Here is a 128,290-nt window from a genome sequence, read left to right as displayed (position 1 = left end):
TATTAATTAGGTAGTTGTGTCGTGGGTTCTTATGCCCCACATGCAAGGCAAGGTAAGATCTTGCCTTTTTCGACAGTAGAAAGCATTTGGCATTCTTCTTATCTTACCTTAACTGGATCATCTTTAAACTAAGTAAGCAAGGAAGAGTTCTTCCTTGATTTTTTCGTATATGTGCATTAAGTTAATTATCATTTAAATTTTCCCCTGAACTTTGATCTATAACCAATTAGACGCCCATCATACTGAACTTTCCTGCTAGAAAGAGAGGGAGAGAGAGGGGCGGGAAAGACAGACATAGACACACAGACAATCCCAGGCACCGCCAGGTACCCCTTCTATTTCAATATAAGAGGTTCGACTTGATTCAAAGTGACTTATAAAGTCAACTCGAGGCGATTGCAGTTAGTTGTAGTTAATCTATAATCAATTGATGGAACCTCTGTGAATGCAATTAACCCAACGTGACCTTATATAGATATATCTATATAAGGTCATCTTATATATGGCTTATATATATAGCCATACTGTGACTCCAGTTAACACAAAGTGAACAGAGATTATCCAAAGTGACCCTATATGTAAATAAAGTACAAGTGACTCTATCAACTCGAAGTGACCGCAGTGAAACTCAGGTAGCTACTTCTTCAGTCTACTCAAGGTAATCCAGTCACTTCAGAGTTGATCCCAGTTCACCCGAAGTAGCTCGAATTGTTGGCTCAAGGTGATCCCAGCTAACTGAAGCTGACCCCACAGTCAACAGAATTTGATTCCAAGTTTATACAAGATGTTCTCATCGTGGCGCTAGTTAGAATTCCGGGTGATGCCATATATGCCCAAGGAGAATATTCACTAATTAAGAGGTGGCGAACCCTGCACACCTGAGTACACCGTTATCTTCAATTCTGTTCGGGATTTAAGAATAAACTACTTGCTGATTGGGTATTTACTGGTGACCGTATTAACCATAGAGGTCAATAGGCATCAAGTGTTACACCAAACCAGTTAACTTTGTAGCAAGTGGTGATACAATTGATTGAGAGCAGACACGGTAACTGACAGGAACACCTGCGTCGGCATAGTCTGCTGCACATGCGATGTATTAAATAATGACATTCCACTTTATCTGCGGGGTTCAGTTCCTGAGCCCATTATGTGCCTCTGTAACCCTGTCCACTACCGCCCACGGGATGGGTATGGGGTGCATAATAAATGAACTAAACTAAAAAACTAACTTTATCTGCACTCTGTAATACAAGTGTTGCACCACAGCTATCATTATTAAAAAGGAATAACGAATATCCGGTGCTAGTCAGAGCAACAACACCTAACACTATTGATTTTTTTTTTAATAATCTACCGCCACAATTATGGCTCCATTCACCTGTCAACTGGTGGCACTGCTCCAGTTCTTCAGAAAAACAACAGATGAACACAGATTATTAGTGCAAGAATAAACGATTGACTTGGCTTCACACGTACAGAGCCAGTTGCAGTACGACTAGCCACTTATATTCTAAAAGTACACAGGAGGAGGAGAAATTTTCTGTAATTCAATGTCAACTTTTCAATCATTTGAAAACCCAATATGCAAAACAGATACTAAGAATTTTAGAGCATCAATTATAAATCATGTATAGTTGATGCAATGAGCAACAATTTTAGAATCTCCTCTGCATGGACACCATCTCACGTATATATTATTCAACATGATGATACAATCAAAACAGCTACAGCTGCAGTTAACCAACTTAAGATTGAGCTAGATCTTGGTATTTCAATCTCTGTCGTCAAAGGCTCCAAAACCCAGCACTTCTTCGAGAAACTATTGTGTTAACAGAAGTGCAACCACAGAGATTCAAAAAGCAGAAAGTACGAGTATAAAGATATAGAACGAGACACATGAGGCTACTTCATCTGTCCTTACGGGCTATATGTTTAGAACTATATATATAACCTAATATATAGACTATAATATATAGTCTTAATATAAACAATAGTCCTAATAGTTTTTAGTCCTAATAAAACCTAATATATAGAACTATAATATAACCTCTCCCACTCTACCAATATCCGTTGGAGTGCCACAGGGCAGCATCTTGGGACCTCTCCTATTTCTTATATACATCAATGATCTGTCTAATGTTTCTAACATTCTGAAACCAATATTGTTTGCTGATGATACTACCCTCATCTACTCTAACCCCAATCCACATACACTAAATAATGTTGTTAATAATGAACTAAAAAAAGTCTACTCATGGATGTCAACCAACAAACTAACACTTAACATAGAAAAGACCTACTACATCTTATTTGGAAGCAAATCTACAAATGCAATTCAGCTTCAGATAGACAATGTAAACATTAGCAATAAAAATGATGGAAAGTTTCTTGGCCTATTCCTAGACAAGAGACTCAACTTCAGCACCCATATACAACACATAACTAAGAAAGTCTCTAAAACAGTTGGTATATTCTCCAAAATCAGATATTATGTACTTAACTCTGCTCTCATCTCTCTATATTATGCATTAATCTATCCCTATCTTAATTATGGTATCTGTGCATGGGGTTCAACCATTGCAAACCACCTCAAGTCCATCATCACCCAGCAAAAATCTGCTATCAGAATAATAACAATTTCTGCTTTCAGACAACACTCAGCCCCCCTTGTTTAACTCCCTAAACATGCTAAACATAATCTCACTCCACAAATTCACTTGTGTCAACTACATTTACAAAACCCTGTTCTATTACACCTATCAAGGAAAAGTTTCAGATCAAGATTAGCATTTAGGAACAAGGGTTTTGTACATGTAGATAACACACGAGAATGTGTAGAGTGAGTATATATTTAGCATGTTGAGAGACTTAACAGAGGGGCTGTGAGTTAGGTTCTTTTAATTGCCTTATTCAATTTAACGAATAAAAAGGTTTTCGTGCCTTAACATCTTTATATTATGATACTCACGATATATCTGCATTAAAATCAGTGTGCAATTCCGGTTTTGGCCTCCACCGTCTTCTCACTTGTTCCCTTGTAACTTGTAACTCACTTCTAACACTTGTATGCTGTGCTCCGTATATTAACCTGCTATGTTAAATGGGATTCTTGTATTGTGATTTGTGTATTTGTACTCACTGAATTTGTGCGCCCCTTGATAGACTTGAAGTAGAGGGGGGTAGAAATAACCTAAGCTACTCTAGCCTTTTTAGATGTATTTTTTTATTGTCTCAATAAACATACTTGAACTTGAAGTGGACTTTAATGTTTTTTCGGCAGCTTTATTTCCTTAGTTTCCGAGCTGTTTTCTTTACCGTGTATGTTGTAATAAACTATTCCTATATTTACAGTTGTTTCTCCCTGTGAAGATTATTAAACAATGGTGATTGTAAGGGCGCGGAAGTTCAGCCTGTCCAGGGCCGCCAGCAGCCCTTGGGCCCGCCCCGGCAGCACCCAGTCTTTAATTTGGCACCTTTGTGGGACCTTTGTGGAACCTTGGTATAAGCCTAACCTGTATATATACACTGCATGGCTGCCTGTCGCCCCTACACAATGATTTATTATTACCTATTATTTTATCATTTAATTTAAATATTAAATAAAATAATTTATTTAATTATTATAGTAAGTACTTAATAATTTAATAATAAGTAGTAATTACTAAAAATGATTAAAAAGTACAGTTTAGTCATAGGAGATTCCTAGATTGGAATTCACTACCAAATTTCGATATATCCAAGTATTTTTAGTGTGAAATACTGTTATTATATGCATAAATTGTTGTTTTAATAATATTACGCTTAACCACTTGGGCTGGACGGTAGAGCGACGGTCTCGTTTCCTACAGGTCCGCGTTCAATCCCCGACCGCCCAAGAGATTGGGCACCATTCCTTTCCACCGTCCCATCCCAAATCCGTATCCTGATCCCTTCCGAGTGCTATATAGTCAGTCGTAATGGCTTGGCGCTTTCACTTGATAGTTCCCCCACCCCTGAATAATATTACGAGAGCAGTATTTACGGGCTATTCATACCCGTGCCACCTCTTGGGTGGCTTAATCTTCATCAATGGAGAGCAGTACGTCCTAACCAGACATTATATAATGATATCCTGAACAGTTGATAAATAAAAGTAATTGCGGAACTCCAGTTATCTAATACTTATCATAAACTTTACAAGACTGTAATTACCATATTTGTATCCTCACATTCCTTATGTACATTCTTGTATATGCATAAATAAATAAATAAATAAATAAATAAATAAATGGTATAAAACCTTATCATAAGCCAAGGGATTTGTAGATCAGTGTTTAAAAGGGAATTCGGAAGTAATAATAACACAGCTGATGCCATCTGTAGGCAGAAGAGAACACTATCAACTGGCTGGTCAATAGTAGCTATAAGATACAGCTTACGCCATCTGTTGACATCAAATTACACCTATAACAAATTACCCTGCAAAATACAACTAACGCCATCTCTATTTTTTCCAACGCACTATAAATAGCCAAACAGCAACCCATAAGGTGGGTTGTTGTGCTCGGGTAGGAAGTTCCAAGCTCCGCCCACAAGTGGTATGGGGTGCATAATAAATGGCATATCATTGGTAGATATTCTTTGTTGACATTCACACAACAGCCAATCACAGGACGGGATCAGCTAAAGGCTCCATCCACTTAATAAATCATCGTTATTCAGCACACCATCCTTGCTTATGACATTCTGCTTCAACTTTAATCTACTTAAAAAGTGAAATGTTAAGTATTTAAAAGTATTAATATAGTGATAATTAAATATTGCAGGATGTAACGAGTGTTACAGAAACATGGACTGGCTACCTGACTTGTGACGTCATCAGTGAGAGTTGCCTCACACAAATAATGCCTCCGCCCTCTTATTGGTCTGCATTATTCAGTTAAATGGAAATTTCTGTCTTGTATAAAACAGAAATTGTTGTTCTTTTGTACAACAACAAGGTTATTGAGCAAAAGGACGTATTTCTTATTTTGCATTTTATTCATATAAGCGTTGGCATTCCCCGTAACAGCCAATCACAGGAAGGTATTTGTTGGAAACTGCCTTCAACAAAGTTGATTCCTAATGAACTCTAACAATAAATTCGTTTAATAAACGAGTATTTAGGGTCAAACTACAGATGAACATTATAGGATAATGGTGTTTTAGCTTGCAGCTTCGTTAGACAGAATTCCTGGTCTTAATTTTAAAAATAAAGAACTAGAAAGCGTATTTTATTGCTAACTTGCTAACTTTTCGAGAAATAAGTCCCAGTCTCATATTTGCGAACATTTATGTATTGATTTTTTGGCTTAAGTTTTTATCATAATTCCTTTTACAATCTCAACACCATATGGCTTGTATCTTGTAACTATCTTCGTTACTTAGCCTCAAAACCTTACATTTGTCTTACATATCCTCAACAGTAGATAAAAAAAAAATAATTGCAGAATTCTAGTTACCTAATACCAGCATGGTATAAAATCTTATTATAAGCTACCAGACGTATAGATCCGTGTTTAAAGTAATAATAATACAATATTATTAAACATAAAAATATAAGGAAGGGAGTATATACCACCTCTGGCTGGAAGAAGGGGGACCCATAGCCTCGGAGGAAACCACACATAACGCATTGGAGGGAATGTAGGTCCCCTCCAATACAGTTTCTGTGTGCTTTTCTCCTACCACCCCCTTCCCTTTTTTTTTTCCTTTATTGTGTATTTAAAGGTTACAAAACATACACGACAAATGCCTAAAGGTTATGGATCTCTTGAAGCTCCTTCGCTTCTGGACAGGAACCGAGGACGCAGCAAGCATTTCCCCTCTGGATCGCCACACTGAGACGCTGAAATAAAAAACTGGAAGCCCTTGGGTCTCTGGTGACGTCAATGAGCTTGGAACCCAATTCTTTGAGAAATCCCAAGGCACTCTTGCCCCAGGGGCCATGCGTCTCAGACGCTATGGGAACAAAGAGGTATTGACCTTCCAGTCGCCTGTACTTGAGTGATTTTGCTGTTTCCCTGTGGTTGGCCGCCCCACCTGCTTGATCAGCTCCGAAGTGTACATAGGTGTCAGCCAGGGTGGATACACATGTGTAGTCCCACACCAACTGTCTACCCTCCTTCCATGAGTATATGGTGATGCCGTCAGGGCGAAGTGCGGGGAAATCCGAGTTTTGGACCCCTAGGATGCGAGGTTCTCTCTCCGCTGGGCACCCAGCTGAGACGAGGCTTCTCTTGATGATGTCATTGACCTCGTTGTGTCTTGCATGCCAGCCCTTTGTGCTTCCGCAATGCAACCCATGCAGTCCGTATTGGTCTGCTTCCACCCTGTTGCAAATACACTTGTATTCAGTGTGAATTGGGGCACCAAGGCGGAGGGCCACTGCTACACGAAGGGATTCTGGATCTAGGCGCGTGCCCATTGCTGACATGGGTACTGCCAGGAGGAAGTCTCCTCCTATTATTAATGTAATTAATGTAATACATATTATTAATGTAATAATATTATTAAAATAATAATAATACAGCTGATCCCATCTGTCGGCAGATAAGAACACTATCAACTGGCAGGTCAACAGTAGCCATAAGATACGGCAAGTATATATAAATATATATATATATATATATATATATGTCGTACCTAGTAGCCAGAACTCACTTCTCAGCCTACTATGCAAGGCCCGATTTGCCTAATAGGCCAAGTTTTCATGAATTAATTGTTTTTCGACTACCTAACCTACCTAACCTAACCTAACCTAACTTTTTCGGTTATCTAACTTAACCTAACCTATAAAGATAGGTTAGGTTAGGTTAGGTAGGGTTGGTTAGGTTCGGTCATATATCTACCTCAATTTTAACTCCAATAAAAAAAAAATGACCTCATACATAATGAAATGGGTAGCTTTATCATTTCATAAGAAAAAAATTCGAGAAAATATATTAATTCAGGAAAACTTGGCTTATTAGGCAAATCGGGCCTTGCATAGTAGGCTGAGAAGTGCGTTCTGGCTACTAGGTACGACATATATATATATATATATATATATATATATATATATATATATATATATATATATATGTATGTATGACTAACCCATCCTGTGAGATGAGAATATTGGATGAACTTAATTATAGGTAGCAGTTTAGTCAGTGCTGGTTTGTTTTTGTATTAAGGCATGCATTATCTTCCCCTAATTCCATGTATGACTAATCATCCTGCGAGATGGGAATAACAGTTGAACCTATAGCTAGTTCTTGATGTACACTGTGTAATATCTCATATAGAATAGGGTAGCTGCAAATTGCTGTGTATACCCAATTTTGCTAATTAAAAAAAATGAATAACCATCCTGTGAGATGGGAATATTAGATGAACTTATAACTAGTTTTTTTATCCACACTGTGTAATCAATCATCTAGAAAAGGATAGCAACATACTGCTTTGTATACCTAAGGGTGTTAAAAAAAATGGCGTAGTAACCCCTGGCGGGAGGCGGAAGAGGGCGTCCGTCGACCTGTCAGTGTGTCCGTAGCCGCAGGTGAGCGCGGGTGCACTCTCGTCGGGGCCTGTTATACACGCCAGGTAACTAGAATATGACGGCTCTTGTCTTGGAAATGAATGATAGCGAGTTATTTGTTTCCCATGATAGCGTGGTTGAGCGGAGCCATGAAGGAAATAATTAAAACGTACCATTCGTGAGGCCTTGAAGTTCAATATGTTGAAAGTAAATAGAGTCTTGTATATTTTTATTATGACGCGCCTCTGGTGTCTCGTCAGTTGTTGTGTGTTCTTTGAAAGACGATTTGTTTCATAATATTTTTTCACAGGAGACGGTACCTGCTGGTTACACGGAAGCTGTGGGGGATGGTTACTCCCATGCATATGGTAGCTGTGGGGGACGGTTACTCCCAGGTATATGGTAGCTGCGGGGGATGGTTACTCCCATGCATACGGTAGCTGTGGGGGACGGTTACTCCCATGCATAGGGTAGCTGCGGGGGACGGTTACTCCCATGCATACGGTAGCTGTGGGGGACGGTTACTCCCATGCATACGGTAGCTGTGGGGGACGGTTACTCCCATGCATACGGTAGCTGTGGGGGACGGGTACCCCCATGCATACGGTAGCTGTGGGGGACGGGTACCCCCATGCATACGGTAGCTGTGGGGGACGGTTACTCCCATGCATACGGGAGCTGTGGGGGACGGTTACTCCCATGCATACGGTAGCTGTGGGGGGCGGTTACTCCCAGGTATATGGTAGCTGTGGGGGACGGTTACTCCCATGCATACGGTAGCTGTGGGGGACGGTTACTCCCAGGTATATGGTAGCTGTGGGGGACGGTTACTCCCATGCATACGGTAGCTGTGAGGGACAATTACTCTCATGCATACGGTAGCTGTGGGGGACGGTTACTCCCATGCATACGGTAGCTGTGGGGGACGGTTACTCCCATGCATACGGTAGCTGTGGGGGACGGGTACCCCCATGCATACGGTAGCTGTGGGGGACGGTTACTCCCATGCATACGGGAGCTGTGGGGGACGGTTACTCCCATGCATACGGGAGCTGTGGGGGACGGTTACTCCCAGGTATATGGTAGTTGTGGGGGACTGTTACTCCCATGCATATGGTAGCTGTGGGGGACGGTTACTCCCATGCATATGGTAGCTGTGGGGGACGATTACTCCCATGCATATGGTAGCTGTGGGGGAGGATTACTCCCAGGTATATGGTAGCTGTGGGGGGGATGTTTACTCCCATGCATATGGTAGCTGTGGGGGGATGTTTATTCCCAGGTATACGGTAGCTGTGGGGGACAGGTACTCCCATGCATACGGTAGCTGTGGGGGACGGGTACCCCCATGCATACGGTAGCTGTGGGGGACGGGTACCCCCATGCATACGGTAGCTGTGGGGGACGGTTACTCCCATGCATACGGGAGCTGTGGGGGACGGTTACTCCCATGCATACGGGAGCTGTGGGGGATGGTTACTCCCATGCATACGGGAGCTGTGGGGGACGGGTATCCCCATGCATACGGTAGCTGTGGGGGACGGTTACTCCCAGGTATACGGTAGCTGTGGGGGATGTTTACTCCCAGGTATATGGTAGCTGTGGTGGATGGTTTCTCCCATGCATATGGTAGCTGTGGGGAACGGTTACTCCCATGCATATGGTAGCTGTGGGGGACGATTACTCCCAGGTATACAATAGCTGTGGGGGACGGTTATTCCCAGGTATACGGTAACTGTGGGGGACGGTTATTCCCAGGTATACGGTAGCTGTGGTGGATGGTTTCTCCCAGGTATATGGTAGCTTAGGGAAATTGTAAGGTCTTGATATACCTTGATATATACCAAAGAGATGAGCATGAACTCCACAAATGGTCAGATGTCTGGCAAGTGCTCTTTAATGTCAATAAATGTAAGACCTTGCATGTGGATGCATAACAATCTGCATCACATCTACCCAATTGACAGCACTACCTTACAACGGATAGATGAAGTAAAGGTCTTTCAACTGTAAAAGTCTGGTGTGCCCCCGCCTGGATTATTGCATCCAGGCATGGAAACCTCATCTCCAGAAACACAGCTGCTTTGGAGAAGGTGCAACACCGGGCAACAAGAATCATACCAGTGCTTGGTCATCTCTCGTATCTGGAACGGTTGGGGGCCACTGGGCTAACAACAATGCAGACAAGTCATTACAGGGTGGCTCTAATAGAAACCTTCAAAATACTAAACAATTTGGACGATGTCGATCTGGACACTTCAAAAGGTCAGATGTAACACAATGAGGAGCAACGTTCAAGCTCAACAAGCTACAATGTAGGACAGAAAACAGGAGATGCTTTTACACCCATAGGGTTGTAAACCCGTGGAACTGCCTTCCCACTGAAACCGTAAATGCCAAAACTGCTGGGTTTTAAAATAGAAAAGATCCAGACAAATGGGGGGGACCTTTGACAAGCTGCCAGCTTTGTCCTCATCGAGGCCACTAGTAATAGTGGCCCTCATGTAAATTCAGGTAAAGTCATTTATTTATAAAACATAATATATGAAAATTTATAATGAAAATTATAGAACATAATATTGGCATACTGACTGTCTTATGTGACTGTCTTAAGTGATGTGGATGACTAAGGCGATTGTTAGTTGGTAGTAATAGTTTCACAAAAGGGATCAGCGTTTTGTTTGTCGTTTTAATGTTTTTGGGATACTGTACTGTTACAGATGCTAAAACGCATCAAAACATTAACGTTGTAGTAACTGGATATAATCATTATTGATAAGAAATTAGAGGGACCGGTTAGTGATTTCAAATTTACCTTTGGTAAATTCAGGTAAATTAGCACTTAATATTACTTATGAGTTGTATATTAATTTATATAAATGTAAATTTGTTTTTTTCTGATAAACTTAACACTAAAGAATATAAATTATTTTTAGAATCTACCATATAGCTTTAGTGGTAAATACAGTAGTACATTTACAGTATTGAATACTAACAATAACATATAAAACAATGGATTTATTAGAATGAATAACTAAAGATTCATGCATTTTGTAGTAAAAAGATAAATGACTAAATAGTCAATTAGATACAGTACTTTTTAAATGTTTTATTATTGTTAATTAAAGCAAGTACCCTACATAGTATTTTACTGCATTTGAGAAATCATTCGGAAATTTAGGACCCTTCATTTGCTTGACATTTCTGCTTGGTTCAGTTGATCTCTTAGATCATGAAATAGTTGTTTCTAGTGTGATGTCTGTCTTAATAAGGTTAAAATTGCAAAATGTGAATGCAAAAATAGTTCTTAGCCTTGATAGTAGGGATCTTAAGCCAAAAAAATATCAATGTACAATACTGTATAAATGTTCGAAATAAGACAAAAAGGATACTGGGATGCATGCCCAGAAGTGTCAGCAATACATCTAATGTTCGTCGGCTAGACCTTGCCTTTGTTAGGCCCCAGTTAGATTATGCAGTTCAGTTTTGGTTCACTGAAGTATAGCATTGATATACTACTACATAAGGTTAGTGAACATGAAATTATATGCAAATTAACATTTTATTAGTACTGGTACTCTTCTTTATTTATGTAAGTTATGGGTTTCTATAAATTATTAATGATTTAATTAAAAGTTACAGTACAGGTATAAGACTAGATTTAAGTAAAATTGTTAGATTGCAATAATCACAGATTGATAATCATTAACATAGAAGTCTTAATAATTTGCATGTATTGTACTGTATCAGTATAAATTGTATTAATTAAAAAAAAAGGGTTTATTTAAATACAAATCTATAGCCTATAATTCTAGATTAAAGATTCTGGGATGGGATTCTGCTAACCATATTTAAATAAAATATTTTTAAATTGGTTCTAATCTGTTTAATGTTCTAATTCTAGGAAAACCAACAATAGTATTTACATTGTGCACACACAAGTCATTGTGCATGTACTGTACTGTATGCATTATTAGTATATCATAATTTTTTTAGCATATAAGTCAAAATAAGGCAAATAGGCTACTGGGATTCATATCTAGATGCATTAGCAATAAAACTTAATGTTTTATCAGCAATATCTTGTTCTTGTTAAGCCTCATTTAGATTATGTACAGTAGTTCAGTTTTGGACAAGTGCTGTACCATAGAATAAATGTAAATTAATTTTAATTTGTACAGAGAAGTATGACAATTAGTGTCTGGAATTAGACATCTTTGGGTATAATTGGGTATAAAGGAGATCTTCCTTGCATGGGCAAGTAAGCTTGTGTATTTTAATTTATTATGTTAATAAAAGTACATTTATTGCCAATTATATAGAAAATATTTTTTTTTAAATATAAAGAATTTTTTAATTTACAAACCAACAAAATTATATTAAAATACCAACTACACGAGCAAATGTGATTTACAAGACTGTAAACAAATAATGTAGAGTATTTGAGAAGTACTGTGGTTCATGTATGCGACCACCAGCAAGGAGCTCTGCAGTGTTGACTCAAAAACCCACTCTCCCACCTGTGGCTTCCACACCTGGTGGTCAATATTGACTTTATCCATTAATAAGGGTGCATGGAGCAGGCGAGTGGGGCTGGGAGGTTTGGGCGGGCGGGGAGGCGAGGTTTGGGGCGGGTGGGGTCGGGGAGACGAGGTTTGGGGCGGGTGGGAGAGGCAAAGTTCATTGTCAAACGTTAGCTGATTTAAGTATTTGTGCTAATTATTAGCTACAAATACTGATAAAGTATAAAGTAACATTGTATTCTCAATAATGAAGTAATAACCCATAAAATGAGGTCCATATGAATACTGTTCAAGAAATTTAATATCCATATTTGATAAAGCTGAATGCAGAGATTGTCAACCAAGCAAAGGGAAGTCTAAGACCAGTGAAGAGCTCTGTGCCATAAGGCACTGCTCTTGCAGCAATGTTATAATAATGCTCAAAGAAGTCACATTAATGTGATGCATCAATGAGAAAATCAGTAGGAGCCATGAAGTTTTGAACCTGCATACAGGGTATTCCCAAACACACTTCAACACTATCAACAAACTGGAAAAGATGCAAAGACATGAAACTAAATGGCTCCCAGAACTGAAAGGCAGGAACTACGAGGAAAAGGTTAGAGCTATTAAATGTGCCAAAACTAGGAGATAGAAGAAAGGGGCAATATGATAAAAACATACTAAAGAGTACTGTAACAGAAATAGACAAAATTGATAGGAAAGAATTCCTTAGATCTGGAAATTAAAGAACAAGGTCAAAGATTTAAATTAACTAAACAAAGCTGCCAAAGAAATGTAAAAAATTTAACTTTTGCAAACAGTGGTAAATGGTAAGAATAAGTTGAGAGATGGAGGTTAAAACTGTTGGTAGTTTCAAAATGTTATGAGAGTGATGGGAAGATGGGACACCATGAGTGTAGCTCTCATCATGTAACTACACTTGGGTAATTACTAGGCCATGATATGCTAAAAGTAATGTACCAGTAATCTTGGAATCTACTGAATCCTCTAGGGGTTCCTGAGGCAGTTTGACCCCAAATCAGGGATTTACAAACTACCCAAAACACCTACCTACTGGTTGTGGTATAGGAATTCTAAAAGCTACATTTCTCTCCAAATGTACAAAGAAATTTCATTAATATGTATCAGTGAGAAAATTGGGAGCCTCAGGCTGGGCTCGGGGAGTAGAAGAACTCCCGAAACCCTCTTCAGGTGTGCTCCAGGAGCCATGAGGATTCAAATCTGCACACTGGGTATTGTGCATTTTATATCGTGCATTTGAAGAGAATCATTGGGGTACAATCCTATACCATAGCAAGAGTGTATGCAGGTACAGTAATGTATAAAGGCCTTATTTGAGATAAGATGATGTCTCAGGAACCCTAGAGGATTCGGTAGAATACCAAGTTACATTACTTTTAGCATATCGAGGCCTAAAAGTTTAGGAAGTGTGCTTGTGAGTACCCAGTGTGCAGGATCGAATCCTCTTCACGTCTCCAACTAATTTTCTCGATAATAGTACTGTAATGCAGTTGTCATAATCATATTATTGTTACTTAATAATAATGAAAAAATCCACTAGGGCTGTGAGGTGGCACGAACCTACGATCAAGTTTCCAGCATCATATTCTGCCACTGGACCACCGCATACTTGTAAGTCATAAAAGTGGATTTCTACTGAAATCACAGGAAATCTGGAGGCCCCCTACTGATGCCAGTTAAAGTTTTTATGTATGACCCACAAGTACAGTACGCGGGTGGAAGGACAAAACGGTCCCATACCTCACGCCCCAATTTCAGAAACGCACAGAAATCACACTAACGTGATGTATCCACTCGGTAGAGTATGATGCTGGCAATGCCTTGGTCAGAGGATTGCACCACCTCACAGCCCTAGTGGATTTTCTCATCGATATATATATTATATATATATCACCTTAGTGTGATTTTTGTGATTATTATTCTTATTGTTGATATTGTTAGTTATTAATTTTTGTCATAGATGATCCCAACTAATAAAAAACTACGTACATTGTTTAGATATTGGTTAACACAATTCTAGTTAAGATGTTCACAGCAGGAGATATTCACAGCACACAGCCAAGGTTTTGTGAATCTACACATCATATAATGTGACCTTGTGTTCCTTTAGAAAATAATCCAATGTAAAATTATTCATATTCATTATTTAGTGACAGGAATTTGATAAGTGTTCGTAGTAGTAATAGCTATGTACATAGTATATTTCTGGGTATTTTGCTCTGTCAGGTAATGTCATCTGGAGTTGGCTGGTCGGAGCATTAAGTGCACCTGTTCCCAAACTGGGAGCCATGGCCCCCCTGTGGAGGCCTTTTTTGCAATATGTAGGGGGCACAAGTTGAGGCAGTATACAGGTCATGATAAGAGGGGGTAGGGGGGAAATAACCATCTAGTGGAGTGAGCTCACAGGTTGCTACCTGTTTTTTTTAATTGCAAGTTGCCATAGTTACCATTAATTAATAATGACACTATTTGAAGAAAGGGGTAAGGCCTGTAGTGTGTTTGGTGACTACTGGACTTCAGCACTATACTGTGCTAAGATTTCATTACTACACATCAGGATTACTTAGTGGTTTATGATTTATAAGACTATACCTGTAGTTACATATAATGTGCACATAGTGTAATGACAGCAAAAATGCTGTTTTCTGTGGGGACCCCCTTCAGCTCCCTGGAGCTATCGGGCTAATATGCGATGTACAGTACATATTAGTCTAAGGTGATGTATTTGGCAATGGAGTTCAGCCTACCAGGGACCACGAGTCAGAACCTGGCTCCCCTCAGAGGTAAGGGATCTAAAATGGTAAACAGACACATCTAAAATAACATCTAAAATGTCATGCAAAACCTTTTGTTTACCACAGTTAAGAAATATCAGAAGTTTCACTGGGTATTTTGGCTTATCTGACTGGTACAATTAAAAACATAATTTGTACAACTTTTCTGATGTCTAGTACTTGTTGAACATTATAGTAAATTGACCATAATGATTGAGACTGACAGTCTTACTGCAATTCTTAAAATTTAAATGATTACAGTACTGTACCTGTACTATGAAAATATTTTTTTAAAGTTTCTTCAGTAGCTCTTTTTTCACATCTCTCACATAGCTACTAGTTTGAACTGGGCAGGATAATTTTCCCATTGTCTATTGATAAATATGAGCCAAAATTGAAATGGAACCACATTAAAACACTTCTTTCTCAGCCACTAATTTAATTGTAGGTAAGGTCTGTGTGATTGGGTATTCCATTACATATGTCAGGGGGATTGAGGTGCATTTTCTTGTATTCTTTGCACTTGCACATTTTAACTTTTGCATTGTAGATGACGATGTTGTCCTGGGCCACTTTGGGTGTGCTGGTCATCGGTGCTGCTCATGCAAGGCTCGTCTTCCCTCCAGGGTCTGACATGGGCTACATTGTTCCAGGTTTGTACATGATTAACAAATGTCTTTCGAGGTTAACAAGCCTATGTAACCAAACATCATAAAAATTTATAATAAAGTGTCTGATAATCTAATAACCATGACTCATTCTATATATACGGTACAGTGTTGTACAGTATCCTATTCATAGTGGCACACAGTGACAGTAATAATCATTTAATAGCTGTCAATGCTTTAATTGCATTTGCTTTATTTGCCGAGGTACTCTGCTGGACTGAAATTGTGAATTTTCCTCGTTTGACAATTGTTTAAATAATAATGTTCGTTTATTTTGCCATAATCATTGTATGCCTTCAGCAGCTTTCTCTTTATTCCTAAGCAGATAATTATCTCCTAAAGGGTTAATTTTTTTTAAATTCTCATGCACCAAAAGAAAAGTTAGTTATGTTTCTTGTGCTAGGCAGTGCACCTGGCAATTCCATTTTCTATGACAGTAAATTAGAATCTAAAGGTTGTTTCAATCACTCCAAACACTTCTTACTGCAACCAGTGGACCAATGTTAAAAGATTATTCAAGGCCTATTATTTGCAGATTTTAAAGAGTTTTGCGAATACACAGTTTAGTGACACCTCGGCTTAAGAATGCCCCATTTACGAACTTTACGGGTTACAAGCCCAGTTTTTGTAAAATCTGAAGAGAGTTAAGAGCTTTGCCTCGAGAAATAAAGTTTGTTGATACGCGTGTGGTTGACCTAACTCGTGGTGACATGGCGATTGTGCCTCAGTTTACCAGTGCATCCTGCCTAGTGACAATTGCGCCTGAATTCTTTGTAAAGTTTTTTTTTGTTTGAACATTAAAGTTATATATCTCACCATGGGTCCCAAGAAAGCCTGTGGTAAGGTTCAAGCCAAGAAAACACGTGAGAATGACCATTGAGGAAAACAAAAGATCATTCGTAAACAAGAAAATGATGTGAAGGTTGATGTAGAGTAGAGGATGTCCCTTCTTCATTTACTAAGAAAATGTGTGCAGTATGAGAAGAATTGCAAACTTTTGCTGAAAAGTGTCACCCAAATCAAGCTGTAGCAGATTGTTGTGTTAACCTTTTTAATGACAATGTGATGTCTCACTTCATACAAGTGTTACAATGTAGGGGAAAAAGTGTCGCTAGACAGGTTTTTACGGAGAAAAAAAGTGAGCCACAAGCAGGTCCTAGTGGTATGCAGCCAAAACTTACTTGCCAGTGTGTGTACCCCAGAGAAGTCATCACTGCCTGATGTTATAATGGAGGGGGACTCCCCTTCCAAACACTAACACCTCTCCTCCTTCCCCCTCCTCACTGTCTTCCATACGCTAACAAGTAATCAGTACAGGTAAGTAATAACCTGTACATACTTTAGTACTGAAGATTTGGGTGAATTAGGTATAAAAATTACTTTGAAGTTAATTTTTTGGGGACTCTGGAACAGATTAATGCAATTTACATTATTTCTTGTGGGGAAATTCGCTTAAGTTTACGAATATTCAGCTTACGAGCCGTCTCTGGGAACGGATTAAATTCGTAAGCTGAGGTACCACTGTATTCATATTTTAATTCTTTAAATTTTGTTAAATCTAGTTAAAAAAGTTATACTGTTCTATATTTAAACCGAATCTTCCAACCAGCTCAAATCTAACAAATGTAGACTCATTTGTGATAGGTCTTACCACCCCTCCAGCTCACTCAACTCTACCATCACTATGTAGCGAGTAGATTATCCCAATAATATACTCACTCCATGTGCCTAACGAGAGAAGCAAAGCTCTTCTTGGTACTAATTATGGAACTCAAACCTTTCCCAACTTCCACATACTATTCCTGTCAACCTTTAGAGAATGGTGAGGTGTTGCCCAAGCATATAAAAGCAGAGTGGCGAATAATAACTAGTCTTTCAAGTGTGGTCTAGAACAGACACTTAGGAGATACTGTACCGACGCTCGGTGCGCTCGACTCACACCATTGCTCGCCGAAGTATCACCTGCGTACTTCTGTATATTCGACCAAATATATATCTTAGTGTTTGTGTTTATTGTCACCATACTTTACATAATAGAACTGTTACAACTACAATGCCAATTATCCAATTTTTTGCAAATAACATTTTCTAAACATTTTGATACATTTTTTGTTCAACTTGGCAATTAGTTTAGCACTCTGGAGACATATTCTGCTCAACATGACCCAGCTACATCAATGCTTTGCTTATTCTCACTCTGTTCTCTCTAGGCTCATTAGAATTAAATCTTTTTTTAATTTCTTACTTAAATTCTACTCTGGAGGAAGATATCTAAAATATTAGTAAAAGGGTTAAGTAACATTTTCCTATTATTATTGTGCACATGCACAAGTAATAAATGCATGCACAAGTTATTAATTATGTTTACTGTAAAATTTTATCTGCTCATACTTTGGTACTTTCAGCCAGCTGTAACAAAATTAAATGTTGCACAGTTCTTTTAGGGCGAGTGTTCAACATTTGGGTATTTTTCAATGTGCCTTATGGTAAAAAATTGCCCTATTATTCTAGATGATCCTGGACCACAGAAGTTTGAAGATGACACTAACTGGCTCAATAATATCGAAAATGAAGTTGATGACCAATCTGTGCTGCAGAGAGGTGAAAGAGAGATAATAAATGACATCGAGTCTGCACTTTGGAAAACTGTTGAGGACCGTTCGAGACAGGAGGAAACTCGGAGTATTGAAGATGATGACATTGTGAAGGTCAGTTTGGTTGTCATGACACTAAAGTAAATTGTATATACAATAGGTACCAGTACAGTACTCTACTACATATTTTTATTTTCTCCTTTTACAGTATAGTATTCTGCATAAAATTATTTTTGGGCAAATGTTGAGACATAATGACATTTTCAGCTGCGAATATTTTAAAAGTATATTTTAAAGAATGTTTTTATTTTTAAATAATAACCTTAAAGATAGTAATAATAATAATCTTAAGATAGTGGGACTAATTGAATTGACTCCGCTGATACGGATTTCTGGGTGGACTGGACATGAGCTGAATTTGGTCATGAACTCTAATACAATGGCTGTAAACTTACATTTTGACAGGGGCAGTCTTACATCATTCTTGTAAAGCCACTAGCATGCATAGCATTTCGGACAGGTCTATGATCTTAAATTTTCCCTTGAATAAGACCCTCCAAATAGTTTAACAACCAGGCACCTATTTACTGCTGGGTGACTGGCAAATTCTTTTGAATATTGACTAATTGAGGGGCAGCAGTCAAAAAAGCTAACCAAACACTTGGAATAATCAAGTGTATCTTTGACTTTAGGAAAAAGAAGGTAGTGGTTCAATTGTATAAATCTCTGGTGCAGCCCCATTTGAATTACTGTATCCAAGCATGGAGTTTTCATATTCAGGAGGACATAGCTGCTCTGGAGAAAGTGCAACACCGGGCAGCAACAATCATTCCACACCAAGTCAGCTCGCTTATCAGGAATGGTTGAAGGCCACAGGGTTAACACAGCAATCCAGGAATGACAGGGCAGATCTCATTGAAACTTATAAAATGCTGAACAATTTGGAGGATGTTGATATGGAATATTTCTTCAAAAGGTCAGATGTAACACAAGAAGCAATGGTTTCAAGTTCAAAAAGCCACAATGTAGGACTGAGAACAAGAGATGCTTTTTCACTCACGGCTATAAACCCATGGACCCGCATACCTGCCGAAGCCGTAAATGCCAAAACAATGATAACTTTTAAAGTACAGCTGGAAAAAGATAAAGGCAAATGGTGGAACCTTCAGGCCACCGGCTTCCTGTCTGTATATGTGGATCTGGGTATATGGATCATAATTTAATTAAAAACGTAAGAACAAACTCACTTTGCACCTTTTTTTTTTTTTTTTTTTGCGCGCCAAGAGTGCACATTAACCAGTGCCTGTACCATACCTGCCACATTAATAGACTATCAGTGTACAGTAGTCATAAAGCTCACAATGTGAGACAGAAAAGTGTACAGTAGTCATAAAGCTCACAATGTGAGACAGAAAATAGATGCTTTTTCACCCATAAACCCATGGATTTGCCTATATGCTAAAGCCATATATGCCAAGTCATTAGCAATACTTCAGTTTAAAATTCAGTTGGAAAAAATCCTCAGAACAATGGGGAGGGAACGGCCTTTGAGAAACCGATGGCTTCCTGTTCCAATAGAGGCCACTAGAGGGATGGTGGCCCTCGGGTAAATAACCATCTTCAGTTAGCAATATTTTTGTCCTTCTCAATTTTGAAATTTCCATTTACCTGAGAGGTTGGTATTTTGAATCTACCAGAGTGATTTATAATAATCTTTGAGAGGTCATTATTTCAAAGAACAACTTGAAAAAAAATCTATTTTCAGCCTGGGGTATTGCGAAATTGAAACTATTGCCAGACATTAGTGCCGAGAGAGAAAATGCACTGAAAGGTTGAGTAATGTTAAAGCATGATGTGAGAGAGATTGTAGAAGCAAGCAAGCAAGAGGAAAAAAAAATGAAGTGAGGAATTGGAAGCTGTTCCTTAACTACTGTGCTGCACACACCGTGATATCATAAAGGGTGTGCACCAATCAGTATATCATATTTGTTAGTACCGGTATTTCATAAGATTCAAAACTCCCATGGGGTACATGGTGCTAGCATTTTGTTCCTTGGGACTCCAGTCAAGACTCCATCTTAAAAAAATCCTCTACATCCTTCCTGGCTGTGATATCCTCAGTACTGCCAGAGTGACCAAGGGTGGCACACAGCCCAAGCTCACTGCACAGCTGTGTAGGGCTGTGCAGCACATTAAGTCATCAGCACCACTTAATGATGAATAAAATACTGTAACTGCAATTATTGTCATAGATGATCTTGATTGATACTGTACAACATTGATATCGGTGAACACATTGCTAGTTATGTTTACAGCATATGGGAAGGGATGGGAGTGAAGAGTGAGCCAGCACTCAGCCATGTTTCATCATGAAACTATCTCGTGTACTCTTACAATATAACCTTGTGGAAATAGATTCATATTTAGAATTTAGTGACAGGAATATGGTGATAATAGCAGCTCTTTGGGTAATAAGTGATGTCTAGTATATTGGAGGTATTTTATTGAATCGGGTGGTGTCTGCTGACGTCGTCTGCTCGTATTGTGTGGCTCAATGTTGTTTTTAATTTCATCACCACACCCATCATAACTGCTTATGGTGTATAAAAATGTTGATAGATAGATATGATGTGTGTGTACAGTGCAATAATGACAGTTTTATTGTTCATAGAATGAAATATACATGTCACTATATATGAGCACCGTATTTGAGTAACAGTTTCACACATTTAAGTACTGTGTACATGTATATAAATTCCTCAAATTACACAATTGAATAATATTCCTGTAAAAAACTAGACAAAAAACCATTCAAATTTTGAAATAATTACCATATGTACCGGTAATAATATCTGTGTTAACCCCACCACACGTTGGGGCTGGAGTAGACCACAACAGGCGACTGCTCAATGTGTGAATATAAGCAGACTTACTTGCCCCATTACAGCCAAAATGTCACATACAAAATTTTCTTTTCCCCATGATCAGGAATTGCATTTTAATACTGTATTGGAAAACCATTTTGGGAATAATTTTCTTTATGCTCACAGGGGACTTGTCATCTTAAACTGGTGCACTGTACATGGGGTTAAAGGCTTTTTTGAAGCTTCCCCCCCCCCCCCTCCTTTTTCTAGCCCATTGTCATTGTGAGGGGGGCATGGTGGATGGCTGCCGGGGTGTAATGCTCCATGGGACAGTCCTCTGTCCTGGTTGATACCTGGTTGATGGGGTTCTGGGAGTTCTTCTACTCCCCAAGCCCGGCCCGAGGCCAGGCTCGACTTGAGAGTTTGGTCCACCAGGCTGTTGCTTGGAGCGGCCCGCAGGGCTACGTACCCACCACAGCCCGGCTGATCCGGAACTTCTCTTAGAAAACCGTCCAGTTTTCTCTTGATGTCCACGGTTGTTCCGGCAATATTTCTTATGCTCGCTGGGAGGACGTTGAACAACCGCGGACCCCTGATGTTTATACAGTGCTCTCTGATTGTGCCTATGGCACCTCTGCTCTTCACTGGTTCAATCTTGCATTTTCTTCCATATCGTTCACTCCAGTACGTTGTTATTTTACTGTGTAGATTTGGGACCTGACCCTCCAGTATTTTCCATGTGTATATTATTTGGTATCTCTCTCGTCTCCTTTCTAGAGAGTACATTTGGAGAGCTTTGAGACGATCCAAATAATTTAGGTGTTTTATCTCGTTTATGCGTGCCGTATATGTTCTCTGTATTCCCTCTATTTCAGCAATCTCTCCTGCTCTGAAGGGGGAAGTGTGTACTGAGCAGTACTCGAGACGGGACAACACAAGTGACTTGAAGAGTACAACCATTGTGATGGGTCCTTTTGAAGCCTTGTGCTCCTGCTGCCGTCTTCACTAATTATCCTGGATGTCTTTTTCCTCTTCCTTCCTTCTTATTTTTCCTTTCCCCTCTACTCTTTTGATTGTCACTTCCTGCCAACTTTTTGCCTTTCTTGATTATTCTTTCAGATGTCTTCTGTTTTGACACCAGGTGTCTAGGGGGACACACACTCGCCCATAAAAATGTTACCCGACATTTCGAGCAAAGGGAAGCTTTTATTGTAAATCTTTGCCTTCGTTGCAGAATCTGATCTCGACGGACTGACAGTTCTTAAGGTGGCGATTGCGAGGCGTATACCACGCCCCCCCCCATGATGTACCCCTGGGGGGAAGGGGGTGCTGTGTTGTTGGGTGTTCTATCCTCTAATTGTGGCTCCTTGGTGGGTATGGGGGCTTATGATAGATGGATTTTTTAAAAAATTTTATGCCTTTTTCTGACCCTCCTTTACCGTCTCAGACTTGTGGGGTAGGTGATAAGGCCCCAGAGTTGAACTGTGTTGGAAGACCAGGCTCTGTAGCCCCCGCTACATTTTGGCCCTGACCTTGTTCCTCCTCGGACTTTCCCGACTGACTGACTCTGCTCCCATCCCACCTCTGTGATGGGGTTGAGCCCCAAGCCTCCAAGTGGTGACGACCTCATCACCTGGCATGGCTCAGTCTAGTCATTACAACTTCACCTTTTACCCCTCTCTTACTGGGGGTGCTCGGCGTCGTCCTCTCCTCACTCACATGTGCTCGATTCCTTTCCATCTCCTTCTTTCCAGGCTTTGTTTGGTCCAGCTACGTGGACTAAGTATTTTGATCTTATTCATGCTGACCCTACTTGTTCTGATTTATTTCTCCATAACCACCTTGTTGATTCGGTGGATACGTTAGTCACTTTTACCGCCACCCGTACTGGTACCTGTGTTGTTGCAGCCGCCTTCTCAGGAAGTGGGTGTACATTTAGCTTCATTTTCCTGCACTGGGAAGACCTCTGTTTGGATCTCCAAAAATGCCTGGTTGAATATCAGCATTGGCACAGTTCTTCTCCCACACTTTGTTCCGACTGGTGACAGGGAACTTAGCCCACCACGAGGACATTAAGCATATCCTTGAGGCTCAAGGCCATTCATTCCTCCAGGTAGATACCTTCACTCAATTCCCTCATGGTCGCCATCAGCCTCTTTACATGGTGGAGATCACTTTTTATAGTATGTCCCTTCCCTGTTCCTCATTCTTGTTGGTGCCAGATGCTCCATTCAGGAGTATATTCCCTCTCTTTGCCTCTGCAGCAGGTGCAGATTTGGGCATGGTCTCTTCAGGTGCACAAGTGAGGCTGTCTATGCCCTTTTGAGTGTGGAACCTCGGGTCATTCTAAGAGTGCTCTTCTTTCCATGCTCTCTGCATCAATTGCGGTGATGCCCACCCTGCCTTCTCCCGCACATGTGTGTGCATTACAAATTTGAGGAAGCCATCCTCAATTTGAAGCATCGTGATCATTTATCATTTCCTGAGGCTAGATGCCAGGTTCGCCATCTTCCTCCTTTCTCTAAATGTCTTGTACTCGTGTTTTGCGTTTCCCTTCTCACATTCTCCCGCTTTCTCAGTTTCGCAACCGTTTCAAGGCCTTGGACCCCGACACCACTACCACTCAACCACCCAGTTAAGGCGGTCGCCCAGTACAGTATATTGCTGATGGTACGCCTGTGTCTCTACATCAGAAGCGTAAGCCTGGCTCCTTTCCTTCTCCTGGCGGGCAAGAAGGCTTCAATGAAGGCCTCACCTTCCGACTCTGACACTATTCCTACCATGGAGGTTTCCTTGGTCCTTGATCCTCTTGGATGCTGCCCTTACTCCGGTGCCCTCACCTGTTTGTCCTTCCTACCCGATTGCCTCCTCCCATTCTGGACTCTGTCGGTCCTCACACTCCCTTGTCTTGGTTATCTTTGCTAGCTTTGCCTCTGCCCCATCACCCTGATTTCATTGGTCTTGATCTTCCTTAGTCTCCCGTGTTCTACTTTGCCTTTGTTTCTCCCTTTTTATCTCTGTTTCTGTTCTCTTATTTTGTCTGTTCTTCAACGGAATATTCATGGTTTTTATGCCAACTTCCATGAACTTCCACTTCTGATTGCACAGTTTTAACCACTTTGTGTTTGTCTCCAGGAGCTGATGCTTGGCGCTCGTCCTGGTTGCTTCCGTGGTTATTCCTTTCTCTTTCCCTCCAGCTTTTGCTAGGGTCCATACCTCTACTGCTCTCTTGATCCGTCTTGATATTCCTTTCTTCCCCCTACTTTTCAGTGGCCAATCAGTGTTCTGCACCCGTATCTTTGTGAGTAAATGGTAATGTTTACAGTATGTTCCATTTATCCCCCCCCCCCCCCACAAAATGTCCTGCTTTCTCTACCTGATCTTAACCACTGCACTGCGCCAGACGACAAATGCTGTTTGGAGAGTTGTCCATTTTTTTTAATTAGGCTATATTTTAATGTTTTTTAATGTTTTCATCACTCTTTGTGTTTTGAAATGAAAATAGTTTGAAAACATTTTGACATTAATTTACCTGAACATTTATAAAAACAACAAAAATGTCCTTAACAATTGCACCAAAAAGTTTTTGCCAAAACCAGGTGCGCAGTGCAGGGGTTAAACACCTGTTGGACTTACTACCAGAGCTTGTGCTCCTTTTGGGTGAGTTTTAACTGTCGGCATACCCTATGGGGAGATGTTCTGACACACCCGGGATCGCTGCATTGAACCTTTTGTCTTCTCTTCTGTCTCTTCTGAATTCTGGTGAGCCCCTCATGTTGACTTCAGCACTCTCATCCATTCCTGTCATGATCTTTCTCTCTGCTCGTCTTCTCTTTATTTGGACTTCACCTGGCGGGTTCTTGATGACCTACATAAGTGACACTTTCCCCATCCTTGTTACCTTCTTCTCTTTTCACTCTCCCCTAGGTGGCAGTTTGCCAGGGCTGACTGGAACCTCTTCACCTTACGTGCTACTCTTTCAGACCTCTCTGATCTGCCTCTCCTCTGAGCCTTCCTCCTCTTTCATGCCTGATTTTTATGCTGCCCTCTTACTCTGTTCCTTGCTCTACCTCTAGAGGTGTGCGGAAGTGCATTCCTTGCTGGAATGCAGACTGTGCTCGAGCTCTCTGCTGTAAGCGCGCAGCTTGGAAGAAACACCATTTCTGTAGGATGCCTTTCTTTTACTTTGTTTTGGAGGGCAAGTGCGGTGGCCCGTAGAGCCATCCATCAACCCATCTTCCGAATTGACAGTACGTTTTATTACTAAGCGTAATAAGTACATTTCCTAACTGTCATACATAGTTTCTATGCAGTCTCAACACACTGAAGTGCCTAGTCTCTAATTGAATCAAGCTTGTACCTAGTCTTGTACAGTATACAGGTTGGTGGTGAAGGGGGGTCCACCTTCCATGAGCTGTATCATAATGATCTGGAATGTTAGTGAGGACACTAAAGACAACTTCTGTCTGTGCTTGCCTGGGTAAATGTGAATTTGCAGGGAACTTCCCTAACCATTGCCAGTCATACCACCTGGTTAAAGGAACTTAGTCTAATAACTCTTGAGGATGAGAAGGATGAGAACATGATTACTACATGCTAAATATTGGTGCCGCCTTTGGATAATTACTTGCATACTGTACTAAGTACTGAAGGAGAGAAGGAAAATGGGTACAGCCTTCTCCAAATACAATAATGGATAATAAAACACAAGGGCATTTTTGAAGTTCAAAATGTAAGTTGGGTAAACTTATTTGGGTGACCAATAGGGGAAATATACTGCAGCAAATTGTGGAAACCATTGTCATGTACAGCTTGGAGACAATATTATGGCAAATTTGAATAATATATCAGGAAGTGGAACCAAGAGTGCTAGACTTCTTTCCCTTGCACAGATAAGCATTTTCTGATAAACATTATTTTTGTGGTGAGGGGACTGCATACTCTGACCAGGAGCGAGGGTTGTAACCCTTTCATGCAAATGGATAGAAGGATTTGAGTGTTTCCATACTTTAAGATAAATCATAAGCCTTATAGTCAGTTACAAGTCATGTCGTTCCTGTTTTAACTCTGTTGGGGAGAAGTGAATATTGTAATTCTTAATTTAGTTTAGGTGAATATTTGCTTGTACAGCATCAATAACATTTAGTACCATAGGAATTATTTATCAGTTCTCCTGCAGCAACTCTAACTTTGGTAACTAATGCCAGCTGCTCTGTACTTATATTTTTGCATAAAGGAAAGTGCACATTTTGTGTTCAAACTTGTATGCACTATATTAGTATATAGTATTAGATCTTTAATGCTTGTATAATTTGAGTTTTATATAATATATTTATATTCTCAGGTGGAACCCATACAGAATTGGCATGGCCGATGGTTCCCTCATCCTCCTAAGGAGTTAACCCTGAAAGGGAATATTCCAGATGACCTGCCCGACTATTTAAAGGATGATAAACATGGTGTTGTAATGGGAATTCCCAGTGTGAAGTGTGATGATGGCAAGGTATGTCATTAACTTTCCCAACCTTTAAACAGGTTTTGTAGGCTGATGTAAAACAGAATTTTTCTGTTTTATATTTTATCTTAAAATGATGAATATCAACAAATTGACAACCGTATTCTGAATTTTGGAAAAGATAATGTTCAGTATATTTGGTCTGACTATTTGCTTGTACAGTAGAGGGAAAATAGGTTAGTTATCTTGGAAAGTACCGGGTCTTCTTGACAGTGTACACACACAAGGCAAAAAATGTAAAGTACTGTACTGTATTTGTTAATAAGTTATTTATACATCTTTATTGACAAAATTTAAATAACATTTTTCCTAATCTGATGATTTCAATAAGTCTTATTAAAGTGAGGATAATGCTGGTATTCACTGTCACACAGGACAGAGGGTCATACACAAGACAATGTCTAAACTGTAGGCTGAAGCACACACACATCATGGTTACAATCAGTTTTAATGTATGAATATTTAAAATCAACTTTTTATTGTGCACTGCCACACAAGGGCAGGGATGGGTTCATAAGAGATGCAATTTAAAAATAATATAAATAAAATATTTTTCATTCTTTAAAATGGACAAGCAAATTTTGTATAAATTGTTAGGATGTCGTCCAGTACACCAGATTCAATGAAATAGTTACACAGTTGGCAGTACAATAGGCCAGGTCTAAAATCTTTTACGGTTTCACATTCAACAATATAGTGTTCTAGTGAATGCACTAAAGATTTGTCAGAGTTTGCAATCTGAATATTCTGGTAGTGGATGAGCCTCACTAACCTACCAGATGTGCCTATAGCCAAGGCGAATTACCACAATGACTACCTGATCATTGCCTGGTCAGGTTACTGTGCTGACCATACAAATACCTATTATTACAAAAGTTGTCATAGCTTTTAATACTGCCACTTTCAGGTACCCAGCATCTCTGGGCATTTCTTAGTTCTTCTAAATCTGAATTAATTTCTTTAATTTGTATGTTTCTAATAATTGCATTAGATAGTCCAAGGTCATAATCGGTGTTTTCTTTCCTGCATGCCTCATTGGCCAATCTGTCTACAAAGTCATGTTTTCCAACTCCAACATGGGATGGGGGATCCACACAAATTTTATACAATAGTTATCATCATTGACAAAAATTACATTCCATTTAATTAATATTACAAGCTATTTCAGACATAAATTGTGATGGGTTATTTAAGGACTGCAGAGCACTTCTAGTCACAGAATATCACTCCACCATCATTGATTTTAAGGTACTCAGCGACTAGATAAATACCCAATAGCTCAGTCTGTCGTGCTTGCCCATCTGTGTACTAGACATGATCATTTCATTCCCTTTATTCAACACATGCTGGATTGTATTTCGCAAAATACCCAGCATCTTGGCAGAAAATGAAATTAAGGAATTATTCTAGGTAAGGGTCTCCCGAAACGTAAGATATGAAGCAAGCTAGAGGGAGTGTTAGCTTCCACCATGGAGTGTTTTCCCTCTTCAATGCCCTTCTTTCATGTAATCACTTTGAGGGTATTCCCAGTTGTGCCTTGCCATTTCCAGTGTGTGCATTCCAACACAGGAAAGGTATATTTAATTTAAATAGATTTATTACCATATTAAATATTTGCTAATCTAAAGTCAATATTTTTTTGTACCAGAATTTAAAAATTGCTAAACATTACTTTGTTTTCCATGTTTGTGGAAATTTTTTTTCTAAACTGCTAATTACCAGATTAGGCAATTCATAATTGAGTATATTGTATGAAAGTTATAATTTTAAGGGTTTCTTTGGCTTACACTTGAGTGGATTCAACAACAAATTACATGGAAACTTAAGTAGCCCGGTGAACATTATGGATGGGCATTAAAATTTTCCTAGCCATTTTTAAATAATTATAAATATTCCTTCACAGGTAAACCTTACAGTTGACTGGGACTTCTCTCCCATCAATTACACATGCTTTGATCCCAAGCACCATCGCATACCAGTCCAGGGCAATCTACCCTCCGTGGAGCAGTGTGTGTATGTCCCAAAGAATTATACACCAGCACATATTTGCATGCAGAGTGAAATCAAATACAACACAAGCCTACCAACATATGGACCACATCGCCCCATTTGGCCTATTTTTGGAGAATATAAATTTGTACCAGTTCAGAGGTGGCTTCACAGTATTGAGGTATGGATTCTTGTATTAAGAAACTGAGCAGATATAGGATTATTGAAATGTAATTTGAGCTAACTGTAATGTTCTAGTGCTTTGAAAAGTGTACTAATAATTGGCTCAGTATTTAAAGATTTCATAGTTTTTCTAGAGGACACTGTGGCATTACTTTACAGCAGGAATGGCAAATTGGGAATAGAAAGTGAACTAAAGGAATGCAGTTATCATATATGCCAGTTCTTGTAAACACTTGCAGGGACATACACAACGAAGTTTGAATTAATTGATTATTTCTCTCGGAGATACATTTTGAAGCTGTTCGATGGGAGCTCTGTCACCTGAGGAGCTTGGGTATGAGAGCTTGTTCAAATACTTCATATTGTTGGGCTAACAGAATATATGTACTGAGGAATGAAGCTGGAACTTGGGTGATGATTCCATCGATGACTTGGCGCTGCCATGGACATGGGTGTTGGGTGACTGCAAGTATGAGCATAATGAGGACCGGTAGCATTAAGGAATCAGGGGGAAGGGTAGCAGTAGGTAACTACCAAACTATGGACATAGGTTTGGGGCTTGGGGAGATTACACATATGTGATTAAAACAATGGAAGCAAAGGGTCATCCTAAATAGAAATATATCTGACTAGACAAAATATAGCTATTAGTGCTGCAAAAGTTTCATTTTGGGGCCAACCCATTTTTGTCGTATACAACAATGACAGATAAGAATAGTAGTCTACGTTGAATTTGCAGGTGACAATATCTGAGGTAAATTAGGAAGAGAAATGAATTGAGGCTCTACAGTGTGATGTTGCATAAACTCTGCAACTGGGCAGAAGACTGGCAAATGATTTTCAATAATAAATGCAAGACCTTGCATGTATGGCATAATGCACATCACAACTCGTCATACTACCATGTAGTAGATTAGTGAAAAGGACCTTGGTGTTTGGATCCATCAGTCATTGAAAGTTGCACAATATGAGGGAGCTGAAGTGAAAAAACAATCGGACATTAGTAATAGTAAAAAGAACTTTTGACTTCAAGGAAAAGAAAGTAGTTATGAAATTACAAGTATGATGCAGTAAGCATAGAGACCTCGCTTTCCAAAGGATGTATCTGCCTTGGAGGAAGTTAAACACAGAGCAACAAGAATCATCCCAGAACTTGGCCAACACTTGTACCAATAATGGTTGAGGCCCACAGATCTAATGCTACAAACCAGGCATAACAAGGCTGAACTCGGACCGTTAAACAAGTTGAATATTAATTGAGGCCACTTCTTTAAAAGGTTGTAAGTTATTCTCAAGGGCAACAGCTTCAATCTCAACAAGCTACAATGTAGGACAGGAAATGCTTTCTCACTGGCATAAACCATGGAATTTCCTACCTGCTGAAGCTGTAAATGCAAAGACATTAGTTTAAAATCCAATGAGAAAAACCTTGAACTAAAAGGGAACCTTTGATAAGCCACTGACTTCCTGTACCAGTCTAGACCACTAAAGATAGTGGCTCAGGTAATATAATGTGCCTGCCATTAAATAGCCAACAAGTGGCAGAAAGTCGGTGGGGTAGAAAAATGGGAAAACCAGCAATTAGTGTTTCCCCTGCCCCCTCCCTAGGTATGTGCTGGTTTTGGAAACTATTGTAATAATAATTTAGCAATGTATATGCTAAAGCTGTATCCAGAAGTTATGCTCAGGAATTATAAGGGATCCATCCATAATATAAACAAGTACTGTAATGTTAATTGGGAGAAACCTAACAAAGGAAAGTCATTAGATGTCTCCATAAACAGAGCATTAATTATGAGGCACAGGAGTTGACTTTGAAAAGTCAAGAGAACATAAACCTGGGAAGTGGAAACAAATTCCAGGGGAGACAAATCCCAGGTAAAGTTTCAAGGAGACAACCAGGAAAACAAAACTACATAAGTCTTAAATCCAAGGCACCTTAATAACTAGGGACAACCTGAGAATGATGACAGGGATAGCTAACCAGAGGAAAATGTCTGTCACCATTTAAATGAATAAGAAAAACAAAAAATTAATACCTTGCATTGGTTCTGGAGAGCAACATCCCTCACAGCCTGGTCTGACTGTGCCTCCAGGTTGGTGGTCTGCTCAACTAGGCTGTTAGATGCAGCTGCTTGCAGCCTGATTTATTAATCACAGCCTGGTTGATCAGGTAACTTTTGGAGATTTTTCTAAAGTTCTTTTGAACAAGAGAGGTTGTTAGTTATGCTCCTTACGTTTAGGAGTGTTGAAAAGTCTTTGACTCCTTGATGTTAATAGTTTTCTCTTGGCATACTTATTGTACCTCTGCTTTGCAATGGGGCAGTTTTGCATTTCCTGCATGCTACTAAAAAGGGTTTGAAGTCAGGGCATTACCTGGTAAAAGTGGCATGCACTTTGCTGTCCCGGGAAGACTGATGCCACTGGATTGGGGGACCTGTAATAGTGAGCAGGATGAGAAGATACACTAAGAAATGAAAAGGAAAGGAAGGGGGGGGGGGGATTGCACAAAAACAGACTGGTGCTGTGGCACAAAGCATAACTGGAGACCATTAAGTGATACTGTAGGGTCAAAAGCATACCTTGATGAAGCCAGCTAGGGTAGACATAAAAGCACAAACGACTGAGTGTCTGACTGGGTTCAGCGGGAGGACTAGGTGACAACCTCAGTTGGCCGAGACAGCTGCAGGATATATGGCAGTGTAACCTTGTTAAGTTATAAACTGAAAAATAAATGGTAAGGAATGGAGTAATTCATGTGACACGGTAGACAGCCCAGGGAAGGTGTACAAGTGTTGGCTTGGGAGGCACAGCTTTAGTGCTAAATCCATCAGATGTACCAATGGGGCTAGCTGTCAAGTGGCACTGATGGATTCCCCTAAACCCAAAGTGCTGTTGCTAGAGCTAGTTTTAGAGGCACGGGGAAAAAATTTGCTCGACTGGTTAGCAAGGCTTGAGAGGAGTAACATTGAGAGAACTGATGGGGAGGGGAGGACCCTAGAGATGCTGTTAAAGCTAGCCGATGAGGTGCAGTGAAAAGCTGCAAGGCTGGTAGGTATGGCACAAGGGGGTGGAGTAGAGCTGTCATGGAAGGCTTAAGATGATGCTATTAAGGCTGTTCTGTGGGATTAGGAGAAAAAATTGGGAGAAGGCCCAGGTTGTAAAGTGTGAGGAGAATGAGTGGGCTAGTTACATAGTGCATACTTGTAGAGCCCACTCTGGAGGGAGTGAGAGACTGCCCCTTTGCTGAAAAGCAGAGGGGGGCAACTGTGTGAGCTGTCTGCTGCCAGCCCATCCTCCTTTTTTGGTAGTACTTACAGTAACTATGAGGATCATAGTGTATATACTGACATAAAATGAAATTAGAATGTAGAAATCTGAACTATTGAGTTGGACAAACCGGGGAAAACTATTTTTTTTTTTTTTGCTTGTGTGGCTTTGACAAACTTAACTATCCTAACCTCCTTAGGATTAATACACGATATCTGAGGCTTAATATAGTACACACATCCTATACTAGGCCTAGGGATATTTAAGTTCGTGACTTAGCTTCATTAATAAGGAATTCTTTTAAAATGTCAGTATACTACTATCTAAAAGCTAAGAATGTACAAATTCTGACTACTGTATTGACGATTGTCACAATAGGTACTATCTAAACAGATGGGTTGCTGCTGCATAAACCTGCCTTCCTTTCCTCTCCCAAAAACCTGCCTTATTGCCTCACCTTGCATATTTTTCTCTATTGACGGGAAGGTCTTCCTTTTCATGGCCCATATCATGCACAAGACTAAAATTTGGTCTGCCATTGCAAATGAGTTTGACACCTGGCCTAGAGGGACTTTTGATAACTGTAAGTACAGGTTTCCTGTCCCTAAGAGACTTGTGTGTTTAGTTTGTTAGGAAAAGAAATGGGTTATGAAAATAGTAAGAGTGCAACTGTTTTACAGGATGGGATGATACATATTGTAAATAGATAAGTAGAGCAGTTATGAAAGCTAATTGTAAATTTATTTGAAATATTTTATTTTAATATTAAGTCCAATTCTAGATAAATATTAAACATTCGGCACTAATTAAGCACTTCCAGTTTTGTGCTGCTTAATAATTAGGAGACTGAAGAAATGTTCATTTTTAAATATAGTTTTGCATATGAAACTGTTGCCACAATGGCAGAAATGGGACAAAGTATTTAATTAGAAAATGTCATTCGGTGGAAGATTATTAAAACCAAGGAAGTGTTGCCATATAATTAGTAAACAGTTGTATAAATCAATGCCAAAGTAAATCACTGAGATAAATCTCTCACTACACTTTATCCTTAATTCTGTCCTGGGTTCTTAAAATAGCAAACTACACCTCTCATAAAAAGAAGCGTGTATTTAGGAGCTAAACTTCACAAATTAAATGATTTTGAGACTAACAAATTTGTTGTCCTGTCATTCTGGCTTCTGGCACTTTCACCTAATAATTACCTAACATTATTCTCACATACTGATCCAAATAAGGTTTTAGAACTAATCAGTCTGTTGCAGCATGGAGCAGTGGTGATGCTGTATGACCCCTGCACTGAACCTCTTATGGTTCATCAGCTTCGCAAGTTGGTTACTGGATGCATTCGCAAGCACATAATCACCCCATACTCACTTCTGTCTCGAGAACGGGTAAGCAGTTTAATTTATTTATTTATTTATATACAAGAAGGTACATTGGGGGTTAAGATAGTACATAGTAATGAAGATTTTACATTCTTGTAAAGCCACTAGCACGCATAGCATTTCGGGCAAGTCCTTAATCTAACGGATAATTTTAAGTCGATAATTTCCAGTAAAATTGACAAAGAATGTTTACAGGTACATTGTAAGAAATTTTTGACACAATAAACAAAGATTAGATTAGTACACAATAACACTATAATGACATGGATTACTAGGTACATTAGGGTAAAATTTCAAGGTTATCAAATTGGTTCATTGTAGCACAATTTGAGCATAATTTCAAGGAATAATGCAGTAGAATATCCACTCAATATAACAACCATGATATCAGATGATATAAAAAAAATACAATGGTAAAGTTATATGGCTTAGGTACATATATTGGGGATTGGATAATACTAGATACAGTGAAAGTTAAAGCACTAGGTAGGAAACTATGAAGATGAAATTAGGTACTTTTTGGTTTTGTTTTTGAATAAGGCAAAAGTTGGACAACTTTTCAATTCGTTAAGGAGCAAGTTCCATAGACTAGGTCCCTTTATTTGCATAGTGTTTACTCAGATTAAGTTTGACTCTGGGGATATTTGTCTGGTGTGGTGATTGTGTTCTATTACAACTTCCAGGAAGAGTTTCAGAATAGGGTTTGCACCTAAGAAAAGGGTTTTGAAAATGTCATTGGCATAAGAGAATGTGTGGAGTGAATTTATGTTTAGCATGTTAATGGATTTAAACAGGGGAGCTGTGTGTTGTCTGAAAGCAGAGTTTGTTATTGTTCTGATAGCAGATTTTTGTTGGGTGATGATGGGCTTGAGGTACATTGCAGAGGTTGAACCCCAATGCACAGATACCATAAGAAAGATAAGGATAGATACGTGCATAATATAATGAGGAGAGCAGAGTAAAGTACATAATATCAGATTTTAGAGAGTATACCAACTTTTTGAGACTTAGTTATGTGTTGTATGTGGGTGCTGAAGTTGAGTCTCTTGTCTAAGTATAGGCCAAGGAACTTTCCATCATTTTTACTGCTGATGTTAACATTGTCTATGTGAAGCTGAATTGCATTTGTTGATTTGCTTATAAATAGGATGAAGTAGGTCTTTTCTATGTTAAGTGTGAGTTTGTTGGTTTGACATCCATAAGTGGACTTTTTTTAATTCATTATTTACGACATTATTTAATGTGTGCAGGTTGGAGTCTGAGTAGATGAGGGTAGTCTTATCAGCAAACAATATAGGTTTAAGCACATTAAAGACATTAGGCTGATCATTGATGTATATAAGAAATAGGAGAGGTCCTAGCATGCTGCCCTGTGGCACCCCCTACGGTTAATGATAGTGGGAGAGGCTATTTCATTGATTGCTACATATTGGTGTCTGTCACTAAAATAGGATCGGATATGCAGACGAGGAGTCACAATAACATGGCTGAAATATGTTGACCAAACCACACACTAGAAAGTGAAGGGACGACGACATTTGGATCCATCCTGGACCATTCTCAAGTCGATTGTGACAATCGACTTGAGAATGGTCCAGGACGGACCGAAACGTTGTTGTCCCTTCACTTTCTAATGTGTGGTTTGGTCAACAGGATCAGATATAATTCAGGGCAAGGCCTCGAATTCCATAATGAAGTTTAAGAGGTAGTTATGGTTAACAGTATCAAAGGCCTTCTCAGGTCAATGAAAAATCTAATTGGAAACTCAGTTTTGTCAAGTGCTGAGTAGATTAAGTCAAGCAGGCTGACAATTGCATCATTGGTACTCTTTTAGGAGCGAAAGCCAAACTGATAGGGACTTAGTATGTTGAATTTTACGAGATAGGAGTAGAGCTGTTTGTAAATACTTTTTTCAAATATTTTTGATAATATAGGTAGATTTGATATTTGTTGGTAATTGTTTGTCTGCCGGATTGCCTCCTTTATGAACTGGCACTACTCTTGCTTTTTTAAGGATATCAGGGAAGGTATGACACTAGAGATTTGTTGAACAGCAAAGCTATGGGTGGTGCAAGGGCATGGGAGACGCTTGTAAACCATGGATGGTATTTCACCAATGTTCCCAGCATTGGTTTTTAGTGAGTGAATGATGGACACATCTGTAGGGCTGACTGGTGAGAAAAGAGAGTTCAGGTAGTGGCCTGATAGATATGTGGTAACATGTCAGAGTCTGTGGGACTTTTCGGGCAAGGTTAGTACTGTACCAGTTTTTGAAAAGCTATATAATTTAGTTGCTGTTTCTAGATCTGTTGCAGGTGTAGTACCTTCCTTGGAGATTTATATCTAGTTATGTGAATGTTGTTTAGCTCCTAGGATGTTAGAGATGTGCTCCATGTGCTTTTCATGTTGCCTTTTGCTTCTTTGAATCTATTCTCATAATAGGAAATTTTGCTTTTATTATACTGGTAAGCACTGATGAGTACCTCTTAACTACTTCCTTTGCAACTAGGCCAATCCTAAGTTTTTTTTTTTTTTCATATTCATGTTTCTTGTCGATTGCTTTGAGTATGCCATTTGTAAGCCAGGGATTATTTAACCTTTTGCCAGCTACTTGCTTGGCAAGGAGAGGAAAATGAGTTATTGTAAAGGTTTAGAATTTTGGAAAGGAAGAGGTTAGTTAATAAATTTATATCCTGTGTACTATTAAATTCAGATTACTAGTTTACATTGTGGAGGGCTTTTGTGAGATTGTCTATTGCTGCTTCACTGTGCAACCTAAAGATAAGTTTCTTGTTAGCTGGTGGTGTTATGTCCATGTTTGCTATGAGGAAGGTAGGATAGTGGTCAGTTGTTATACCAGATGTCTGCGGGGCCTGGTGATTGTGGGGATTAGCATACAGGAGTTCATGTTGTTTAGGAAATAGTCGACTTGAGAGCTATTTTGTTGACACAGGTCAATATTGAAATCACCTCCCAGAATGATGTGATTTTTGTTGAGGTGGTTGTTCATAAGATTCCTTAGGTTATCTGAGAATGCAGTTATGTTTGTATTAGGAAATCTATAGATGGCTCCAATAGTCAAGGAGGATTTAAGGGATATAGTAGAGAATTGAGCAAAGGTATATTCACAGTAGTCATATCTATCACTAATGACACTATTACAGATGATGGTATCTTGGTAATATATAGCTGTGCCACCTCCTTTTTATAGGCCTACAGTTGTGAATGGCTTTATAACCAGCTAAGCTGTAAAGTTGGGTATGGTCTTTACTTAGCCAGGTTTCTGCTAAAATAATGGACAATAGTTTAGTACCTAGGGCTGTGAGTAGTGCATTTATATCATCAAAATATTTACCAAGTGATCAGACATTTTGGTTGAAAACTGATAAGTAAGTGTTATTTTGGAGTTTGTTTTTTGCCAGGTGTGCTGTGTAATACCTGCGGTAGTGATCTGTACGGGGGTTATTATAGAATTGACAGTAGATTTTGTTCAGGATCAATATCAACTTGCATGTGGTGCAATGGAGTCAAGGTACAATTAGGCAAGCAATTACAGAGCAGTAAAATACTAAATCTGTTGAGATGCTTGACTCTGTTGCCAGTACGTTGTTGCTGGGACACCTGTCTCTTTGAGTCAGAAGAGCCTGGCTTATCTCCTTCCTCCTCCCTGGTAGGTAAGAAGGCTTCACTTTCTTCCTCGCCCCCTACCTCTGACACACTCGCTCCATCCCATCCCGTTTCAGTGGTTGCGCCCTTTGTTCCTGCTATAGAGGTTTCTTTGGCCTCCGCTTCCCTCTCGGTTGCTGCCCTTGCTGAGGTGCACTCCCTGGTTTCTGCCCCTCCTGCTGCTGTCCTTGACTCTCGGTTGTCACCCCTGCCTCGTCCTCCGGACCCTGCTCGTCCGCCTCTGGTCGGTCCTCCCGCTACCTTCCCTTCATCCTTACTCAGTTTACCTATGCCCCCTAACCTTGACTTCGCTGACCCTGATATTGATCTTTTAACATGCTGTGTTCCTTTTTCAACTTTGTTTCTTCATTATCCTCTGTTGCTGTCCTTTCTCTTCTTGTCAATGTCTATTCTTCAATGGAATATTCGCAGATATTACGCCAATTTCTATGAACTCCAGCTTCTGATTTCACAGTTTTCGCCCCTTTGTGTGTGTCTGTCTCCAGGAGCCGATGTTTGGTGCCCATCCTGGTCGCTTCTGTGGCTATTCCTTTCTCTCCCCTCCCCCGGATTTTGCTGGGGCCCGTTCCTCTTCTGCTCTCTTGATTCTTTCCGATGTTCCCTTCGTCGTCCTACTTTTTCTGTTGCCTCATCAATATTCTGCTACACATGTCTTTGTGCATGAATGGTACACGGTTTGTTCCATTTACCTACCCCTAAATATCCTGCTTTCTCTTCCCAATTTTAAACACCTATTGGACTCCTTGCCCGAGCCTGTGCTCCTGCTGGGTGATTTCAGTTGACAACATAACCTCTGGAGTGATGTTCTGACAAACACGACAGGGTTTACCTTCTCAAACCGTTCATCCGCCTTTCTTCCCTGTCTCTTCTGAATTCTGGTGAGCCCACTCATTTGGACTCAGACTCGCACCCTTTCCTGTCTTGATCTTTCTCTCTGCTCGTTGTCTCTTTACTTGGATCTCATGTGGCGGGTTCTTGATGACCTCCATGGCAGTGACCATTTTCCCATCCTTGTTACCTTTTTCTCTTTTCACCCTTCCCTCTCCTTCCCTAGGTGGCAGTTTGCTAAGGCAGACAGACTGGAACCTATTTACCCTCCCTGGTGCTCTGACCTCGCCATTCTGCCTCTCCTTCGTGCCCTCCTCCTTTTTCATGACACAATCTTCAACGCTGCCCCCGGCTGTATTCCTCGCTCTTCCTCTCGGCCTACAGAAGGGCATTCCCTGGTGGAATGTGGACTGCTCGGGCTGTCCGCTGTAAGCGTGTAGCCTGGAAGAGAGACCGTCGCCGGCAGACAGGTGATTCTTTTTTTTGTTTTGTTTCGGAAAGCGAGTGCAGTGGCCCCTAGCGCCATCCGTACAGCTAATCGCGAGTGTTGGAAGTCTTACGTTTCCACCGTTACGTCTGACACTCCTCTGCCGCAGTTCTGGAAGTGTGTGTGTAAGATAGCCGGTAAATTCGTTCCCGATGTCTCGCTGGTCCTTCACCTCCGAGGTACTCTTGTAGTGGACCGGTTACAGATTACGACCGAACTGAGTTCCAGCTTTTCTTCTATTAGCTCTGGTTCTCATCTTCCTCAATCTTTCCTTCTTCGTAAACCTGTCCTTGAATCTCGTCCTTTAGATTTCTGCATTCATCTCAGACATCCCTAGAAGGATCCTTTCTCTCTCTCTGAACTTCAGTCTGCCCTGGCCCTCTGCAGTTCTACGGCAACAGGCTCCGATGGCATTCATTATGAGATGCTTTGCCATATCTCTCCGTGCACATCTCGGTATTTACTGAGTCTGTATAATCGGGTCTGGGAGTCGTCGTCAGTCCCTGCGAACTGGCTCGATGCCGTTGTCCTCCCTTTTCAGAAACCAGGGTCTCTTGGGACATCCCCTAAGGACTTCCGCCCTATTGCCCTCACGAATTGTCTGCAAACTCTTTGAACGTATGGTTAACGTTCTTAAAACACGGTGGTTCTTAAAACACTATCACCACCTCTCCCCTTCTCAATTTGGTTTTCGCAAGTGCCACAGCACAACAGATGTCCTGGCGAACTTGGTCTATATTCATACGGCTTTTGCCGTGAAGACCTCCGTTGTTGCCATCCTTTTTGATCTGGAAAAGGATTACGACACCACTTGGCGAAATATACTCTGTCCCAACTTCATTCATTTGGCCTTCGTGGTAAACTCCCTCTTTTTCCAAAGCTTCATCTCTCGTCGTTCCTTTCGAGTGAGGCTTGGTACCACTCTTTGACTCTTTTTTAGCAATACGAGGGGTGTGCCCGAAGGTAGTGTTCTGAGCACTACTATTTTTTTTTGGTTGCCCTCAATGATCTTTTCTCTTCCTTCTGGCGTCTTCTCTCTGTCGACGATCTTAACCTTTGCTGTCGGGGTGATGATTCGCCTCTCCTTCAACGGCAGCTTCAGCTTGCGATTGGTGATCTGTCGTCTTGGGGCCACTGATCATGGCTTCAGGTTCTCTACGTCTAAGACTTGTGCTATAACCTTTACTCGGAAGCGTGTCGTTCTTCATCCCTCTGTCACTTTATGGTCTTCCCCTTGTGTACAAGGATTCTGCTAAGCTTTGGGGTTAATCTTTGACACTCATTTGTCTTGGTTGCCCCATATCTCTTGCCTCAAAGTTGAATGCTCTAAGGCCCTTATGCTCCTTCAGGTATTGTCCCATACTTCTTGGGGAGGGGATAGGAGCATACTCCTCGCTTTACATTCCTCTCTCGTCCTGTCAAAACACGATTATGGTTGCCCCTGCTTACTCATCTGCTTCTCCTTCTTCTCTTCGCCGTCTTGATGCTTTGCACCATACTGGGTTGCGCCTCAGCTCTGGTGCCTTTTGTTCGACTCCCACCCTCGGCTTGTATCTTGACACTGGCTACTTATCTCTCCAGGACCGCCGTGATCACTACTGTCTTCGCTATCTTGCGTGGTCCTTGCTACATCCTTCCTCTCACTTGTCGTGCTTTAACTTTTACCCCTCTTGTGGTTCCTGTGCCTCTTCATCACCTCCCTCTTTGTCCGATTATCTCGCTTACAGGAGTCTTTCAGTTTGTATTTCTAATATTTTTCCTCGTGTTCCTTCCTTGTCCCCGTGGAGAGTCCCCCTTCCGAAGTTTTGTGCATCCTTGACCTGCATCTCTAAAGCTTTTATCCCTCCTACGGTTCTGAAACACCTTTTCCTTGAGTACTTTTCTGCTCACTCCCGCTCCGTTTCCATTTTCACCGATGGGTCTAAGTCTTCGGACAGTGTAGGATACTCTGTTGTTTTTCTTGACAGCACTTATATGTGGCGCCTACCTCCGGAAATTAGCATTTTCACAGCAGAACTTTATGCTATTCTCTGTGCTTCGTCTCCTGCTTTCTCATTCAGACTTCCTTTGTAGTTGTTGTTGACTCGCGTAGTGCCCTTGTGGCTCTTGGGTCCTTTAATCCGGTCCATCCAGTGGTCATTGAGATTCAGCATTAGCCGTTTATTATTTCCAGTAAATTTAAGTCAGTTAATTTTTGCTGGGTTCCCAGCTATATTGGTCTCTTTAAATGTGTGCGGATGCTGCTGCTAAGGAAGCTGTCCGCTCTTGTCCCATCTCCCGTAAAGGTATTCCTTATTCTGACTTACCCAGTTATTCATTCCTCCGTCCTTACTCCTTGGCAGGATGGTTGGTCTTCTGTTACTGGTAAAAAAACTGTGTATTCTTAAGAGTAGTGTGTTCTCATGGCTGTCCTCCTACCACCGTAACCGGCGATGGGGAAGCGGCTCTGGCGAGGTTGCGTGTTGGCCATACATGCTTGACTCGTGGTCACTTAATGGAGCACCGCCCTGCTCCTTATTGTCCAAATTGCATTGTCCCTCTTACGGTTGTGCATATCCTTGTTGAATGTCCTGACTTCCAGGACAAGCGTATCTTGCTTTCCGACCGTCCCTCGCTGTCACTTGTCCCTTGATAGAATTTTTAAATTGGATACTTTTGATATCGTTCGCCTTATGCATTTCTGTTCTTGTATTGGCATCTTTAGCGCCCTCTGATTATTTGGCACATTTGATGGTGCTACATAGCCTTCCCTGTTTGGTGCCTTCTTTTGATAATTACTTTATTTAATAATGTCACTGCGTGTTCAGTATATATACAGTAGTTGGATGGGCTAATGCACTAGATATGTGTAAGATTTATTATAAGAAGCATGTTGTTTAACTTTATCGGCTATTGTCAGTTTTACACTGCATGTGTAAAATAGTTCCTAGATTTCTCTGAATTCTTGCCTTAACTTTTCATTCTTTATTTAATGGTATTTAGTTCAAAGATTATTCAGTATGATCTTTGTTTCTTACAAGATTCTCTGTCTCTTTCTGTCTGTCTCTCTTTCCTGTGTCTGTCTCTCTTCTCAGCTTGTTTCACAAAATGGCTTCTTTTTCCCTTGCTACTTGTAGTAGTAGATTTGTCATGTTTATAAAGGGTCATTAAGCACAAGCTAATTTCTAAAAGTTTGTTGAAGTTTAATAGGAAAACCTTGTTTTGAGAATAGTCTTATGATTTCTAGTACTGTATCTTACTGTGAAAATTGGAATGACTGCTTTTGGCCCCTTTCTTTGTTGGTTGAATAGGTCAGTTGTTAGTAACAACTGATGTCTTGTACACCAGTTGTCACTGTCTTATTTTTGCTACTACAACCTCTTGTAGTTCATTTAAATGTTATTTTATTTTAGACAAGTTTGTCATTTAATATTTTTTCTTGACAGCCTTTAGCCTTAATAGCCTGGGGCTGCAGCCTGGAAATGTCTACTGTTGACAAAAAAGAAGTCCAAACATTCATCAAGGAACGTGCTCTACATGGGCCAGAGGGACACTTCACGAAAGATGGAAGTTATAAGGAAGGTCTTGTTAGAAAAGCTGAATATCCTTCAGGCTCTGAGAACAAGGATTCTAATCTTTGTCCATCGTAAATGTGTGAAACCCAAAGATGAGTTGCCTTCTTTAATTTTGATGTTTAGTGCTTCTATTTTTTCTTATGCTAAAAGTTTTCATCTTTTCACCAAAACTAGGACAAGTGTTCTTTAAAAAGAACTTTTAACTTGTTATTGAAATATAGATTCCATTAACCAGAGATATTAAACTATTCAGGATAGGTGTAGTAGATTTTTACTACTTTGGTTACACTGATAAAATGATGATAATGATAATTGTATGAATTGGTTTACTTGGCAGTAATATTAGATAATGTGGGAAGATAACCACCATTTATGAACACTTCCTTAAGCTGAATGAGTGCAGAATACACAAAGCCATTTATATTTTGAGTTAATTTGAAGCATTACTCTAATGAAGAATCTCAAGTTTATTTGTTATAAACAATGGGAAAGTTAATTATGACAGTTCTGAGGAACCGAAATGCGTAAGCTAGGTTCACTGAAAATGTAGTACAGTTGTAAAAGAAGAAATAATGAAATCCATGAAAGCTACTGATAGTGTGTGATTTACTGAACAATGTACTTTACCCGTACTTTAAAAAGTTTTCCCTGAAAATTAACTTTATAAATTTAGGTGAACTTAAAATCTTGGTTACCTGTAATAGGTTTTGTAGTGTAAAAGTGAGTGCATGTAATTTATAAAAAAAAATTAGGATATATATTTTTGTAAATATTCATAGTTATTTTCACATTAAAACATTATTTGGCTAATCTGTCAAAAGATTAGCAGCTAGTATTTTAATTTATGTCCATAGAAGAGTATATAATTTGTACAGTATGTAACTGGCATATTTTCTATGAATATTTTGGTAATTAAATTGACTTAGTTCTGGGCTCTTACATCAGTTAAATTTTAGCTTGTTAATTATCTTTTTATCGATATTTATGTAAATCGGTATGAAATTTTAAATTTCATTCTTGTACAGTAGTTTCCAAATTTGCATGGCTATTTAATTTCTAGATATGGCATGCATTTAAATATACAAAGACTCAATGATTTTAAGGTATAGAACATGTATAGGTAAAGGAAGGCTGCAGTTGAATAACCTCCAAGGCTCTTTGTCTCATTATTTGATAAAATACTTATATGAGGATACTAAATAGCACTGACATATTCCAGCAACAAATACGCTGTACTTAATTTAAAAAAAAAAAAAAAAAAAAAGCTTCTAAACTGTTCTAATTGGCATGTTTCATATATTTTGATCAACAACCATATTTCTTAAATGTAATAAGTGAAAACTATAACTATGGAACTGGTAAAATATATGTACAGTATATATATTTTTGGTGGTGAACTCTGGTAGTTAATCTGTACTTATGGTTGATGTACTGTAACCTTTTTGGGTATACTGTGTGTATATATATTATATATAATTTATATTATAGGACTAACCTGATGTTAAAACATTGGTTTAATTCGTCGTGTGCTCGGAAATTTGAGATTCAAGTTAAGTTTGGGCATCTTCCCCAAAACAATAAAAATGTCTTGTTAATAAAAGATATATATACGCCAATACTGTATATTATATACTGTGCAGAAAATCCAGAGAAATGTGAAAGGAAGTGAACGTTTCAGCCTGATTAAAGCCGTTGTCAACATCAGGCCGAAACATTTACTTCCTTTCACATTTCTGTGGATTTTCCGCATAAAAATGATCAGTGTTTTGTGATCGTCAATTGCATTGTAACACTGTAAGGTGTTTGGTTTAGTTTATTTAAAATATATATAGAATATGAGTCAGAGACAGGGATTTGGGAAGGCGCCAGTTGTCTGCCGGAGATCTCACACCTCTAAAGAGTTAATGACCCCAAGTGACCTGAGGTCAGATCATGTGAATTTCACCTTGCTTTTGCTAATCTCATAATTGGAGCCTGGTAGCCTTCAAACATGCCGACGTTTAAGGAGTGGCTTGGTAGAGTGCCGGAGGCTATCTACTTGTGGGCGGAGTTAGCTACTAGGTTCCCCAATATATACTCGGAGAGCTATCGATTCGAGAGCATTAAGAGCAATAGGAGACCAGCCAGCGGAGCAGAGCAGAGGCCAGCCGTCGAGATAGGCTGTCACCAGACGGGGGGTGACACTGCTTGAACATTGCAGACTCCCCCCCCCCCCCCTCTCTATTCAACTTAGGCAGAGACACTTGGTGAGTTGAGCAGTAAGGTGACTTGGCCGTGTTTTACAAGTGTTGTGTGATGTTCAGGGGCAGTCAGTTGTAGTGTTCTCAGATTCTTGGAGGATGACTCACTTTACATATATAGATCTTGAACATTGCTTAAATTATGATACTTAGTATGTGAAATATAATTGGATTTATTATTTAAATTGCCTTTGTGTCCCCTAGAGTGTTGAGTTGGGATGAGAAAGCCTCTGTGGTTTCATGATTTAATGAGTACATGTTTGGAGTTGATACATGATAAAGATGGGACAGATTAATAATGACCTCTTGATAACATCTTTTGAGAATTTTGTGATAGACAAGTTCCATTCCTTGTCTTGTATATGATGATCTAGAATGGATGGTGGCAGCATTTCGTCTTCTACTATCTACTCTTCTACTTCTACTATCTACTCTTCTACTTCTACCTATCTACCCCTCTCCCTCCACCCCTCTCTAAACTCTCACTTTCAACTAATGACCTTCCTCGCTCCTCCCACCTCTCTCCTCTCTCACCCCAAACCTTCACTAATTACTTCACTATTCATTTCTTCCCTTTCGTTTTCTCTTATACATTTGTGGTAATGATTCTGTATTCTAGAGTTCTCTCTAGAGTTTCGGGTAACTGATCAAGTGACGGCGCCTTGTAGTCTTAGCACCTAGGTAGTCAAATACCTAGGTTACAAGGTGTTGAACGAGAGAGGTTGCCTTAGGATCTCTGGGATTTCTCTAGAATAGTTAGCTAACTGGGGACGGGATAACGGACTAGAGAGAGCTGTTTCCCCCGGCCTCGTTAGTTAACTGGGGGGTGGAATAATGGACAAGATAGAGCTATTTCCCCCCACCCCCCGTTACAGCATTACGAACTGTATATATTATATACATTCATATATTAGTGTTAAATTATTGATCAATTTTGTTACTAAACCTGATATTAAAACATTGAATGTGGTGTGCACTCAGGAATTTGAGAGATTTATGCAAGTCAAAATTTTGTACATCTCCCAATATATATATATATATATATATATATATATATATATTTATATATATATATTATATATATATATATAAACACATTCAATGTTTTAATATCAGGTTTAGTAACATAAAATTGATCAATAATTTAGATTATCTGGCATATTTTTTACTTTCTATTAAACAGAAAATACTATTTTAAATTGATGTTAAACAGGTTTTTGATATAATACTAGTAATTTCTGGTCATGGAGTTTTGTTTTCTCATTTGAGTCCCTTAGTAGGGAGGACAAATGCCAATTCAATACAGGATAAACATTCCTACTGGGTTGTATTGCATTAATTTTAATAGTTCTTTCTGTGGTAGACAGCAAAGTCAGTTCAGTTGGCTTCGTTCTTGAATCACAAAATGGTATCCTGGGGTTTTGTTGATTTGTGTTGAGAGTTGCATTCTAGGGCAACATAGTACATGCCTACAGTATATACACCTGATAACAAGAATGAATAAATTTAAGCATATCTTTTTTGTTGTGGAACTGCAGGATTCATGAAAATTGTAACTTTAATTTGGTATACTACCTAGATATACTGTACAATGTTATAAATACAAAGTAGTCAAACTGGTAGGAATAAATCTTTGTTAGATTGACTACCAGATTAACGTTATTAAATGTAGTTGGAAGCTGTGATTGTTGGCATAAAGACGTTAATTTTGACTTCCTCTGTCATGACGGGGACCTTCATTTGCATAATGGAAATGTTAGAAACTGGATAATTTGTAGTTACTATTTATTCTTGGTGGCATCTTTTGACATCCATGCCTCTTAAATTCTAATAAAATACTCCAGTTCTTGTTAGTATTATTTGCAGCCTAGATTTATGCGATGCGAGCAAGAGGGGCGATGCGAGCAAAAGAGGGTGATGCATCACCCTCTTTTGCTCGCATCGTCCTCTTTTACTCGCATCGTCCTGTTTTACTCGCATCGCCCTCTTGCTCGTATCACTGGCATCGCCCTCTTGCTCTCATCACTGGCATCGCCCTCTTGCTCGCTTCACTCGCATTGCCCTCTTTGCTCGCATCACTCGCCTCGCCCTCTTTGCTCGCATCACTCGCCTCGCCCTCTTCGCTCGCATCACTCGCCTCGCCCTCTTTGCTCGCATCACTCGCCTCGCCCTCTTCGCTCGCATCACTCGCCTCGCCCTCTTCGCTGTTGTTGAATTTGAAGTCTCAAGCTTGTGTTACTGGGTTCAGTTTTGTGATAGACAAATTGTGTATTTTGTTCTCTTGTCCATCTGTCCATCATTTAAATGAAAACATGTACATAAATTACACTTCTTGAAATTGAAAGTTGTACCTTATTAATGACTGTAGTTTATCATTTTATGAAATATAATTATTTCATGGTGAGCATATATATAGTAAATATTCAACTGAATTTGCAGGGCTTGTACAGCAGCCCTCCAGTCAAACAATATATGTATTGTAGCAGCATGTTGTGAAGCTCTGTATTATGAATAGGTATGATAAACACGTTTGTTCTTGGAGGAAATTGGATATTGATACCAAGTCAATTAAGTCTTGTAGCTCACAAGAAGATAAGTAAGTGTAAGACATTTTGTTGTTCTGTATATGTTCATTAGGCAACACTTGCAAATATTAATATTTTGTGGAAACAAATATTGCAAATCACTGTGAGATGCATCTTGAAAGTTTTTGCGAGTGTATGATGTTGGGTGTGTAGATTTGCTCCTAATGTTGTTCGAGTCGAGTCTCTGATGTCGAGGCACGGGAGAAAAACCAAAGTAATTAGGTGGCAAGCTGCTGTTTTATTCCAAACAGCTCCTCTTAGGTTAGGTTTACTTGTCCTTAGTTGAAGAAGACGAGAGAAGATGGGCCTTAAAAAATATAGTATATATATTAAGAGAAATTGCTGACCATGTCACCAATGTTGATGCTGTAATCTCATACATATCTTGTTTAGAACTTAGTAGTGCTTTAGGTCACATCCAATACTGATAGAAGAAAGCTGAGGTTCTGATTGTCTTGACTTGTCAGGTGTAGATAGCAATAGAAGTAATCTAATGATATCAAAAGAGGCAGAACAAAGATCCTTAGCAGATTGTATCATTTATGGGTGTTGACATGTTCTCATCTCCACAATCCTCCTCCCTTGTTGTTCTCGTGCTAATGGCAGCAGCAGGGTTAATGCAATTTGAAACTTTACGAATTTGTGGATTTTTCACAGATGTTCTCTAGAAGTAAGAATAAGGAATATTTAAGCCTTATGAAAAATCCTCAAAATGGTGAAGGAGGACTAATTACCACACAATGATGTATGTGTGTTGATATTTAATTTAAAGTGATAAATGGCTGGCCGGTGACTAAACTCTGACAAGTCAAGCCTGGCCTCAGGCTGGGCTTGGGGAGTAGAATAACTCCCAGAACCCCATCCAGCAGGTCATGTTTTGTTATACAAGCTGTTTATCGTATCATAGTATGGATGAAGAGTTGTTGAATGTTCTGCCCTTATGTCCTTAACATAAAGATGTTGATGACTGATGATTACCAGTGAATTAGGATCCCCAGGCCAGTTTGATAACAAAAGGTGATTAAAATATGATATTTATGCTTAGGCATATTGCACAGACTGACCATAGAGGCCAACTAGAAGAAAATAATTGAGAATTGTAGACGTGTACTCAAGTAGGTTTGTTTTGAATTTATTGTACCTCAGTGATATTAGCTTTAATGCAGTGGCATCTTGTATAAGCTAAATTTGTCATTCAAATTAGGATTATTATCATTAAAAATTAAGAGGTGTTTGGCAGTAGTTAAAAATGTATGTGAATTCTTTGAGAAAAGGTTTGGTTATTGAGATCCCCCAAAAACATTTATGATTAATCTAAAGAGCTTTTAATTAATACAGTGTCGGTGACAATATGTTTAGCCTTTGAAAGACGAGTTTGTTTATAATATAACTTGGGGGAAGATGCGCAAACGTGTTATAAAGATGGAGAGACAAAATTGAAAGTTTAAGGACTTATTTTATTTGTATTGAAAAGTATGATATTAAATCGCCTTAAATGTGCTGATGATGAATCCTAGAGAGAGTGAGAGAGTGAGCGAGCGAGCGCAGTTATCATGTTGTTGTTACATGTGTGAGTTTTACAAATTATTGTTAACATATTTTGTCAATGACCTCCTATTATCTGTATTCCCTACGATCTTAAAGGTAATTTGCTGTGTTTTAGTCATGGTGCCATGCTGATAATTGATTTTTAATATTTTTGTTTAGGCCATGTTCATACGTACTGAAAGTAATTTGGTGTTTGTAAATATGTAGTGTAATGACTGATGCAGTGGGAGCTTACAGCAGTAGAATTTTTATTGTTTTTATGTAAACATTTTATGGCACTTTTATGTGCATTGTACAGTATATTAATTTATTTTCACCATGCTCCTAAGTCGCCTTGTTGGAGGTTCTCGGACTAATATGTGTAGAGATTTTATATATATGGACTTATTTGCATTTCTTTGTTTTACTTGTATTATTGAAAGGAAGCCAGGATTGACGAGAAGGACTTTTAAGTGGTATGTGGTTGGGTTGCAAGTTATGTAATACATATGCAACTTTTTTTTTATTAGAGCCATAAATCACTGGTAAAAACAATTTCTACCCTTTTTAAATTATCAACAATTATATAAATGTAATGAAAGAGGTATAAAGGTGTTTACATTAGTTATGTTACTGGAAACGATAATAAGATTTAATGTATTTTGTGTTCCCACAAAGATTATTGACGATAGTTTGAGTTTGATTATGCACATGTAAGTAATCACACTGCAAGCAGGCTGTCATAATTAACAATGAAGTGTTAGTAGGGGTTTGAAATTGCAAATATTGAGTGTTAGATTGTCATAGAAATACTACCACTAAGTGGAAAAGCACTTTGTAAGTGTTTAGATTTGACAGACCTGATAAACCTTCCCACATGCCATATATATATGGTTACGTTTAAGTTGCTCTTCTACCAGATATGAGAACTTGTGGCCTAAGACATGATAATGTTTCAGATTGGGATTAATGCCATCTTTGAACTTGGTAATTCACAGGGTCTCGGTAGTACAGTCGGGTTCGTTCTCGACGCAGAATCGAGAATTCCGGGTTCGAATCCCGGGCGGGACAGAAATGGTTGGGCACATTTCCTTTCACCTAATGCGCCTGTTAACCTAGCAGCAAGTAGGTATTCTCAAGTTAGTCAGCTTGTTGTGGGGATGCATCCTGGGCAGGGTCAGTAATTTGACTCTGGCGGGGGACCTCGATAAAAGCCTAACTTGTGTAAGTACTCTCTGGTTGCCTGTCCCCCGACAAAATGAATTATTATTATTAATATGGCTTTAACTTGTGATGATGTGTTTGAGAAGTGTTTATTAAAACTGATTAATCTATTGCAGCTGGATAATGAAAAACGAGAAGTGAATTTTGAAAAGAAATTGGTATAAATTTGTCGTACATGTCACGCTCGCCTTGAATCTGGGACAAGAAACGACAGTTGACAGAAACGGTGCCACTGCTGACAGAATGATTGAAACTGCCTGTCTAGTTAAAATTTATCAGGCACTTTTTTTGTCAGGTGTTGTTGTTGCCAATTGTTATTAGTCCTTTGTTATGAAATGGACTTGCCATTTAAATTGACCTTCTCTGGTAAGTCAGTATAATAACTTTGCAGATTTTGAAACTTGAGCAATAGGTATTGTAGAATTAGGAATATTAATAATTAAATTTGTCGAGCATTTCTTGTGACGATTAAAACATAAATTCTGAAATGGCAAAATCTGTTTAACGAAGATGAAGCTACAGCCGTTTATGATGCCGATTTGATTTGCTCAACCTGTAATCTGCTGTCAATGCGAGTGACAGAGCCACCGTCTCCTCTTCCTCTTTGATTAATCTTGAGTCTTAATGTTGTGTGTTCGTGGCACCATGTCTACAACCTCTTCTCTGAATACAACCTTTAATATTTGCAGCTTCAGTGGTGTGTGTGTGTGCCCAGTGCAGCAGCATCCTCTGACTACGTTCCCCCCCCATCCCTCTGAAACCCTTATCCTCCCTCCCTTTGAAATCCCCATCCTCCCTCCTTCCCTTCCTTCCCTGTATTGTAAATACAAGATTATCTCAAAGTATTGTGTGTTTTATATTCTTGTGGCCTGCAAATGTTGTTTGGACCCTTGTCCTACAGATGGTGTTTTACGTTAGAGTTTAAACCTCGTATGATATTAATACGTTTAGAGGAGTTTGTGAATTTGGCTCTTGACATGAGTGATATAATCCCATCATTTTAAATTATGTGCAAATCCACAAGGACCGCGACGAGGATTCGAACCTACGTCCGGGAGCATCCCAGATGCTGCCTTAATCAGCGTTTGTTTGATGCATTACGCTATTGTGATTTCTGTGTGTGTTAAATTATGTGTATAATAAATATTGGTGTATCTTATCACCATGTTTATATTGTTATCAGTGATGATTATATACAATGTATTTCTACAAAAGTGCAGGTTTCATACGAGATGTGACAATTGTGATTTTATTATGTAGGCGATCGAGTATGTACACATAGCACACTCAACTTTATAAATATAATTACTGTCATTGTTAAAAAAAAGTGTTGGTACATGTAAACTATTGATTATTTATAATATATCAAATAGAGCAAGGACGAATTAAGTTTGCTCAAATAGTGGATTTGGTCCATGTGACGGAATAACAACTGAATCCATGACAAAGTGCATTATCAGTGTTTATTATTAAGCATTGTACTGCTGGGCTGTAAAATATGAGACGCTTGCATTGAAAAAAAATTATTCTAAATTTTTATTTCTATTTTTATATTGTTAAAATACATTCTCTGATCATGGTAAACTTAAAAAAAAAAAAATGTTAATCGCCTAGTTCTACTCACCTAGTTGTGCTTGCGTGAGTTCAACTTCGGCTCTATGGTCCCACCTCTCGACTATCAATTAATTGGTGTACAAATTCCTGAGCCTATTGGGCTCTGTCATGTTTACATTTGAAACTGTGTATAGTCTGCCTCCACCACATCACTGCCTTAATACATTCCATTTGTTAAATTCTTTGTCTGTGGCTCATTTGGGTACTAAGTTCCCACCTGTTTTCCCCTTGTGTGTGTTCCACCCATGCTAAATAGTTTCTTTGCCCCACCGTGTCAATTCCTCTGAGAATTTGGTAAGTGATGTGTCTCTCAACTCTTCTGTCTTTCAGGGACTTTAGGTTTAATTCCCGTAGCCTTTCCTCGTAACTCATACCTCTCGGTTCTGGGACTTGTCTAGTGGTGGACCTCTGAATCTTCTTTAAAATTTGTCTTGTGATTAACTAGGTATGGACTCTATATCAGAGCTGCATACTCTGGTCTGACATAAGTGGTATATAAGGTTCTGAATGATTCCTTACAAAAGTTTCTAAAGGCAGTTCTTATGTTAGCCAATTTAGCATATGCTGCCTCCTCCTTTTCTCGCTGTTAAAAACATAAGCCTGGCTCCTCTCCTCCTTTCTCCCCGATGGATAAGAAGGCGTCGCTCTCTTCCTCTCTTTCTGACTCTTGACTCTATCCCTCCCATTTCATTGGCAGAGTTCCCTGTCCCAGCCATGGAGGTTACCTTGGTCCTCGATTCGTTCTCTCGATGAGAACCCTCGATTTGTACTCTCGATGAGGTGTGCTCCCCTGTTTGTCCCCCCTCCCCCGATTCCCCTAGACTGCCCCTCTCCGATGCCTCCTCCCACTCTGGACTCTGTCAGTCTGCCTCTGGTCCATCCTATCGTTCCCTTGACTCCATCGTCCTTGCTAGATTCACCTTTGCCTCGTAACCCCAGTTTCACTGATCCTGATCCTACTTAGTATACTGTATTCTTCTTTGCCTTTGATTATATCTTCTCTGTTTCTGGTCTCTATTCTTCATGTCTGTTCTTCAATGGCATATTTGTGGATTTTATGCCAACTTCCACGAACTCAAGCTTCTGATAAAGCAGTTTTTACTGTTTTGTGTCTTCAGGACTTGATGCTTGGCACTTATTGTGGTCACTTGTGGCTATTCCTTTCTCTCCCCCCGTTCCCTCCAACTTGCTGGGGCCCATTACTCGACTGCTCTCTTGATCCGTCATGATATTTCTTTCATCCCCTTCCTTTTTCAGTCACACATTCAGTGTTCTGCAGCCCGTATCTTTGTGAGTAAATGGTATACAGTCTGTTCCATTTATCTCACCCCCAAATGTCCCACTTTCTCTTGGTGATCTTAAACACCTGCTGGATGCCTTACCTGAGCCTATGCTCCTTTTGGGTGATTTTAACTGTCGGCATACCCTCTGTGGTGATATTCTGATAAACACCCGGGGTCGTCGTCTTGAGCTATTTGTCCTCTCTTCTTATCTGTCCCTTCTGAATTCTGGTGAATCCACTCATATTGACTCATGCACTTGTACCCTCTCCTGTCTTGATCTTTCTCTCTGCTCGTCTTCTCCTCTTTTTAGATTTCACATGGCGGGTTCTTGATGACTTCCATAACAGTGACCATTTGCCCATCCTGGTCACCTTTTTCACTTTTCACCCTCTCCTTTCCTTCCCTAGGTGGCAGTTTGCCAAGGCTGACTGAAATCTATTCACCCTACGTGCTACTATTTCCGACCTCTCCAATCTGCCTCTCCCTCGAGCCTCCTTTTTCATGACACCATATTAGATGCTACCCTCTGCTCTGTCCCTCGCTGTCTCCAGGGATACGCGGAAATGTGTTTCCTGGTGGAATACAGACTGTGCTTGGACTGTCCACTGTAAGAGTGCAGCCTGGAACTTGCACAGACACCAACAGACGGCTGCTTCTTTTCTTTTGTATTGGAAGGCGAGTGCAGTGGCCCGTAGGGGCCATCTGTTTGGCTAAACGCGAGAGTTGGAAATCTTATTTCTCCGCCATCTCCACCATTAAATCCATAAGATAGTGGGTACGTTGGTTCCAAATGTCTCACCAGTCATTCACATCCGTGGTTCTATTGTGGCAGTTCCAGTGTTGGTCGTGACCAAACTGGGTTCCCACTTTTTGACTGTTAGCTCTGTTCTCATCTTCCTCCATCTTTCCTTATTCGTAAGCCCCTTCTTGAATTTTGTCTCTTAGATTTGCCCATGCATCTCCAGCTTCGCTATAATAATCCCTTCTCACTCTGTCCAAACTCCAGTCTGCCCTGAACCTCTGCGGCTCTACAGCTGAGGGCTCAGATGACATTAATTAAGAGATGCTTCCCATCTCCCTCCAAACATGTTTCAGTATTTACTGAATCTGTATAACCGTGTCTGGGAGTCATTGTCGGTACCTGAGGACTGGCTCGAGGAAATTCTTCCTATTCAGAAACCAAGGTCTCTAGTGACATCCCCTAAGGACTTCTGGTCCATTGCTACTGGTGTGCTATTTTGGATACTCTTTGCTTTCTAGCTGTCAATCTTTGGTGTTGATTCTCGCAGTGCCCGCATAGCTCTGGAGTCCTTTAATCCAGTCCATCCTGTGGTAGTCAAAATTCATCATTGGTTGTTTCTTATCTCCAGCAGATTTAAGACAGTGGAGTTTTGCTGGGTTCCCAGCCATATTGGCATGTCCTTAAATGAGCGTGCGGACTATCCGCATGCTAAGGAGTCTATCCGCACTTGTTCCATCTCCCATAAAGGTGTTCCTTATTCCGACTTCTACCCAGTTATTTATTCCTCAATCTTCCCGGCCATATTGGTATTTCTTTAAATGAGCGTGCGGATGCTGCCGCTAGAGAAGCTATCCACTCCTGTTCCATCTCCCATTATGTTATTCCTTATTCCGACTTTTACCCGGTTATTCATCCTTACCCGTTGGCAGGGTTGTTGGTAACAAACTGTGTACTCTTAAGCATAGTGTGTCCCCGTGGTCTTCTCCTACCTACCGTAAGCCGTTTCCTACCACCGTAACCGGCGGTGGGAAACGGCTCTAGCAAGGTTGCGTATTGGTCATACATGCTTAACTCACGGTCACTTAATGGAGTGCCACCCTGATCCTTATTGTCCAAATTGCATTGTCCCTCTTATAGTCGTGCATATCCTTGTTGAATGTCCTGACTTCCAGGACAAGCATATGTCTTGCTTTCCTATCGTCCCTCGATAGAATTCTAATTCTTGGTGAATTGGATACTTTTGATATCGTTCGCCTTGCGCGTTTCTGTTCTCGTATTGGCATCCTTGGTGATATTTAGTGCCCTTTGATTATTCCGCACATTTGATGGTGCTACATAGCCTTCCCTTCTTGGTGCCTTCTTTTGATAATTACTTAAATTCCTCAATCCTTGTCCATTGGCAGGGTGGTTGTTATTCGGTTCCTGGTAACAAACTGCATGCTCCTAAGGATAGTGTATCCCTATGGCCTTCTCCTACCACCGTAACCGGCGGTGGGAAACGGCTCTAGCAAGATTGCGTATTGGCCATACATGCTTAACTCACGGTCACTTAATGGCGTGTCGCCTTGCTCCTTATTGTCCAAATTGCATTGTCCCTCTTATGGTTGTGCATATCCTTCTTGAATGTCCTGATTTCCAGGACGAGCGTGTGTCTTGCTTTCCGACCGCCTCTCGCAGTCACCTGTCCCTCGATAGAATTCTTGGTGACTCGGATACTTTTGATATCGTTCGCCTTATGCATTTTTGTTCTCGTATTGGCATCCTTGGTGATATTTAGCGCCCTCTGATTATTTTGCGTATTTGATGGTGCTACATAGCCTTCCCGGTTTGGTGCCTTCTTTTGATAATTACTTACTTTCCTATTGTCCCTCGATAGAATTGTAATTCTTGGTGAATCGGATACTTTTGATATCGTTCGCCTTATGTATTTCTGTTTTCGTATTGGCATTCTTGGTGATATTTAGCGCCCTCTGATTATTCCGCACATTTGATGGTGCTACATAGCCCATACATGGGTTTGGTGCATTCTTTTTGATAATTACATAATTAAAAAAAATATTCAAATGTCACTAAAAGAAAAGGTAACCAATGCCAACACTGATTCAAATAAGATGTCGAATTGACGTCAAAAAACATCGAAACTGTGACGATTCAAAATGGAACCAGTTAACACTAACATTGAGCATTACAATTATTCGGAAAATTGACATTGGATCTGGCGATCAATAATAGATCAATCGTCAAAATTAAATTACGTCGTCAACGTTCGACGACGTTCAGTATGGAAGCGACTTTTCTCGCTTCTTCATAACTTCGAATCAACACCAATGCAGTAAAATTGCTGCAGACCGGCAATAGTTCTCGGAAAAAGAATTACGTCGTCAATATTTGACGACGTAATACGTCGTCAATATTGGACGACGTATTACGTCGTCAAATATTGACGTATTTTTTTTTTTGCTAGAATTATCGCGTCAGCAGCAAATTGACTTTGAATTGAATTAATTTAATTCAATTCAAAGTCAATTTGCTGCTGACTGGCGATAATTCTCGCAAAAAAATACGTCGTCAATATTTGACGACGTAATACGTCGTCCAATATTGACGACGTAATTCTTTTTCAAGTTGCTTCAGTGCAAAGTCACTTTGCTGCTAATTGACAATAATTCTCGTAAAAAAATACGTTGTCACTATTTGACGACGTAATACGTCATCAATATTTGACGACGTAATACGTCATCAATATTTGACGACGTAATACGTCATCAAATATTGACGACGTAATTCTTTTTCAAGTTGCTTCAATTCCAAGTCAGTTTGCTGTTAATCAGCAAGAATTCTCTTTAAAAAATAAGAAAAATACGTCGTCAATATTTGACGACGTAATACGTCATCAAAAATTGACGACGTATTACGTCGTCGAATATTGACGACGTAATTCTTTTTCAAGTTGCTTCAATTCCAAGTCTGTTGCTGATCGGCAAGAATTCTCTTAAAAAAAAGAAAAATACGTCGTTAATATTTGACGACGTAATACGTCATCAATATTTGACGACGTAATACGTCATCAAATATTGACGACGTAATTCATTTTCAAGTTACTTCAATTCCAAGTCAGTTTGCTGTTGATCAGCAAGAATTCTCTTTAAAAAATAAGAAAAATACGTCGTCAATATTTGACGACGTAATACGTCATCAAATATTGACGACGTATTACGTCGTCGAATATTGACGACGTAATTCTTTTTCAAGTTGCTTCAATTCAAAGTCAGTTTGTTGCTGATAGGCAAGAATTCTCTTAAAAAAAAGAGAAAAATACGTCGTCAACATTCGACGACGTAATACGTCATCAACGACGCAATGCGTCGTCGACGTTAAATCAACATTAGAATCGACGTCAATGCAACGTAGAACCAATGGCGATTAATAAGAGCCAGTCAACATTGAATCGGCGCCAATTCCACGTTGAATTCATTGCGATCGTTCAACGCATTAAATGTAGCCGTTCAGGAAAATAATGGAATAAAGCTAAAACGAAAGTTCATTTTCTTTAATATTTTTATATGAAATACAAAAAATAATCCTTCACGCAGTCTTGCGTCAGTATATTAATATTCTTGATTTAGAATAGTCAATCTTTTATTTAAGAGTTTAATAATGTAATGTCAACAAATGTTAGTCTGTTTACATTAGGATGGATGCAATGCAAAAAAAAAAAAAACAAAAAAAAACTAGCTGAATATATAAATATATTCAGTATTGGGCGATAATTTATTTATATATACAGGGTACATTCGGTTGTGTACATCACACTGGCTTTTTACATTCTTGCAAAGCCTTAAACACGGAAAGTGTTTCAGACAGGTCCTTAATCTAACGAAATTATTAATAGGTACATTGTACTGTAGAAAATTTGCGTTTATCATAATAATTACGACATAGGTTAATTGTGATTACAATAAAGTTGCACGTTTTTAAGCATAGAGGAATGGAAATAAGTTTATTGAGGTAAATAACACACAAAGGGATGAGGTAGCTCAAGCTATTCTCACCCCGTTCAGTACATCGTGTTAATACATGCATACACACACATCACAAACAATAAACGTATTACCGAACATTGAGAGATAAACATATACATTTCCTACATACAGAGAGTGAAGCACAAAGTAGAAAACTACGAGGATGAAAAACAACGAGGATTTTGGTTTTACTTTTTATAAGGCATAGGTTGGGCAGCTTTATTTATTTATTAAGGAGTGAGCTCCATAGACTAGGTCCTTTATTTGCATAATGTGTTTACAAATTTACATTGGCTCTGGGGATATCAACAAGAGAGTCATTTCTGGTGTGGTGCTCATGGGTTCTATTACATGTCAAGGAAGAATTTCAGATCAGGATTAGCATTCGGGAACAAGGTTTTATTAACATAAATAGCAAGTAAATAGCACAATCCCAGCGTAGTAGTCGTGCAATGGTTCCAACTTTAGAGGAAACTAGATTGTTTCCTTCAAGGAGTGCCGGACCAACCGGGCTGTGGTGGGTATGTGGCCCTGCGGGCCGCTCCAAGCAACAGCCTGGTGGACCAAGCTCTCAAGTCAAGCCTGGCTTCGGGCTGGGCTTGGGGGAGTAGAAGAACTCCCAGAACCCCATCAACCAGGTATCTTCACTATCCTCGGGGCAACACGTGTTCCAGCAACGTTGAAACAGCGATGATTCAACTCGAGTCTTCGTCCTTTTCGCAATGTGTGGCCACTGGAAAGAGCCTTTCTGGTCGTCGTACTCTTCACATACCTAGAAAAGAAAAAACATTCATGTAACATACGCAACAGAAATGTCCAAAAAGTGCCTCGTTAGTGTCCCTACTGTCATATATAAACCAGCTACAAACATGGAATATTACACATGCAACCAAAACTGTTGTGTTGCAGTGGCACGCATATAACATATTTATTGAGGATATATAATACGCGTGTCCTGAAACATTGATGATTTCAGGACATGGTCCTATTTTCCCCCGTTTTCCTATACATTCTGGATGATTAAACTATATTATTTAAGGATAAATAACGTAATTTTGTGTGTCAGGGAACAAGCCGGTAGTATACACAGTACACGTTAGGCTTGTATTAAGACTCCCTGCCTCAGGGTCCATACCCCCCAACTGGGCGGCAGTTTTACACATGTGCTCCACACCCACCCAACTGGGCGGCAGTTTTACACATGTGCTCCACACCCACCCAACTGGGCGGCAGCTTTACACATGTGCTCCACACCCACCCAACTGGGCGGCAGCTTTACAGTCATGTGCTCCACACCCACCCAACTGGGAGGCAGCTTTACAGTCGTGTGCTCCACACCCACCCAACTGGGCGGCAGCTTTACAGTCATGTGCTCCACACCCACCCAACTGGGCGGCAGCTTTACAGTCATGTGCAGGCTGCACATTAAGCAAACTTGGATACTTCGCTAAGATTCCCGGCAGCACATCATTATGAATGAAGTACTTACACATTTCATGGACACCATTGATGGTGTTATCTGTGAATTTCACGATTTTTCACATAGCATTATATGAATTTATCAATGCACAAAAAAATTTGTCCAAATTCATTATTTAAAGGAATTTGGCTTATTCGACTGATCTGCCTAAAAATGACAACTTAAATAGGTTTATTATTCTTCAAAACTGCCTACTGTAGGTAAAAAGTCAAATTTAATTAAAAGGCAGCTAATTTCGAAAGCAGTCTGAAAATATACAAATTCACTCCGGCAAAACTGGCCTTGCTTACTAAACCTAGTAGCGGGTTTCTAACATATAGTATAATGTGTTATACTTATACTATATACTAATATATAGTATGTGTTATACATGCACATATATATATTTATAAATACATGCATACATATCAATATGTATAACAGGGGGGGGGGTAGAAATAGCCTAAGCTACCCTATCCCTTTGAGATGTATTTCTTTCTTGTCTCAATAAACATAGTTGAACTTGTATAACACACAATTCGCACTACACCAATAAGTTTCTCCCTAAAAAGTACTACACTCCTACACATGTATATACAAAATATAAGACAAACACAATCAGTATTTAAAAAACACCAGCTTCACTCACCATAGGCTTCACACATGCAGACTGCAAGCATGGACACCTGCCGGCCGAAGGGTTTGCCACCGACCAACAGCTGTAGACGTGTCGACGTTCTTCACAACACGGGAGACTCCAGCAGGTGTGTCTTAGGTACGGGAGACTCCAGCAGGTGTGTCTTAGGTACGGGAGACTCCAGCAGGTGTGTCTTAGGTACGGGAGACTCCAGCAGGTGTGTCTCAGGTGCTGCCAGTGATCTTACTCAGTGTTGCATCATCATTTATCAACACTTGATGTAACACACACCTGTAAAAATACAATGCAGTTGTAATTTCTAAAATTGGCAAAATATAGTACATATATTAGTGAAGTAAAGTGAATTTGAATACATTGATAAGGAGAGTTTACGGGATTTAGGCTTTGATAGTCCCGCTCCAAGCAACAGCCTGTTGAACCAAGCTCTCACAAGGATCCGAGAGCTAGCCTTGGATGATGATTTGAATCATGTTAATGTGATTTTGTTGTGCATTTAAAGAGAGAGGCATTAGAGATGGAACTTCTGGACCATACATAGCCAGAGTGCATGGGAGTAATGAGTGAAACCAGATTAGGCTTCAATGTAAGCCTCACGACCCCTAGAGGATTCAGTTGAATCCCAGGTTGCATTGCTTTCGACCATGTGATGGTCTAGTGATATACGGTGTGATTTTTTTTTTTTGGAGATATATACAAGAGTTGTTACATTCTTGTACAGCCACTAGTACGCGCAGCGTTTCGGGCAGGTCCCTGGAATACGATCCCCTGCCGCGAAGAATCGTTTGAATCCCAAATGATTGGGAGCACCCAGAGCATAGGTTTTAATCTTTACGGCTCCTGACTTTCTAATATTGTTATTTAGCTAAAATTATTATAGTATTATATGTTGGGTACTTTTCCTCTGTTGTCATATCCCTTCAAAGTCATATATTATGATGCTGATTTAGAGCAGTCTAGCATGATAATCATTATTTGTTGGGAACGCTGTGCCTAAGTATAAATTGGAAGAGATTGCCAAGTTACTCACTACTGGGGACTACAAGATTAAGCCAAGAAATACCAGCTCACACCTCGCCTACTACTCCAGCCAGCCGAAATACAGAACAAGGCTGCCAGCTCCATGACTAGCTAAAACTTAATCCTATTTGTATGCACAAGGGTTATAAACACGGAGACAGCGAGAGGTGTGTGTCCCGCTTTTTGCTGAATATACACAATATACTTGCTGCTTGGTCTTTTGTGGTTTTCTTAATAACTCTCCCGCAGATGATAGGCCTTAAGACCAATACCGAATCAATCCTCCTTTTCTCGTATTAAATTTCCCTCTGTCTCCAAGGTGGCGAAGTGAGCTTCAAGGAAACATGTTATTTACCGACGCACGTTGAAAATGTTCAACATCCTTCCCAAATTAAGATAAATATAAAAAATAAAGAAGAGGACTCTTGCTAAACTCATGCTGTAACCAGAAAATACTCAAACACGCACGCACACAGAGACAGTAGAAAGAACTTTTTCAGTGTCAGAGTAGTTAACAAATGGAATGCATTAGGCAGTAATGTGGTGGAGGCTGACTCCATACACAGTTTCAAATGTAACCTAACCCCCCCCATTCCCCCCGCCTGGTGACCCTCCCTCCTTGTACCCCCCCTCCCTGCAACCCCTCCCCCCTCCCAGTAAACCCCCCCCCTTTCCCAGTAACCCCCCCTCCCAGTAAACCCCCATTCCCCTCCTCCCCTCCCCCCATTCAGACTCGTATATCTACTGCTATAATAGCCTGAATGGCTGATAAACACACCTCGTTAAGCTGGTTCCTGTAGTGGGTCTTGTAGTGCACTTGTGGCTTTGAACTTTTTGTTCCGAGTAGCCGAATCTAAAACAATAACAACGACAAGCGGGGTACACACCAGCTCGACAGACCACAGTGAGCACACACATCGAAAGAACTCGCACATCGACCCGTATAGGGAGGTGGTACAGGATCTTTGCTGCTGATCCAAACTTTTATGGTCCAGGGCCCACCTGCACCATGTTGTATTGGGTCAAGATTCGCCTCCGGGAGAACCTCTTTCTCCGCCGCCGAGACACCGCCAACGTCTCGCCGGCCGACATCCTGGAGACAGGAGAGGGTGTTCACCTGCTCTTCTCCAGCGATTTGGACCTTGAGAAGATATTCACCACCACCGCCACGACCATCCTGCAAGAGGCCAGCTTCACCCTCACGCCACCACGATGCTACCTGGTGGACAGGACCGTGTTTGCCGACCGCGACGACGAAGACATCCTCGCCAGAAACTCTACGTTGACAGTGGTAGCGGTTAAGACCATCTCCAACGCCAAAGTCAACCACAGACCAACACTGAAGGTGACCTTCACCACGGATAGCGCAGCGACCCACGCCACGGACTTAAATGCGCAGGAATCACCATACCAACCACCCAAGTGACTAAGGAACGTTTCACGGAGCTCCGGCAGTGCTTCAAAGTGCTACCAATACTCCCACTACACCAGGAAGTGCACAGAGCGAGAGTAGAGATGCAGCCTCTGCGCCCAGAGCACCACTACACGGACTGCACATCCAACCACAGACGCTGCCTGCTCTGCAATGGCCCACACTCTGCGGTCTCACCTGTCGTCTCTAGCAGGAGAAAATCCAAAAGATGACTGCTATCGCTTCCTCCCCCACCATACCTCGACCAGCAAACCCAGTACCGTCGGAATTCCTGGTCTTACCCAGGAACACGCATGTGATTCCCTCACCACCTCCCGGCCCCTGGGGATGCTGCACCTAGCCGACCATCACCGGCCCCAGCCTGCAACCTCCACCAAGATCACCATTTTGCCTGTTCTCCTTCACCTCGCCGACAAAACGGCGGTCAACGACATTACCCGCTACATCCACATCAACAGACTGCTCGTCACGAATGGACTTCCGACAGCTGTTGTACCCGATAACCTTCCAGCTTCCACAACTGCTACCGGACCTCTCCGCCACAGAAACCCCTGAGCCGACCTCTAAGGAGCCCTCACCGCCCGGCCACAGCGACTCCACAGTCCCTGAGATTGTCCCACCGACAGAAACGGCAGCAGTTACAAGGACGACGAGGACGACTCGACCGATTCCGAAGACGAAACAAAAGAAGCCAACTACGATAACTCGACCGACTCCGATGCTTCAGTGTATGTCAACCAGCTCCCTCGCCCTTCATGCGGCCGCCCAGGTACCATCTCCCCCTCCAGATCCCGCACCGGAACCAACTAGACCGACAGGCTCCCATGCTGCCTCCTCCGGGTATATCCGACGTGACCGCACACTTTCCAAGGAGGACAGATAGCATAACTCCATAATCGACGACGACTATCGGGAATACAAGTGCGGAGGAACAGGATGGATCCTCACATGGTCCTCAAGAACGTCTCTACCAGACTACTAATATCAGGGATCTGGGATTAGGAAACCAATCCTCTTGTGACACCCGGACATCTTCCCCTAGACTGGCCGACCGGCCAGCCCGCCGACAGCCTTACTGACTCCTGTGGCACTTGGCTGTGAGCGACATGTGTATCCCATCAATTCACCGGTCTGACCAGCCACATGGTTTTCGATTGGATTGGCACGTCCACGGATCCCATCCCAATATCTCTAGTATCAGCTATTGATAATGGTAATGGCTCCAAAGAGTTACGGAGTTAAAGCTCACTTACAGGCTCACCATAGCCCGTGTTACTTTGAAATTTTGTTCCGGTAGCTGAATCTAAATCATCGACAGAAGGAACAGAGAAAGTGTGGGTGATCTATGGTTGGTGGGTGGGTGGGTGGGGTGAGGGGGGTGTGAGTGTGTGAGTGTGTGAGAGAGTGTGTGTGTGTGTGTGTGTGTGTGTGTGTGTGTGTGTGTGTGTGTGTGTGTGTGTGTGTGTGTGTGTGTGTGTGTGTGTGTGTGTGTGTGTGTGTGTTTTTTGAAGATCCTGGAGGAAGAACAAGTACCTCAATGTTACATGGCACTCATTGTGTTAGTAAGTACGGCTCTTGTACCCAGCACCTTATAATTCAATTATCTTTGCCTCCGCTTGGAAATATAATTAGGAATTCTCTTTTGCAATTTGATAACTAAGTAATATCATCAAAGTGTCATTACCTTGAGTATTAATGGTACCTGCGTAGTGATATTGGGCTTACGGTTCGTTCTCTTTTTCCCCTTGTGACCTAGTGCCCTTAATTATCCAGTATTCCTCCACCCCCCCCTTCAATCCCCTATTAAGGAGCGCCACAGAATGTTCAGCACTGCTCCCATTAATTTTTAAAGTACACTTGTTTTCAGGATTAGTCGAGTGTAAGGCCAGGATCCTTTTACCATTCTTTGTTGCTTGCACCTGTCCTGGTAGGATATTATAAATTTACAAGTCCTACGTCTCTCTGGTTCCCTGTCAAGTAATTTAGGGTGGTGGCGGCGTATTGGGTAGTCATACGTACTGTAGCAGCTAATGCGTCTATCTCTGGCCCACTCCATCTTTCGCTCTCGTCCTCTCTTCCCCTCCCTTCCTCCCTCGCTCGCTCTCTTGCTCCGTCTCCATCGCTACTCTCTCCCTCCAGTTGCCAGAGCTCAGTTTATCTTGAGTGATTATTTTTGCTATACGTATGACGGACCAGTGATATACTTCCAAGTATTACAATGGTGGTACAGATGAAAATAGTTATTACTATAGTAACAGCGGGTGTCTACTGGTGGTTACATTGCAAAGGAGCAGAAGACGGAGCTGGTTGAGGTGTTGAAGGCCTGGAAACGGTTGTGGGACTGATGAAGGGGAAGAAGATTGGTGAAGAGCAGCGTCATACGTCATGTCGGTGAAAAAGGTAAGATGGCGGACCTGGCATCTTGCCTCCAGAAAGATATACGTTCACGATGTTTCAAGTCGAGGATGGATTGTTAAAATTTATAGCGTATGCATGTGCAAGAGAAAACTGTATGGGCCTCACTGCAGTTAATGCTGCACACTTGGGGAGAAGAGCAGTGCCTTAAAATGACTAGTCTCTCCACACAAGGGGGCAAGTGTCATGTAACTAGTGCACTTCAAGGGACAATGGACCAGTCAAGAATGCCAGAAGACGAAAGGGTCCTACCATCAAAAAGTGATCTTAACAATACGAAGAGGACGAAGACGCTGATCACTAAGGGGACGAGTGAAGTAGCCAGTCTGGAGGATAGAAAAGCCCTGGGCCTAGAGGATATATGTAATATCCTCATGACAGTCTTTGAGGTAAAAATCATCAGTTGCAACATGATGCGGGAGAACAAGTGAAAATGCTGGCATTCAATAGGGTATTTTTGGACACCCGAACCAGGGTCTCACGAAGGCAGGGCAAGCGGCCCCCTCCTGAGAAGGGACTGTAACTACACGTGCCAGTTCAAATGGGGTTAAAAGTAACCTGGGAGTCTCCACAATCAATTTTATGGATATGTACATCATCAAGGCGGGTATGATCGTTGAGACAAGGTCATAATACCGAGGCTATGTAGTGGAGCCGAACAAATCCTGTGCCATGCAAAAGGAAGCAGGAAGCAAACGTGTGTGAGCATGGTGATGGCACTGAGGACCTCCGACTAAGGAGGGGTGAACGGTGCAGATTACAATGGAAGGAGGCACACCAGGGGAAGAGGTAGTCACCACAGGGGACTTAGAGCTCGACTTGGCCACAGATGTGGGAGGGGAGCGTGGAGAGTCAGTAGGGGGTAATCAGAGACGAAGCTGGGTCTAGGCCTTATGTAGCCGGGTGTACGAAGTCCTTCCTTCCGTCACAGTCCGACTTGGGGTCCTGGTCGTTCACCGCATGAGTTTTAGAAGGAAAGTGTGTGAAATATGCATAAAACGAACATGAAAAAATTCCGTCCAAACGCTCCCATACCCACCATGGAGCCACAATTAGACACGGAACCCCCACAATACAGGGCTATCTTAAGGGTGCATCCTTGATATACATCCTGCAATCGTTATTTTAGGAACCGTCAGTCCTTCGAGATCGAGTTCAGCAACGAAGACAGTGTTTGACATAAATTCCCCCTCGCTCGAACACGTTGGGTACTACAGTTGTACGAACAAGACTGAGTGCTGTCTAAACTCGCCCTCCATCAGAACATAAGAAGTCAAACGAAATGATATTCGAGATCAGAACCGAGTCGTCAGGAAGACTCATCCAGAATGTAGAAGTGGAGAGGAAATAATGAAACATGAGGGAGAGAAACAAAAGGTGTCCAGCAAAATTATTAAAGAAGGCTGCAGGTGCCTTCTTTATGCATCCTAATGAACATTACACTCCCGATAGCCGCACACCAAGCCCCCTCACGTCGACAATTAGCTGGACAATGGGCTGACAGATGTCTAATTCATACGCCAAGAAGTAAATTAGTATACAGTATATTCAAATGCTTTGTTTAGCAATGGATCCATAATTATCAGAAAATGACAAACTCTAACCTCTTCCTTTCTTTTTAACGTGAAAAAGAACAATAGTACAGAAATCTTTTAAGAAAAAGAACAACAATTTTGGCGTTTCATAGGAGCTTTAAGAGTGTGCGAGTCAAAACTCTTCTCACTCCGCTCTCCTCTTTCTCCTCTTCCCCCTATTTTACCCCCTCCCCACTCATCCCCGTCATCTTCCATCTTCACTACACATATCTTCACTGTATACTAACTTCATCACCACAATCTTCACTACTCACTATCTTCACTGTATACATCTTCCCTAATCACACTTTTCATCACTGTAACCCGAATGAATCAAGTTCATTGTTTTCCAGAAAATTATGAAACTGCACGGCAAACTCTATGGAAAACACATCCGCGATTTCATTCAAACAATAAAAATCGTATGGGGGAAGGAGTAACTTTTGTAACATAGGAATAAGTTATTTTAATTTAGGCTGGTCGTGGTCGACCAGCCTAAGTTAAAATAACTTATATATCCATCCCGTACTACAGAACACTTTTCCTGTAAAAATGGGTGAGACTAGCCCCAAGCATCTGGACTCCAACCTTGAACACAGACTAAATAGACATTCTCTTTTATAGTATTAAAACAGTTCAGTTTTGGTGTCCGGACAAATTCACATAAACGCACATATAGGAGAATGAAAACATTCATCCCAGGAAACCTCTCACGAAGAGATTAAAAAAGCCTAATTTACATTCTCTACAAACATGAAGAGTAAAGCGACATTATTGAAGTACATATAAATGGATAAAAGGAGATACAAATATATCATCAAAATAGCACGTTAATTAATGAACATAAATTTAGAGTCGGGAAAGACCTGAGTAAATACTGGTTTGGAAACATGGTTGCTGATTTATGGAACAAATTATCGGTTAACATAAACGTGGGATCGCTGCATTGTTTCAAGAGTAATTACGACATTCACGAATTTAGATATGAATAAACAAATATGCCTCCTGCTGTTTCCTTAATGCTGTAGAGAACATAAGAATAATCAAGCATTACAAGGGTTATAGCATGCAGGTGAAAACATTATGGACAAGATATGCACATGTCTCGCTGACAGCTGTAGTAAAGTAAGATCCACATCTGTCTTATACACAGATCTGTGTATAGAACTGAATATCTTTAGCAACGCTCCATATATTGCAAGGTTCAACGTGCATGAATAATTACGTCGTGAATAATAATGATACTAGTCATCTGCCCGAAATAAAATAAAAAAAAAGCTTGTACAATCAAAAGTTACAAAAATCGGCAACAGTGTAGTAAAATATTAATACAAAATATCCCAAATGTAACAAATATTTTAACAAAGGCCAAAATGTTAAGAATAATCATAATTCGTCTGAAGTTGGCACGAAGGAGTTAGAAGTGGTCACTAAACACGGAAAAGTACGACAAGCAAATCCTAATATATATATATAGGATTGTTTATATAATCCGAGTCAATATAGTTTATGGTTTTACAGTCATGAATTATAAGACAGCAACTCTTGAGCATTTATAAGAATGACAATACACGTTTTATAATGTAGATGTTCCTATATAATGGCCAGAGGCAAAATCTAATAATTCGTTTTGTCAGGGACAGGCAGCCTGTGCATATATTTACACACTTAAGGCTTATGTCAAGCACCCCCCCCCCTCAAGGTCGAACGATTGACCCTTCCCAGCATGCAACCCCACAACAGTTGCCTAACTCCCTATTTAGTGTTAGGTGAACACAGACATTTTACGTGAAAGGAAAAATGATCAACTATATTTCTCTCTCGCTCAAGAATCAAACCCGGGATCCCGGACCAAGCATTGTAAATGAAGCTAACTGTACTATGAGAGCGCTCAGAACATCGTGTAAGCCTCGTACATTACCTAATGTTTCCTACTCCTCACAGTTAGTCATGTTTATCTACGAACAGCACTAAGATTTTTAGCTGGAAGCTACATATTCGCTATGAGTTATGAAAAAAAAAAAGCCCAGTGGTTAGAAAATGGAGTGCTGTACAGATAATATTCGACTGCCCTTTAGAAGCGACACGGTTAAAACAAAGATAATTAATGTACTCTTATGTACAGTATGTGTGTATTCATTCGTCTGTCCTACTTTAGCAAAGTCCGAGCCTCACTGGCCAGGTAAATAATTAAAGAACAATGACTAACATACAAGCCGTATCTTGGGAATGGCACAAAACGTCAGTAACAATGTTTCATTCAAATATTCAAGTATTAACGACAATTGCGAACGTTAGAGGTTGTGGTGAGGGTCTGCGGCTGGGGGGAAGTGGGGGGGGGGGTTGCTGACCAGATGGTCGGTATTGATCCTGCATGTCTTGCAACACACACACACACACACACACACACACACACACACACACACACACACACACACACACACACACACACACACACCTTGGGGACTTGCGGCTGAGTGGACAGCGCTGTGGGGTCGTAATCCTAAGGGCCCGGGTTCTATCCCCGGCAGAGGCAGAAACAAAGGCAGTTTCGTTCACCCTGATGCTCCTGTTTACCTAGCAGTAAATAGGTACCTGGGAGTTAGACAGCCGCTACGGGCTGCTTCTTGGGGCTGTGTGTGTGTGTGTGTGTGTGTGTGTGTGTGTGTGTGTGTGTGTGTGTGTGTGTGTGTGTGTGTGTGTGTGTGTGTGTGTGTGTGTGTGTGTGTGTGTGTGTGTGTGTGTGTGTGTGTGTGTGTGTGTGTGTGTGTGTGTGTGTGTGTGTGTGTGTGTGTGTGTGTGTGTGTGTGTGTGTGTGTGTGTGTGTGTGTGTGTGTGTGTGTGTGTGTGTGTGTGTGTGTGTGTGTGTGTGTGTGTGTGTGTGTGTGTGTGTGTGTGTGTGTGTGTGTGTGTGTGTGTGTGTGTGTGTGTGTGTGTGTGTGTGTAATATATGTAGTAGACATAATAGAGGAATAATAAAGTGGTTAGAAAGGCGGGGTCCAAGAGCTAATATAGCTCGATTCTGTAGATGCAAATAGTAAACACACACAATGCTCGCCTTACGTCTCTGGCGAGGGGAACGACTTCCATCGCCTGACTTAAATCCGTCAAGTCCTATACCCGCAACGAAGACATTTGAGAAACACGAGAATACAAACTGAAATCTACTCTTACTTCCGTTTTAACTTCTACATATCTATTTTTTTTGGCATGTTGATAAAGCTGTTGCCATACCGGCGTATTTGTTTGGAAAATTTGAGACAGTCGCCTGCAGAACCTGAAAATGGCTGGAAAACCCAGGAGAGTTGGGTGTGCGCGAAGTAATGGCGCCAATTAGTTCCAGCGCACGAACAGTGACTAGTTGCTTCTGGAACCTCCCGCTGCCGGTGGTACGACTTCACTCCCCCTCCCCCCCCCCCCCCCCCCACCCCACAACCACAAACGTAGGGTCGTGTAGGAACAAATTAACCTGATATTGCAACTGCAGAATATACGTAATAAGGCGAGACGTTACCAACGCTATTGCATGTGTCAACGTAAAATGAATGACCATTTATGGAGCGACTTCCTGGAGTATTTTCCAGTCTCTTGGAGTGCGCAAGTGTCACTCCCACACACTCTGGATTATTCTTGTTGCATAAAGTACACTGCACATTATTCTGTGAATATCCATAAGCAATTCTTTCATCATATAACAACATACCCGGTTTGTGTGGCTTTAGCGATGTGTGTATTAAGAGAGCGCCCCGAGGTGATGTTATAGGAGGATGCATTTAACCGGAGTGCATGGGCGAGATGGCGCGAGATGCTGTCATCCGAGGAAAATGGCGGAGAACAGGAGGAAGCGGAAAGATGCCGGCGGCCTCCAGAACAGTGTGCGATATGAGGAGACGGCAGGGGGTACTTCCTAGCTCCCCCTTGTCATCCTCTGCCTTCACACTCCACTCACACTCACCTTGCACTCTAAGAACGAACTTTAATACAAATGACAAGAGCTATTGTTTGGCCGTCTTCTCGTGCTAGCAAGGGAGACAAACTCGGAAGGAAACAAAATGAGAAGCACCTTGGCACCCTCCCACCGGAGAGAGGGAGGAAGCAGCCGCCTCCTCTCAGGCACCTGCTAGATAAATCACCCTATAATGACTTGTATCACGGCGGGGGAACGCAGTCTAGCCACCGCCTCGGACCAATGAGAGTGAGAGAGCGACATAATGGCATGGTCATTCCCCCCTTTCCCACCAACCCATCCAAAACGATATATCTGTAACTGTCCTGATCACAGGTTGGGTGGGGGAGACTGGTCCCTTAAAGGGCGGACCCGGGGTACAACCAGTCACTGCTTATAAGGATGGTTTTCAATACTGTTGACTAGGGTGGTGAGACAAGTGGGTAATGGTGGGATAGCGCAGTGATGCCCCCAGTGGCGTGTGATAAGAGCGTGTGGGGTGTGTGTTAGCGTCAACCTCCTCTCATTGGTCAGACTTCACACCGTTCATAAATATAAAAAAGTTTGCAGATGCCGTCATGCGCCCAGGAAATGTATTTCGGAGACAATTTAATTCTGAAAAATCTCGAATTGAAACAGATCTCGTCGAAGACACTATTTTCCCAAAATTTCAAATGTTCGACTTCTTTTGTCAAGATGTCAAGATTACCTGCTCGAAACGCTTTGCGTAATAGTGGCTTTAGGCATTGTATGTACTAGCTCTTTCTATAAATCCATCAATGTTTTGTATCTCACCTTGTATGTATGTACTTTACCTGAATAAATATTTGATTTGATGTGTCTGTTGCATGCAGGCTTTATGACATATTTGCTCCCAGCATTCCATGACTTAGTATACTACTCTATACATGCAGTATTACATTAATATTCTGTTGTCAACAAACTTCTTGTAATGAGCGTCACAACGAGAGAACACAATTCCCGTACCCAATATACATCCCGGATTTATGCATACGTCGTTTAGTATTACACATTCACCCCAGACACAAATGTTATACAACTGAACACTTGTTAAGGTCACAATACTTGTATGTGCTAGTTATCTAGTATTTCTTCCTATTAACACTTCACACAGTATATAGTATTGTATAATCAGAAGTGTCTTTTCTCAGTTAACATACAATAAACTGACAATTCGTAATTTTTAGGACAGAAAACTGGACATGCTTTTTCACACATGGAACTGCCTATCTGCCGAAGCTGTAAATACCAAAACACTACTGAATGTTAAAACCAACATGAACAAATCATCAGGACCAATGGGGGGGGGGGCCTTTTACAAGCCGCCGGCTTCCCATCCTCGTCGAGGGCACGAGAATAGTGGCCTTCAGGTAAATTCAGGTGGCTGCCTTAATTATCCAAGTAGGCGGTAACCTTTAACACTACCTCATTTCAAAGGCGCCGAATGAACTTTTGAAAGACGCCTCCATCCACAGCTTGAAGACCAAATTCAATAACGATTTCGAACGTCAGAACAGTAGTAACATCGTTACGCAACTACAACAAGGCTAGCAGGTGGGGCATAAAGTCTAAGTCTCCATATTTTCATGCGCATTGACTGATAAGTACCATATTTTTATGTTGACCAGACCACACACTAGAAAGTGAAGGGATCTACGACGTTTCGGTCCGTCCTGGACCATTCTCAAGTCGATTGTGAGAATGTCTCTCAATCGACTTGAGAATGGTCCAGGACGGACCGAAACGTCGTCGCCCATTCACTTTCTAGTGTGGTCTGGTCAACATATTTCAGCCACATTATTGTGACTCATGGCCACCATATTTATATGCTACTTTAATTATCAACGACACAAATGTTTGCTAGCTACCTATCCACCTAACGTCACAACATGCATTATACTATTTTACTATTTCCAAAATACTTCTATTAAACAACGGAGAGCATTGCAGCGTTTTACTCAACTCTTTCAAAGATATTTACCAGCGTTGCTAATGTACTGAGAAAAACAGTATTACAAACCTGCCGTCACTGCCCGACATACTACAATTTCCGGTTTCTGGATGCCAGCAACTTATGAGAATATTACTTTAAGTGAATGGTTTAGTGTTAGGTTTAAGGCCTGTCAACCTCTGGAGGATTGTTATGGCCACCACAATTGCGTACTGACAACTAGCAAGAATACAGTAGTCCTGCACATAGTTCAAGACTTTAATAACCTCTCTGTGTACATAAAGCAGGGTACATCTCCAATTAAAAAAAAATCTTAATAGATATACGTGGTTACAATACACATCGTCACATATATAATTCAGTACCGACTCCTAAATAATTAAAACTATGCAGTTATTTAGTTTTCCAATATCGTTTTAAAATCATATTATATATTATCAGCAATTTCATTAACCTGATGTTTCTCGAATTTGTACGTTTTCTTTAGTGCTAACTAAAGCGCTGTGCACAGTGATTCATCAATTGATGCTTATGTGTTCCATGCCTAAAACAAACTCCATACCGTGGAAAAAAATATCAATATTTTCGTCGACTAAGTAAATTGTCAGAAGTTTGTGAAGGGGCGACACACATTGGAGTGACACGCATTGGAGTGACACGCATTGGGGCGACACGCATGAATGGAAGTGGATGCGTGGAAATATCTGTGAGAAAGTATTGAAATGTCTTGCAACGTGGGAAGGAGTAAAGGCGCAAGGATCGGGAGAGAGGGAGGGGTATGATGAAGTGTAAATGCACGAGTGGTGGGGGAGATGAGCGAACTAGTGGTGGGAGAGATGCCAATATCTGGTCGCCCGGCCTACGAGACAATGGATTACGAACACACGAGGCAGGTACAAGCGGGTAAATATACAAAGAAAATGTATATATATAGGTCTACAAAAATGTAAAGTATACACTTATTGAATTCAAAAAAACTTTTAGATTAGTTTGTACTGCCAAGTTTCTAAATAAGCTATCTTGAATTAACAGAGGAATTTAATTAGAATCCTGTACATCCCTAGTGTTGAGGCAGGAGACAGCCGGAGAGACACGGACATGGTTGCGACACGGTACAAGACGGTTGCGACACGGTACAAGGAACGGGCGTGCAAAAACAAAAAATCACATCCTGAGAAGATAGGAAAAGAATGAAGAGAGAACAACTAATTGTGATAATAAACGCTTCTAAGACAGAAAGCGGGAGAAGACAGCAGGCGGGAGAACAGTGCAATAGTCAGCGGGACATCAGCGACGCTCCACAACACATTAAACTGGAAACAAAAGATATATAATATTCAATTGACTAAACAAAAATGACAATAAAGTGGGGCAGCGGAAGATGAAGAAATGGATAACATAGTTGAGTTACCCGTCATTGTCGTCTGGAGTGGTGACGATATATGGAGCAGGTGGCGGGCGGGTATCGTGGTACCACCACCTGCTTCACACCACGACCAGACTGCTTTCCTGACGAAACTGGAGGGTGCAAGATGATGATTATGATGATTTAGATTCAGCTATTGGAAACACTAAGTTCCAAGCAGCACGGGCTATGGTGAGCCCGTAGTGGAGTTACCTGGAACAGGAGCAGGGTTGTAACTCTGTGCAAGATACTATCAGGCGCATATATACAAATACGCCTACCAGGAACTACCAGACGTGCGTGCGTGTGTGTTTATGATATAGTTAGGTTTATATGAAGGTCTCTCCCACCCCCCCCTGATGTGGAACTATTGACCCTACCCAGGATGCAACCCCACAACAAGCTGACTCGCTCCCTGGTACCTATTTACTGCTAGGTGAACAGAGACCATTAGATAAAAGTAAACTTGTCAACCAAGTTTCTGTCCGGCTGGGATTCGAACCCGGGATTCCCGATTGAGAGTCTTAGACCACTGAACCGAGACCCTATATAATCAAACATCCTTGTTTTGATTATTTCCAGTGCTTCACTCAATTTCTTTCTTTTCATTAAATGTGTACTTGGTTGTAACGATTCTTCGCGGCGGGGATCGTATTCCAGGGACCTGCCCTGGAATTTACTAATAATTTACTAAGAGTTACATACCAAGTAGCGCTAAAATATATATTACACAACATGGGCTTGTTAAAAATCAATTCTACCTTACAAACTTGCTCACAATTTTGGGTCAAGCCATTACGACTATATAGCTTGGCGCTTTCTCCTGATAGTTAGTTCCCTTCCCTTCCCTGGGCAAGGCAGAACAAAAAGAAAAGCCACCCCCAATCCTAGGAATAATCAAATATACTTTTCAACTTTTAAAGAAAAGGTAGTCATTTGATTATATAAATATCTAGTGCGTCCCACTTTGATTATTGTATCCTAGCATGGAGACCTCATTTTCAGAAAAGAGAGGTTCTCTGCAGAAAGTTCAACACCGGGCAACAATAATCATTGTTGGAAGCTGGATTAACTATGATTCCTCGCAGTAACACACAAGTGTTTACGTTGTTTGGGGGACATTGGTATGTTTACATGATCCCTAGGCTATGCTCCATGCTGCAGCTGACCCATCCCATCCTCAGACTATACTTGTCCAAGCAGAATATCGACCAAATAGTTGCTCTAATTGATATCTTTTTAGAAAGATGGATTGCTTCCCACGATGCAATTCTCGGCAAACTAATTCTAACATTCCTCTTGTCACGTACGCCTAACCAGCTACCCGTTTGCTACTCTACCTTGTTATATTAGTACTGTATTAAATATATTATGTAAAGCAGTAGACTAGTGATAAGACCATTAATTTAATTTACTACCCGTCTGTCGTTCATCTGGTTAATTAACGTCAACATTAACCTGTCATTAATTCTGAGCTTCACCTGGTAACAATAACTTCACCCTCCACCCCGGGAGACGCCTACACAACTCGCCTCGAGTCATGACCCGTGACCTTACATACGCTGCTTCAATAGTAATCAAGGCAAACCCTGTTCCTGAACCGTGGGGAAAAAAAACTGTACCTGCAGATATGTGCCTTAACTAAACAACCTAAAGATTAAATGAGCTAAGTGCTGATGAAGGCCTGAACACTGAGAACACATTATGCTGACAAATTACAGCATTTAGCACCCCCCGGTTGACTATGCCAAGTGCTGGTGAAGGCCTGACCACTGAAAACACACTTTCTGACAAATTACAGCAACTGGCACAGTCAACTTAGGGGTGGCGCGAGGTGACAGCAGATTGACCCACCATCTACTAACAGAAGTTTCAGATTATCAAACACCCAAACCACACATCTGAACACAAAGAAAGTGACGACGTTTCGGTCCGTCCTGGACCATTATCAAGTTTAATTTTTCAGCGTGTCTAATTTTTAGCCACGTTATTGTGGCTTACCGACTGCAGATGTTTCACATAATATTCGAAACTATGGACACCAACATTCATAAGTGGATATTGTATAGGTATAAGAAACAGTTTATAAACTTTTTTAATTATGCAATTCATAATTATAATCAGTGTTAGACTATTAATATTACCTTTTTCTTGTAGAAGTGAATTAGTTTTTAATTTATACATAAACCTTTATTAATTATTTAAGTGGTCTCCGTTTCAGTTACTATTACTACTGCTATTAATATTATGACATAGTTACTGTCACTGTTGCCCTTTTACTACTACACTGTATTTAAACAAAATTCATCACTATGTAATACATCTGCTATACAATGCATGTACCTATAACCTGAGCTTGTAAGATCATCTTAATCACCTTCAGTGGTTAAGTGTCAGTCTATACTCGATATCACACTAGTTTCTATAGAAGCTATCTGACCCTGTCAAAGTAGGAGAGACATAGGTGTATGTATATATATGTGAATATATGTAGGTATGTGTGTATATATGCACATGTGTGTGTATCTGTATACAGGGTATGTGGAGGCTAGTCAGAATTTCATTTCACCTTTGTAAACGCACATTAATGACTATGCAAAAAAAAGACACCTGGAACACTATGTAGGACAGACGTAAATCTATGTATTTATATTTGTAGGTTAAATTAGCATTTCAAAAGCACTTCAATCACCTTCTGTGGTTGATTTTTCAATAAATCACTGAATTATATGTTTAACAGATCTCTAACCCTGTCCATGGAGGACAGAAGAAAATGTATAAATGCTGATTAGCACTGTAAATGTGTGGCCACGTCTGTTTAGAAAATAATAATAATACAAAGTCATCACCATTCAAATTGTAGGTCGAATATTTTCCAATGTCTAAAAATGTGAATATGACTTGTACTGCTCTACACCTGTTCAGTCTAGCCAGAATTGTAACGATTTGTTAAAGTTGGTGGGAACATACTTTTTTATATATTCACCTTGCGTTAATGCGCATCTGGAACACCTTCCGCCCGCTTCTACAGACCCGTCAGTATAGCATAGATACACGTCGTAACCCATAACAGGAACACTCTCCGTGATACTTTCCATTGTTAACCGTTTTGATAACAGCGTGTACACTCTTACCTGCAAGCTATAAGACCGGACAATAGATTCCGGTTCTCCCATGGCTTGAGTTATTGGTCATTAATTTGGCCAGGCTGATATTTAACATTTTGATGGAGTTGGCTACCTTGTAAACACACACACACATTTTAGTCTCGATATTTGTGCATTTGGTATGTGGAAGAGTGTATGTAGGAGAAGGACATAGAAGTGGTGGAACAGGAAGTTCAGGTCATCTGTCTGCCCCCACCCATTACCACCCCATTATCATCACTACCCTTCCCTCCCCCTCATTACCAACCCACTTCCCCATAATTTCTCCCCGCCCACCTACCTCATCCCCAACCCCAATAACCCCTTCCTCCCAAGGCCCCCCCCCCCCCCAAGGCTTACCAAGGCCGCTCCGGCTGTGTTGCGCTTCTCTCACCACGCACACGCAACCTTTCCGTGCACCTAATACGTCGCATTTTTTCACGGAATCGATCAATCCGTTAACAATGCGACGTATTAGTAAAAATTAATGCTCTGTAATAACGCCGTTTTCTATGCATTGGCCTTGATAGGTTAGGTAAAACAGTTTCATTTCTTTACGGAGTGGTAAATCGAGGAAAGGGTCCATCCCGTGATGCTCTTGGCTATTGTGTTTTGTTATGGCAGAAGATTGAAGATGAGGAAAAGGAGAATAGGCCAATAAGCTATCTATTCGGTCTCTCGATTGCCATCTCTTTAAAAAATCAGCGGTTTCCGCTAACCAGACGCGACAGAACCTAGGCTGTCCACCAAACCTACCCGAACCAATAAGCATTAGGCCTGTGATACGTCAAATTTACAGCGATTTTAATTTCACAACTACATCTTTTAAGCGTAAAAATTGCGCCTAAAAAGACACTGAACACAGCAACACGACACCACACGGGGTTTATAAGTACTGTACTGTGCATTTACAGACGAAAGAAGAAACTTTTACTATAGTCCAACCACAGATACTCTTTACGGTCGTTATCCACTTTTTCCATATAACGTCCTTATTAAGGCCTTCCTCTGGTATCATAATCTGTACACTACCTCAACTTACGGCCCCCCTACATATTGCAAAAAGCGAGGGCCCAGGGGGTCATGGCCCCAAGTTTGGGAACCAGTGCTCTAGGCTGTAATTACAGTACCACAAGCCATTTAAAGTTAGTCCAGAAAGTAGGCTATGGTAATTACCACATAATATACAGATGGCCAATGAACTGTCTCGGGTATGATTTAATTAAAATTTCGGGAAAATGGGGGGGGGGGGGAGAAAAAAAAATCGGTCGATTGACAGTTGAGAGGCGGGCTGAAAGAGCCAGAGCTCAACCCACGCAAGCACAACTAGGTGAATACAACTAAGTAAATACATGGCCTCATAGCATATCTGTGGAGGTACGGATAACCTATCCAAGGAAGGGATCGGAAAGGAAAAAGCTAAATTACCGAAGAGGAAAATATGACGAGACGAACTTCCTAATGGGAATACCATGGGAACAAAACTCAGAGAAAAGACTGTACAAGATATGATGGATTATGTCATCCAGAAGTGCCAGGAAGCTGCAGACAGGTTTATCCCTGCCCAAAAAAGATAAAAATGAAAAGCAACAGAAGAATCCATGGTTCAATCAGGAAAGTAAGGTAGCGAAGCAATTGAGTAAAAGAACATTGAGAAACTACAGGAATAACAGAACACCAGCGAGTTGGGAAGAGATACCAGAGGGCCAGGAATGAGTACCACAGAGGGAGGAGAGAAGCAGAGAGAGAAACAGTATGAAAATGACATCGTGAGTAAAGCATAGACCCAACAAAAACTGCTCCAAAGCCCACATCAGGAGGAAAGCAGCAGTGATGGAACAAGTGATGAAACTGAGAAAAGGGGAGAACAGATACATAGAGAATGATAAGGTAGGTAGGTAGGTGAACAGATTTCAAGAGGTCTTTACAATAGAGCAAGAATTACCTGTGCTAAGAGGAGGCGGCAAACCAAGCAGCCTTGGAGGAATATGAGCTCACCAGTGATGAGGTCAAAAGGAATCTGTTGGAGCAGAATGTGACAAAGGCTGTTGGGCCTGACAATCTCGCCATGGATACTAAAATAGGATGCAGAAACACTAAGTGTGCCACTCTCTATGGTGTATAACAGGTCACTGGAAACAGGAGATCTACCTGAAAGGTGGAAGACAGCTAATGTAGACCCAATACACAAAGAGGCAAGAGGCACTGAACTACAGGCCAGTTTCCCTAACTTTGTATAACATGCAAGATGATGGAGAAGGTCGTGAGGAAAAGGGCTTTGTAACACCATCATGGGTTTAGGATTCGAAAATCTTAATATATTCTATTTAACCTGTGAAGCACAGGACGACGAAAATTAGGCAAGAAGTGGATAGACTGCATTTTCTTGGAGTGTCAGGAAGCCTTTGACACGGTTCCCCATAAAAGAGTGTTACAAAAGTTGAGAAACAGGCAGGAGTAAAAGGTAAGGTGCTCCAGTGGATAAGAGGGGTATCTAAGCAACAGGAAACTGTGAATAACTGAGGCAAGAGACATCAGGGTGGCGAGATGTCACCAGTGGAGTCCCACAGGGATCTATACTTGGACCCATCCTGTTTCTGATATGTAAACGATCTTCCAGAGGGTATAGATTCATTCCTCTCAATGTTTGCAATGCAAAAATTATGAGAAGAATCAAGACAGATGAAGAGAGAGATTACAGGAAGACCTGAACAAACTGGAGGAATGGTCTAGAAAAATGGCTACTAAAGTCTAACTCATGAAAATGTAAAGTAACGAAATTAGGCTAAGGGAGCAGGAGGCTGAACACAAGGTACCATCTGAACTGACTTTCGAAACTTGTGTAAGGAATCGTTCAGGACCTTATATTCCACTTATGTCAGACCAATCATGGAGTATGCAGCTCCAGCCTGGCATGCATACCTAGTTAAACAAGACAAAGTTAGCTAAGAATCAGAGGTATGCCATCAGACTAGTCCCAGAACCGAGAGGTATGAGCTACGAGGAAAGGCTACGGGAGCTAAACCTTACGTCCCTGGAAGACAGAAGAGTAAGGGAAGACATGATAACCACCTACACAATTCTCAGGGAAATTGACAGGGTTGGACAAAGAAACTATTTAGCACGGGAGGTATGCAAACAAGGGCACATAGGTGGAAACTTGGTAACCAATTGAACCACAGGGACGTTAGAAAGCTTTTTTAAATGTCAGGGTAGTTAAATTGAATGCATTAAGAAGTCATATGGCTGACTATACACAGTTTCAAATGTAAATATGATAGAGCCCAGTAGGCTCTGGAACCTGTACACCAGTTGATTGACAATCGAGAGGCGGGAGTAAAGAGCCGAAGCTCAACCCCCCGCAAACACGAGTGAGTACAACTAAAGTTGACCCAGTTTCTTCCAACATTTTGAACGAATATTGAAAAAAAAAATATTAATTTAATTCGAAAGCGCTACACCGGCTGGTGCGTTGTTTTGATAATTTTCACTCAAGAGATTCACTTTAGGGTTCCGGTAGTATAGTCGGGTTCGTTATCGACGCACTATCTAGAATTCTGGGTTAGAATCCCCGTGCGGGACAGAAATAGTTGGGCACATTTTCTTCAACCTAATTCACCTGTTTACCTAGTAGTAAGTAGGTACTCAGGAGTTAGTCAGGTTGTGGAGGTGGGGTGGTAGCATCCTGGGCGGAGTCAGTAATTCAGCCTTTGAGGTGGGGTGCCCTCGATAAAAGCCTAACGTGTATGAATACTCCTCTTGCTTCCTGTCCCCCGACACAATGAACTATTATTAATTAAGGTGGTGTTAATATGAAACAGATCAACACCACCATGTACTGCATTGATCGCAATACTCGCATTAAACGTCACAAATATAAGGTCTCACCAAAGCAATAAGAAATGTTATAATTAACCCAATTAAAAATACTAAAACCGACTTATGAAGTCCCAGCCAGCAGAGCCAAATTAGAACTGAAGCCATACACTATGCTTATTGGGATCAATTGACATGTGGTGGGTTTGTGGTTTTATGGGAACTGGTTCCCTTGTGACACAGTGGAGTTGGGATTGTTGAAATAGAAATGATTATTTCAGGCTTGGGTTAGACATGTTAGTTTGGATGGATAGAAATAGGAGCCGTCTCGTGTGGGAGCTGCTGCCTCTAATGTTCACTGAACATAAAAGGAGTTTCGAAGGTATAACCCGACAGAGCATAATATAAAACCAGGTGTTATGCAATTATAACGGGTATTATATGATGGGTTACATTCCAGGGCCCAGAGGCCTGCAGGAGTCAATCTTAATAACAGATGACCGTTAGTGCATAAACAATAAATTTTCAAGACCATATAAAATGCTACCACTAACACAATATACTTTTCACGTAGGGGTGGGGGAGGTCGTACATAAACATTTGATCATGGGATATTTAAGAATCACACGAGAAGCGCATGAATGATAGAGTAAATGTTTATAGTACGTGTGTTTCAGGGCAGTAAACGCCTTCAGTTTAAGTGGAATCTTCCACTGGACACAATACAACGAGACAGTGCAGATATGTACAGAAAGAAAAAGATAGCAAACAGGCTATATGTACGGTAACAAGACTACAAAGGAGACCGAGCAGAGTTTTCAGTAGCGGTGGCAGTCAAAGTGTGGTACGTACAAGAGTGAAGGGGGGGGGGGGGGGGTTAGCTACGGTCTGTGTAAAATACCGACGGCAATATCAACTGCGGCAGTCTTGTAGCAGTATAACAGTCTTCAACATATAATTTGTGGCTTAGTGCAGAACGAAAGGCCACCAAGCTAAGGCGCAAGCTCGTATGATGCGACAAAGTTCAAGGGTGAAACTGCCGAATAATGGGGCACCCATAGTTCACTTTAGAGAGCACCGGGAAGGAACGAACATTCGGTTATCTGCACTCTAGGAGGCATTAAATCCGTAGACTTAGGACACGTTAGAGCCACAGTGACGTTAGAAAAAACTTCTTCAGTGTCAATAGTTAACAGGTGGAATGCATTAGGAAATGATGTGGCGGAGGCTGACTCCATTCACAGTTTCAAATGTAGACATGATAGAGCCCAGTAGGCTCAGGAATCTGTACACCAGTTGATTGAGGGTTGAGAGGCGGGACCAAAGATCCAAAGCTCAACCCCGCAAGCACAAATAGGCGCGTACAAATAGGTGAGTACACACACCCACACAAAGGTGTGCGAGGAACTCTACGAAATTCCAGGTCTTCGCCTCAGAGTAAGGAGAAGTCCCAGAGATAAGAGGGAATATCAAACCAGACACCACTAGAGGAGTTTGTGATTACTAATGGGGAGGTGAGGAAGCATCTGCTATATTTGGATGTGACAAAGGCTATAGGCCCGGATGGAATCTCAGAGATTCTAAAGGAAGGAGCAGAAGCTCTGTGCCTGCCACTCTCCATGGTGTACAACAAATCACTGGTAACAGGTGAACTGCTAAAAATTTGGACGACGGCCATGTAGTCCCAATATACAAGAAGGGTGATAGGCAGGAGGCACTGAACTACAGGTCAGTGTCCCTAACTTGCATTCCATACAAGATTATGGAAAAGATTGTGCGAAAAAAGCTAGTAGAACATCTGGAGCGAAAGAACTTTGTAACACAACATCAGCATGGGTTCAGAGATGGCAAATCCTGCCTAACAGGTTTAAATTATTTCTATGACCGAGCAAAAAAAATTAGGCAGGAGAGAGAGGGCTGGGAAGACTGCATATTTCTGAACTGCCAGAAAGCCCTTGACACAGTACCACATAAGGCTAGTGCACAAACTGCAGATGCAGGCAGGAGTGAAAGGGGAAGGTACTTCACTGGATAAGGGAGTACCAAAGCAACAGGCGAGGCGAGTGAGTGAGTGAGTGAGTGAGTGAGTGAGTGAGTGAGTGAGTGAGTGAGTGAGTGAGTGAGTGAGTGAGTGAGTGAGTGAGTGAGTGAGTGAGTGAGTGAGTGAGTGAGTGAGTGAGTGAGTGAGTGAGTGAGTGAGTGAGTGAGTGAGTGAGTGAGTGAGTGAGTGAGTGAGTGAGTGAGTGAGTGAGTGAGTGAGTGAGTGAGTGAGTGAGTGAGTGAGTGAGTGAGTGAGTGAGTGAGTGAGTGAGTGAGTGAGTGAGTGAGTGAGTGAGTGAGTGAGTGAGTGAGTGAGTGAGTGAGTGAGTGAGTGAGTGAGTGAGTGAGTGAGTGAGTGAGTGAGTGAGTGAGTGAGTGAGTGAGTGAGTGAGTGAGTGAGTGAGTGAGTGAGTGAGTGAGTGAGTGAGTGAGTGAGTGAGTGAGTGAGTGAGTGAGTGAGTGTGAGTGAGTGAGTGAGTGTGTGTGTGTGTGTGTGTGTGTGTGTGTGTGTGTGTGTGTGTGTGTGTGTGTGTGTGTGTGTGTGTGTGTGTGTGTGTGTGTGTGTGTGTGTGTGTCTCTCTCTCTCTCTCTCTCTCTCTCAAGTCGCTAGGTGTAGTGCCATGTACGATAGCAATTCCCTTCGCGTGTACACTACCATTGAACCTCGCCCACACACAACGCAGTCATACTTCCTACAACACCTCCCCCCCCCTGTTCCCTCCAAAAAAGTGTTTGGAAAATCAATGAGAACGCTGCGAATGGCACCTCTGCACACCTACAATAAATTCCACAGACTCTACGCTGCTAAACAAAAATTCAAATACTGTATAATTTTTTTTACCTCAGTTGGAAAGACAATATCGTTTATGACAATCGCACGTAAGCTTTGTTAATAAAGAATTTTTTTTTTTACATATTCGAAATTGGTCGTATAACTATTGTTGCGTTTGTAATCATTATATATATATTTGTCGTGCCCAATAGCCAGAACCGCACTTCTTGGCCTAGTATGCAAGGTCAGATGTGCCTAACGGGTAGAATGATTTGCGTTATTTTAAATATTTCTTCCCAGATTGGTTCTTTTCTAACAATAATAATCTATTATACTTGGAACATGAATTACTGAGTTATATTAGGCTATGATAGGTTTGGATAGGATAAGTTAGGTAGTTTAGTGCGATCAAATTTGTTTTGACTCAAAGAACAAAATTGCAATCATATATAATACAATGAAAATTATTATTATTTCACAAGAAATATGAAAAAATTAATATTTCACGAAAATTCGGCTTGGTAGGCAACTCTGGCTATTAGGTATGACATAATAAAATCACGATGGCGTGATATATCAATGAAAATCATTTGAGGCAATGGAGTGGCTTGAACTCGCGACCTAGGGCTTACCAGATGCCTGCCTGCCTGCCTTAACCCCCTCGACCACGGTGGTACAAAAGTTAACCAAGCTAGAACTAGACCAAGTTCTCTGGGAAGTTCTGGAGGCCCCAAACCGGGGCCCAATTAGTTTTTTTTTTTTTACGCCCCAGTCAGATCGTAAGAGTAAACGTCATTACCGCAGTGTGGTCGGGTTGGCCAATTATTATTAAAAAAAAAAAAAAACTGGTTGGTCTCCATTTGGGTGTTTCAGTGGTCCTCGTGCAACACCATACCAGCAACATACTCTGTTTCCTCACAGACACCATGTCCCACACCTACTTCCGGCTTTCCTCTTTAATAATAACATTAACATTTAACTCGGTCGACCTGCTAGTCTCCGTAACATTTCCCGTGGGTCTGTTTGACGATATTTTAATTCAAAATATCGCCTTGTCACCAATATCATTAACAAGTGACAGGTCAAACTGGCCGTGAACAGGAGAACCACTGTGACAATCACCACAAACTCGGCAGCCTAGGAGGCATTTATTTATAATGCAGACAAGTTTGGCTATTTTATTTATTTATTTTATTCAATTACCGTTAGGGTAGGACTGACAAAAAATTAATACCGCATAACATTACTTATAGCACACTTTCTTCCTCAGACAATTACCTTCTTACGCCAGAAAATTAGCCGTTTAACACTATCGTAACTAACAAGTTCCAGCGCGCGGCCTTGGGTTAAAATTGTACTCCTCTAAGTGTAAGGTCATTATCAAGTCCTTGTACAGTTTAAACTTAATAACTACGCGCTCTAGAAGAGATTAAAACAATGTCAAATGACAGAAATTTAACTTTTTTTCCAGCTTGTGTTACGCAATTTGAGAGTTTTCCTTGATGCATTAGACGAGGCTGACCTCAGGTCGTTTCCTGTGTTGAAACATGTTTACTCATCAAAGCCCCGTTCTTCAGACGAACTTCGTACTAAAATGATGTGGTTATTGCCATAACTGTAACCAAAATGTTCTGCGTGTTCATGGAAACTTCAAATTGGCACAACGCTTTGTCAATGATAATGGACCTGTTGAGACCCAACATTCCGGAGATTAAATATACTAAACCTTTAATAAATTATCTTACTGAAACATTCTACAGATTGCTTTTACCTCCTGTAGAACATAAGTTATTAATATAATAAACTAAACAATGACTTCATAATGATCCTAAATTTTAATACTGCATTTCATGTATATGTTCTGATAAATCTCTAGAAATTTAAAATCCGGATACGGTTAAGTGTTCTGACTAGGCCCCATCGACTGTCGGCATTAAGGCCCATGGCATTCATCTACTTTTTTCAAATATACATCAATCCCAGAGCTTAGGGCTAAACTAATTTATGTCAAATGAAGAATAAACTTTTCGGTGTATATCGGTGACTTATTACTATATTTAATTTTTAGTATTTCAATACTGAAACATGGATGACGACCCCGGGGTCTTATCGTTTGGGACTTATTAGCTTGCTCCCCATCGCAAACGGAAACTTGAGGAAAATTACCGGATGTAATCGAATTATACGGTGGACCATTAAGAGAGTGCATCGCCACGACGATCTTCCTTTTCTGGGTTGGGGGGAAGAAAACTGAGAGGAGCCGGGAGGAAAAGTCTTGGATAAGAACATTAACTTTCCAGTGGCAACGCATCGAAATTTGGTTAATTTTCACCGTCACTTTAATCTTTTCATACACCATAATTAGTCAGCCTGAACCCTCAACTCAAAGCAACAGTAATTCTCTCTCTCTCTCACGCAAGCACGTTATATTCCATGGATATAATTTTTTAATAAACTATAAATTAGCGTGATATATATTTTTTATTTATATATATATATATATATATAATATATATATTATATATATATATATTATATATATATTTTATATATATATAATATGTTATTTGTTCTGTAATCCGTGTGTGTGTGTGTGTGTGTGTGTGTGTACTCTCCATTCTAGGCGAGTACACACACACACTTGTTACAAAAAAGTTAGCAATTATATACAGATCATGCTAATTTATAGTTTACACTAACGTTATATCCATAGAACATAAGTCAGGTGTTATCTTGAGAGATACACCACAGAGATAATTCAATCAATAGTACGAGTTGAAGGTGATTGTTTCAACAAATGAAAAACATCACTGATAAGATAAACAATATCCCAAGCACTTTCATTATTGTCTACTAAATAAAAGTACGGAAAATTATGGCCTTAATGATCTAGTCAAATGACAGGCCTAAAGCTCTATGCAAGTCTTACTGTCTTGTTTAAATGTGTGTCAATCACAGTGCTCAACTAAGTGTTTTTAGGATATTTTTTATACCGATGGGACCGATGGGTTAACTGATAGTATCCTCTTGGGTCCCATGTAAAGCAAAATTGCCCCTAGCACCAGTCAACTACAAAGACGTACAAAACTAAGATGGAAGCTACCATTTCAGGGGGAATACAGCCATTTGTAACATCCCTTATCATGTAATTTGTACAGGGATATTACCGGGTACAGAACACATTGCTCTAAATTTGTTCCTCTGCGTAAGAGCAAAAAGAGGACCAACTCAGAAAGAGAACCCAGACGACACTACATAAGAAGGAAAATAACTGAAATGTTTAATCAGACACGTATGTGCAAAAAAAAAAATGCAATTTAAATGGAGATTGAAGAAATAGAAGAAGCTGAAGCTGTCATCCCAGACTGAAGAAATGCACTTACAACAAAGCTATTTAAATTAAATAAATTCCAAAATATTTTTACAAATCTAAAACCTACACCAGTATCGGACCTATACTTACATGTGAAGGTTCATACACGAAGAACGGCAAAGAAATTAACGAAATCCTAAATGAACACAGTATGAGGCTATGTTTAGCGTCCCAATAAACAACATGAAAGCTGAAGATCCAGATATCCTTTTTATTTGCGATATATAAAATTTGACGACATAACATATTAATACAAGCACAGACTTATGAATGAAAAATTCATAAAAATTCATGAACTCGGCCCCGGGTACAAACTCCTGGAATTTGACATAAAGAAAGGTAAAGTACCAGTAGCACGAGCCCTCCGTGTAATATGGAGAAAAACAAAGCATTGGCCAAAAATTATAAACCATTGCACTAACACCACACATTGTTACAGCTTTGAAAGAGTAATTAGGGGGTCAAATCTACAGTTTTATGTTGATTAGTGAATTGTATAGCCCAAGTCAACATGGATTTACAGCTGGAAGATTATGCCTTTTCACAATTTCTCAACCACTATGACAACACCACAGCAGCATTAGAAGAAAAAGAAAATTGCAGTAATTAGATAAATGCATCCATAGCCCATAAAATGAGATCAACAGGAATAACAAGTGTGGCGATGGATATTCAATTTCCTGTCAAGCAGAATGCTGAGTAACAAACAGTCGAGTTCAAGCAAATGAAGAGTTCTGTATCCCAGAACACAGTCCTTGCGCCACTGATTTTTCTCAAGTCATAATGAGTTTTGTCGGGGACAGTCAGCCAGTGTATACATGTATTTTAGGCTTGTATCGAGGGCCCCCCCCCCACCCACCAAGGTCTAACTACTCGCCTAGAATTAGTAGAATGTAACCTCAGAAAGTAACCTAGAAACTTAGGTTGCTTATTTCCATTAAAATATATTTACAAAGAAAAACATACAAGATCATTTATGTGGTGTATTCACCTAGTTGTGCTTGCGGGGGTTGAGCTCTGCTCTTTCGGCCCGCCTCTCAACTGTCAATCAATTAACTTACTATCTATCCCCTTCCCCCCCCCCCCCCCAGGAAGCAGCCCGTAACAGCTGACTAACTCTGAGGTACCTTTTACTGCTAGGTAACAGGAGCATCAGGGTAAAAAACTCTGCCCATTTGCCTGTGCCTAGTCCGAGAATGGTGTGTATCGGTGGGCGTCCCGCTTCGTGACTAATTATAGTAGAATTATATGTATACGGTAAAACTATTGGACCTTAATTCATATATATCACATCTTGACACCCAAAACGCTCCATTTCCTCAGATCACTATTTGAGACATCACCGCACATCATAAATTCTCATGCTATAATGATAACTTACTACACAAGTAAAATATACATGAATACACAGAAATTATTGCAGCACTCTGCACACACAATATGTTACGAAAATGTACTCTAACTATTACTCAATATGATTTACAATAACTACTTTAATCTGCTTTCACTTAGAATACAATTAGTGGCTTAGCTGGACTATCTGGGCAGTGCGAAACGTTCATGCTGGGACTTGTTGTCACCCTGACGACCACCTCTATCTTTGTCTTGTCCGCTGACGCCCGGTGACTCGCCCCGGAATACCACACACCCAACCAACTTGTGGAAAGTCTCTGAAAACTCACATCAAATAATACTCAATTTGTAGCAAATATAAGGGAGTCCACTTTTCATTAACAAAAACGTTTTTATAGATCCTGCAGATTAGAAATAATTGGTATATATATTGAGGTGCTACTTAGCTGGGCGGAGGAATAATAGCGACCTTGGGTGTGCCGGCCCTGGGCCGGCTCCACGCTCCTCCCAGCCACACATATATTATCACATTATTGTTAAACAGTAACAGTAGGATATACAGAATACACTTCTCAAATTGTGTCATATACACAATCGAAGAAAAATATAAACAGCAGACGTCTAATTGTTTCTTGAACACGTTGGACAAATTTCTAAAAGTGCCGGATCACCCAGGTTGTAGTGGATGTACGAGCCTGCGGGCAACTTCAAACAACAGCCTGTTGGATCAAGTTGCCCTGGCCAGCTTGGAGAGGGTGGGGAGAGTAAATGAACCCGCCAGAACATACTCCAGGTACCATGAGGAGTAAAGAATAACACGCAATCTGTGACTAGGTTATCGATAAGTTGAAAATCGTGATTTTCTTAGTGAATCTTAGTGAAAATCGTGAATTTATTTATTGTGATAAACGTGACAGAAAAGGAAATAGTCCCAATACTGTGGAGGGTCAAATGAGCATTCCCTCAGCCATTACTTACACTTACTCTACTGTGGTACGTTCCTGCAGCTAAGAAGTTATAACTACAGCATATGCAGCCAAAGCTTTATTTCTTAAAGATTGCTAAGTTCTAACACAACTAATTCCAAGTACAATTTTTTTTTAATAATATCCTATCGAAATCTTACTTTAGAGAACAAATGTCATACCTAAGGAGGAAGCGAGAAGCATCTGGCAGATACACTATGTAGTTAAATTGTAAATTCATAGGAACTCCAAAATTAAATTTACACAAAGGATAGGTTTTAGAAAATACTTTGATCTGAAACGGTAATGGGATAAGAAATGATATGAATGGCGACGGGATAAATATGGCGGAGCGGTAAGGAAAAATAGAGAGGGGATAAAAATGGCGGAGAGCGGGAAGGATAGGGGCGGGGGATGTGGTGGCTGCGGCGACGGCGCCCGCCTGACTGCCGCCAACCACTGCTGTGATGGCCGCTCTGCTCTCCCGGGCCTACTCTGGCCTTTTACTCAACTAATTGCCCTATTATTAGGATATGAATTCACAGCCCGTCCTCCTAAGGTTTCCCAACGTCAAGAAAACTATCAATTTATAGTGCCCGTATCCTAACTTACCAGATGACCCAAAACTGAAAAGGTAAATTTAATTATATTCAAAATATAATTTTATCTCGCCAATTTCCGTTGTAGTTAAAATTAGCACAGATCTATTTTTCGAACCATTAGATTAACAAATGGACTGTGCTGGAAAACGTGCTGGACTGTATTCCGATCTGTCTATAGATACTGGATAAAATAAAGGTATAGTAGCCTCGGTCTGCTCTGCCTGCACACCACTATTCCGAGGAGACTAAACAAAACTAAATTGCATTATATGCAATTATATTAAAGCTCCTGCAAATGTTTATTTTTACGCTTTATTTTTTAAATAAAGAACAGACAGCACCTATATTCAGCAATAAATACTTCATCAAAGAGTTTGAACGTCTAAATTCAGACCCTCCGAGTAAAATGTAAATCTAAGGCGAGTTCAAAAACTTTTCACAAAGAGAAGAGTCAAACGATTGAAAAACGTAATCAATTCGCCGAAACAGACTTGCCAGCTGGTCGGGCACGCTTAGATCACAAACTAGATCCTACGGATGTCAAGTTGGAATTAGCGCGATACATTTCGCTCGGCAAATTAATGAGTTGGCCTTCGGACAGGTGATATCCAACAGAGCAGAACCGTCATTTCCTGTAAAATAATCAAACGGCCAATCCTCCGGCAACTTCCGACATGCTGGGCTGTATCTCTGACTTATCTTGTTGCCTCGGGTCCCCTGCCTTTATTGTCTCTACCTTCTCGAACACTCTACTACAAGGTGTGAGGAGTTTCACTACAGGTTAAAAGTGCATAATTATGGATGTATTATCAGTTTTGTTTCCGATTTACATTTCAAGATATTAAACTCTTCCAGGTCATAATCGTTGCTGTAACCATAACCAGTTTCAAAATATTTTCCCAACATTGTTCCCATATTCAACAGATCCCACACATTATGTATCGCGGGCAACCAGTGTCAATCTCTCATATGATGGCGGGGAAAAGAAACAAAATTGTAGATGAATTTCCGCATTTAAAATATCACACACAATACATATTTCATCCAGCTAGCCTATCAATCTGGCAGATAAATCCCGCCTTGCTAGTAGTAGGCTTCAATGAATTTCAAGATACAAGTTTATTTAACTTCAACTCTTAAATTCTTTACTAGTTTTAGTAGGCGCGACTCTGACAGGGTCCCAGTAGTACAGTAGGGTTCATTCTCGACACGCACACTAGAATTTCTGGTTCGAATCCGGGGCGGGATTGAAATGGTTGGGAACATTTTCTTTCAGCTAATGCATCTGTTCACCAAGCAGTAAGTATGTACTCAGGAGTTAGTCAGCTTGTTGTGGGGTTGCATCCTGGGCGGGGTCAGTAATTCGACCTTTGGGAGGGGGGGTGGGGGCTCTCGATATAAGCCCAACGTGTATGAATACGCTCTGGCTTCCTGTCCCCCGACACAATGCATTAACTGAGCACCGGCTGTTGCTCCAAAACTAACTACGCTGCCTTACCTGGTGCTCAGCACGTCTAGAGTCAGAATTGGAGCATTATTCGGTGATCCACGTTAAGTCACAGCTTTCCGATACACCTCATCTCTCCCCAAATCCAAGTAGACAAGAATCAATAAAGATCAAGCTGGGTGGTGGGATGGTGACCTTTATGGTTCTTCTTTACCAGCATGTCGATCTGGTAAGGTATTATTCAGGAGTTCCTGGACGGGGCAGGATTCATCAAGCATTTACGTGCACATTTTAGAAACCTGCACATCTTTCCTCGATCATTGCAGCTTAGTCTGTACTAATTAAACAGTTTACGAGCTGGGGAAACGCTGCGAGGTCGTCTTGACCCAAGGTTATTATGATGGAAAACATCATAGCTCATAAACTGCTCAATAAATGGAAATTAATCCACCATGATAAGAAAAGACGAATAAGGTTTTGCATATGGAATGCTTGATGAATCCTGGCCCTGTGTGATGCAGCACCATCTTGTTGCAAATTAAATGACAGATTTTCCAGTTGGGGGATAATATTGAGATACACCATGTTCAGGCACATGACTCTCCTGCCAATATTTCCAGCCAAGACAAATGACCAGATTATTCCACAAAACATTTAGCTACACAATACATTACTCGTCTCTAGGCAACGCCGACACATAGGTCACTCAAACAAGAACAAATAATTTATCAGCTGTTAGTCGAGTTAAGCTCATTTCCTAGCATTACAATTTTAGATGTTATTTTCACGTGTCATAATTTATGGAGACTGAACTATATTATATATTAGCAACATATGTTGCTATTGAACATCATACTGAAGCCGCTTCACATCAAATACAAACCCATACTATTCCCCAAGGCATAGTATGGGTACAGATTTAGCGATATCCAACATTAGTAAATCAGCATTTGACTAATACATCCGGACATTGACAGTTTTTCCTTATTGCATAATAAAAACCGGTGTTTTCCCAAATATAGTGGGTTTATGCATAGTTAAGACTAGGTAAGGTGTTTTGTCTATGGAGATATTGGGAGTGTTAATAGTAGAGGCTGGCTGCGAGTGAAGCACGTCTTGAGTCATGGCTTCGACCACAGCCCGTCCTCCAAACAAAGACCCAAAAGTGATTCCATCCACCCGCCAAACCCCGTTTATGAATGAAAAACGGTTTACACATGACTCAACTGCTGACGTTCGAACACTTCCGGAACAAGTGCATCACTGACGAATTTTGTTCGAGCCACAACGCTATAAATGCTTCACCCACGTAATACATATACAAATAATCGCCAACAAAACCTAGACACCTAACCTAACCTATGCTTATATATGCACAATATGCCAATATATTATAATATTAATTTATATTTGAGAAAATTTCAGTTTTGAATGAACAGCATGTAAAAATATATCAATGCGTCTGTGGAATCGACCGCTGGATGTAATGGACTGGAGTGGAGGACGGGTTGTCCACCACGAACCACGTATCGAGTCATGGCTTCGACCACGAACCACATTATATATCTCACATATGCATATGTAAATTATGTAAATTTACATCAGCGTGAAGGAATGGAGGTGTGAGCATAGGATGGGTGTATCTTTAGCTCTAGCTGGTTACCTGGTTGATGGGGTTCTGAACGTTCTCCAAGCCCGGCCTACCCGTCCCGAGGCCAGGCTTGACTTTGAGAGTTTGGTCCACTAGGCTGTTGCATGCGCCCGCAGGCCCACATGTCCACCACAGCCCGGTTGGTCCGGCACTCCTCTGAAAAAATGATCTAGTTTTCTCTTTAAGATGTCCACGGTTGTTCGGGCATCTAGGTCCATTTTCTGGGTACAGCTTATGACTCGTGTTACTTACACACTAAATAACTAGCCGATATGTCTTCAAGTTCCATCACGATTCCCAAGATATGATTACGTTAAGCAATGCAGAGAAGAATTTACAATATTTCATTTTAAAACGTCTTACATTTTGTTTTTACAAATTTTGGAGAAATTTAAAAATAAAATGCTTCATAGGAAAGCAGTATGTACTGGAAGCTCTGTGGAACGCAGTTCTGATACGACAATAATGGTTCAATAGTTTTATTCAGGCTAGCCAAGTAGAAGAGCAATGAAAGACCCCCAAACTTAAAAAATATTAAGTAAGAATTTCATGCAGTTTATAACGCTGCTTCACTGACAAATGTTCAACTTCTCTAAAATGATAATACAAGAGTAGCAATAGGATATAAAGTTACTGTATTGGTAAACTCAAACGAGGAAAGGCAAAATACATTTTACTGACCTTAACAAAAACCAATAAAGTTGCGTCGTGACCTTTACTCTAAACCCTTTTAATGCTGAACTCGCCAGAGGTAACAAAACATCTAGTCTTGCATAACTCGTCTGGGGAGAAACCAAAAAGTTTCCTAATACGTTACCAAAGTCTTGGAAAAGAAACCATACATGTATTCAAGGCCACGTTAACCGTTCTCAATTGCAACGCTTATAAAAGGAATATTCGTTGTTGTAAGATAGGTCAAGAATTATAGTCGTGAACCCACGTCTTGGTTCAATGCCTTATTCAGAGTAGTAATGAGAGCCTAATACTTGCGTTCAAATTCCTCCCTGGTTATATTGGGAATAAAAGAAAGAGTAAGTTTCAGCAATGATTTCTCTTCACCTGTGAACACCACTTTTTATATAATGAAGACAAACACCGTGGGTGTTACTGGTTCATGCAAACCCAGTAGGATGTTTCTCTTTGGATACTTTCCAACGGTCACTTTCAAAATAAAAGTTAGAGCCCCCCAGATTTCTGAGGTCAGTTTTTTTTAGGACCGCTTCATGATAACATTTCCACAGACTACAACAACATTTTATAGATTAGTTAAATATTACCTTTAAGGTTCACTATTAATAAACAAATTATATATCAATATATTATTTACGATCTAGTGATTTTTTTTTGCGTCATTTGTACTAGTTAAATATTCAAACATTTAAGAGTGCCTTAAACTTAAAAAAAAATATTTGGTCATTCCGGCAGAATAAACACCTAGTAGGCTCTTCAGACTGTCTGCAGCACGCTCAAAAAGTAAGCATTCGTGCAACTCCAAGTTACGAAAACCAAAATAGGCAGACGATTTATACACTCAATTTAATACAAGTACAGTTAGTAATTACCAACAGCATGTACCAAGCCGGGAAGGCTAATGTAGTACACTAGTATTGTGAAGAGCGGGTGAACACAAACCTCTGGCGAGAGATGAGAGCATGTAGAAGCCTCAGGCAGGGAAGTCAACTGCCAGTGACTGACGTGTCAAGCTCAGCAGATTGCTGGGTTTTGGCAAATACAAAAAGGACAAATATAGAGAAACATGTTTTGAATAAATATAACTGGCAATTTGTATATAATTTTTTGTTCTTGTATTTTCGAGGAGAGGGAACAACAGCGAGCGATGTCGACAGTCACGACACACACTTGTAAGGGGCAACAGCAATTATATAATGGATTAATTTTAGTAACTATCCAGACCCGAGAACTTTTGCACACCATAAGCGACATCACCCTTTCCCGGAACACGCCACGCATGATAATAGGCAAAACTGTTGAAGGCCTACTGGCCCACGAGGCAGCTCCTATTTATACCCAATCAAACATATGTCTAACCTTCCCTTGAATCAATCCAGCTATTCCTCGTCTATGTTTACTGGTAATTTATTCTATAAATAATTAATTTAATTGTTGGTAATTTATTCAATAAATTACCAACCCTGTTCCCAAAGTAGTATTTACCCAGGTCTTTCACGAATCTTAAATTATCCAATTTAATTCTATTGTTTCGAGTTCTTCATTTAATTCTTTGTGTTTTGAGTTCTATTTTAATATTTAAAATTTTATTTACATCCCATTTGTTATACCCTTTCATCGATTTCCATCAATTATGCCACTCCTTTCGCTTAATTTTTCTAGAGAACGTAAAGTAAGCATTTTTAATCTTTCTTTATAAGACAGGTTTCTAATTCCAGCCTTAAACTGTCAGTCATTCTTCTCTGTACGAGGTCAGATGAATTTATGTCCATTCTATAGTACGGTGACAATAACTGAACAACAGAATCTAAATGTGGCCTAACAAGAGCAAGATAAAACTGAAGGATGACTTTTGATACCATATTGCTTATGCTTCTAAATACGAATCCAGTACTGTATTATATTTGTCTTATTTCGTTTTAAAGTTCTGGCTTAATTAAGATCACTATTAATGACGAAACCAAATAATTTCGCATTCTGATTTGGTAATTTCAACACTGCCCGACTAATATGTTTTAACTACTTTTGTTCATTTTGTAAGTCAATCTAGAATTCTTGAAGTTATCTGGAGTCTTCTGAATTCATTTCCCTTTCTGTTCTTGTATAGTTTGCATATTTACAAATAGCTGCAGATTTATAGCTATCACTATTGTGGCATGTAAAAATCAAATCACCCACGCTCCAATGTACACCAACTTATTATAAGACGGAACATGTCGACTAATGCTGGCACTCTGAGGTCAAATAACCACAATGACTGAACAACAACAACTCAACCTTGATGGTTGGACGCAAACAACTTCTAAAATTTGTAAATAACTTCAGTAGTGCCAATAATATCACATTAATGTCCTTCACCTTAATAAAAATCAAATTTGAATCCAACATCGATAGTCAAGTCTACTACACTAGTTATTGCAATCCACACCTAGAACAACTTATTAAATGTCTTCTGACACATTAGAAATTACACACACTCTGGAAAATAAGATAGGTTTCGGCTAGATCACTGACAGATGCCACGGCTAAATAATCATAACACCCATATCCTAAAATGAGAAGTAGCACACCAGCCTGTTGTTGCAAACCCAGAGTTAACAAGTTCAAGTTGGTTAGTTGCAGTCGTCTTGCACTATCTGTGGAATTGACCACCACTCAGTCGTGCGAGCTTAGCTCTCAGCAAGTCACTGGTCCCTACTGATATCTCTGCTTAATACCCTAACAAAAGCGGCACACCACCAAATTAAAAATTAAATCTTAAACAACACTTGGTCACCTAAGAATAAAAAATAAAAGGTCGGGCCCTGAAGTTAAGGGAAAATTGTCACAACGTGCAAAAAGGGGTGTATTAAAGCTATGGAAGCTATGGAACAAAACCATAATTCATAGTACGCCGTATTTTGTCCGTTCGATATTTTGGCGTTAAAATACAAGTATTATTTGAAAGGGCAGCTTGAGAGGGCCACCTACCTCGACCTATCAGGGCAGCGAGAGGGAGTACAAGTCGGTGCAAGAATGGGTGCTGTGATCTTCCTTTCCAACTGGGAAGTCCTAGTACATAAACATTCTACGCCGGCGCCAAGACCCACTCCTACCTCTCGTGCCCTAGCCAAGAACCCCAAAACCTACCTATAGGGATCGCTCCTCACGGGCGACCCCTCCAGTGGCAGGTCCGATGACCGGAATGGGGGACCCAAAGCCACGAAAACCAACCCCAGGGTAAAATTGTCACCCCCAGGGCGTCGTACGAGATTCAACCCGGTCTCCCGAGCGTTCACGTCACTAAACTGTTCTACTAAATTGCCCAAACCCAACCTTCCCAAGGACCCACGAGCAGAAAACTAAACTTCCATCAATTTCGCATGCCGCTACCATTTTTAATACATCAGTTTTTTGCCTTTGGGAAATTATACGTCAACATGCTATGTACTATTCATGAGAATGGGTTGCATGATCCCACTCGCCGCGAGAAAGCGAAACAAATGATGGGGCAACACTTCCAAAGTTCGCCTTCTAATTAAATATTGTTCTTGGCAACAACACCGATAAGAACTAAACTAATGAGAGTAGTTTTACCTCAACATGTTTACATAAAACATGGAGTGTAAACAAAAGAAGAAACAAGAGTAGCAGGAAGACTAACAAGACTGGAAAGTAGAACGGCAAAATATATAATACATAAGAGGCATCAGACACGAGGAGCGGCAACTGCGACCTTGGCGACTCCCGCCATAATTACCGAAGTAGCCTCCACAGCTGTGTCTGCCATCTTGGTTGTTATTGTATTTGCTGCGGTTGCTATTACGGTTGCCGTCTTTGTTAATAATATTATAACCTCATTATCGTTGTTGTTCTAGCTGATGCCATCGCAATACATCCTAATGTTATCAAGAATAATATTGAACTCAAGAGAGACTTATTACACCGTTTGTACTACTCGGTACAACAATATTTGACAAATTATGCAAACTTTAAACTTGTAAAAAAGATTCAATCAAATTTTCCCTAGCTTAATTCAAAGCGTACCTAACCAAGCCAAAATAAATTTAACCAAACCTAGCCTAACCACAATACACACATATCCTAACCACAGCATAGCTAACTTAAATTTACTTAACCAAATTTCACACTATACATGCCCTGAAGGAATAATTAACTTAAGTTTGAATTATCTAGTTTAAAAATGTGAAGTGAGGAGACAATCTCACAAATATCATAATACCATTTAATACCTATTAATATGTGGGACACTAAATACATATTGGAATGTATTATAATTAAGAGCATGTAAATCTTCGATGTTAGCTGCAATTTTGCCTAGATATTTAAATTACACACCAAGTGCTATAGTCAAATATTAGACCTAATTGCATCCTAACATTAAACTACACCTAATTGTATCCTAACACTAAAGTACACCTAATTAAAGTCCTAACATTGAACTACACTTAATTGTATCCTAACCACCTCTCCTGCATCCTAATCTTGAATTACACCTAACCTAATATTGAGTTACTCCTGCGTCCTAATACTGAGTTACACCTAACTATCCTAATGAGTTGCACCTGCGTCCTAATATTGAATTCCACCTAACTATCCTAATATTGAGTTACACCTGCGTCCTAATATTGAATTCCACCTAACTATCCTAATATTGAGTTACACCTGTCACTAATGTCCGCATCTGTGAATATGTATGTTATACATGAAGGTCTAGTCTATCAGCCTGCACTAATAAATATTGTGGTAGCATATTTGAATATCTTCCAATATCCGTGAGTGAATGAAATACTGCACTTACGAAGCTCCAGAAATGTCAGGTCTCTTTGGTCTAAAGTCACTGATAGCTTTTCATTCATTAATTAATATAGTGTTGAGGTATAGTGTTTGCATCTTATCTTTTTTCAATTTACAATTGAAGTGCTCAGAGTTTGGAAATTTGTTACCTGTAGTTACCTGGCATAAATAACGATATTCCAGTCAGATTTTGCGCAATTACTATTACAACCGCCTATTGAACGCCTAGGGCTGTCCGTACACACAGTTCTCAGTTCTGAACATATAGATCACAATACTCGTTTTTTGCCATCTAGTGTTTATATTAATGTCAATTTCTTGGGGTGAGGTATAAGAATAGAGATTGGGATACCGAGGCATTTTATGTCGTTACGTGCCTTGTCTTTTATGTAGGATAACCCCTACGTCAAACGTTACTTACACGAGATTCTAAAGCCTTATACACTAGTACTCTGTACACGTAAATTTGCACATGTACATAAATACACATACATATATGCATACAGGATTCGTGTTGGTAACACACTGCCAAACATTTTTTTTAAGCAATGTTGTAAATACGAGTCTCGAGTTAAGCAATGTTGTAAATACGAGTCTCGAGAGCTTATGTAGGTCGTGCCGAGATGTACAATTTTCTAGTTATTTATATGTGGAACGTTTCAAATCTTACTCCAAGTTGTACATTTTTGAACACCAAGTCCTCCCCGTGGCTCCATATTCTATTGTTTCTAATATCATGGTTGTAGGGAACTATACAAGGTTTACGACATGTTACTAAATTCGGGAAGTATCAGCTTTAATCAGTCCGGAATATGTAATACTGAACCAAAGTTTTTACTATGGAGTTTTTTCAAGGATTATAATCATTCCACGAGGCTACAAATCTAACCAATTTAAAATTCACTATGGTGCCCACATGAGAAAATTTGTATTGCCTCCAGTTCTCAATGACTTGTTCAATTGCTTTATAACTAAAAGAGGGTGTTGATGAAGTTTTTAAGACTAAGTTTTTTTTTAACGATAATGCCACATTTAAAAATTTTAAATGGAAAAATTCAGTTGTAAACGATTACGACTGCTTGCATTATTACATATATCAATACAGGAGGTTAAGCCTTTTCAGCTTGTGTAGCTTTTATCAGTTATTCGTTTGTACATTCAAGACACACTGGAAAGCCTAGGACTGAACACAACATTTTATTGAACCACTGGTCACATTTTATGGTAAATTAAAAGCTTGGGGTAAATTCGTGGGTTCTGTGTGATGATAGCAGTATCTGTGGCAGCCGTGTAACTTCAGTAGGAATGGAACAATAAACACATTATTACCGTGTTTCCTTCGCTCACACTAGTCCAGTACTGTTACTACAACTTGCATTTTGAAGAGAAGAGCATCGGGTGTTTTTTCATAATTATATTTACAATCTGTGATCCTCGTAATTCTAGACTTATCCACAAAGTCGAGAATCGACGCAACAGTGCATGTCGACGACGACCTCAATCACGCGGTATCGTGTGGTTTTGTGACCATACGGCCTAGTGACTATATATACACTAATAAGCTCTCCATTGGGAGCTCTGACATTCATCTGTGCTACACTACATGATCTAGCTTTATGAAATGAAACAGGTGAAAGGTATGACAGCTTGCCAAGTTGTAGATGATGGGCTGACAAACTGTAGTACACTTCTACTGAACTTTAGCAGGCCGCACTAGCTCATCCCCCCCACAACACCTGTGCTCAACCTCCAGCTCCCCCACCACCCAGTACGGTGTCTCCCTGACTGCGCCCCCCCCTCACCTTGAGTACGCGTGTGCAGCCCCAGATGCACCAACCTCCCCTATCATCACCGTTAAATCATTCACATATCCACCCTGTGTACCAGCTGAACCCGAGTACGGTATCAACGTGAGACAAGTAACATCACCGATTCTGTTTAAGCACGCAAAACTTAACCTCCTCTAACAGAACCTAATCTAATAAAATAGCCAAGAGAAAATAAGAGGTAAAACGTTATATTATATATATATTATAATATATATATATATATATATATGTCGTACCTAATAGCCAGAACTCACTTCTCAGCCTACTATGCAAGGCCCGATTTGCCTAATAAGCCAAGTTTTCCTGAATTAATATATTTTCTCAATTTTTTTTCTTATGAAATGATACAGCTACCCATTTCATTATGTATGAGGTCAATTTTTTTTATTGGAGTTAAAATTAACGTAGTTATATGACCGAACCTAACCAACCCTACCTAACCTAACCTATCTTTATAGGTTAGGTTCGGTTAGGTAGTCGAAAAAGTTAGGTTAGGTTAGGTAGGTTAGATTGTCGAAAAACAATTAATTCATGAAAACTTCGCTTATTAGGCAAATCGGGCCTTGCATAGTAGGCTGAGAAGTGCGTTCTGGCTACTAGGTACGACATATATATATATATATATATATATATATATATATATATATATATATATATATATATATATATATATATATATATATATATATATATATATATATATATATATATAATTATATATATATATTATATATATATATTATATATATATATTATATATATATATTATATATATATATTATATATATATATATATATATATATATATATATATATATATATATATATATATATATATATATATATATTTATTTATTTATTTATTTATTTATTTATTTATTTTACTGCGGACGAGGTGTGTGACATCACTGACATCTTAATGTTCATGCCAGTACAGATTTTAGACCATATTGGCTGAACCCGTTGGGCCACCCCCTCCTAACTCCCTTCATCACAAATGGTTCAAACCTGTTATCATCCCCAACTTACGAACCCCCCTTCCTCAACCGCCCACTCAGCCATCAACCCCACTAGTCCCTAAATTCACTCTTCTTGCCTCCCAACAGCCTTAATTATTTGCCGACCTTCCTCTTCGGCCTTGTCCCTAAACTCCCACGACCTTTATTCTGCCGTCACCAACGTACAAAGCGTACGTGAGGAGCTTTAAGGAGGGATGGCTTTATGCGAGTAGAATCAAGATAAAGACATTGGAGTATGCAGGATGATACGAGATAGAATCCTCTTCCAGAAACCATCTGCAGGTTGCTAACCGATTGTCAGTTCCAGGTTGCTGGAGCTGTTGTTGCTACGACCAAATGTGTAACATACTGGGGAGAAGCATGCCAGGGCAACAGAATATATCAAGCAACACTGGATGTGTTGAATGTTCTTTAGACCCCAGTCTCTACCCTAGCTTTTTGATGTTCAGTAGATTAGGGGCTCAACCTTTTTGTTTATCATATACTGTACTTCACTGAACTTTCTGTAATTTTGACGATATTATGGCTGTAAACAAGCAAGCTGGAGAAAGCACTATTCCACTCAAAATTATGAGGAAAACCAAGAGGCAAATCAGGGTCGACTTAAGTCGCTCACAAAAAATCTGGATTTGCCCTTAATCATAGGAAGAAAGCAGGTTGTTCAAAAAGGCTGGCTGGTTAGATAGTTGGACAAAATTTGAATATCAACATGCTACAAACAAAATATACCCAAATAGAGGCAAGTATTGAAGTTAAATATTTCAAAAACTTCGTACCCGATAGAAGTTATGAGTTTTGCGGAGATTAAAAAATATAAATCGTTATAAATATAAAACTCAAACATATTTAATGTCACAATGAGTGAAAAATAGCTAACGCTACAAAGCAGGGTACTCCAGCCTGTATAACCGCCAAACGAAAATAAACATTTGGTATTAACATATGTACGAAATGCCAAACAATAACCAAAGCAATTACAAATTTGAAAAATATAAAGTACAACAACAACAGCTTTGACGTTTTCCACTGACCACCTTGTGTGAGGGGGAGACAGAGGCCGTCATTGTAATCCTGTTCTTATTCCTACTACTATCACCTCTACTACACCTTACTTTGTTCCTACCTCTCTCTTGCCTATTTATTGCCTATCTCTACTTCCTCATCACAATCGACTTGAGAATGGTCCAGGACGGACCGAAACGTCGTCGTCCCTTCACCTTCTAGTGTGTGGTCTGGTCAACATTGTAATCCTGTTTACTCTTTATGGCGTCACCAAAGAGGAATATCATTTCCATCAAAATTTACCCAAAACTCCATGATCTCTCTATCTAGTTAGGGTTATTAATGACAATGGCTGTGAACACAACTATGAATAAAAATGAATATTACTCAGGGAAGGTAATTAGTACGTAAGTAATAAAATCCGACTGTTTCAAAAAATATTTTCCTACCAAGAAACCTTCCGCAAGAAACTGCCTGACGGGTCCCCGCGTCGGCCCTGCCAGCTGTGTCATTCATGAAGTATTCACACACTCGGCTCATATCTTGTGTACATGTTGATTACTGCAAGTAAACATTACGTCTAAGATATAGACCATCACTTCATAACCAGTCTCACATCTCCAAGTGTCTCGTACCGAAGTGCATAATCACAGTGTATTGCTCAAACATCTTAACACTATTATTCTGTTTGTCTGAAAACTATGTATTGCAACTGTATGAAGTTAGTATTGGCAATATTTTAATTAAAATTAATTTTAAATTGACATTTTTATAATTTAAAAAAAACTAGGCTACCTGGCTGCATAATCATCATGCATAAAATTAGCGTGTAAACCAAAATAGCTCACCATGAGTTGGAAGGTGACAGGGAAGGTGACGGGATGGTGATGGGTTAGTAATACTCAGCAGGAAGACGCCAAAACATCCTTGGTAAGTGCCTGTGTCAGATGGTAAACACATTAGCGGTCGTTAATGACTGAAGACGCCTATCACTCTGTCCACAGTCTATAGCGTTCTCCACAACAAATAATTTCCGTCTGTTACGTTATTAACAGTTTGCGTAAATAAATTTCTAATGTCACTACAATCCAGAATTTAACACAGAGAAGGACGAGATTATTTGCTAAAGTTTTCCTCGGTAACATCAAATTAGCATCCGCCGCCGAGAACACCTGATGTACGTATAGCTGACCTATAGGACAAAAACAATAAAACGGTATGGTCCCCTTACACTGAGTAAGCTTCCCTACATACCTCGGCTAACACCTAATTCAAGTAGACACGCTGGGTGCTGCCATCTAGCGTTTATAATCTCCAGGCCTCCCTCAACAGTAGTATGGAAGAGTTATCGCTGGTACAGTACACCATACATCGTTTTCTTTAATGCTCCAGGTCGCGCCTCTACCTCGCTGGCCGATCATCTTCCTGTGTCGTATTAATTGTTATTACAGATTCGGGTAATTCTTTAATTGTATGTGATGATTGTTTTTACTTCCTAACAGCATTAACGAATAATAAGTTAAGATATAAAAAATAACAGAATATGGTAATGATGCTCGTATTTTGCACTGTCAAATTAACACTTTCATTGCAATATTATTAAGTTTACTGGTAAATAACATTAATAATAATTATAACAATTATTACCCCGTTTACGAGTCCTGTCAGATGGAGAAGCAGCAGCCCCAAGACAATGGGGCAGCAACATGCTGTATAGGAAAGATGCTAGGAAAATTATATTACAAAACACAGCGATGTATCCCCCATAACGTGCCCAGTACACCGCCTGACGTAGCCCGCCAGCACCACACTCCATCGAACCTTCTAAAGTAGCGTCCCAGCTGCACCATAGGTGTGAAGTGCTTCCCCTAGAGTTGTTGAGAGTACTTGATCTATATCACTAGACTCCATCTTGACAAGCTAACTCCATCCAACCTTGTTTTCTACCGTCTTCCGCGCTATTCACCATTATTCCTCGTTTTTTTCACGCACTCACAATGCCGAGCCATCTCCACCTTCCTCCTCTCACATTCACTCGAATACGCTCTAATAATTAATCATTCATTTGTTCAGCATGACCAAATCATTTCAATACACTATCACCAGCCTTACGGTTCACTGAATTTTATACGCTACAATTTTCAATTACATTCGTTTTTGTTCTACGTTCTTGAAAATATAAATAGATGTCAATGTCCACTTGTATTGCTCAACGTGTACCTAAGGATAGGCCATTCATGATTACCTTTGGTTGCATTTCTTCCTATCTTCTTCATAACCAGAGCTATGTATTCACCTAGTTGTGCATGCGGGGGTTGAGCTTTGGCTCTTTCGGCCCGCTTCTCAACTGTCAATCAATTTTTTTTTTCACACACACCATCCCCAGGAAGCAGCCCGTAACAGCTGTTAAACTCCCTGGTACCTATTTACTGATAGGTAACAGGGACATCAGGGTGAAAGAAACTGCCTATTTGTTTCTGCTATCGCTGGGGATCGATTCCCGTGTCATAGGATTACGAGTGTCATTCCCGTGTCATAGGATTACGAGATTGCTGAAATAGAGGGAATACAGAGAACATATACGGCACGCATAGACGAGATAAAACACCTAAATTATTGGGATCGTCTCAAAGCTCTCCAAATGTACTCTCTAGAAAGGAGACGAGAGAGATACCAAATAATATACACCTGGAAAATACTGGAGGGTCAGGTCCCAAATCTACACAGTAAAATAACAACGTACTGGAGTGAACGATATGGAAGAAAATGCAAGATTGAACCTGTGAAGAGCAGAGGTGTCATAGGCACAATCAGAGAGCACTGTATAAACATCAGGGGTCCGCGGTTGTTCAACGTCCTCCCAGCGAGCATAAGAAATATTGCCGGAACAACCGTGGACATCTTCAAGAGAAAACTGGACGGTTTTCTAAGAGAAGTTCCGGATCAGCCGGGCTGTGGTGGGTACGTGGCCCTGCGGGCCGCTCCAAGCAACAGCCTGGTGGACCAAACTCTCACAAGTCGAGCCTGGCCTCGGGCCGGGCTTGGGGAGTAGAAGAACTCCCAGAACCCCATCAACCAGGTATCAACCATCAACCAGGAGTACCAAGTGCTGTCCACTCAGCCACCAGGTCCCTTCATATGTATGACACATTGTATATTATTTAATAAAGATAAAAAAAACAGCTTTCATTACACTGGCCGCCTTTTTTCAATGACCTACTCTACTATTAAGTTATCTTACATATATGAATATTCTGAAAATTACTAATCCACGGTGTTTAAACTAATTCACCACTTCTAAGACATCCATTTGCATCTGGTTCAGATAGCCTTCTCTACTCCATACTCTACCATCTTGAATTTTATCAGTTCGCATATATATATATATATATATATATATATATATATATATATATATATATATATATATATATATATATATATATATATATATATACATATATATATATATATATATATATATATATATATATAACTTAACGGTCAACTAATCTAAATTTATCCATCATTTCCTCCGTAAGGTGCTCACCACCCCAGTTCCTTCCCCCAACAAACAACGTTCCCAGTTTTCTTTAGAATCCTGACCTTCACCGCCCTTCTCACCCCATCCATACACAATATACACTATACAATCATGACTACACTACACAGCATGGACGTGTAGCATTAATATCAAACCAGTCACTCATTACAGTATGTCCTATGACCTACATCCTCAATGAATGCTCTTCACAACATTTATTAACATTCTATTAACTCCGTATAAACTCATTACTCTCATAAGATCCTCTATAATAACAATAATATTAATAATAATAATGAAGGTGAAGGAAAGACCCAATGTATGTTGGGTAAGTGAATTTCCTGATGCAACCTTCATCTTTTCTCAAGGTGCTGTAAACTATGGTCTGAACAAGATTCTAGGAGCATAATCTAATGATTATGCTCCCAAGGGACTCACTAAGGGATGCCCAAGCTTCAGAAGAATGCTCAATTGTCCTGATTTCTGGTAAATGTGGGGCATGGGTCGGCGGAAACATTATCGTCACTTTGAACATCACTGTATTCAAAGTAAGGATAAAACAAAATAATAAAATAATACAATAACTCAATATTATATCGAGTTGTGGTCGTCCGGGACAACAAACTGACGACCACACGCTGACCCGAGCAGGTCAAAGGGATGTCACTAAGTCCGGCCAAATGTTGAAAGACGCATCAGTCTAATACAAGTCTTCAGCTTGTGTCCAACGAAGGAACAAACATGATATTCCACTAATTACTGTAATGCCAATTATTTTAAATATCAATGTATATTTTAATACAATTATTTAATTAATATTCAATTTGTTGACCTTCTGGGGGGGGCCAAACATCCGTGACGTCATCAGTGAAGAACTATGTTCATTACTTCATTATAATCTCACAGAGAACGGGATATGTATACCAGGAGGTGTTCCTCGCCTCTCGGTGTATACACAGTAAATTTACTGTAGTCCTGGACTATACTCAGGACTATAGTATATTTACTGGTTGGTCAGCAAGTTTTTAATAAAATTCCAGAGGTAAATATACCTTAACTCAACAAACCAAATCACAGCAAGTGTTCTAATTTTGTATTGCAACTGCAACTCGTTATAACACGTGTTATTCTTTGTATATCTTGAGGGTTTGCTAAATAAACAGATGTGGAAAGAAAATTTATATAAGAGTTGATATTCTGTAAACAATATGACGTCATGCTAATGACAATTCGACACGTAACAAGGGCAGAGAGATTCCACCCTCTTTATTTATATTAAATAAAGTACATATTATTGTTAGTATATACATATATAATTATTTAACCTTATCACTAGTATACAACGACAACGTAGTTCCTAATATGAAACCATATAAACTGAATAAATTATTTGATTAGTGTTACACTGAAAACAAAAAAAAATATCCATGGCTGACTTTAATAAGTTTACCTTCAGACACTTCAGTACTTTATAAGAGACAAGTAAAACTTACTCTTTAAGTGTATCAACTGGTATAAATAATTGACAAATGTAGCTTCTAACTCTAAAATTAGATTTAGAATAAACTATATATAATTATAATAATTACGAGTTATGTTATTATGATTTTCTCATATGTGAATAATGTACAGTATTGAAATTTTGTGTAAACTAACTCGTTATAAATGTGCAACCATTTATGAATAAAGTTATTTAATATTTAATTCGACAGTAGTTACATTATCGATAACCCAATTCTTCTACCATGACAACTTGCTCCAATACCTTCTTGTGGTAAACTCGAGCCTGCTAGCTAGCCTCGTGCCTTCATATTCTTTATGGAGGCATATTATGTGTTTACGTGTCTCCCTGTTTCACTCCCAAGCCCTCCTGTGCCTCTTCATTTCTTGAGTCTCTTGCGATGTCTTCAGTGTTGTCAATCTGCCCTTCCATCTTTGGCACTGTGGAATCCACGACTTGTAACTATCTGTGAATTCTTCCAGTGCCAAGGATATGTGGACGTCTTTTTTCAGTTTTCTGTCACCTCTTTATTTCCATACTTTTCTCGCATATATTCTTCTTTTTATCAATCACCTTTATTATTTTGTTTTGTTTTAATTACCACCCTGCGATTCCTCTGTTTCACGAATTCCTTCTTAATCTTATTTCTGTAATTTTTGGTGTAACATAAACAATACAAAGTTGAAAGACTTCACTGACACAGGCAATACATTTATTTGATTTATATAATAAATATAATAAAATATTTTATATAATAAAATACAATATACAGTAACAGTTTGGATAATATTGTACTAAACAATGATATAATAAATTCTTTACATTTATACACAACATTTATTATATACAGTTGGTATAATTCAAAACAAGATAGCAATGTATACAGTTAATCAAGTATAGTTATACAAATAACTGCATTGTATATATATATCTAGATATATGCCGCACACACTCACCAGATATAAAGTAGTTTTCCTGTCCCAGAAAACAGATGGAATGGATAACAGGGTAATATGGTGGACTGAGAGGCTAGTTGAGTACAAACATCTCATCGCGGACCGCTGAGTACAGACACGTCTGCTCGAGGGCAGAGTTCTCACTATAAATTGTATACAAATATGCCCAACTACTAAGATTGTGTGGCCACAAGTTGCCAGTGTTCTTGCAAAGGGCAGCAATTTGGCCTCATACCTTGCAGGTCCTCGTTTCCGGCCCCAGGTTCCCTGTTGACGCTCGCTTCTTATCGCCTTCCCCTCACTATCTTCACTATCCTAGTGGCTCTTCCTCGCCAGCCCGTCACCCTCATCAGTATCATAGTGGCGCTACTTCTTCGCCATTATATATGAAGGCGGGAATCGTTCTCCTACTCTTTACATTCTACACCGCTGTCTTCGATCCAGTTACTTCCACTCTACACCCTCCATCTCTTCCTACTGTTTAATGGATGTTAATTAACTAACCACTTCTTTCCCGTTCCAATTTCTTGTAGATTTTGAATGTGCTCACCTCCCTTTCAATGGTCACCTCCCTGTCTGCGAGCCGGAGCAGGCTATCCCTGTCTGAGAGCTGGAGCTTGCTATCCCTGTCTGCGAGCCGGAGCAGGCTATCCCTGTCTGCGAGCCGGAGCAGGCTATCCCTGTCTGCGAGCCGGAGCAGGATATCCCTGTCTGCGAGCCGGAGCAGGCTATCCCTGTCTGCGAGCCGGAGCAGGCTATCCCTGTCTGCGAGCCGGAGCAGGCTATCCCTGTCTGCGAGCCGGAGCAGGCTATTCCTGTCTGCGAGCCTGAGCAGGCTATCCCTGTCTGCGAGCTGGAGCAGGCTATTCCTGTCTGCGAGCCGGAGCAGGCTATCCCTGTCTGCGAGCCGGAGCAGGCTATCCCTGTCTGCGAGCCGGAGCAGGCTATCCCTGTCTGCGAGCCGGAGCAGGCTATCCCTGTCTGCGAGCCGGAGCAGGCTATCCCTGTCTGCGAGCCGGAGCAGGCTATCCCTGGAATAGTCATTTAGTAAAGGCGCTAAAGATACGGTTTAATTTATAGAAAAAACTTGTGTTGGCAGGTGTTGGGTGGGCCGGTGGGTGGCAGGTGTTGGGTGGGCCGGTGGGTGGCAGGTACTGGGTGGGCCGGTGGGTGGCAGGTGTTGGGTGGGCCGGTGGGTGGCAGGTACTGGGTGGGCCGGTGGGTGGCAGGTACTGGGTGGGCCGGTGGATGGCAGGTACTGGGTGGGCCGGTGGGTGGCAGGTACGGAAGCAGTGAGAGCAGGTGGTAGCGAGGTTGCAGAGCCCCGAGGGGCTCCAGCGGTGTTGGGCGGCGACGGAAGCCCGCTGGCCCGGAAGTCACGACCATTGCCAGGGGCGCTTCTTCACCCCGCCCCGCCCACCCTCCCAACCCGCACCCCGCCCCTCCCAACACCCCCTCCCTCCCCCCCGCACCCCGCCCCTCCCCCACACACCCCGGTCCGCTAGACACTGTTGAGACTCACCACCATGACGCTTCTGCTAGGGTCATTATCTTCCTCAGTCTTTCCTACACCCTCCCATCCTATCCCACCCATACCCTCCCTCCATGTCCTCTCACACCTTCCTATCCTACCATTTACGTATATCGGAAACAGTACAGGTCCAAGGACTGATCCCTGTGGTACTCCACTGGTGACTCCTCGCCACTCCGAGACCTCACTCCTCACAGTGAGGGGTGAGGTCTCGGAGTGGCGAGGAGTTACCAGTGGAGTCCAACAGGGATCATTCCTTGGACCTATATTGTTTCCGATATACGTAAATGATCTCCCAGAGGGTACGGACTCGTTCCTCTCAATGTTTGCTGATGTTTAAAAAAATATGGGGAGGATTAAGACTCAGGAAGACAGTATGAGGCTACAAGATGACCTAGACAAGCTGAAGGAATGGTCCAAAAAATGGCTACTAAAGTTCAACCGAAGTAAATGTAAGGTAATGAAACTAGAAGGAGGAAATAGGAAGCCAGACACTGGATACTGAATGGGAGATGAAGTCCTTCACAAAACGGACACACACACACATACACACACCTCTTCCACGGGAACGAGGTAGAGCCAAATGTATATTTTTTTAATCAACGCTGGTGCTAAGAATACTAAGCATCCTTAACCACTTTTTATGTTATAAGTTGTGTGTGATGCAGGCTTGTGGAACCCGCCCCCCTAGTTGTGGTGATGCAGGCTTGTTGAACCCCCTAGTTGTGTGTGATGCAGGCTTGTGGAACCCCCTAGTTGTGGTGATGCAGGCTTGTTGAACCCCCTAGTTGTGTGTGATGCAGGCTTGTGGAACCCCCTAGTTGTGGTGATGCAGGCTTGTTGAACCCCCTAGTTGTGGTGATGCAGGCTTGTTGAACCCCCTAGTTGTGTGTGATGCAGGCTTGTGGAACCCCCTAGTTGTGGTGATGCAGGCTTGTTGAACCCCCTAGTTGTGTGTGATGCAGGCTTGTGGAACCCCCTAGTTGTGGTGATGCAGGCTTGTTGAACCCCCTAGTTGTGTGTGATGCAGGCTTGTTGAACCCCCTAGTTGTGGTGATGCAGGCTTGTGGAACCCCCTAGTTGTGTGTGATGCAGGCTTGTGGAACCCCCTAGTTGTGTGTGATGCAGGCTTGTGGAACCCCCTAGTTGTGGTGATGCAGGCTTGTGGAACCCCCTAGTTGTGTGTGATGCAGGCTTGTGGAACCCCCTAGTTGTGTGTGATGCAGGCTTGTTGAACCCCCTAGTTGTGGTGATGCAGGCTTGTGGAACCCCTAGTTGTGGTGATGCAGGCTTGTGGAACCCCTAGTTGTGGTGATGCAGGCTTGTGGAACCCCCTAGTTGTGGTGATGCAGGCTTGTGGAACCCCTAGTTGTGGTGATGCAGGCTTGTGGAACCCCTAGTTGTGGTGATGCAGGCTTGTGGAACCCCTAGTTGTGGTGATGCAGGCTTGTGGAACCCCTAGTTGTGGTGATGCAGGCTTGTGGAACCCCTAGTTGTGGTGATGCAGGCTTGTGGAACCCCCTAGTTGTGGTGATGCAGGCTTGTGGAACCCCTAGTTGTGGTGATGCAGGCTTGTGGAACCCCTAGTTGTGGTGATGCAGGCTTGTGGAACCCCTAGTTGTGGTGATGCAGGCTTGTGGAACCCCTAGTTGTGGTGATGCAGGCTTGTGGAACCCCTAGTTGTGGTGATGCAGGCTTGTGGAACCCCCTAGTTGTGGTGATGCAGGCTTGTGGAACCCCCTAGTTGTGTGTGATGCAGGCTTGTGGAACCCCCTAGTTGTGGTGATGCAGGCTTGTGGACCCCCCCCCCTAGTTGTGGTGATGTAGGCTTGTTGACTTTTAGGTCCATGATGGGTTGAGGAATAAGCCGTTCCACTGCTTGCACAGGAAGTAGATCATTTGCTCAGACTTAGGAAGTAGTCCAGATTATATATATATATATATATATATATATATATATATATATATATATATATATATATATATATATATATATATATATATATATATATTATATATATATTAAGCTGGACACGAGTTCTCTCACATTGACAGTGGCTTGACGAAAAATGCAGACTGACCCCACACTCATCTGGTGCCTTCGGGAAGTGGAGATGTTTGGGATATATATCTCGAACTATCTACTTCTTTTGTAAGGTCTGATGGTGTAGTGGGTTAAAGCATACTAGTTATGGCAGCTACTGGAAGGTAGTTGTGCTTTCTGGGTTCGAGTCCCACTGGTGGGTGTTGTCCAAAGATTATTAATTTTAACTTGTGGTTTATGCAAGTATAGGCATATATATATATATATATATATATATATATATATATATATATGCAGCCCACAGGCCCACATAACCATCACTACCCGGATTATTTGGCCGCTCTTCTATATATTATACACCTCTCTCGTTTCCTTTCCAGAGGACATTTTTAGTAGTTTGTGACAGCTCTAGTAATTTAGCCTACGGAAGAATCCGATGGCAAGAACCAGACAGGCCTGGTCCAGAGCTATCAGACGACAGGCCTGGTTCAGAGCTATCAGAGGACAGGCCTGGTCCAGAGCTATCAGAGTGCAGGCCTGGTCCAGAGCTATCAGAGTGCAGGCCTGGTCCAGAGCTATCAGAGTGCCGGCCTGGTCCAGAGCTATCAGACGACAGGCCTGGTCCAGAGCTATCAGAGGACAGGCCTGGTCCAGAGCTATCAGACGACAGGCCTGGTCCAGAGCTATCAGACGACAGGCCTGGTCCAGAGCTATCAGACGACAAGGCCTGGTCCAGAGCTATCATACGACAGGCCTGGTCCAAAGCTATCAGAGGACAGGCCTGGTCCAGAGCTATCAGACGACAGGCCTGGTCCAGAGCTATCAGACGACAGGCCTGGTCCAGAGCTATCATACGACAGGCCTGGTCCAGAGCTATCAGAGGACAGGCCTGGTCCAGAGTTATCAGACGACAGGCCTGGTCCAGAGTTATCAGACGACAGGCCTGGTCCAGAGCTATCAGAGGACAGGCCTGGTCCAGAGCTATCAGAGGACAGGCCTGGTCCAGAGCTATCAGAGGACAGGCCTGGTTCAGAGCTATCAGAGGACAGGCCTGGTCCAGAGCTATCAGAGGACAGGCCTGGTCCAGAGTTATCAGACGACAGGCCTGGTCCAGAGCTATCAGAGGACAGGCCTGGTCCAGAGTTATCAGACGACAGGCCTGGTCCAGAGCTATCAGAGGACAGGCCTGGTCCAGAGTTATCAGACGACAGGCCTGGTCCAGAGCTATCAGACGACAGGCCTGGTCCAGAGTTATCAGACGATAGGCCTGGTCCAGAGCTATCAGACGACAGGCCTGGTCCAGAGCTATCAGAGGACAGGCCTGGTCCAGAGTTATCAGACGACAGGCCTGGTCCAGAGCTGTAAGAGGACAGGCCTGGTCCAGAGCTATCAAAAGAGAGGCCTGACTCAAGAGGTACCACAAAGCCGGGAAGCCAAAGTTAAAGCCAGGTTAAAATGCTCCAAACAAACTTTCGTCAGCCAAGTCTCTGCTACCCCGCCACCACAAGTAAAAGACAGCCAGGACGCCAGGAAGGTAGGTAGGTAGGAGCCAGTAAGAAGTTGGTCGATAGTGAATGACGTGTAGATAGCGTGACCTGCTTCTGCTGGCACTACGGTGTCGCCTGCTGGCGCTACGGTGTCGCCTACTGGTGCGGTGCTACGGTGTCACCTGCTGGCACTACGGTATCACCTGTTGGCGCTACGGTGTCACCTGCTGGCGCTACGGTGTCACCTGCTGGCGCTACGGTGTCACCTGCTGGCGCTACGGTGTCACCTGGAGCCTGCTGGGTAACCCTCCTCCACCCACTGCCTATGCTTCTGACATTCCTATTACTGTTTTCCGCCTACTCCTTATAGCTCCTCTTTCTCCTGCTGTCTTTGCTGCCTTGGTCTCCACCCCCCCCCACCCCCCGACCTCTACCCCCTCCCCCTCTCCACCCCCCCCTCTCACCACCCCTCCCCCTTGCACTGTCACGCGCCACCACACACTCCGTCTCCCCCAACCCGCAGTTTGTTCTCATTGATATATATGCATAAATGTGTGTGTGTCCCCACTCCCTCCCTCCCTCCCTCCCTTTTCCTGCTACACACTGCCAACCCCTCCTCCTCCTCCCCACCACCTGATCGACCTAAGGTCCCCTCCCTGTGTGGGCAACCTTGAGACACACACTAAGGCGCTAGTATGCTGACGGTGTAGGCTGGATTCGTAGGTCATCCCCTCCCTTCACACTTGACCGCCTCCCCCCGTCACACTCCGCCTACACTAGCCACACACACACACGCACACACACATACACACGCACGCACGCAAACGTTGTCCCATGCTCTACATACGTTCCTACCCTCCCTATAATTACTGCACACCCACCCCCTTTTTTCTGTCCCCTCAAACACCACACTTTCTTCCCCACACCTGCCCACTGCTAACGCCCCACCACCACAACACCCCCACACCTGCCCACTAATAACCCCCCACCACCACAACACCCCCACACCTGCCTACTGCTAACGCCCCACCACCACCACACCCCCACACCTGCCCACTAATAACCCCCCACCACCACAACACCCCCACACCTGCCTACTGCTAACGCCCCACCACCACAACACCCCCACACACCCCCCTCAATACACCATCCCACCGCCCTAATCAACCATCTGGCTGCCCTACACTTCATAAGTGTAATCCTCCACCCCCTTAATCAACCTCTTCTCCGATCTATTATTTCCCCTTAATCAATCCCTCCACTCCATTTCCATCTATCCTTCCATCTCCACCTCCGCCCTTCCCTTCCCTAGCCCCCGGAAGTGACGTCATCTCTTCTGGAACGTTTCACAATGGTGGCAATTATAAAAAGGTTTTCTACTGTGCAAAGGCCCGAACTACTGTTGTCACTGTAGTCTACCGCAGGAAACACTATACTTAGACCACCACAGCACACAGTAAGCACTATACTTAGACCACCACAGCACACAGTAAACACTATACTTAGACCACCACAGCACACAGTGAAAACCTACAAACCCAGGCACTAGGACAGACCCAGAGCCTCGTGTCTGTGGCACCCCGCCTGGGTTACCCTCAGCAGTTAGGGTCACCGTAATTAGGGTCACCGCAGTTAGGGTCACCGTAGTTAGGGTCACCGTAATTAGGGTCACCGTAATTAGGGTCACCGTAATTAGGGTCACCGCAATACACAATGTAGATTACACACATAAATGAAGGAGTTTAGGCGGATATAACTAACTAAATGCCTTGAACTACACTAAGACTTTCTGAAGGTTTCCTTTATTCATATGTTCTTAAGAGATCTAAAATGAACGATGAAATGACTTCACTGAAGAAATGACAATATGTAAAAATAAAGTAAATATTTACTGAGGTGTTTGGATGAGCAAAGTAAGATAGAACTCCCAACAGTGTATTCAGTTTAGAAGACTTTAGAGTTAGAAAGGCTAGTAGATAAGACACTTTAGAGTTAGAAAGGCTAGGAGATAAGACACTTTAGAGTTAGAAAGGCTAGTAGATAAGACACTTTAGAGTTAGAAAGGCTAGGAGATAAGACACTTTAGAGTTAGAAAGGCTAGGAGATAAGACACTTTAGAGTTAGAAAGGCTAGTAGATAAGACACTTTAGAGTTAGAAAGGCTAGTAGATAAGACACTTTAGAGTTAGAAAGGCTAGGAGATAAGACACTTTAGAGTTAGAAAGGCTAGGAGATAAGACACTTTAGAGTTAGAAAGGCTAGGAAGTAAGACACTTTAGAGTTAGAAAGGCTAGAAGATAAGACACTTTAGGCAAGAAGATAAGACACTTTAGGGTAGAAGGTAAGACACTTTAGGGTAGAAGGTAAGACACTTTAGGGTAGAAGGTAAGACACTTTAGGGTAGAAGGTAAGACACTTTAGGGTAGAAGGTAAGTCACTTTAGGCTAGAAGGTAAGACACTTTAGGCTAGAAGGTAAGACACTTTAGGCTAGTAGGTAAGACACTTTAGGCTAGTAGGTAAGACACTTTAGAGTTAGAAACGCTAGTAGGTAAGACACTTTAGAGTTAGAAAGGCTAGAAGGTAAGCTTTACCTTGACCATCATAGTAGTGTGGCCGGGTGCAATAACCTCCCAATTACCCTAATTAATGCGTTGGTCTGATACATGGGCAAAAATAATTGGATGTAAATAGGACCTGGACTGCATGGGTCAGTAGGCCACCTCTGCAGTGTGCCTTCGCCACCACAGCAAACAAGGGGCTTGGTCTACCACAGCAAACAAGGGGCTTGGTCCATCACAGCAAACAAGGGGCTTGGTCTACCACAGCAAACAAGGGGCTTGGTCTACCACAGCAAACAAGGGGCTTGGTCTACCACAGCAAACAAGGTGCTTGGTCTATCACAGCAAACAAGGTGCTTGGTCTATCACAGCAAACAAGGTGCTCGGTCTATCACAGCAAACAAGGTGCTCGGTCTATCACAGCAAACAAGGTGCTTGGTCTATCACAGCAAACAAGGTGCTTGGTCCATCACAGCAAACAAGGTGCTTGGTCTATCACAGCAAACAAGGTGCTCGGTCTATCACAGCAAACAAGGTGCTTGGTCTATCACAGCAAACAAGGTGCTTGGTCTACCACAGCAAACAAGGTGCTTGGTCTACCACAGCAAACAAGATGCTTGGTCTATCACAGCAAACAAGGTGCTCGGTCTATCACAGCAAACAAGGTGCTTGGTCTATCACAGCAAACAAGGTGCTTGGTCTACCACAGCAAACAAGGTGCTTGGTCTACCACAGCAAACAAGATGCTTGGTCTATCACAGCAAACAAGGTGCTTGGTCTACCACAGCAAACAAGGTGCTTGGTCTATCACAGCAAACAAGGTGCTTGGTCCATCACAGCAAACAAGGTGCTTGGTCTATCACAGCAAACAAGGTGCTCGGTCTATCACAGCAAACAAGGTGCTTGGTCTATCACAGCAAACAAGGTGCTTGGTCTACCACAGCAAACAAGGTGCTTGGTCTACCACAGCAAACAAGGTGCTTGGTCTATCACAGCAAACAAGGTGCTTGGTCTACCACAGCAAACAAGGTGCTTGGTCCATCACAGCAAACAAGGTGCTTGGTCTATCACAGCAAACAAGGTGCTCGGTCTATCACAGCAAACAAGGTGCTTGGTCTATCACAGCAAACAAGGGGCTTGGTCTATCACAGCAAACAAGGTGCTTGGTCTATCACAGCAAACAAGGTGCTTGGTCTATCACAGCAAACAAGGTGCTTGGTCCATCACAGCAAACAAGGTGCTTGGTCTATCACAGCAAACAAGGTGCTCGGTCTATCACAGCAAACAAGGTGCTTGGTCTATCACAGCAAACAAGGGGCTTGGTCTATCACAGCAAACAAGGTGCTTGGTCTATCACAGCATACAAAGTCTTTCAGTCTCCCACAGTGAACAAAGTAGTTAGTCAACCAATCAACAAAACGAATGACCACAGTGAATGGGGAAGTTAATCAACGTAAAGCAATAACTAGTGTAGATTACAACGCCCCTCTCCTGTGCCAGGTGAGTACGACGGGCTCACCATAGCCCGTGCTACTTGCAACTTCTTGTTCCCAGGAGCTGAATCTATAACAATAACAACGTAGATTACAAACGAGGCTATTTATCTACCAGATAACATCTGGTAGATAAACACTAGGCTTAACCTTTATAACGCTCCAATTGTTATATGCGAATTTTTCCTGAAGTATACTTGCTGGTTGGTCAGTAAGAGGTTGATAGACCTTAAGCCCAAAAGCAAACCATTTATGATCTGGTAGACTTACTAAATGTTTACAGTAAAGAAAGAAAATGTGTAGTTGGGTATATTTCTTCCCCCCTGGGCATTATATGCCGAGGCAGACAATAATATAAAGTATAACAGACCTCACTATGTAGAATACAACTTTGATATACTTAAACGTTACTTCACACGAAAGAGGACAATAATTTTGTTATAACTCATTAAACAATATCAAGTGAACAAAAAGTTGTGTCTTTTCTGGTATAAAGAGTCAGCATTTGTCATCAGGACAGCCAGTCACACTTAATGTTTAGCTGGTAAAGCAATATATGTTCTAGTACAACCCGTTCTCATAAACAAGGGTCAAATGTTCCTTAATCAAACCGCCAAATCCTTAATAGATGAATGAAAACCACTTTACACACGATTCCCACCTGTCGCAACCCGTCCTCAGACCATGTCCATTCCATCCAGCGGTCGACCCCACAGACGCATTCATAATTTTTTACATGCTGTTCATTCAAAACGGGAATTTTATCAAACATAAATTATTATTACAATAGCATATTGTGCGTATATAGGCGTAGGTTAGGTTAGGTGTTTAGGTTTTGTTGGCGATTATTTGTATATGTAGTACGTAAAGGAAGCATTTATGAACCCGTCCTCGACTCAAGTCCATTACATTCAGCGGTCGACCCCACAGACGCATTCATAAATTTTAACATGCTGTTTATTCAAAACGGGAATTTTCTCAAGTATAAATTAATATTATAATATATTGGCATATTGTGCATATATAGGCATAGGTTAGGTTAGGTGTTTAGGTTCTGTTGGCGATTATTTGTATTTGTAGTACGTGGGTGAAGCATTTATAGCGTTGTAGTTCGAACAAAATTCGTCAGTGAAGCACTTGTTCCGGATATGTTCGAACGTCAGCAGTTGTGAGTCGTGTGTAAACCGCTTTTCATTCATAAACAGGGGGTTTGGCGGGTGCATGGAATCACTTTTGGATCTTTGTTTGGAGGACGGGCTGTTTACAGCGTTGTGGTTCGAACAAAAGTCGTCAGTGAAGCACTTGTTCCGGAAGTGTTCGAACGTCAACAGTTGTGAGTCGTGTGTAAACCGTTTTTCATTCATAAACAGGGGGTTTGGCGGGTGGATGGAATGGACTTTGGCCTTTGTTGATGAGGACTGCATGCGACTTATGTAAGGTATAAATATACAAAATAACACATTATTCAATACGAGTCTACACTACATCATTTCCACAATACAAAATCTAATAAAATCACGAAAAAATATTTCATTAACAAATTAAACTTCAAATAGATTTTTCTTTAGCAATTGAACAATTTTTTTTTTTGGTATTTTAAAAAAGTACAAAGGAAAACGAATTTACTTAAATGGCTTAAAGACATCAGTAAATTACCCGTAAGTGAAGGAACCGCTCCTTGACTGTTGGCTGGTCTCATTAGCCGGTACATAAAGATGTGGGGAGGCGGGGGGGGGGGGGGGGGGGATGTGAGTTGTGGGGGGAGAGGGTGTGAGGTTTGTGGGGGAAGAGGGTGTGAGTTGTGGGGGGAGGGGAAAATAGTAAAGATGAGGGAATGTGGCTGGTATGGGAAAAAAGAATGGGGAAATGAGAAGGAACAATATGCGAGAGTGAGGGGGAAGGTGAATGGAGAGTGAAAAGAAGGGAAGGGTGATCAGTTGAGAGGAATGGAAGGTGAAGAGGGGAAGGGAAGGGAGAGAGAAAAAGAAGGGAGATTGGTCAGTTAAAATACGATTTGAGTAAGATCATTGATATACATTTATCTCAATAATACCTTATTAAGATTCTCTAATCACATTATTATCTTATGTTTGTGAACAAAGACATTCTTTTTCCACCTCACCTTAATCCAGTTTATCTATCCACACCACTGAATTGTGAATCCATCCTTCAAAAGATGTATTATTAAATACGAAAGTACTTAATTTCTATCTTAATCCTTCGTGGTCTGACAATCCAGTTATTTAAAAATTAAATCTTTTAGGATAGAATAATGCTGGACGCGACAACTTTTAAATGCCTAGCCAAGACACAAGGAAAATACCAGATGATTAGAATGAAAAATGTCGTTGAACTTCGGGAAATGTGAAAAAAATACCATTAGTTCACATGGCCTGTGATGAACATACAACCTATCATCTAAAATTACAGTATAGTAACTACTGACAACCAAGCAATAGTTCAGAGACCAAAAACAAAACAAATAACAGCATCAGTTTAGAGACCCATAACAAAAGCAGCAGTTTGGAGACCCCATAACAAAAAGATGGTTTTGAAACCCAGAACAAAAGCAGTACTTCAAAGAACCCCCCACCCCACCTCACCCCACCAAAAAATAGTAGTTTAGACCCTCAACAAAAATAGTTGTAGGTGTAGACCCACCTCAGCCCACACCCACACCACTTGGGACGCCTCAGCCCACACCCACCACCACTTGGGACGCCTCAGCCCACACCCACACCACTTGGGTCGCCTCAGCCCACACCCACCACCACTTGGGAGCCCTCAGCCCACACCCACCACCACTTGGGAGCCCTCAGCCCACACCCACACCACTTGGGACGCCTCAACCCACACCCACCACCACTTGGGAGCCCTCAGCCCACACCCACCACCACTTGGGAGCCCTCAGCCCACACACCCACACCACTTGGGACGCTTCAGCTCACACCCACCACCACTTGGGACGCCTCAGCCCACACCCACCACCACTTGGGACCCCTCAGCCCACACCCACCATCACTTGGGACGCCTCAGCCCACACCCATCACCACTTGGGACCTCTCAGCCCACACCCACCACCACTTGGGACCTCTCAGCCCACACCCACCATCACTTGGGACCTCTCAGCCCACACCCACCAGCACTTGGGACGCCTCAGCCCACACCACCACTAGGGACCCCTCAGCTCACACCCACCACCACTTGGGACGCCTCAGCCCACACCCACCACCACTTGGGACGCCTCAGCCCACACACCCACCACCACTAGGGACCCCTCAACCCACACCCACCACCACTTGGGACGCCTCAGCCCACACCCACCACCACTTGGGACGCCTCAGCCCACACACCCACCACCACTTGGGACGCCTCAGCCCACACACCCACCACCACTTGGGACGCCTCAGCCCACACACCCACCACCACTTGGGACGCCTCAGCCCACACACCCACACCACAACAGTCAGAAAACACCACCATTTCCTGTAGTCCATAAAACCACAGTAAGAGCTTCCTGTGATAAACTAGTCGCGATTACCTTGTAATGGTGTTCAGTCCCAGTTTGTGAACACTACTTCTGCTCTGACCTTTGTGAAGTGAGGTCAGGGTGGGTGAGTGGGGTGAGGCCAGGGTGGGTGAGTGGGGTGAGGCCAGGGTGGGTGAGTGGGGTGAGGCTAGGGTGGGTGAGTGGGGTGAGGCCAGGGGGGGGGTGAGTGGGGTGAGGCCAAGGTGGGTTGGGAGAGGCGAGAGTGGGCACTGGGAGAGGTGAGAGTGGGCACTGGGAGAGGTGAGAGGAGGGCGAATGAAGTAAACAGAGATAAGAGGTGTAATAATAAAGGGGAAGAATGGGGGAAAATTGTTGATAAAGAGAGTGTGGTGCAGGGAAGAGATGAGGAGGATGAGAGGTGTAATCCACTTCTCGTGTACAATTACTTTAGTTGTGAACTCTCCCGGGGGAGAGTAGCAGGTAAGGCCTAACTTGACCTGTGGGAGGGAGGGCTGTATGCCCACTAACACAAGTCAAATACCGTCATCTGATACACCCCACCACACACTACCATTTAGTCACTACACCCCACCACACACTACCATTTAGTCACTACACCCCACCACACACTACCATTTAGCCACTACACCCCACCACACACTACCATTTACAGTCACTAAACCCTCCACACACTACCATTTAGTCACTACACCCCACCACACACTACCATTTACAGTCACTACACCACCACACACTACCATTTACAGTCACTACACCACCACACACTACCATTTACAGTCACTAAACCCTCCACACACTACCATTTAGTCACTACACCCACACCACACACTACCATTTACAGTCACTACACCCCACCACACACTACCATTTACAGTCACTACACCCACACCACACACTACCATTTACAGTCACTACACCCCACCACACACTACCATTTACAGTCACTGCACCCCACCACACACTACCCATAGGGTGTAGTGGGGTGTACAGACACCCTACAGATGCAGCAGACGGATGAGAGGAGGAGCAGCAGACGGATGAGAGGAACAGCAGACGGATGAGAAGAGCAGCAGACGGATGAGAAGAGCAGCAGACGGATGAGAGGAGGAGAGCAGAGGAGCAGCAGACGGATGAGAAGGGCAGCAGACGGATGAGAGGAACAGCAAACGGATGAGAAGAGCAGCAGACGGATGAGAGGAGGAGAGCAGAGGAGCAGCAGACGGATGAGAGGAGGAGCAGCAGACGGAGGGCAGAGACAGTTACCTGAGCCAGGCTTGAGGGGTCCTGGGCCTGCCATATGCTGTATGCCGCCACGCTCCTGTCTCTTGTACGCTGCTTCCTCCCTCCCTCCCTCCCTCTCTCTCCTTCCCTCTCTCTTGAGTACTTTCTGCTCTCCCACGCTCACTCTCGGCTACTGTCTACTCTCCCACGCTCACTCTCGGCTACTGTCTACTCTCCCACGCTCACTCTCGGCTACTGTCTACTCTCCCACGCTCACTCTCGGCTACTGTCTACTGCCCCACGCTCACTCTCGGCTACTGTCTACTCTCCCACGCTCACTCTCAGCTACTGTCTACTCTCCCACGCTCACTCTCGGCTACTGTCTACTCTCCCACGCTCACTCTCGGCTACTGTCTACTCTCCCACGCTCACTCTCGGCTACTGTCTACTCTCCCACGCTCACTCTCGGCTACTGTCTACTGCCCCACGCTCACTCTCGGCTACTGTCTACTCTCCCACGCTCACTCTCGGCTACTGTCTACTCTCCCACGCTCACTCTCGGCTACTGTCTACTCTCCCACGCTCACTCTCGGCTACTGTCTACTGCCCCACGCTCACTCTCGGCTACTGTCTACTCTCCCACGCTCACTCTCGGCTACTGTCTACTCTCCCACGCTCACTCTCGGCTACTGTCTACTGCCCCACGCTCACTCTCGGCTACTGTCTACTCTCCCACGCTCACTCTCGGCTACTGTCTACTCTCCCACGCTCACTCTCGGCTACTGTCTACTCTCCCACGCTCACTCTCGGCTACTGTCTACTCTCCCACGCTCACTCTCGGCTACTGTCTACTCTCCCACGCTCACTCTCGGCTACTGTCTACTGCCCCACGCTCACTCTCGGCTACTGTCTACTCTCCCACGCTCACTCTCGGCTACTGTCTACTCTCCCACGCTCACTCTCGGCTACTGTCTACTCTCCCACGCTCACTCTCGGCTACTGTCTACTCTCCCACGCTCACTCTCGGCTACTGTCTACTCTCCCACGCTCACTCTCGGCTACTGTCTACTCTCCCACGCTCACTCTCGGCTACTGTCTACTCTCCCACGCTCACTCTCGGCTACTGTCTACTCTCCCACGCTCACTCTCGGCTACTGTCTACTCTCCCACGCTCACTCTCGGCTACTGTCTACTCTCCCACGCTCACTCTCGGCTACTGTCTACTCTCCCACGCTCACTCTCGGCTACTGTCTACTCTCCCACGCTCACTCTCGGCTACTGTCTACTCTCCCACGCTCACTCTCGGCTACTGTCTACTCTCCCACGCTCACTCTCGGCTACTGTCTACTCTCCCGCGCTCACTCTCGGCTACTGTCTACTCTGTCCCATCCCCGTAACATGCGGTAATGTCAATCGTGGTGGTCCTGGGCCGCCTTAACAACAGTTAGTGTAATTGGTAGTTCATGTGGGTGGCCGCAGCAACCCTCCCCCCCCACCCCCTCACCCCCCAACACACACACACACACACACACACACACACACACACACACACACACACACACACACACACAGGGCCTCGTAGCCTGGTGGATAGCGCGCAGGATTCGTAATTCTGTGGCGCGGGTTCGATTCCCGCACGAGGCAGAAACAAATGGGCAAAGTTTCTTTCACCCTAAATGCCCCTGTTACCTAGCAGTAAATAGGTACCTGGGAGTTAGTCAGCTGTCACGGGCTGCTTCCTGGGGTGTGTGTGTGTGTGTGGTGTGGAAAAAAAAAGTAGTTAGTAAACAAGTTGATTGACAGTTGAGAGGCGGGCCGAAAGAGCAAAGCTCAACCCCCGTAAAAACACAACTAGTAAACACAGACAATACGGTTGAGAGGCGGGACCAAAGAGCCAGAGCTCAACCCCCGCAAACACAATTAGGTGAGTACACACACACACACACACACACACACACACACACACACACACACACACACACACACACACACACAGTAACATCATCGGCCAAAGCAATACTGGAGAGTAAGAAACAGCCTTCAGCAACCTACGGAAAGAGGTGAGCAAATGAGTTCTTGTGGAGATAGTTTAAGCAAATACAATAAACAGTTTCTAAAATAGCTGAAATACAGTATGCGAAAGAAAGGAAGAGGTAAGGCAGGGCTTGGGAACTAGCACTTGACCCTACAGGTGCAAATAGCTGAACTCATCTATGAAAGGAATTCAAGAGAGAGGGCACATGATTGATGAATACAAAATACTCATGAGGTATTGACAAAGACAGAGTGTATAGGGTGAGTAATAAGAGAACCAGAGGGCGGCGAACAAGTAGGATCAGATAAACTATGTAAAAAACATAAGAGCAGATATGACAAGCAAGAGACTCAGGAAGTCATTGTATGACCACCGATAACTAGCATGCGGGGGCCCAGGAGCTGAAGGTCGACCCTGCCCAATAAACCATTACAGTACTACTACTACCATACCCAAGAAAATGTTCTCTGGGAACTCGTAAAATTTAAACTGAGCAGGGAAAGGCTGGTCATATGAGTACCTTGGGGTATGGTGAGCGCTTGGTGGGTGGCCGGCCCGTCCTCTCCACCCTCCACAACCTCACTAAACTGACTTATTAAACTGACCTGAACCTAACCTGCCCGAGGACCCACGAATAGAAAACGGGATATCTGATTTTTTTAGTGCATCAGTTTTTGGCCGGAAGAGAATTTATACGTCAAAATGCGATCTATGTAATACGAGAAGACGTGTTGCTCTCGCAAGCTTCCTCACAAACCGCTACCAGGGCCATTAGTGCATTAGTTTAGTGACGCTGTCAACGCTCCAGAGGACGGGCGGGCGACGGCTTGTGAGAGACGGGTGGCGGGTTGTGAGAGACGGGTGGCGGGTTGTGAGAGACGGGTGGCGGGTTGTGAGACGGGTGACGGCTTGTGAGAGACGGGTGACGGCTTGTGAGAGACGGGTGACGGCTTGTGAGAGACGGGTAACGGCTTGTGAGAGAGAGGGGTGGCTGGGGGCGGCTTGTGAGAGAGAGGGGTGGCTGGGGGCGGCTTGTGAGAGATGGGTGGCTGGGGGCGGCTTGTGAGAGTGAGGGGTGGCTGGGGGCGGCTTGTGAGAGAGGGGTGGCTGGGGGCGGCTTGTGAGAGTGAAGGGTGGCTGGGGGCGGCTTGTGAGAGAGGGGTGGCTGGGGGCGGCTTGTGAGAGTGAGGGGTGGCTGGGGGCGGCTTGTGAGAGAGAGGGGTGGTGGTGGGTGGCAGCACACCAACACAGCCTAGCAACCATCACCTACACAAGAGGGTATATATACTATGCCGAAGCTGTGATCAGAGAAACACAATAACAGAAACGTCAGCCAGACAGGCGGATATCTCACGAACGTCAACAACATGAGATTAAGAACTAGTGTATTGTGAAGACTAATAACAACTACAGCACCCCTTATGAACCTGTAATATTTCCAGAGCTCAAATTTTTTTTATATTAGCGAGAAGGCCTTCCATTAATGTATATGAGTAACTGTATATACATAGCTATTGAAATGAAACATTCTCTGTAACTAGCTGACATTATAATTATATGTGAATGGTAGATGTAATTGTTAATGTAATAATCTTCGTTGAGGTCTGACAAAGACCTTCTGTGCCCTCTGTAATCCTTTTTTTTGCGCTACCGCTCACAGAATGAGTATGGGGTGCACAATAAACTAGCCCCTTCCGGCGGCAACAATAAAAAAAAATCTCAAGAACGTCAACTAGTAGTAGTAGGTGTGGGAGGTGTGGTTATGGTGTGGGAGGTGTGGTTATGGTGTGGGAGGTGTGGTTATGGTGTGGGAGGTGTTTTTATGGTGTGGGAGGTGTGGTTATGGTGTGGGAGGTGTGGTTATGGTGTGGGAGGTGTGGTTATGGTGAGGGAGGTGTGGTTATGGTGTGGGAGGTGTGGTTATGGTGTGGGAGGTGTGGGAGGTGTGGTTATGGTGTGGGAGGTGTGGTTATGGTGAGGGAGGTGTGGTTATGGTGTGGGAGGTGTAGTTATGGTGTGGGAGGTGTAGTTATGGTGTGGGAGGTGTGGTTATGGTGTGGGAGGTGTGGTTATGGTGTGGGAGGTGTGGTTATAGTGTGGGAGGTGTGGTTATGGTGTGGGAGGTGTGGTTATGGTGTGGGAGGTGTGGTTATGGTGTGGGAGGTGTGGGAGGTGTGGTTATGGTGTGGGAGGTGTGGTTATGGTGAGGGAGGTGTGGTTATGGTGTGGGAGGTGTAGTTATGGTGTGGGAGGTGTGGGAGGTGTGGTTATGGTGTGGGAGGTGTGGTTATAGTGTGGGAGGTGTGGTTATGGTGTGGGAGGTGTGGTTATGGTGTGGGAGGTGTAGTTATGGTGTGGGAGGTGTGGTTATGGTGTGGGAGGTGTGGTTATGGTGTGGGAGGTGTGGTTATGGTGTGGGAGGTGTAGTTATAGTGTGGGAGGTGTGGTTATGGTGTGGGAGGTGTGGTTATGGTGTGGGAGGTGTGGTTATAGTGTGGGAGGTGTGGTTATGGTGTGGGAGGTGTGGTTATGGTGTGGGAGGTGTGGTTATGGTGTGGGAGGTGTGGTTATAGTGTGGGAGGTGTGGTTATGGTGTGGGAGGTGTGGTTATGGTGTGGGAGGTGTAGTTATGGAGTAGAGGGTGTGGTTATGGAGAATGGGGCATGGAGTACCAGGTGTGGGGGTGGGGGGGTGGAATAGAGGGGCGTCAGGGGTGTAGTGGAGGGATTGAGGGATGGAGGGAGGGCACGGGGGGGGGGGAGCGTAGAAGCAACTAATAGTCAACATCAAACAGCTGGCGTTCAGCCCCAGGGTCTCCCTACCCCCCCCCCCCCCCTACCCCCCCTCCACATCTTCTACTCCACCTCCTGTACGTGTCCACTTTCCTCCTCCTATTCCTCTCCATCTTACCCTTAATATAGGTTTCTCCTTTAAATGGGTCTTATTTTGTTTCCTTTCGGCCTTTTCTATTATTTTTTTTATAGTTCTCGTGTATCTTAGCAGCGTTGTCACGTGTCTCCTGTTTCTTGTTGTGTGCATCCTCTCTTTCTCGCTCACTCTATATATTTGTTCTTCCCTGTATATTTGTCCTTCCCTGTATATTAGTCGTTTTCTGTATATTTGTCGTTTTCTGTATATTTGTCGTTCCCTGTATATTTGTCGTTCCCTATATATTAGTCGTTTTCTGTATATTTGTCGTTTTCTGTATATTTGTCGTTCCTTGTATATTTGTCGTTCCTTGTATATTTGTCGTTCCTTGTATATTTGTCGTTCACTGTATATTTGTCGTTCCTTGTATATTTGTCGTTCACTGTATATTTGTCGTTCCTTGTATATTTGTCGTTCCTTGTATATTTGTCGTTCCTTGTATATTTGTCGTTCACTGTATATTTGTCGTTCCTTGTATATTTGTCGTTCACTGTATATTTGTCGTTCCTTGTATATTTGTCGTTCACTGTATATTTGTCGTTCCCTGTATATTTGTCGTTCCCTGTATATTTGTCGTTCGCTGTATATTTGTCGTTCCCTGTATATTTGTCGTTCCCTGTATATTTGTCGTTCCCTGTATATTTGTCGTTCCCTGTATATTTGTCGTTCACTGTATATTTGTCGTTCCTTGTATATTTGTCGTTCACTGTATATTTGTCGTTCCCTGTATATTTGTCGTTCGCTGTATATTTGTCGTTCCCTGTATATTTGTCGTTCCCTGTATATTTGTCGTTCCCTGTATATTTGACGTTCCCTGTATATTTGTCGTTCACTGTATATTTGTCGTTCCCTGTATGTTTGACGTTCCCTGTATATTTGTCGTTCCCTGTATATTTGTCGTTCCCTGTATATTTGTCGTTCCCTGTATATATTTGTCGTTCCCTGTATATATTTGTCGTTCCCTGTATGTTTGACGTTCCCTGTATATTTGTCGTTCCCTGTATATTTGTCGTTCCCTGTATGTTTGACGTTCCCTGTATATTTGTCGTTCCCTGTATATTTGTCGTTCCCTGTATGTTTGACGTTCCCTGTATATTTGTCGTTCCCTGTATATTTGTCGTTCCCTGTATATATTTGTCGTTCCCTGTATGTTTGACGTTCCCTGTATATTTGTCGTTCCCTGTATATTTGTCGTTCCCTGTATATATTTGTCGTTCCCTGTATATATTTGTCGTTCCCTGTATATATTTGTCGTTCTCTGTATATTTGTCATTTCCTGTATATTCCTGGGTCCAGTTGTCTGTGGTCAGGCTGGGAGCGTCGCTGCTCACGCTCACCTGTACACTGTCGTGGAGCCTTCTGCAGGCACCCACCCTCGCCAGAATCAGTCTGCCGTAGGCACGCCGTTATTGCGGTTAACACTCGTTATCCACTTGTGTTTCTCCTTCTCCCTGTCCTCTGCTGAGGTTTCTCCCGGTGCTAAGAAGCCCCTGAGGTTTCTACCTTGGTCACCATGTGGTAGACAGCAGCGCCCTTGACACACTTGAGCAGTTTCCTGCGATTTTCTTAGACAAGCATCCTGGTGTTTTGTCTTGGTTATTCGCTATTATTATTATACTTCTTGTAATTTTGTTCTTTTCTTTCCTAGATTACTCTAACGCGGGCCTCAAGCCTCTGTCTGACCCGCCATGTGTTGATCATGACGGTATTAGTTAAGCAATGGATGAATGTTTATGTTTATTTAATGTTTATGTGTTGATTCAGTAAGGTTATGCCTTAGAGTGTTTAACAACTTCTGGTTGTTAAACCGTTGTTTAACAACATAACAACTTAACGTTTAACAACTTTTAATAACTTTTGTTTAACAAAATCCGTTATTTAACAACTGCTGGTTGTTAAACAACACTCATACACTCTGCACTGTGTTAGATAATGTTACAGTGACCTGTCATGAGATTTCTTCACAATGCTGG

At 41.7% G+C, this 128,290-nt stretch overlaps 2 protein-coding genes and 1 long non-coding RNA gene across 4 annotated transcripts in view; 1 reads left to right on the top strand and 2 right to left on the bottom strand.

The window, feature by feature from the left end:
* Window positions 1-7,507: 7,507 nt before the first annotated feature.
* LOC123755037 (uncharacterized) lies at window positions 7,508-42,841 on the top strand. 2 transcript variants are annotated; one of them, XM_045737487.2, is made up of 7 exons: window positions 7,508-7,608; window positions 15,415-15,517; window positions 18,044-18,240; window positions 26,335-26,493; window positions 28,409-28,675; window positions 33,213-33,341; window positions 41,763-42,841. In XM_045737487.2, the coding sequence occupies exons 2-7, from the start codon at window positions 15,415-15,417 to the stop codon at window positions 41,964-41,966; spliced, it is 1,059 nt and encodes a 352-aa protein (XP_045593443.1). In that variant the 5' UTR covers window positions 7,508-7,608; the 3' UTR covers window positions 41,967-42,841. The 2 variants fall into 2 exon arrangements, with proteins under 2 accessions (XP_045593443.1, XP_045593442.1); XM_045737486.2 differs by lacking the exon at window positions 7,508-7,608 and adding an exon at window positions 7,876-7,938.
* Window positions 42,842-56,858: 14,017 nt separating this feature from the next.
* Window positions 56,859-102,702, bottom strand: LOC138369509 (uncharacterized). The gene is made up of 4 exons (XR_011229851.1): window positions 102,357-102,702; window positions 101,958-102,069; window positions 59,237-59,515; window positions 56,859-57,900 (listed from the first exon to the last, which is right to left on the bottom strand). It is a non-coding gene; the product is annotated as an uncharacterized lncRNA (long non-coding RNA).
* Window positions 102,703-123,698: 20,996 nt separating this feature from the next.
* Window positions 123,699-128,290, bottom strand: part of LOC138369346 (trichohyalin-like) — a 5,130-nt gene continuing 538 nt past the window's right edge. Inside the window, exons 2-3 of the mRNA XM_069332585.1 lie at window positions 126,300-127,555; window positions 123,699-123,803 (exon numbers count right to left, since the gene is read on the bottom strand). Coding sequence (XP_069188686.1) covers window positions 123,699-123,803; window positions 126,300-127,555 — 1,361 coding nt within the window. The remainder of the gene's footprint in view (window positions 123,804-126,299; window positions 127,556-128,290) is intronic.

Source organism: Procambarus clarkii, chromosome 28, assembly GCF_040958095.1.
Source record: "Procambarus clarkii isolate CNS0578487 chromosome 28, FALCON_Pclarkii_2.0, whole genome shotgun sequence".
Lineage (NCBI taxonomy): Eukaryota > Metazoa > Arthropoda > Malacostraca > Decapoda > Cambaridae > Procambarus > Procambarus clarkii.
This window is presented reverse-complemented; position numbering and strand designations above follow the sequence as displayed.

What these genes read in the sequence shown, in the direction of transcription:
- LOC123755037 (XM_045737486.2), top strand. Translation starts at nt 7,891, where the DNA reads ATGGTTACTCCCATGCATATGGTAGCTGTGGGGGACGGTTACTCCCAG. An exon ending in CATGGGCTACATTGTTCCAG is followed by an intron (nt 15,518 to 18,043) that starts GTTTGTACATGA and finishes CTATTATTCTAG; the next exon opens with ATGATCCTGGACCACAGAAG. An exon ending in TGAAGTGTGATGATGGCAAG is followed by an intron (nt 26,494 to 28,408) that starts GTATGTCATTAA and finishes ATTCCTTCACAG; the next exon opens with GTAAACCTTACAGTTGACTG.